At 38.7% G+C, this 130,118-nt stretch overlaps 1 protein-coding gene and 1 non-coding gene across 2 annotated transcripts; both read right to left on the bottom strand.

Annotated features, from left to right (window-relative positions):
* Positions 1 to 3,990: 3,990 nt before the first annotated feature.
* Positions 3,991 to 4,092, bottom strand: LOC140603318 (U6 spliceosomal RNA). The gene has a single exon (XR_012006315.1). It is a non-coding gene; the product is annotated as a U6 spliceosomal RNA (small nuclear RNA).
* A 73,333-nt stretch (positions 4,093 to 77,425) lies between these two features.
* Positions 77,426 to 117,677, bottom strand: SMARCA5 (SNF2 related chromatin remodeling ATPase 5). Its single transcript, XM_072773418.1, has 24 exons — positions 117,022 to 117,677; positions 113,506 to 113,580; positions 108,470 to 108,636; positions 104,465 to 104,565; positions 102,215 to 102,315; positions 101,303 to 101,482; positions 100,038 to 100,193; positions 99,816 to 99,947; positions 98,247 to 98,315; positions 95,304 to 95,413; positions 93,152 to 93,378; positions 91,027 to 91,148; positions 90,791 to 90,943; positions 89,302 to 89,434; positions 86,346 to 86,494; positions 86,030 to 86,149; positions 85,091 to 85,201; positions 84,651 to 84,764; positions 84,127 to 84,249; positions 83,238 to 83,370; positions 82,303 to 82,421; positions 81,687 to 81,899; positions 79,409 to 79,516; positions 77,426 to 78,686 (listed from the first exon to the last, which is right to left on the bottom strand). Exons 1-24 carry the CDS (start codon positions 117,196 to 117,198, stop codon positions 78,621 to 78,623), a joined length of 3,159 nt encoding a protein of 1,052 aa, XP_072629519.1. The 5' UTR covers positions 117,199 to 117,677; the 3' UTR covers positions 77,426 to 78,620.
* Between the last annotated feature and the right edge of the window lie 12,441 nt (positions 117,678 to 130,118).

Here is a 130,118-nt window from a genome sequence, read left to right as displayed (position 1 = left end):
GGGAAAAAACTCAGCATCTATTCTTTGCCTGATAAGTGCTTGCCAAGAACTGGGCTAATGACGTCTGTTGGCTCCCTGGCTTGCCCATTTTTATAATGCCTGGACTAATGATGCAGATGACACAGAGATAGGCTGTGGTTTACCTTAACTTCCAAACTTTCCTCTCTAATTATTGTCTTGTCAGACTTCAAGAAGAACTCTATGAGAGGTCATTCCCCATTTATTTAGAGCTTTATTTCGCCAAACCCACTTACAAGAGTGAATGAATACACTTGGCTCTATAATCTGGGCTGTGACAAGTACAACTTTATTTTTATGCCTTCACAAAGCTTCCTTTTGACACTTTTTTCATGTGGCTGCTTCCTTCCCAACTCTTACGGATCAAATTGCTTTTGGAACAGTCTTACACCTCCTTTGAGATAACTGTGGACATAAGCTATGGGGATGGGGATGTGACATTTATCTCTTTCTTTGTAGGAGAATGAGTGATTTGAGCTTTCACACCCATTATTTCAGAGGTGCTAGTCACCAACATTAGAGTAGACCCCCTGGAAGATGTGTTCTGTAAGATATGTGTAAGAAACTGTAGGGCCTTGCCCTGGCTACGATCATGTCCCCCTAAGGTATAGAGTGCACTATGGTTTTTCAGGAAATATTCCTTTTCATTGTATATACATGTATAATTTTTATTATACTATCTCACTTCTAATGCGAATCAAGTACAAACTTGTATGCCTAGTGTTATGTCAGTTTCTAGAACATGAGCAGGACACTGAACTGTGGGAGAAAGTTAAATAATCTGTACTATGGAAATGTAAAATAATACTTTATTATTTTTTAAAGGTTTCTCTAGAGCTACACCCTCAAACTTAAAGATCAGTTCACCACCTGTACACACAATATTTTGTAGAAGAGGCTCTAGCTAAGAGTATAAGAACCTAGAGTGCAGGTTCTGGCTCCCTTTCTAACTAGAATAAAACTACATATATATATATATATATATATATATTATGTTATCACTAGATTTTTAAAAATCATTATCTACATTCTTATTAAGCAAGGTAATATATTATTTACAGATTGTACATAGGCTAAATTATTAGCAGTGCTCCTTCTAGTCTTTAAATCTCTATTTAGGTCAGCTTTTCTCCAGGAGACATTCAGTCATTCAACAGGTATTTATCAAGCCTCTGTAATTTCTAGGCTCTGTGCCAAGTGTTAGGAACTCCATGGTGAAAAGCAGCTACCGATATGGGAAGAGAACCAGACATAGAGACAATTCACTGCAGAACTGTGAGTGCCACTAGCAAGAAGTTATGTGCATGAGTGGCAGAGATGAGCCATCACTCAGGGAAGTTGTTCCAAGTAGCAAAGTTTCAACTGAGCTTTGAGGAATGTGTGTTTTCAGAGCTGGGAAGCCACACTGTTAGCTTCACAACCTGCATATAACTTAGAACAATCTCTCATAGATTCCAAAGACAGCAAGAGAGGTAGGAGCTGATGAGGAGGTAGAAAGGATCCAGATCATGGAGGGCTTTGCACATTTTTCAATGTATTGACTAGCTCTGTGACCTTAAGTGAGGCACAGCTACTGACCCTCAGGGACTCTACTTGTCGAATGTCAAGTATGCCCACTTCAACTCTTCAAGGTGGTGGTAAGCATTGGATTTTCACATGACATCACAAGTATGGAAAAAGATTTGATTATAATATGCAGATGAGGCTACAATCACACCTTGGGAAGTGCTGTACCCAGACAGTTTGTGTGCCTTCCCAAGAACTTATCACATATGCCTCTTGAAAGCTTAAAGTTCATACTTCATTTATCAAGTTTATATACCAACATATGCTGAGTAACATTATTTTTCCAAACTGGGGCATAATAAATTTATATGTTTTCTTTGTTGCTGTGACAGTGCCACCTGCCAAGGGGGGCAGAAAGCATTATGGAATGTTAAACCTGGAAGGAACTCATAAAAGTTCTAATTCCACCCCTCAGGGAGAGAAGAATAATACGGTTCTGACAAGGACCCAGTTGCTTTCTTTGGCTCTACCTAGATCATATCCAAAATTGAGAATGATTATTCTGATCTCCAAAGAGGAATTTGCCCTATATAGTGCATTGCATTCTATTTCCATTCCATTCCATTCCATTCTGCTCCGTTCCATTCCATTCCATTCTCTGGGAGGAAGAGTTTGCTTCAACATCTTCCTTGAATCCTATACAGTCTTGAGAAAGAAGAAGGCACCATGTTTTCTCCCTTCCAGTTAAGCCATGTGGACCTCCAAATCCCAAAGAGAAATGGCCATTGCATGTGATCATACAATCAGTATATTTTTACTTTCCTAGTAGTTGGAAACCTCTGCTAATACAGTCTTATCCGCTCCTTTTTTAATTCTCTAAAATCTTGCTTTGAGAATATTTTGAGTAGTTTTGTTTTGTGTCAAGAGTAGGATGTGGTGCCCCTATTGAGACATGCAAAAGAATCTTTAAAAAGCTTCTGGTCTTTATTTTTTCTCACTCCCTCCACTGTGCTAATATTGAAGAACTCTATTTTAGGAAGGCAAGAAAGGGCACAGAAAACTTGTATTGTTATTCAAAGCAGTAACATATTGGGGTTTTATTCTTCAAAATGGAGAGCCAAATATATCATCAAGACAGTCTGGAGACATCTCCAAAAAGAATACACCAAACACTACTTTCAAACTGCATTGCACCTGCCAACCCCTGCTGCCTTTCCTGCCCACCTCCCCCAACATTTCCAAAGATTACAGAAATGGACAGGAAAACACGGTCCAGGAGGTGACATTACCGTAGCTTAGAAGAACACAAGGAGGGGCCCCTGAGTGGCTCCAGTTGGTTAAGTGTTTGCCTTTGGCTCAGGTCATGATCTCAGGGTCCTGGGATCCAGCCCTGCATCGGGCCACCTGCTCAGCAAGAGTCTGTTTCTCTCCTTCTCCTTCTGCCCCTGCCCACCTCACATTCTCTTCCTCCGTCCCTCTCTCTTTCTTTCTCTCTCTCAAATCAAGGAAGAAAAAAAAAGAATTCAAGAAGAGAAATGACTGCCACTATCTCATCTGTTTGCTCTTCTCTAGTCCCCCTACTTTTATGAAAAACCTGCCGTGTGGTTCACCAAACTACCTGTTGTGCCTCAAGAAGAGAATGGATATGCACCTATGTGTTGGAGACTCCATCTCTCCTTCCCAGCTTTGGCTTGGGGGTGGTTGCACACTGAAGCATTGAAGGAAGAATCAGAATCAGTCAGGCCCATAGGATTATTGAATAAAAGTGAATTATGCAAAAGAAATGGAGGTGGAATAATTTCCTGTTGTAAGCAGGGGATGTGGTGCATCTCACCCGACAAAACAGATTTTTCAAATGACTACCCACAGCCCCAGGGACACTAAAGAGAGCTAGGGGAAGAAAATGGAAATCTGTCTGACATTCAGTTGCACTTTTGCCTTATCTAATTTTGCTAATTCTTCTATCTCAAGTTACTTTCTTTTCCCTGAAATTATAACTCTAAATGGGAGAATACATTGTATTTATTATATTTATATCCTGGACATGCAGCTCAGTTGTACACGGCATGCCTCAATTCAGGGAACCACATTCCATCATAATGGGGCACTGTGAAGTGTCTTCCACAGACAAATGATATTAGCGAACACTATGTGACAATTGATAGAGGTATTATGATGCGGTGCATAAGAAATTCAGATACATTTTAAAGTTGGTAGCTGTAGAAGCTAAATGCTTATGATGATAAAGCTATTTGCAAATGTCACGGAGTAGTAAAAAACATAAGAAGAGTACTAGATTTTCATTGAGTAATTATTAAACATTTAAGATCAGATATCCTAGTCAATTAAATCTTTTTTTGAAGTTCAAGGCCATAAGCCATTACCATTTGACAATAGTGGCTACCTTATCATTCAGTACTGTATTTTACTCATTTGAGAGTCAGCATTTATTATTTATTTATTTATTGTACTACCGAACGCTTCATGAATTTATGTACCATCCTGGCACAGGGGCCAATCTTCTCTGTATCTTTCCAATTTTAGTATATGTGTTTCGGAAGTGAGCACAAGAGTCAGCTTTAAAAAAAAAAGTATTTATTTTTCATGACAGACACAGAGAGAGAGAGAGAGAGAGGCAGAGACACAGGGAGAGGGAGAAGCAGGCTCCTCGCTGGGATCCCACTGTGGGTCTCAATCCCCGGACCAGGATCATGCCCTGAGTGGAAGGCAGATGCTCAACTGCTGAGCCACCCAGGTGTCCCTATTAGGTGTATTTTCAAAATTGTCTTTAGCAATATAATCTTTTTCATTTTAAGGGTTTCTTTATTTTTAAATTATTGTTTTTATTTATTTTTTTATTTTTTTATTTTTTTATTTATTTATTTATGATAGTCACAGAGAGAGAGAGAGAGGCAGAGACACAGGCAGAGGGAGAAGCAGGCTCCATGCACCAGGAGCCCGATGTGGGACTCGATCCCAGGTCTCCGGGATCGCGCCCTGGGCAAAAGGCAGGCGCCAAACCGCTGCGCCACCCAGGGATCCCAATTATTGTTTTTAAAAGAAGAAATTATATCAGAAACTAGAATGGTAAATAAGTTACATAAAAATTAAATCTTCCTGAATATAGTAAAATACTTAGTGTATATTTCCTTTTTTTTTTTTCTTAACCCAAGAGAAATGATGGTGAAAATGTAAATGCCTAATGTTCTATCAATTCAAGAGGTTAGAAATTTGGCAGTTAGGTATTTTTCTCTGTTATTGTTTCCATAATTTCTTTCTAAGCCATTCTCATTCTGAAATTCACCTTTCTACTTCTCTTCACCTCACCATGCACTCAGATCTTTCCATTGTTCAGACTGGTCCTGTCACTCCCTGTTCACCATCTTCCATCTGCTTCATCTCCTTTGTCTCTTGTTTTTCTTTTTCTTTTTCATTGGCTTATTGCATGCTTCCTAGCCCAGCATCTGGCACATATTAGGCAGTTGGTACGTGTTGGTCCCTCTTTACTTCCATCCTCCATTCTGAGCTTAGAATAATAGAATGTTAATTTTATCGCACATAGTTATTTTCTTAACAATTCATTCTCCTGACTCATGAAGGAAAAAAAAGGAACTTAATAATTGCTCAAACTATCAGAATGACACATCCATACTTCCCTACCTACCTAGGCCCTCCCATCCAGTGCCTCCTGTATACCTGTCTTTACCTCAGACTAACAGATGAGGGAAGAGGGATGGAGGCACTTGCCTAGGCAGAGAGATCAAGTGTGGGAGGGCAGCCACCAGTCTTCCCTCCTAAACCTGACAACCTCATGCTTCCCCTTCAAAATCTGCTCAGAAAAAGTGTGATGGGAAACCAGATCCCACAAATATAGCTCTTGTCCCCAATTTTAAACTCTGATTTTCCAACCAAAAAAATAGTTCACATGTACTTGATATCATCTCCTTCCAATGGTCCTCAGATTAACTTAGATCAGGTTATGTTCCGAAATCAATAAGGAATGTTTGGTTATCAATGCCAAATTCAAATCCAAAAGATTGCTTTTGTCATTCTCCTAAAACAGGAATATTGAACATAGGAAGATTTTTATCAGAGATGCAATAAAATCCTTTATACCCATGGTTCTCAATCAGAGGTTCCTCTCCTCCCTTGGGGACATTTGGCAATATCTGGAGACAATTTTTTAATTTTTTATTGTTACAGTTGGAGGACTGTACAGTTGGGTAAGGAACTGCTGTTGGGATCTAGTAGGTAGAGGCCAAGGATGCTGCTGAACATCCTACAATCCACAGGATGACCTCTCACAACAAAGTCTCATCCAGCCTAACTGTCAGTAGTCCTGAGGTTGAAAAATGCTGTCCTAGAAGTATAACCAGATATATAGCTGTGATAGTTTGATATAGCAATAACAAAGTATCAGCCTTGGATAAGAAGATTATAGTTATACTCGAAACTTCTCTTTTTTACTTCTAGATGATAGTTTTATATCAGATTTCCACACTGGGTTAAAACTAAAACTAAAGGCTTCTTATTTTCCATCTTGTTACTTATTTTCCTTCCCTGGCTCCCAAATGCAACTGTCCCCAAAGTTTAGTTCTTTTTTTTTTTTAAGATTTTATTTATTTATTCATAGACACACAGAGAGAGAGGCAGAGACACAGGCAGAGGGAGAAGCAGGCTCCATGCAGGGAGCTCGACGTGGGACTCGATCCCGGGTCTCCAGGATCACACCCCAGGCTGCAGGTAGCACCAAACCGCTGCGCCACCAGGGCTGCCCCAAAGTTTAATTCTTGTTCCTCTTTTTTTATAGTTATTTCCTCCTTGAAGTGCATAAGATCATCTATGCAAAGTCTTACATCAATTACTTTCATGCAATCCAGCATCTCTGCACTCTTATTCAGTATACATTAAACCTCTCTCATTACCTAGAATGTAATTGTTAATGCATCAGCTGGCTGGCTGCCTGCTTCTGGGTCCAGGGAAAGGAGCTGCACCTGTGCCTAATGCGCCCAACAGAAGCCTGTGAGGGCATGGCTGAGGCCTACGTAACTATGTCTCTGGACCCCACTGAGAGGTACCCCAGTCATGTATCCCCACCTTCTGTCCCCCTCAGAACTCCCTGATTTCCAAAGCCGAGGGCCTATAACAGACCCTCACGCTGGGCCCTCCCTCTTAACAGGGGTTCCCTGGCCATTCCAACCACCTCCTCTTTCTCATATTCCATTCCCCTCTCCCTTCCACCTTCAACCGGTTCCCCAGCAACTGATGGTGCACAGCCAACCAACCGGGGAGACTGAGAGCCACACCTGCAGAGGCAAAGTGACTGGTACAGAAGTCCTTTCCTCCATGTCCCCCTGACTTGGAGTTTCAAAGTCCACGGACCAACTGGTCTGAGGGTAGAAAAGGGTAGGACGTGAACCGGCTTCTTCAGGGCCCCAGGATGTCTGCTGTCAGGTGCTTAGTCGGGACGCTACTACTATAAATGTTTTTGTCCACTTCCACAAGTGCATGGGTCCTATGAGAGGCAGTGCCTGACAAAATACAGAGATTATATTACATCTATTTAGCTCTCTATTGTTACAATTTTAAAAATTGAGCTTTAGGGCACCTGGGTGGCTCAGTGGTTGAGCATCTGCATTCGGCTCAGGCCATGATCCCAGGGACCTGGGATCAAGTCCTACATCAGGCTCCCTATAGTCTTTGCCTCTCTCTGTGTCTCTCATGAATAAATAAATAAAATCTTTAAAAAGAAAAGCCTAGGCTTTAAAACTCCCTTTCAGAAACACCCAAATATACATTTCTCACCTTTGTAACTCCCCAAAACCTTTTTCCCATACATCCACATATCCAAATAGCTGATGAACTTGGACTTCTTACCAAACTTTCAAAGCCAAATCTGAAATTAAAACTCACAAGCTGTCTTCCCTCCTGACTTCTCTGTATCTGCTCTTACTGGACAATTCCTCCAGCTGCCTGACTTGAGCTCTGAGTCATCAATAATGGCTCTCCTCCAGGTGCTGGCTTCTCGTCCCCCAAACCTGTCGATGCTCCTTTATTTCTCTCTAAACTATTATTTCCTTTCCACTATCACTGCCCAGGTGCGTAAGCCCTCTCTGCCTCTGTTTGATTTGACACATCAAATCTGTCCACATCCTCTTTGAAGAAATTATACCTTGTGTCAAATGACAAAAATAGTACAACTGAGCAACCAGTTTGATATAGTTTATTCAAGGGAAACCCAGTTCCCTTTTGCAGTATTTGAGTTGCACTGATCCAGGAGCATTGATCATAGGAGCAGCAGGTCAGAGTCAAAAACAGAGCACTGGATTAGAGACTTACAGTCCAGACAAGACCCAGACCTTGCCACTACCCTGCATAAACCTGGTCAAGTCACTTCATTGTTCTGAAACTGTTTGCCTAGATTTACAAGGAGACTCATATTTGTCCTACTCTGTAGTGTGGTAGTCAGAATAAAATGAAGATTAAATGAAAGAACTTTGAAAAAGAATAAGTAAACATAGACTGTTATTTTGACTCATAATTTCAAAATCCAAAAAACTATATACTTGAATAATTAAAGTGGTTTCAAACTAGAAACAAGACCAATATCTTACTTTTTAATAACATGAAAGGATTTCTGGTATATTTGTCTTATGCTTTCTTGTATTTATTAGAATATCCACAATAATAATAATAATGTTATCTCTAAAGAGAGAGAAGATAGATGGAGAATAAACATGTGAAATCCATCAGGAGCATTTACCCTGCAGTTATACCTCAGTGAGTTCCTGGGACGCCAAATTGAGCATGATTTGTTATATAATCAAATTATAATTTTAGCTGTATGTCCTTTTACCATCCAGTGATGGTTTTGGGAAGAAGGGAATTCTTCCCCTCATCCTACAATGGATGGGCAGGTCACACAGCTTTTCAAATCACTCTCAGATAATAACATCTTAACAGTCATATTAAATCAAAAACTGTGTTAATCTGGTCATTAGAATTCACAGCCTCAAGCAGTAACTAAATCTCAGAACTTCTATGTTAAGCATTTTGTGCAGCTATTAGCCAGAACCTGTGACAATGGAGGACAGCAGAGGCCACCTTCGGCCCTTTCCATGCTCATTGTTCTCCTCGCTTCCTCACAAGGTTTCGATCCTTGGGTTAGCCCCAGAGAGAGAGAGAGGAGATGGGGGGCAGAGCACAGTCTGGTAAGGGAAGTATTGTCATCTGATATTGGGGCCCCTGGATGGCAACTATTTAACAGTGACTCTTTCTTTAGTTGATGTTTTCATGAGTTCCTTAAAGATTCCTGACTCTGGAATCTGTACCTCTTTGTCTTTTACTGTTTCTGCAGTAAATCTGGTTGTCAGCTTCTAGCTTCCTTCTGCTGAGATCCCACTGCCTCCTCAACAGGTTCTGTTGGACAGATGACCCACCTCTGGCCCACATGCATGCTTCCTTTGTCCTACTCTTCGTAGATACCTAATTATGTGCCAGATGCTGGCCCCTCTACTCTCCCTTCCCTGCCAAGGCTACATAAGCTTTTTGGAGAATGCATTAGTCACATGGACCTACGATTACAGAAGGACATGTCAACCCTCCAAGAGGTTTGTGAAGCCCATACCCTCTAGGCTGGAGGGGAGACTGTAGCCCTACTCCATGCCACACCCATCTTGGGTGGTGGTAGAGATTCTCACCAGTTTTTTCTAAAGTGCTCTTCATAAATACTCCTTTCTTATCTATATGCTGCCTTTTTTTTTGCTATGCTTGATCTGATTTAGGGGTTTAGTAGTTGTGGAACTGACTAGTAAAGCTCTCTGTTGTAAACTTTGCATATGGTACCTGCCCACATTCACTTTGTTACACTGGTGCATCAGCTGCAACTGAGAGAGCCCTATTTCAACATCCTTTTACTAGTGGTTATTTGTAACAGCTGCTCCCCAGTTGAGGCAGACCTGTTTTTTCTTCCAATCCACACACATTGCACAGTGCCAATATGGGGCTAGGCTGCCATTATCAAAGAAGCCTATGACCTAGTGTGGACAAGAGCAAATCAGATAGAGCCTTATATCATTGTCTCTTGAACTCCACTTGGACAGTTTTAAACACTAAGATTCTAAGTTCAAGACACCATACCAGAGCCTCACAATGATAAAATAAGGAAATATAATGTGGGCTCTGCCCTGTCTTTAAGAAACTTCCAGCCTGGGACGCCTGGGTGGCTCAGTGGTTGAGTGTCTGCCTTTGGCTTAGGGCCTGATCCTGGAGTCCTGGGATCGAGTCCCACATCCCCCCATAGGGAGGCTGCTTCTCCCTCTGCCTATGTCTCTGCCGCTTTCCACATGTCTCTCATGAATAAATAAATAAAAATCTTAGAAAAAAAGAAAAGAAAACCTCCAGCCTGTTGTGAGGGCAAACGGATACATGAACAATACAAAGGCATAAATCAGAGGGCAGAGGAAGAAAATGAGAGGAGGCGGGGTGAGAGGAAGCAAACAAAGGAAGCAGTGAGCAAAGGATGAAAGTGTTGTATATAAGTGGAATATAAGAACCTTTGGCTCTTCGGAATCTAGTGTATAAAGCCTTTTAAGAATAGACCCAGGCGAATAATCCTGCATTAAGCAGGGGGAACAGACCTTTTAGATAGTGCTCATGACACTCTAGAAAAGCAAAGCACTTCTCTCTATATAAAAAAAGGAGCATATATTTTGAAATCCTTGGCTTTAGAAGCAAAATGCAAACCCTATATTAGATGATTTTTCCATTTAATTCTGCAACTTTCATCCAACTTCTCCTTTACCCTTATCAATTGCAGAAGGAAATAAGCTAACACATCAACATTACCATCTAAACTGGGCTTGGATTTCTTTGGAGAAAGAGTACTACATTGTAGATAAAGACTCCACGTTCTTAGAGGTAACCCTCAGATGCAGAGGGTATCTTAAAGAAACATCCTTTATCAGTAAGTAAATTTAGACTGCTTGTTGGCAATGGGTAATGGAAATGTGAAAATTAGGCTTAAAAATAATTATGAGAGAATAGATTGGAGAAGAATCGACAACATCGCTTGGGGGAACCTCTAAAAAATGTGTGAAATTGTGCCATAGTTTTTACTCCACACAAGTTACAGGCTTAAATATACACACCAGCTTTTCATCTTCCTCCTCCTAATTGCACCCTTCTGGAAGGTTACAGTCTTTCTCTCTTTTTCAACCCAAAAGATGCCAGGAAAAATAAAACATTTCATAGCCATATACCACAGTCCCCAAGTCACTCAGTTTCTTTTAAAATTGCTTTTAAGCATATGATACATGATTATCCTTAGTTCTATTTCTTTTGAAAAATTATTTGTAAGTACATGATATATTATTATGTTTTGTTGTAGCTATTTCTTTTGATTATACATAATTGTTTTCACCCTGCTATTAGGTTCTAAATTCTTCCAAAACATGTACAGCATCAAATTTTTCTGTGTTCTACAAAGACCTATGCCTCCTTGGGGTAAACAGATGTATAAAACCCACATAATACATGTCATTATCATCATTAATATTTAACAATATTCTAATAATGCATTAGATTTTTATGATATCTTTAACTGCCAAAATTTTCAGAGATCATTTTGTCTTTATTTTCATAATCTATTGGGAAGACAGATAGGAGTGTGTTATTTTCATTTTACAAATGAGCATTCTGAGTTTTGCAGACATTTGGCACCCAATCAGAGGCCTGCCAACATATCAAAACTATTGGATAGAAGCCAAGAAGGTTATGGCTGAGGATAGGCAATCAAGAAAAGGCAAGCTTTCCCCAGTCTTTTCTCTAGGCATGAGGCTCTGGGATAGGACTGCTCCCCTAGGAGAAAAGGTCAGCAAAAGAGCACTCTGATTTCTGGGTGGCCCTTAGCCTCAGTTTACACTGCAGGTTACTTGGTCCAACACACAGCAGAACTTGCTGTAGGAACTTTAGCTGAAATATACTCCTTTTCTCTTGTAGGGTTCTGTCATTATAATTCTTTACCTCAGGGATTTCTCATGGGCACAAGATTTGGGTTATTTTGTCAGGAAGTATTTTCATATCCTATTCAAGAAATAAACTCGTTTAACTGCCCAGAACCACATGGATGGTTGTAAACTCCTCAGAGAGATGTCCCCAGCCTCTATCTGAACCAGTCCCTCCACCAGTGCTATCCATGTGCTTTGCATTATTCTTCATAGCACTGACCCTCCCAAGCTTGCATCATATACCCATCTGTCCATTGTCTGTCTTTCCCAGTAGATTTCTAGTCCCATTAGGGCAGGCATCACAACTTGGGTTATGCCCAATTCTGAAAACAGCATGAGGCATGTGGCAATCACCTGATATATGTTGTTAAGTGAGCTACATATAATCAACTCATCTGTCCTACAAAAAAACTACTTAAAACCACATCAACACCACAGTAGAGAACCTTCCTCAGTGCTCCCAGAAGACCTCCTAATCCCCTCACCCCCACCCTATGCTGGGGCTAGCAGTCAAAAGGCAGGAGCTAGAAGAAAACAAGACAAAGCAAAACAACTGTAGGGTTTGAATTTCTGCTCTGATACATATTCCCTTTTGTGATGCTCTCATGACCTTTAATTTCTTTATCTGTAAAATATCCATTTCAAGATTTGTTTGTGGATTTAAATAAGATGAGCGTGAATCAATCTAGCATAGTCTCTGGCACACATTAAATACATAGTAAATGTTAACTATCTTTCACCAGACAGAATTGAAATCTTTTATTTCCCCTTGTAAATCTCTCAAGGATAGCAGTGGTTGTACCTAATTCAGCATTGCTTCCTTAGCACTTCACACAGAGCTAATGCTCTCCAAATATTATATAGTCAGGTGTCTACTCAATTTATATAACAGTGCCATCTACCCGAACTTGGTAGAACACCACTCCCTCTTCCTTATCTTCTCTAATTCCAACATATGGCCAGACAAGGCTCTTCCTAGATATTGGACATTCATTCTCAGTAGGATCGATGGAAGCTTTCTTCAGCAGTTTTGAAAAGTCAACATGAGCTCTCTTATCTTGGAAATTATTTTCACACTTTACAGGTTTGGGTGTCTTTAACAAAATATCAGATTCTCTGAGAATGAGACAGAGGGAAGGGCAAAAGGAACTATTCGTTTCATTTTATGTAAAGTTTGTCATAATAGCTGGTATCAGGTCATGATATTTGACTTCACACATTCCGATGTGTGAAGACAGCAGAGTCTTCACCTTATGATAGGACCCAAAGAGATTAAGTATAGGTATTCTTGCTTCATTAGGCCTTTATCTGACAATAAATATGAGGCTTCAGAGATCATTCTGCTGAACCCTGTCATGGCTGCACTGGAATTTCCAGAAATGGCAACTGTTGAAATTATAGACCCTGGTGATGGTATGTGGTTTCTGTTGGTATGGCTTATTAACCAGTACATGTTCCTGGCTCCATTTCCAGCATTCATACCTCCTCAGGCTCCATAAGCCATCAAACATGTTCATACCATCTAGGATTTAAAGTGAAGTAATCACTTTAAGGCAGTATTTTTTTCCTTTGCTCTTAGGATTTTTGAAAAGGAATATAGGAGATTGAAACAGACATGACTTAACCAGCATTCCTTTAAAATATGCACAAGCCCTCCTATTTAGCTCTCTACACACTCATAGTTAGCTCTCCATACATGTTGCAGCTTTGCCCACAGGTGGCTGATCCTCAGGCTCATTCCAGGCCAATGATCTTCTCACCATTTTCTGGGAGCATCCCACCACATCGGTGGGGGGACTTTAGATAACCCTTGTCCTAGATGTGGCTGCTGGGAACCAAACAACTCATTGGTTTTAGCATGTGTTCCACAAAGTTCTGTTATAGTTGTGCATCATATTCTTGAATTCACAGGTTCATCTTATTCATTTATTTGTTCATTCGTACTGCAAATATCTCCCAAGATAAGTTAAAAAGGGAAAAAAGAAGTTTTAACTAATAATTGTGCGATTTACTGCCCCTCTTTGTGAAAGGAGAATAATACTCCCTTAAGGAATGTTTTAGTATTCATCTTTGAATTTTAATTAGACACACTGGGGATCCCTAGGTGGCGCAGCGGTTTGGCGCCTGCCTTTGACCTAGGGCACGATCCTGGAGACCCAGGATCGAATCCCACATCGGGCTCCCGGTGCATGGAACCTGCTTCTCTCTCTGCCTCTCTCTCTCTCTCTCTCTGTGACTATCATAAATAAATAAAAAAAAAATTAATAAATAAATAAAAGAAAAAATAATAATAATTAGACACACTGATTTTCACAATAATTGAAAGAATTTAAGCATCTCTAGGATTGCATGACTTACTACCAGGGCATAAGTCTTGTAATTCACAGGAATGCATGGAGAGTCCTCTGTATTATTATGTCCCAAACTGCATAACAGAAAACAGTAGTATAATAGAATTTCTACAACAGGATCAGAAAGCTTTTCATGGACCAAATAAATCTAGAAACTGTTTCAAATATCTTCTTTCCTTTGAAGCATCATAATTCATGCTAGCATAGTAAACTTTCTAAGGAACTCTCCTATGAAGAAACCTGTTTAACTTTGTTTAACCAGTTTTAACTAGACCTTAGGCTTTCTAAAATTTATTGTCCCCAAAGAATATCCTATACAATTACAGTTTTAGTTACAGTTTTCTCTAAATGCAACCTGGAAATACTGTTCTATACACTTTGGTTTTTGGCAGACAAAAGTAGAAAACATTGCCCCATTACCCAGTGAACAAGATATCTTATCAGTTTTGTTGATAACAACACTTAGACACATGAATCGATTAAGAAAGCCCAAAGTTAGGAGTTAAGAGTTCTGAGGTAAGAAAGTGAAGAGATTACCATAATCCTAAGCAATTAAGCCTCCTACAGGAGGGAGGGTTTGAGCTGAGACTTGAAGAATAAATGGGATTTGGATTCATAGATGGAAGGGAGTAGGCTTTTCAAAATGGAACAATAGAGAACATGTCTGAATAACTCAATATTAATGATTTCTCGTTTTTTCCACATGATATTAATAACTTAACTTACTTTTAGCTTCTTCCATGATGCCAGCATTTTGAATCAAGAGATGTCAAGACAGTATACGACCATAGGAAAGTAAAATGGCAGAAAGAAAATTATCACTGGTCTTTTCCCTCTGTAAATCAGGACCAGTATTTCTTTAGAGGCAGAAGAAAAAACTAACCCAAACTAACCCACAACAATTAGTTCAACATTGAATTCTGGGTTATCACTTAGTAACAGTTCCAAAAGAAGAACTGATGGTCTACTACAATATTTTTCCTTCTTGCTTCCTTTTCCATGAAGGAAAGAACTAAAGCAATTAAATGTGGTTTGATCAGTTGTCCACTTGACTCTGTGAATAGGAACAACCTATTTTACATTTCTGATTTTTTAAAACAAACACATATATTTAATTGCACAATGCATGCTTAATGAAAAGCCTTTTGGAAAACACTGAAATGCCCAAAGAAAAATAGTACACATAATTCCATCAACAGGCGATGACCAATATTCATATCTGTATTCCAGTGAAGGTTCTGATGATGTGTGTACATGCACAAATATACACAGATGTGAATGCTTACAAGTGCACACACACAGCTCAGTAAATTTCAATGGGAATATTATTTTAAAAATTGAGGGTAGGAGTATGTTAACTATACCATAATTAAAATAAAAAGCTTAATAAAAAGATTAAGGGAGAACCAGTGACTTACCTTTCTCAAAATATAATTGGTCGGTGTCTTCCACCAGTATCTGCACAATAAGTGTTGAATAAAATGTTTGTTGAACAAAACAGGAAAAAAAATTTCTGCGTTAATGAATGAGATTACCTGACCATTTAAAACATTTTTCTTAAAATAAAAAAAAAAAGCAGTAAAACTAAAGCAAGAGTAGAAATGTGTGATCTCTAGAACACCTAAAATTTGACCTCAAAAGGAAAAAAAGACAATTGCTGCAAGGTTTTCCTTTCCAATCTAGTGCTAGCTTTCCTTTTTACCTTTCAGAAGCCTTTCCACTGCCTTTCTAGCTCCACTTAATAAGAAACATTTCCTATTCCCACTATATTTCATACAGTTAATCATGTTAAATATAGGTGTCAGAGAGTATCTACATTTCTACTCAGATTTAAATATCACCAATACAATTGAAGTCTTGCTGAAGTGTCTTCTACCATCTTTTCTAGAATCAACAGTTTATATTCCAGAGGCAGAATACAAAATAGAGGAGCATGTTGGAAAGCTTTTGATTCCACTAAGATGGTGTGGAGATGTTAGCCAAGAACTGATGGTCATTTGCTCTACACATGAAGGTATGAGGCTTTATGGGGGTACTGACAGGAATGATTCTTAGTCAGGGCTGTGGGGCTAAAGGAGTGGCTAGGTAGTGGGCCAACTGCTTACAGAAGACTGAAGCCCAGACCACCCCCTGGTCTATGCCCTGCTGCTTAACTACCTTGCAACCATGTGCAGGTGCCTCAACTCTTCTGGAGCTTGTCTCTTCAACCAAGGATAAAATTTTACTGGAAACTGGGATGAAAACATATGTTATAACTACCAAATAAAGTTTTCTGAGAGTGAAATGAGATATTTTATGTGAAAATAGTTTATATACAAGGACAAGCCCCTGTGGTACATCTTCAAGATCTTCATGTTTGTGCTTGGCTTTATATCCAGAGATGAACGGCACTATAGGCTGTCCTTAACCAAGACTCCTCTCTTGAAGACATCAGACACTGCTGGCTACATGTAACTTCCGCACCTCTTTTTTTTTTTTTTTTTTTTTTTATTTATTTATGATAGTCACAGAGAGAGAGAGAGAGAGAGAGAGAGAGAGAGGCAGTGACACAGGCAGAGGGAGAAGCAGGCTCCATGCACCGGGAGCCCGATGTGGGATTCGATCCCGGGTCTCCAGGATCACGCCCTGGGCCAAAGGCAGGCGCCAAACCGCTGCGCCACCCAGGGATCCCCGCACCTCTTAAGTTTTAACCTGCTGTTACCCTGTGCAGGAAGTGAAAAGCAAAGACAAGAAATAATGAGATGAGGCAGTCCTTGAGGTCTTCTTTGCCAGGTGATCCCTGGGAGGATGTGCTTCACTCTCTCTTCCAAGTCCATGCTGGGCTCTGGTTCCATTCCTATAATGAATGAGGACCTACGCATGCAGGGGAGGGGCTGCAGCTGGGCAGAGAGGCTAATGGGGAAAGTGTACTCCTTTTCTGCCCTAGGCTTCCAGCTGGGCTGCTTCTGGTATATTCTCTGTCCACATGCATACTGTCGAGAAGACAATGATTCTAGAGATTCCAGATGTGAATGGGAGAAATGAAGTGGTAAATAGCCAAACTTGGAAAATCAGTTGCAATTGCTAAACTGGATAGGATCACCAAGGTCTGACCATCCCTTTGTTTCTGGTAAGAGCTACATTGTAGAAAGATAAGCAGAACAAACTAGGAAGTCCATAAGCTTTGGCAGTGAGCCAGCTAGGATAAGGGGATGCCTCCTCGCCACGTGAGAGAAGCTACAAAGATCTAGCTTCCCACAGAACTCTTCAACAGGACCCAACTTCGAATAAGGTCTCCAGATTCAAGACTGATATTCCCAGAAAACTCCATACCTAGTCTGCACACAAGGCAGATGGCTCAGCACCTGAGCCTTGACCCACCCAAAAAACAGTTCTCAGGCTTTCAGTAAAAAACAAACAAACAAAAAATTTTTAAAGTATAACAGGGCCAGGGTCCTTCCCCAGAGAACAAAGTCATGGAGTTCATGGTCACACTCTGATTTTTGCACACCACTGTGGAATTAAAAGAGAGCAAGAACTTGTAAATTTTGTGTGCGCATTTGAGTAGGATTGTATTTATCCTCACCACTTAAAAATCTCAGAGGTTGAAAGTTTGATTATTTAAAGATTTATTTATTTATTTATTTATTTATTTATTTATTTATTTATTTATGGAAGGGGAGGGAGGGGCAGAGGGAGAGAGAATCTTAAGCAGACTCCACGCTGAGCAGAGATCCATGTGGGGCTCCATCTCATGACCCCAAGATTATGATCCGTGCTGAAACCAAGAGTTGGATGCTTAACCAACTGTGCCACCCAGGCACCCCTTAATTTGGTTATTTAAACCTTTATGGAAGTCTTATTCAAATAAATCTTTACCAATTCTTATTTTCATGGATAAAAGAAGCATGAGTTGTATAAATGGTTGTATGGAAAGCAAACTCGTGCTTTGTACAGTGGCGCTAATTCACAAACACTAAGTTCATATCACAGTCACAGGTGGATGAAAGGAATGACTAGTCTTATGTTGTGCTTTGATGGGATGTCAAGGTCCCACCACTAAGGTTTTAGTCGGCTGTGGCATCACCTGCCTGAAGTGTCCTGCCTTGTTTCCTACCTAAAATGCCCATCCATCCTCAGTATTCTCAGACAGTGACATGGGGCATTGCATTTTTTTTAAAAATTTTTGGAAGAAGCAGAGCTGGAGAAATAAACCCCTTGATGACCACGAACCATTACTCTCTAGTGAAATGTTTCAAGCTCAAGGATACCTTGGGAACAGAGTTGTACAAATTAGTTCTTGGCCTTGTTTTATTCTCAGACAGATGTTCATCTTTTTCTTCTCATTAGTCACTTCCTTGTTAGGAAACTGCTCTTATTGGGAAAAGACAGCCAATGAAGAGCAAACCACAGAACTTAAAACCAACAGTCCAGGAGTGGTACTGAATTATCCCGTGGTTTTGGTCAGCCCCAAGTCAAATATGTAGAGGTTTTGAAATGATCGACTTTATGCAGTTGTAAAGGGCTGTGTGGTGAACCACAAGCTGTGGCCCAGCCCCACTTCTCTGATTGGACTATTTCTCTGGGTCATGTTAAGGAGATAGAAAACAGATTATTCTGAGCAGGTTCCAAGCACATCCAAGCAAAAGACTTTTTCCTTTTTTTTTTTCTTTAAAAAAAAATTCTGTGTCTGTTTATTTGATTACAACTATGTTTATAGGTTGTAGAAGCTACACCTTGCATCTCAGAGAGGCCCTTTGGATCATTTAGAAGTCCCTTGACTGTATAGGCTTTGGGGGTAAACTTCAATTTTTTGTTTATCAGACTATGTTTTCATTTCAACCTCAGTCTTGAAATTCTAGGTAGACAGTGATTTACTCCTAGCATTTTGAAGGTCCAGCATCTTCCAGCTTACACGGTTGCTGTTAAAAAGCCTGCACACGGTCTAGGGTCATCTTTGTGGTGATTGGTCTTTTCTATGCATTTAAATTTTCTCACAATTGTTTGACTGAATCTGTGAAAGATCTGAGGGCTTTACTTGAGGATGCTTTCCTCCAAGAAGGATTTGTGTTGCTTCTTCCAGGATTTAAGAGCAGTGCTGACCCAGAAACACTCCTGCTCCCCAGGATCCCCAGGCTTAATTGTAGAATTTCAGATTCTGCTCCCTGATGGAGCCTCAGGCCCAAAACACTGTGTCCCTGGCAGTGCTGATACTGTACTTGTTCTCAGGATGACCCTGCTTCTAAGACAAATTCCCTTCTCTAGCTTTATGGCACTTGGGGTTTTAGGATATTATTGCTATTTTATTCTGGCCCTTGATTATTTTGCTTATTCCTATGACACAGAAAAGCCAGAATAACATTTCTTCTACATATTTTGTAGTGGGAGAGCACCACAGAGTACCTAATCGGCCAGTCTATTGGGAACAGCTTTTCTAAAGACTCTTCTAGACAGAGCTCTGGTGCCACACCAGTCCAGCCTTGCCCACCCTTCATTTCTCTTCACTTGCTCCCCTATCTGTCCCAGTCACAGACCCTCCTGGGCGTTACATGAACTGTGCCTGGGGCTTCTAACAATGACCTGCTCCAACCAGAAGTTAAATGCTATGCTTTTAAAGAGAGGTGACTTCCTGTCTTGCTGCCCTGTTAAAAATCTATACTAAAGGAAATTTGTATGTTTAAAAGAATTTATAATTAAGTAATACAATAACTAAAGATAATGGCGGGAAGTAAACTATGCTCCATCAGGAGATGGGTCTTTGACTCATGGACAAGTCACTGGGGCATTCTCTGCCTCAATTTTATCATTGCTAAAATGCCCTAGCCACCTTATAAAGTTATCAGATACCATAATATAGTGATCCAATTGCCCTTTAGTATAGTTTCTAGATAGGGCTTTCTCTGACTTTAAGTATGATCTATGATTTTTATAAAGCAAATGTACTATGTAGCCACAGAAACTGAGCTGTATATACTCTCTGTAAAGAAACAATTATTTTTTTAAAATAACTTCATAGACTCTCAGACTCCCATGATGTCTGAGATGGGCTTGGGCCAGGGAAAATGTATACCATCATCATTATGGATACAGTGGCATGCTGGATCCAGCCAGAAACTGCTGGTAAGAGTCCATTGTGTACAATGTCATCCCAAATCTAGATTCTGACTTCACATTGATAGTGAAACTGGCTAGTGGGAATGACATGACAAAAATGAGCAAGGACTACAGATCAGGGCTTTCGTGTGTTTTGCGTAGTTAGAGAGCCAGTTGTTAGACTTTGCCAGCAAAACTTCATGCCAGTGGGCACAGGGGAGAGTTAGTATGAAATGAATCCTTTGGTCTAATCTTAATTTTGAAGAATTAAATGATACTCCGTAAGGCAGTCCAACCTGCCTCATAATCTATCTCTGCAAACAACAAAGGATGTATTATATGAGAGCCTTCCCTAATGTTCCTTGCAAAAATGCTATAGCACAACCACTGGTCTAGTGGCCCTAGTAAGACTTGAGGCCCAGTTGCTAAATCACCTTTTTGAAAACCACCGGAACAACATTCAATAGTCCTGGAACATGCTTCACTATTAAATAAGAGATATGTATAGACATTGCCAAGGACCTGTTCTTAGATTCAGGTTACATCTAATGTTTTCAGAACAGAATTTTCTCTCTTAATTCCTGGGAATTGTTCACTTGCTACCAATAAAATAGAGGGTTTTTTTTTAACTAAAATAAATACCAGTATTTTCTGTTCTTGACTATTACATATTTGGATCATTGGTTTTCCAAAATAAAAGTTCCAGAATCCTAGGAAGAATTGGCCATTTAGATATACTGAATTTTTTTCTATTAAATAAGATGTAAATTAGACTTTTTTCTATCAACACTCGGTGTTTTAAAAAGTTTTGCCAGGGGCATCTGGGAGGCTCAGTCAGTTTAGCAGCAAACTCTTGATTTTGGCTCAGGTCATGATCTCAGGATCCTGAGATTGGAGGCTCAGGGTGGGCTTCCACTCGGCTGGGAGTCTGCTTGAGATTCTCTCTCCCTCTTCTCTGCCCCTCCCCCACCCCTATTCTTCCCACCCAAGAATAAATAACTAAATCTTTTTTTAAAGACTTGCTTTAAAATTGCTAAAATGTATTGTTTTACTTTATGCTTTAGTGGAATTCCACATTTCACAGCCAAATTATTTTCAATAAGAGTTATATTTCACTCTATCATTGAACCCAGAAAGCTAATTAAATAAATGTCTATTTCACCAAGTGGATCAGTCAGCTGAAAAAAATTGAACAGAAAAGGGGAAAACCCCAATTACTCTTATTTTATGAACTATGATAAATCATTATTTGACCATTCACAAGATGAAATATATTGAGAAAGAGATTTAATAAAGATAGTGTTGAATATGCTATTCAACAAACATAGCATTGGATACTTACTATGCAAGTCCAGTGTGTATCTGCTTTTGGTAGTTATTCTGAGGAGTTAAATGTGCAGTTTCTGATCAGGTTGTTTTCTCACATTGGCTGTCATATAAACATTCTGCATACCAGATGACTAGGGGGAAGGAAAGAGTGTATTCTCATGTATAATCCCTTTTAAACTTTGGGCTCTTAAAAAAAATCCCAAAGTTGTTTGTTATCTAATCAGATTATTGTAAGATTTTATGACCTTTTCCCCATTTTTTGTGTATATCCTGAAGCATAAAAATCTCCCCAATAGAGTATCTCATCATGTCCTGTGAGCTTTCAGTACTGTAGCCCTTACCTCTCTGTTTAGCTGGGGAGTAGCCCTCTCTAGCACTTGTTAAGAGCTCTGTCTCTGAAATCCCAAGGACTAGACTCTTCTTCCTGACTTGGATTTTCAATGTGCAGATTTCACAGGATTGAAACCGGAAGGAACATCATAAAGGAATAAGTTTCAAAGCACAAGCTGGCACTAGAACTTGGCTAGCTTCCCCTGCAAATGGCCATCCCCCCTGTAGCTGTCCATGTCTAGCAGTTTCTGCCCTCTGCCTTTGTAAACATGTTTATTCTCATCAGTCCCTCCAACTTGAAACTTTTTTTAGGTTCCCAGAAGAACAGAACAGTCCATTTGCTATACCTCATCATTCTCAATTAGAATTTGTTCTGTTGAAAAATCATTCCAAAATATTTTGTGAATTAGTGCCCCTCTAAGCAAAACCTATGAAGTCAATTTGGAAAGCATTTTCGTTTTTGAGCAAGCTATATGTATACATGCAACACACACTCATAGATATCAACTTGTATTTATATTGATCCTTTCACATTATCCAAAAGACAGTGGACATTGGTGCTATGCATATACCAGAGCTACAAGTAAGAGAGACACGTGCAAGACTAGAATGTCAGTTCAGAAGCTCGCTGTCATATCCCCGCCACTTCCTATTAAGAAGTGTGGTGGGAAATATTTAGGCTTTTCAAAAATTGCTTATTTAACATATTGAGTTATTCTACACAGTTTTTGTTCAACCCAAATCTGATCTGCCTAAATCATTTAAATTACTGTGACTACTTTTTACTCTTTTAGCTCTAAATCTGTGTGTTGCTGTTTTATTTAATACTGCAAAAAAATGCACTGATGAATCATTGGTGGGGATTATAAAATGGTACAACTGATATGGAAGGCAGGATAGAGATTCTTCAAAAAATTAAAAGTAGAACTCTTCTATGGTCCAGCAATCCCGTTTCAAAGAAGTTAAAGGCAAAGTTGAGGAGATATTTGCACATCCTTATTCATAGCAACATTATTCACAATAGCCTCGGTGAAGCAACCCAGGTATCCATGGACAAATGGATGGATAAACAAAATGTGGTTTATGAATACAATGGAATATTATTCAGCCTTAAAAAAGAAGAAAATCATATCACATGCTACAACATGGATGAAGTTTGAGGACATTGTGCTAACTGAAACAAAGCAGTCACAAAAAAGACAAATACTGTATAATTCCACTTACATGAAATGCCTAGAGTTGATGAATTCATGGTGGTTGCCAGAGACTAGTGGGGCAGGGGAAGGAAATGGAGAGTTGTTATTTAATGGGTAGAGAGTTTCCATTTTGCAAGATGAAAAAAGTTCTGGATATTTATTTCACAATAATGTGAATAGACCACACTACTGATACGTACCCTTAAAATGGTTAAGATGACTAATTTTAGGTTATGTGTATTTTACCATAATAATAACACTATACTAATTTCTAGGAATTTTACTCCTAGGTATTAACTCAAGAGAAATAAAATTATGTATCCAAAGACCTGTACTAGAATATTCATAGCAGCATTATTCAGAATAGCTAAAAACCAGAAACAACCCACATTATCAACTGGTAAATGGGAAAACAAATTGTGGTATGACCATAAAATGAAGAATACTATTCAGCAACACAAAGGGAAAAAAAAAACCTGCTGACTCTCAAAAGCATTGTGCTAAGTAACAGAACTCAGAGACAGAAGAGTAAGAAACGTATATTTCATTGATATGAAATTCGCATAAAGACAAATAAATCTGTAGTGACGGAAGACAGATTCGTGGTTTCCAGGTCAGAGAGACAGGGAAGGAGAGGGATTGCAAGGGGTATACGTCAACTTCTGTGGGTGGATAAAAATGTTCTCTGTTGTGCTGGTAGTAATGGTTACACAACTATATACATTTGTCAAAACTCATCAAATAGTGTGTTTAAACTTGTGAATGATAATGTATGTAAATCATTACAATAAAATTTAAAACACACTGCATCTAAACTGAAATCTTCCCATCAATCCTATACTTCTTGTAAAATAACAAGTAATTTTGTGGCTGCATTTCAATGCCATGCAAGGAACTCTAGTCAGGGCATGAAAGTCAGATTACATAGATGCTGCTTGCAGCTCCGCCACTGTGGGAAGGGTAGGAGCAGGAAAACATCTGCACCACTACCATGGCATGGATTCTCTGGTCCTAATTTATCTGCACTTCAATTTTCCCATCTGTGATATGAACAAATAAAGCTAAACCAAGCCTACTATCTTATGATCCTTCAGTTTATTTAGCCCCTAATCCAAACAGACCTTATTCAATATGTTCCCTGTTTAGAGACCACTAACTGTGGATCATATCAAAATGCCAGCATCTGTCCTGAAAACCTTCTAATTGCAATATTAACATCTGTGACTGTCAGAGCAATGATTTATAATTCATATATCATTGTACTCAATGCTATTACCTCAAAACAGTTTGAAGAACCAGAGGAAAACAGGTTTCCTATTTAGAATTCCACTTCTTCTCACCTTCTCTGTTCCATCTCCTATTTCTGTAAGTTCTGCCACAGGCTCCATTCCTTCAACAGCATTATATTTCACTGACTACATCTCACATCTAGAAGACCACACCAGCATCCTCCACTTTGACAAGGATAAGGTTGAGAAGAGCTGCCGGGTCCTGATCATAAATGACTCCCTCTACGAAGAGGAGGAATTCTTTAGCATTTCACTGAGCCTGCCAGTGGGAGGGCGACTAGGAGCCCAGTTCCCCACCACCAGGGTGATTATCCTGGCTGATCCTGATGATGGTAAGTCCATTTCCTGCTTTCAATTCTTGACAGTAATTGCCTTCTTCTTACACTGTCTTTCAAAAGTTGAGAGACAAATCTACTTCAATTATCTATTAAAGGAATATTTGATGTTCCTCCTTCTCCAAAGGCTGTGAGTAGCTTGTCAAACACATAGATATCACCAACACCAAAAACAAAAAAGCAATTTAGGAAGATGAAATATTTGTATCTGACCCTACTTAAAAAAAATAGTCTAGGGACACCTGGGTGGCTCAGTGGTTGAGCATCTGCCTTTGGCTCGGGTTGTGATCCTGAGGTCCTGGGATCAGGCTCCTTCCCTACAGGGAGCCTTCTTCTCCCTCTGCCTATGTCTCTGCCTCTCTGTCTCTCCTGAATAAATAAATAAAATCTTTTTTAAAAAAAAGTCTAAAGAAGTCACCTAAGGACCAAAGTTAAGTATCTCATTCCTCAAACAGATCTGCCCACAAAAACCTTCATCTTAGTAGCAAAAGGAGGCTTGCTCACAACAGTAAGTACATGAGTCTTCAGATGGTACAAGGGTACCTGGAGGTCCAGCGTGGAGGCGTCCAGATTTTTTTTCCTACCCCTGTGTGGCAGGAAATTTGGCTCCACTCACTTCCTGGGGAGCTCAGCTGAAATTCTGCCAGAGAAGTGGGGCGGGGTGGGGGGGGATGTCCTCACTTCTCAATACCAACTCCCTGGCCCAGATGTGATAAGAAGTATCAAACCCAATATTGTTTTCCTAGGTTTCACTCGCCCTTTCTACAAGAGGCACTTTCAAGAGAAACTGTTGATAAAGCCAGGGGCAGGATCAGACTATTTTATCACTAGTCTCAGCCTGCTTCATCTATCAAATGTGCCTCCATTAGGATTTGAGAATCTGTGAGTTGTGTGTTCAAATCTAGGCAAGATACGGCTGGTTGTTACCACAGACCCAAAATTCGTGTGACTGCTTTATGGATATGCACAGAGCTTTCATGAAACTGAGAGCTGTGCCAAGTGATAAAAACAGATTGAATTGGGGGTGAAGAGTGTATACAGTTTCTAGATGGTATGGCAAATGTACTACATTATTTCAGTGAAATGAGGTTTTTATAGCAACCATAGAAAAAAAGAAAATATGAGTGAGATTAAAAGTAATTAAAGGTAATTTGTTTTTTGTTTGTTTGCTTGGTCTCCTAAGTGGGTTTATTTGTTGATGTTGCACCCTATGGACAAAATCTCAGAGTTGGACAGTCAACCAGTTTTGCTCCATTAAAAAGAAAAAAAATCATCAAAGGCTAAGTTCCATCCCAAAACATATTTTCACAAGTATCAAGAGCTATGAATAAGTATAGATCCTGAGGTCTAGGCTTCCTTCATTGTGTATTTTTCTTTTAAAATATTTCCCTATTAGCAGCCTCAGTGGCCCAGTGGTTTAGCACCACCTTCAGCCCAGGGCATGATCCTAGAGTCCCGGGAATGAGTCCCACGTTGGGCTCCCTGCATGGAGCCTGCTTGTCCCTCCACCTGTGTCTCAGCCTATCTCTCTCTGTGTGTCTCTCATGAATAAATAAATAAAATCTTTTTTTTTAATTTCCCTATTAGAATTAAGAGAATGATATTTTTCTTAAAAAATGTGAATGAATTTTTACTATATGGAAATTTAGAATTTATATAATCTTCCCTACTAAACCAAAGAGTTACTAGGTAGTGATTACTAAGAATATCAGTATTGATTATCCAATATTTCTGGAAAGAGAAATGTTATTCATAGTCTTATATATAAATTCTCTGTTGTTTCCCAACAGAAGAGAAGGAAAATCTGAGTAACTTTAACTGAGACTCCTGAAAAATCCGATAGTCAAGTCTATTTGAAAAATATGTCAGTAAAAGAGCAAGAACAGTCTGAAAGGAAAGAATGATAATATGATATTATATGGTTTTTGAAGTTCAAATGAACTTAGTATCAGGCTTATAATTAGAATTATGGCTAGAGGGGATCCCTGGGTGGCGCAGTGGTTTGGCGCCTGCCTTTGGCCCAGGGCGCGATCCTGGAGACCCGGGATCGAATCCCACGTCAGGCTCCCGGTGCATGGAGCCTGCTTCTCCCTCTGCCTATGTCTCTGCCTCTCTCTCTCTCTCTGTGACTATCATAAATAAAAATTAAAAAAAAAAAAAAGAATTATGGCTAGAGCACCTATCTCTCTCTCTTTTTTTTAAGATTTATTTATTTATTTATTTATTCATGAGAGACAGAGAGAGAGAGAGAGAGGCAGAGACACAGGCCAAGGGAGAAACAGACTCCATACAGGGAGCCTATAACAGGACTCCATCCCAAGTCTCCAGGATCAGGCCCTAGGCTGAAGGCAGTGCTAAACCACTGAGCCACCCAGGCTGTCCTAGAGCACCTATCTCTTACTGTGAGGTAGGGAAAGTTTGCAGGACTAAGTTCCAGAGACTGAGAAGTTCAGCACCAAACAAGAAGAGAAAGGAAGGGACTTCTCAGATCATTCTATATACTTTTCTTCATGGTAACTTTCCTTTTATAACTAATTTTCAGTTTTCTCTGATGAGGAGCAATTCACATGAAAATGTGGAAATCTATAAACATAAAGCTTCAAATTCCTTTCACCTTCATCATACCTTTCCCTATGCCAGAAAGAGTGATGTCAGTACAGTTTGAGTTCTCTTTCTCTGCTAGACCTAGTTATTGCTCCAAGTACACGAGAAAAAAAAAGTGGGAGGAAAAAGAAAATCAGGAAGTGGAATGTCAGAGTGAAAAAATCTTGCCCTGGGAGCCTGGAGACTTGGATCCTGAGTTTGGGCACTACTACTGCTCCAGGTGACCTTGGGAAGATCAAGGTATCTGGGGCTCAGTTTCCCAATTTGTAAAATAAGGAGGTTTAAGTGGGTGATCTCTGGGGAGGGACTCTAGCAAACTCTAGCATTTGATGGTTCTTGAAGTCATTTTAAGATGAAGACTTCAGTTAATTATTACTCATACCCATAAAATGAAGTATCTTACAGAATATTTGAGTATTTTTTAATAAAGTTGTGCCATGAACTTAAAAATTTGTAATAAAATTTTACTCCTAAAGAAGTCAGATAAAGAACAGAGCTAATCACTGTACTTGAATGGTCTTGTGATTAAGACTGTCCATTTTGTCTTCTATTTCTCCAGGGCTTCCCCCAGATAAATAAATTCCTATTGTTTAACTCATGCTGTTCTCTCTCACATGGGTGCTAAGAGACTCCTCAAAATAAAGCATAGAGTTTTAAGCTCTATTTTAAATATAATATAGTGTTCCATGCTTTAAGATTTTCTAGGCACATAATGACTTACCCTTTGGTCACATTCCCTGTAGTTCTACTAAGTATAAGGGTATAAGTATAAGGAAGTACATTACAATCTCACCCACACATTTAGAAAGACGTGTATCTTAAAAAATCATCCTGGAAAACTAAAGCAAAAGTAAAGAATAAGAGTGCCTGACTGTCAATAATTTTCTTTTTTCCCAATAAGAAGTATGTTTCCTGCAGCTCTTTACCTAATACTTTCTAAGAGTTTATCAAAAAAACAGTGTCTCTCAACACTACAAACACCAGAGATGGTCATAAATTAACACAAAATCCAGTATGTTATACATTTGCTAACTTGTAGTATTGTTTGAAATGATTTTAGTAGATTTTTAAGTAATTAGCTTATTCAAGAAATATTTATAGTGGCCTACTGTGCACTTAGTATAAGAATACGAAGTCAAACAAGGTCTTTCTTCTGCCTTCTATCGCATCTGACTTGATCTCTAATTAAACTATTCTCAAACTCATGAAGGATTTTGAATGGGGGAAAAAAGCATGTGCAGAAATAACGATGGAAGATTTTTAGTTCAGTATAAACAATCTTTATCACTACACATTTTTCTGAGCAAGTCACTGTTAATTGTTGAATTCAGGAAACTTGCATTCAGATCCTGTAACACTTATTGAAGATAAGATTGAACACTGCTAAGCTTAAAACAAAAACAAAAACAAACCAACAGCTACTTGTTAACATATGCTCTTCTTTTTTTTTTTAAGATTTTATTTATTGGGATGCCTGGGTGGCTTGGTTGAGTGTCTGCCTTTGGCTCAGGGTGTGATCCCAGGGTCCCAGGATTGAGTCCCATATTGGGCTTATTTATTCATGAGAGACACAGAGAGAGAGGCAGAGGGAGAAGCAAGCTCCCCATGAGGAGCCAGATTCAGGACTCAATCCCGGGACTCCGGGATCACACCCTGAGCCAAAGTCAGCTGCTCAACCACTGAGCCACCCAAGGACCCCCTAACATATCCTCTTCTTAAAGGAGACTCTATATGGGCAGTGACTTTACAAGCAGGAAATTGCTTGATAAGCTTGGGATCTGAGCAACACCATCAAGCCACAAGCCATCTCTACCCCTGGGCAAATACTGCCAGAGGTCCTGGACTGTCAAGATCCGTGGTCAGAATACTCTTCCTTTTAACATGGCTGAAAATGGGCAGCCCATTCTTTCTTATTCTGGCTGCTTTCTCTTTTCTAGATTCCACACAGAGTAAACTTCAGCTGAAACTATTTTGCTACAGATGTGACCAAACTAATCTAGTCCCACTCTCCTGAGATTGCATGATCACATTCCCTGTAGTTCTACTAAGTGCCCTAAAACATCCCAATCTCCATGATCAGAATTAATGATATTTCAGAAAAGGTATCCTGTGAAATTCTAATGTGTGTCTTCCTCCCCTTTCAGGTAGTGAGCAGGTGCTCATTTAGCAGCTGCTCTTGAATGACTGCTATAGGTACTACTTCCACTTTAGTCACTAGACTTAAGATAGAGATTTTGCCATTCATGCTGCTAATGCTTCCTTTGAATGATATCATTTTATCTTCTTGAGAAAACATCTACAGTGATTATTAGCATACCTACCGCATGATTATAATCTTTTGAAATATTGATGTGAAATGATAATTCCTCTAATTCAGTTTTTAAGCATTAAGCTTTTATTAAACCCTAATGTGTAGTGTATCTCAGGTAATAATATAGTTGTCATTTCAGTCAGGAATAAAAACAAGTGTCATACAAAATTGATGATTTGGGAAAATATTGAGGAAAGTGTACATTCGTTTTCCAGGGTTATGGTTTTGTGTGTAATTTGCCACAGTGTAATTTGACACTTGTTAAGTGCCAATAGTGCTTTCTTTGTTCAGACATGTCAAGTCCATCATCTCATAGCAAAAGCATGTTTTTTTATTTAGGCCAACTAATGACACAGTATCCAGCAATCTAAAGATTTACCCAAGTAAGTTGAAGGAAAACTTTTTTTTTTCTAGTTAGAATTGGGATGAAATGGGGTTTTATGTTTAGTTGGTTTTGGGATTTTTAGATAATTTTTTTAATTGAAGTATAATTTGCACACGTTACATTAGTTTCAGGTGTACAACATAGTGATTTGACCATCTATGTGTTATTATTTCATCACAAGCGTAGCTACCATCTGTCACCATACAATGCTATTAGAATACCAATAACTATATTCCCTGTGCTGTACCTTTAAAAGGATGAAATTTTTTTCATTCTACTTAGCTAGATTCTGAGAAATGTTTTGCCTCCCTAAACAGGGATCAAATATCCCCTTGTCAAATGGGTCACCCACAGAATATCTTTGTAAAGGCGACTACCATGGAGTAATAATTAGAAAAGAAATTGTACAGAAGCAGAGACAACCTAACCATCCAAGATCCCAGCCCTACACTACCACAAGAACCCTTCTACCAAACATCAGCTATATGGGGGCAGATAACACAGAATATGGCCAATAAGTGTTAGCTGAATGAATGCAGGCTTCACTGGGCTTCAGACCCTAGCTTCCATTTGCTCTATACCAAGGGCAAGAAGAAGCTGAAGACACTTCTTAATCAGCAAATTGTGTCTGTTTTATATATAAACACTTATGACAGGTTTCTGCTTTTCTAGTGAGAATGTTTCTTTCCATTTTTAGGATGTGCTTTGAAAACTTATAATCTACTGCAAAACAAGAATTGATGCCCAATTTCATAGAGGGCTGTTAATTTTGCCCTGAGGCAATAAATAAGATTTGTATAACATGCATAAAATTTGCCTATAAAGATTGCCAGCTAGATTAGTATCTTTATCATTAAATGAGTATCTAACAGAATGATGACAGATTGAAGAAAACATTGTAAAGAAAAACTGCACTTAACGTGTCATTTTGGTGAGATCAGCACATCCAGTTTGTTTTTTTTTTTAATGTGGTTAATAATGTTGCATGGGCCAAGATAAACTTCAACACATAAATGTTTTTAAAACTTGAAAGACATTGCTGTGCTGTAAAACCAGGAAACCATTCAGAAGAGCATCACTATGCTGTATAGAGCTATTCATATTATAATACAATTGCCGTAGGCTTTACAAGTAGAAAAAGTTTATTTCAGCCCTTACTCTTAACTTGGGTGCCAAGGATAACTGGAGATACTGCTGGGCAATGCATAGTTTTCTCTAGAAGCCCCCAATATCCAGCCACTGGGTGCTGCTCAGGGCACTTAACACATTCATCTCCGACTTCAACCCTAATTCTAGTGCATAGTTCAAACCATGGCCATGTCTCACCTGGATAATTGCAATAGTTTTCTAATTGGTAGCCTTGACTCTTCCTTAAATCTGTGGCTCACACTGGAGTTAACAGATGTACAGAAACAACAACAACGTTCCTCCCACCATTTCCATTGGCCCATTTTCATTCATCCTTGAGATCTAGCACAGCTTTATTTCCTCCCAGTCCTCCTCCTCTGAGCCTTTAGGTTGCTTCCTTCTTTTGTCAAACCACTCAGAGGTTAGCTGACTGAAAGTGGTGTGGCTGCCCTCTTATACCAAAAACACCTCAAAGACAAAGAATGAGTATTCCTCTACATCCCCACTAGCTACCACAGTACTTAGAGCACAGAAAGGATGCTCAGTAGATGTTTAGCTGAACAACAACAAAAAATTGAATTTGACAACATGAAGTCTTATATTAAAGAACTAATGCTGACTCATAGGCATCACCTCTTTCTTTCTGAAAAATTCAGAAATCATTTTAAATAAGCTATTCTAGAATTTTTCTAGAGTTAAGCTTACCAGTTTGCTTCTAGATTTTATTTTCTCTGCTGAGGCAACAGAAAAAAACATTTTCCTATCTTCCAACTTTTAACACCTATCCCGTTCTGAGTGGTTTCTCAAAGTTTACCAATACTGTTTCTGTCACTTCATCTGCAAGTCCTTTTTGGATCTTGTCATGACATTTCTCTGAATCTGAACATTGAATTAATTTTAAATAGTGGTCAGATCTCTTTTGAGAGCTTCACTTTCCAACTTTTCATATTCCTTTTTCCTATTTCCATTTAAAGAACATTCTCTGTGAAAGATAAAAACCATCTATAGCTATGGAATCAATTTAATATAGGAATGATGTGGTCAAAACATCCTACTCTCATAAAGGCCCCACCCTTAAGGATTACTGCCACTGTCTCAGTTCTTCAGACAGAGCAGGGCCAAAGATAATAGGAGATGCTGCTGGGCAACACATGGTTGTCTCCATTTCAGCAAATCCCCTGATGCTCAATACACAGAGCATCTCGGAAGAGGTTCATGATTTTTCTTCTAAATGATGTTATCCTCCTCTTGCATCTTGTATCTATCTTCATAGATATTTGATACATTTTTTCCTCTGCACAGCAGCATAAGTGACCCAAATATGTTTTCTCTTTGTTACCTCTTGCCCTTCCCTAATACTTTACAGAATAAGTTCTGTGCTAAAATATATATATATCACTTTGTCCCAACTTTTTTTTAAAAAGCTTTGTAATAAGTTCAAAATATTTCAGAAGTGAATTAAAATTATCCATTAGACAAATTCTTGCATTCTTATTATAAACCAGCCTCTGTATCACTAAGGCAACAAAGACATTTGGACTATGGTCACTGACCTTGAGACCTTTGTATGGTTCAATAAAAATACAGAACAATGTGTTAGCTTGTTGGCTTTAACATTTTAACTTCTCACATAATTCATAAATCAGGAGATGGAGTTCTAAGGAGACCATTTGGGAAGTCATATGGGTCATGTGCAATATGGAAGATGCAGTGAATTGAAGTCTAGCGTTACCTGGAAAATCACAATGTAGAAGACAAGCTGGTTGGCCGCTCTGATGGATTAGCAAAAAATAAGGGATTAGGCAGTATTCTTAGAGTTTATCAAGGAAACGGTTGCAGGAGGTTTAGGCAGTATTAGGATTAGGCAGGATTAGGCAGTATTCTTAGAGTTTATCAAGGAAACAATTGCAGGAGGTTTGCAATGGACCTAACATGAGCCTTGCATGCAAGAGAGAACAAAAATGAATTTGTCATAGGTCTTGTCTAAAAGCGCCATCTAGAGGGGTGAACAATCCTCAGCAGAAGTGTTGCCAACATTAATGGGTTGAAGAAGGATTGAGTGACCAGTAAGAATAGAGAGGCATCATCCCCTTCAAGGGAGCAGAGAAATATCCAGCTATGGGAGTGAGGGGTCTCCACAGAACACACAAAAGTGCCCTCAAGAAACAGAATCAGTTTTCTTCCATCATCTAAGACCAGAGAGTGTGATCACCATGATAATACCAAGAAAAAGCTTCCCTGCTCCTCTTGCCTCTCCTCCCTCTTTCCTGCCCCATTTTGGAACTATCAGAAACATTCAGCAATAGGGAGATGGCATGAAAGGTCTAGGCAAGAATAAAAAAGAGGACGCCCCTCCTCTTCTCTGAGTGCAAGCCTCCCATCTGTGGTACAACTGAGGTGAGCCAATAGCAAGTGTGGCCCATCATCGCAGGCATAGAGCTATTCAAAATCTTAGGAACCATAGGTAAAGAATGCTTAATTTCTTAAGGGAGTTATTATACAGCTTCCCAAAGCAGGTAACTCTTAACAACAGTCTTAAAGAATGAGCAGAAATGTGTGAAACTGGCACTTTGGGAAGAGAGTTCCAGCTCAGAGAACATCACCAGCAACAAGAGAGGCCTGTAAACACATGGTGTGTTGGGTACATGGTGAGCTGTTTTGTGCAGGTCCTGGGAGCATGACCTGAGCAAAAGGCAGATGCTTAACACACTGAGCTACCCAGGTGCCCCTCTGGCTCACTTTCTATCTTTCTCCAAAATAAATAAATAAAATACTTTAAAAAAATAAACATTTGTTTCAAATCCTTTTCATAGCAACTATCTGGTATAGCAGCTAGACCTTGTGTAAGCTTTAAATAGCTGAATTCATAGACTACTTTCTGAAACACAGAGAACTAGATACAAACAGGGATACCCGTAAAAATGCCAGCTTTCTCATTGTCAAACTTCTCCTCCCTTCAGAAAATGCACACTACTCTGCCACCTGCCCCCCAAAGTCTGATGCCCACTCTGGCTTCCTTCGATCTTGTCTTTCTAGGGAACCCCTTCTCTGCCTCCAGGAGAGCATTTCCGGTATCCCAGCTGATGCAACTCTGCCTTCCTCTAGGATTACTGTCTATCCCTGCAATCAACAAATAACATGAGAAAAGGATCAGCAGCAGTCCCCGAATTCAAAACCCTGGCCGGACTATCCCTCAACATAAAGAGCAATTTCTCCCGAGAAGAAAGCCTTCTAAATTCCCCCACCATCTTTTCCCAAATAATAGCAGACTTGCCTGAGTCACAGCTAGTTGGCCAATTTTCCCCAATTGGGAAATTTCTGTATATGACAGAAATGTTTTGAAACAGAAAAATGAATAAAATTCTAACCGATCTTATTTCACTGTACCACCTCAGATTTGTGGCATGTGACTCTGACATGGTTGTGTGTGTGTGTGTGTGTGTGTGTGTGTGGCAGGGGTGTGGGGTGTCTGTTCTTCCTTGAGCCTGTGGGATCTGTCAAGTCTGATGATTGTGACAAATACCCAGGGTTACAGAAGCCAATGAAATAGTTGGCCTGGAGGGCTGAAGTATTCTTAGTCTGTCTTTCGATGCCTCCCTAGAGCCTATCCTGCACTTTGGGGATGCTGAGTATCATGTCGAGGAAAGTGCTGGTTCTGTGGAGATCTCTGTCTGGAGGACCAGCACTGACCTTTCACAAGCATCCTCTGTCATTGTGCGCTCCAGGAAGAGCGAGCCAGCCGCAGCAGAAGGTGAAAGGGCCATTTAAAAAATATATCATTATCAACATATATGTATAAGGACCTCTGAAACTAATAATACACTATATGTTAATTAATAGAATTTAAATTTTTAAAAAAGATACACATATTGGGTGGGATCTGGTCTGTCATGTGTAGTATGCCTGGTCTTTATTGACGGAGTCTGATCGTTAAGTCTCTCCCACCTGAGCACATAAATTGTCTGTATATGTAATGATTTCGGCTGTTTATAAAGTAAACAGACTATTTCAACAGCAACCTTTATGATTCATTCATTACCCACTGGCTTGTCATGGACCCAAATTAATTTCCAAAGCTCAGAATATTTGTAGATACTGTAAGCTATTCATAAACAGTTTTTCAGACCAAGGTATACCTTTAATGGTTGAGCAAGGCCTCCCAGGAAAATCCAGGCCCCTCATAGACCCTAGCAGGATAGGAGATTTGCACTAGGACTCAGGCACTTTCCTTGGCTTCAAGCAGCATGTCTTCATGTCCCACTCAACTTTGCCTCTCTTGATATGGACAATCAAGACCTGGCCAGCAGAGGAGCTAGACAGTTCTGATAACACTTCCTCTGGGTAGCCTATCAGCTGCTTTACCAAAAAATAAACCAAAAAAAAAAAAAAAAAAAAAAAAAAGAAGAAGAAGAATTCAACAGGATATGAAGGGGAAATTTCCATTTGCATTGATACCCACATTTTCTTGTTTGCCACCTGCACCTTTTAGTCTTCTACCCAGAAGGGTTATGGATGATCAGTTATAACATTCAGGACTAGCATCATCTATATCCAAGACAATGACAATATTTTAAGATAAAAGCACAAATCCTGCAGATAAAACCCAGTGATATAAAAGCCTATGCTACCTGATAAGATATAAAGAGATTAAACATGCATTTATATCTGAGAATGTAAACCCAGATTCAATATGCATCCAGAAACACTTAAGGAAAATAAAGACATCCAGTTGAGTTTAGAGCACAGAGCTTACTCTTGGAAGAGTTCTTGGAAGAATTCACAGGTTATAACTCTCCAGTGAATGTATCATAGCATATGGCACATGAAACTAGTAATGATGCTTACAGGTTGTTGGGGCAGTGCTTTTTTTCCTTTTCTTTCTTTCTTTTTCTTAATTGTCAGATAAGCCACTTTTCAGTCTGTATTTGTGGAAATGAAAATAAATAGACTAATTGGCTCATTGGGCCATTTTGCTTGGGGTTGGGAAAATTAATTCTAATTCATTTAGATAAATCCCCTTGCATGTGAGATCACCCTTCTGCTAGTTCTCAGGTGGGGATAGACTAATAGAAGCAATACATCTGCTCATCTTGGTTAACAAACAACAATAATTATGCATATGTAGTTAACTATATCATTACAACCTGTTGCATAAATAATAATTATAATTTCTTTGATGCCTATTATTTGCTAGACTCCATGCTAGAATCCTTGTTGTACTGTCTCTAATCTTCTCGACAACCTTGTAAAATAGCAATAATTATCCCCATTTTCCAGTAAAAGAAACTGAGACTCAAGGAGGTTAAATAGTTTATACAAGTAAGCAGTGGTTTCAAGATCCAAACCACAGAGTGCAAATCCCATGGTCTCCTTACTCTCCTGCCTTGGCACAATTCAGCATAATCTTGTTTTGCTTTTCTTAACATAATTACTTAATGGCTTTTTAAAAAATATAATTGAAAGCACCTGTGTGGCTCAGTTGGTTAAGGTCTGACTTCAGCTCAGGTCATGATCTCAAGGTCCTAGGATTGAGCCCCACGTCAGGCACTGTGCTGTCCCTCTGCCCCTCCTCCTGCTTGTCTCTCTCTCTCTCTCTCTCTCTCTCTCTTAAATGAAGAAATAAAATCTTTTTTAAAAAGAAAGAAAAAGAAAAAATATCTTTGCAGCAATCTCAAACTTAACCAGAAAAGTGACAAGAACAATGAAAAAGCACTTTTTCCCCTGAACCATTGAAAGCAAGTTGCCAACAAATTTGGAATCATCTTTCTGAAAACTTAGAATGCCATTTCTACAAAGACATTCTCTCTATGACCACAATGCAAGCATGAAATCAGGAAATTAACTTAATACATTACTACAATCTAATCCTTAGACCTAGGGCAGGGCAAGACAGTGGAGGAGTAGGGTCCTCAACCCACCTGGCCCCACCAACCTACCTAGATAACTTTCAAACCATCCTGAACACCTACTAATTCGACCTGAGATTTAAAGAGAGAACAGTTGGAACGCTACAGAGACAAGGGTTTTCACTTCTAACAAGGTGGGAAGGCAGAAAAAAATAAAATATAAAAGAAAGCGAGGAGGGGCCCCGCGAGGAGCGAGGCTAAAGCCGGGCGGCAAGAGTCTCTGTGACGGGAAAGCCCAGCCCCAGGAAGCGGGAACTTTAAAAAATCCACACCGGATTCTTCCCGGAGGGAAAGGCGCTGAGCAGGGAAATGAGCAGAATCGCAGGAGGGGCAGGAAGCCTCCAGGCTCCCGGAGTCACTATTAGGGGAAGTGCGGCCGAGGGAGAGCGCACCACAAACCACAGGCCGATCTCCGTAAAGGGCTGGAGCTCGCACCGGCGGGGCCTCGGGAGAAGCCAGTCGGTCAGGGGGGGCTCCGGATGCAGGGGGCTGCAGCCTGCTGCCTTCGGGAGCCACGGCCCCGGGAGCGCGATTCCAGCAGCACGAGCCCCAGATCCCAGGGCACTGGGAGACACAGCCCAGGCTCCTGCATTCCCCCGGGAGCGGCAGAGGCCGGGAGGGCACAGGACAGTGAGGACTCTCCTGCCGCGGGGCACCCCCAAGCTGTGCAGGTCAGCGCCCCTGCCCCCTGGGAGCACCTAGGCCAGTGCGGACTGGGAGCTGCGGTGGTTACTGGGGGGAGCTGACTCCAGGGCTGGGGAGCTGGCCGCTGCCAGTGTTGTTCCTCCTTGTGTCGCCCTGTGCCTGGGAGGGGTGGGGCTGCCAGGGGACAGAGGCCTCATAGGGTGGGTAAACAGGTCCCACTGGCCCGGCACCTCGCAGGAAGCAGGGCATCCCCACCAGGTGCACACACCTGAGAACAGCACGGCAAGCCCCTCCCCCAGAAGACCAGCTGGAAGGATGGGGGAAGAGCAAGTTCTTGACGAAGCAGCGCTGGAAAGCTCCAGGAGAAGTCCAGGGCTTTACAGGATATAGAACCAGAGGGTACACCTCTATTTTTTTTTCTTCCTTTTTCCAGTACAACTCGTTTTTGTATAAGACTGTAAATTTCCATTTTTTTCTCTTTTCCCAACTTAACTACAATATTTTACCACCTCTTCATTTTTAAGTTTCTTCCTTTTTGACTTTCATATTTCTACAACTACATGTCCTAGATATATTTTCCACTTCCCTTCAACATACTCAACTTAATTTTGGGAGAAATACAAGACACGTTTTTTTGTTTTGTGTTTTTTGTTTTCTCTTCCCCATGTTGTTCTACAATGGCAGAAGTTAATACCTTCTGAAACATGACCAGCAGGCACCCAGAACCAAGTGGTATACCGTGCTGGTTCATTCTGTGAGATTCCTCATTCCCATGAGGAATGCCCCCTCTTTTATCTCATTTATGTTTTGGTAGTCAATGGTTGGGTCCTCTACAAGTATTTCTGGTTTATGTAAATTTGGGACTGAGCATGTTCTAGCATACAGAACTTAATATACTCTGAACCAAGATGGTCATATCCTCTAGGACCCCCCAGGTAGACTACATTCTCCATCAACTACAACTTCATCACCACCACCATCTCCCAGTCCCCCCTTTTTTCTTCTCCTTTTTTTTCTTTTTTTTTTTTTTTCCTCTTTACTTTTGCTTTTTTCTTTCTTTTTTCTTTTTTTCTTTCTTCTTCTTTGGGATTCTTGGTCTTTTATTCTTTACTACTTTGTTTTAAAATTTGTTTTTCACTTTAGTGCTCCTTTTGTTTTATTTTATTCTGATCTTTAATTTCAATTTCTGGTCTCTGACCTTGGCAGAATAATCTAGGGTGATATTTACTTAGGTTGTGGTTGATATTCTTGACTCAGCCCGTTCATAAAACCACTTTGCACTGAGCAAAATGACTAGAAGGAAGAACTCACCACAAAAGGAAGAATCAGAAACAGTACTCTCTCACACAGAGTTATAGAATTTGGTTTACAATTTGATGTCAGAAAGCCAATTCAAAAGCACAAATATAAAGCTACTGGTGGCTCTGGAAAAAAGCATGAAGGAATCAAGAGACTTCATGACTGCACAATTTAGATCTAATCAGGCCAAAATTAAAAATCAATCAAATGAGATGCAATCCAAACTGGAGGTCCTAACAACAAGGGTTAATGAGATGGATGAAAGAAGGAGCACATAGAAGACAAGTTGATGGCAAGGAAGGAAGCTGAGGAAAAAAGTGAAAAAACAATTAAAAGACCATGAGGAAAGGTTAGGGGAAATAAATGATAGCCTCAGAAGGAAAAATCTACATATAATTCAGCTTACAGAGAGCGCCAAAAGTGACAGAGGGCCAGAAAGCATATTTGAACAAATTATAGGTGAGAATTTCCCTAATTTGCGGGAGTGGGGGGAGGAAACAGGCATCCAGATCTAGGGGATAGAGAGGTTCCCCCTCCAAATCCATAAAAACCATTCAACACCTTGACATTTAATAGTGAAAACACAAATTCCAAAAATTAAGAGAAAATCCTTAAGGCAGCAAGAGACAAGAGATCCCTAACTTATATGGGGAGAAGTATTAGATTAACAGCAGACCTCTCCACAGAGACCTGGCAGGCCAGAAATGGCTGGAAGGATATATTCAGGGCACTAAATGAGAAGAACGTGCAGTCAACAACTCTTTATCCAGCACGGCTCTCATTCAGAATAGAAGGAGAGATAAAGAGCTTCCAGGATAGGCAGAAACTGAAAGAGTTTGTGACCACCAAACCAGCTCTGCAAGAAATATTGAGAGGGACTGTGTAAATGAAAGAGGAAGCCCAAAGAAATAACACACAGAAACAGACACTGAACAGGTAGGTATTACAATGACACTATGTCTTTCAATAGTTATTCTGAACATGAATGGGCTAAATGATCCAATCAAAAGACACAGGGTTACTGACTGGATAAAAAAGCAAGACACATCTATTTGCTGTCTACAAGAGACTCATTTTAGACCTAAGAACACCACCAGCCTGAAAATGAAAGTTTGGAGAACCATTTACCATTCAACTGGTCCTCAAAAGAAAGCTGGGGTAGTAATCCTCATATCAGCTAAAGTTTATCCCAAAGACTGTACTAAGAAATGAAGAGGGACACTATATCATACTTAAAGGGTGTATCCAACAAGAGGACCTAACAATCATGAATATTTATGCCCCTACTGTGGGAGCTCCCAAGTATATCCATCAATTAATAACCAAAGTAAAGACATACTGAGATAATAATACACTAATAGTAGGAGACTTCAACATGGCACTTTCTGCAAATGACAGATTTTCTAAGCACAACATCACCAAAGAAACAATAGCTTTAAATAATACACTGAACCAGATGGGTTTCACAGATATATACAGAACTTTGCATCCAAATGGAACTGAATACACATTCTTCTCAAGTGCACATGGAACTTTCTCCAGAAGACCACGTACTGGGTCACAAATCAGGTCTCAACCGATACCAAAAGACTGGGATTGTCCCTGCATATTTTCTGACCACAATGCTTTGTAACTAGAACTCAATCACAAGAAGAAATTTGGAAGAAACTCAAACACGTGAAGGTTAAAGAGCATCCTGCTAAAAGATAAATGGGACAACCAGGAAATTAGAGGAGAATTAAAAGATTCATGGAAACTAATGAAAAAGGAAGATTCAACCATTCAAAATCTTTAGGATACAGCAAAAGCAATCCTACGAGGGAAATACATCACAATACAAACCTCCCTTAAAAAATTGGAAAAACCTCAAATACACAACCTAACCTCGCACCTACAGGAACTGGAGAAAGAACAGCAAATAAAACCTACACCAAGCAGAAGAAGAGAGTTAATAAAAATTCGAGAGAGCTCAATGAAATAGAGACCAGAAGAACTGTAGAACAGATCAACAAAACCAGGAGTTGGTTCTTTGAAAGAATGAATAAGGTAGATAAACCATTAGCCAGTCTTGTTAAAAAGAAAAAAGACTTAAATAATAAAATCATGAATGAAAGAGGAGAGATCACAACCAATGCCAAGGAAATACAAATGATTTTAAAATGAGCAGCTATATGCCAATAAATTAGGCAATCTAGAAGAAATGGATGCATTTCTGGAAAACCACAAATTACCAAAACTGGAACAGGAGGAATTGAAAACTGAACATGCCAAAAACCAGGGAGGAAATTGAAGTAGTCATCAAAAACCTCCCAAGATACAAAAGTCCAGGGCCAGATGGCTTCCCAGGGGAATTCTATCAAACTTTTAAAAGAGAAACAACACCTATTCTACTAAGGCTGTTCCGAAAGATAGAAAGGGACACAGAATACCACCAATCTCATTTTATGAGGCCAACATAACCTTAATTCCAAAACCAGACAAAGACCCCACCAAAAAGGAGAATTATAGACCAATATCCCTGGTAAACACAGATGCAAAAATTATCAACAATATACTGGCCAATAGGATCCAATAGTATATTAAGAAGATTAAAAAAAAAAAAAAAGAAGATTATTCACCATAACCAGGTGGGATTTATCCCCGAGATGCAAGGTTGGTTCAACACTCGTAAAACTATCACCTTGATAGTTCACATCAATGAGAGAAAAAACGAGAACCATATGATCCTCTCAATAAAAGTGGACAAAGCATTTTACCAAATACAGCATCCATTCCTGATCAAAACTCTTCAGAGTGTAGGAATAGAGGGAACATTCCTCAGCATCTTAAAAGCCATCTACGAAAAGCCCACAGCAAATATCATTCTCAGTGGGGAAACACTGAGAGCCTTTCCCCTAAGATCAGGAACAGGACAGGGATGTCCACTCTCACCACTGCTATTCAACATAGTACTAGAAGTCCTAGCCTCAGCAAACAGACAACAAAAAGAAATAAAAGGCATTCAAATTGGCAAAGAAGAAGTCAAACTCTCCCTCTTCACAGATGACATGATACTGTACATAGAAAACCCAAAAGACTCTACCCCAAGATTGCTAGAACTCTTATAGCAATTAGGCAGTGTGGCAGAATACAAAATCAATGCCCAGAAATCAGTAGCATTTCTATACACTAACAATGAGACTGAAGAAAGAGAAGGAGTCAGTCCCATTTACAATTGCACCCAAAACCTTAGATACCTAGGAATAAACCTCACCTCTTGGTAAAGGATATATACCCTAAAAACTACAGGACACTACTGAAAGAAATTGAGGAAGACACAAAGAGTTGGAAAAATAATCCATGCTCATAGATTGGAAGAATTAATATTGTGAAAATGTCTATGCTACCCAGGGCAATGTACATGTTCAACGCAATCCCTATCAAAATACCATGGACTTTCTTCAGAGAGTTGGAACAAATCATCCTAAGATTTGTGTGGAATCAGAAAAGACCCTGAATAGCCCGGTGAATATTGAAAAAGAAAACCAGAGCCGGGGGCATCACAATGCCGGATTTCAAGTTGCACTACAAAGCTGTGATCATCAAGACAGTGTGGTACTGGCACAAAAACAGACACATAGATCAATGGAACAGAATAGAGAACCCAGAAATGGGCCCTCAACTCTATGGTCAACTCATCTTTGACAAAGCAGGAAAGACTATCCACTGGAAAATGGACAGTCTCTTCAACAAATGGTGTTGAGGAAATTGGACAGTCATGTGCAGAAGAGTGAAAGTAGACCTTTCTCTTACATCAGACACAAAGATAAACTCAAAATGGATGAAAGATCTAAATGTGAAACAAGAATCCATCAAAATCCTAGAGGAAAACATGGGCAACACCCTTTTTGAACTTGGCCAAAGCAGCTTCTTGCAAGATACATCTATGGAGGCAAGAGAAACAAAAGTAAAAATGACTATTGAGACTTCATCAAAATTAAAAGCTTCTGCACAGCAAAAGAAACAGTCAACAAAACTAAAAGACAACCTACAGAATGGGAGACAGTATTTGCAAATTACATATCAGATAAAGGGCTACTATCCAAGACCTATAAAGAACTTATCAAACTCAACAGCAAAGAAACGAACAATCCAATCATGAAATAGGCAAAAGACATGAACAGAAGTTTCACCAAAGAAGACATAGACATGGCCAACACGCACATGAGAAAATACTCCGCATCACTTGCCATCAGGGAAATACAAATCAAAACCACAATGAGATACCACCTCACACCAGTGAGAATGGGGAAAATTAACAAGGCAGGAAATAACAAATGTTGGAGAGGATGTGGAGAAAGGGGAACCCTCTTGCACTGTTGGTGGGTATGTGCACTGATACAGCCACTCTGGAAAACTGTGTGGAGGTTCCTCAAAGAGTTAAAAATAGAGCTACCCTATGACCCAGCAATTGCACTGCTTGGGATTTGCCCCAAAGATACAGATGCAGTGAAAGACCAAGACACCTACACCCAGATGTTTATAGCAGCAATCTCCACAATAGCCAGACTGTGGAAGGAGCCTCAGAGTCCATTGAAAGATTAATAGATAAAGAAGATGCAGTCTATGTATGTAATGGAATATTACTCAGCCATTAGAAATGATGAATACCCACCATTTGCTTCAACATGGATGGAACTGGAGGGTATTATGCTGAGTAAGTCAATCAGAAGTAATCAATCAGAGAAGGACAAACATTATATGGTTTCATTCATATAGGGAATATAAAAAATAGTGAAAGAGATTATAGGGGAAAGGAGAGAAAATGAGTAGGAAATATCAGAGAGGGTGAAAGAACATGAGAGACTCCTAACTCTGGGAAATGAACAAGGGGTAGTGGAAGGGGTGTTGGGCAGGGGGATGGGGTGACTGGGTGACAGGCACATAAGGGGGCACTTGACAGGATGAGTACTGGGTGTTATACTATATGTTGGCAAATTGAACTCCAATTAAAAAAAACACCCAAAAAAAAAAAATCCTTAGACCTCATTCAAGATGCACCAGGTGTTGTCCAATCATTGTTTACAGCAAGAATCCAGTTGAGATTTTCATTCTGTTTAGTTGTCATGTCTGTTTAGTTTCCTTCAATCTGAAATAGTTCCTTGTATTTCCTTGACTTTCGTGACCTTGATATTTTTCATGATTATCAGGTTTGGTGACATATAAAATGTCCCTCAGTTTGGGCTTATGTTTCCTTATAATTAGACTAAGGCTACGCATCTTTGGCAGTAATGCTTGCAGATATGACACTGTGTTCTTGCTGGATTCTATCAAATGGCACACAGTTCCCATTTTCTCATCAATGGTGCTGTTAACTTTGATCACTTGGTTAAGTGGTATCTGCCAGGTTTCCCCACTATGAAGTTATTTTTCTTCCTTTGCAATTAATATGTATTTTATGACTTGACGGGATGAGCACTGGGTGATATGCAATATGTTGGCAACTTGAACTCCAATATTAAAATATTTTATACAAAAAAATATGTATTTTATGGAGAGATACCTTGAGATAGTATAAATATTCTATTCCTCAATTTACTAACATATTTATTTATATCACTTCAGGTTTTCTATTTTATTCCATTGGTTATAATTGCTATCATTACATTTGATGACTTTTTAAATGAGTAGCAAAGAAACTACATGAATGGGTGATCCAATTTACAAAGTAACTGATAACCCAGGAAGTGGCAGAAACTCCATGCCTTAGTAAAATCGAGTGGAATGTGGTAATATTAACCAATGAGTGAAACCTAATGAAAACAAAATTCATGATAGTGTCCTTAATAATTAAAAAAGTGAATTTCTTCCCTACAAATTGAAGTTGCCTTCCGAGACCCTTCAGTCTATTGGTGGGATTTTTGTGGAAGTACTTAGAAAATTTTGTGCCTGGTCTCAACATAGAGAACACTGGTGAGGATGGCTTATGATCGTGGATGAGCAAGACTATCATTGCGTTTAGTAGAATATGGAAACCCCCTTTCTGGGGTTGAGCCCACAAACTAGGATTCTGAGAGTGCTGTGTATGTAGGAGAATGCTGTTTTTCTTTGAAGGAAATTTTTCTCTGAGGGAAAATTTATGACAATGAATCCTACTATCTCACTCTTGAATTTTCCTTTCCCATTAGCTGGAATAGACCACGTTGGCATCAGCCAAAATCTGGACTTTGCTTCGGGAGTGCATATGCAGATATTCCAAGAGATGATCCTTGGTGACCTGAAACAGCGCACCTTGGAGGGTCCTAAGAGGTTTGAATTAGTTCTCCTGATGCCAGTGGGTGCAGTGTTTGGAGAACCAGATAAAACCACCATTTTCATCAATGACACCATCTGACTATAAGCAGAGTGCTTGTAGCTCATTTGAATGAAAGACTTTAAGGATTTTAATACTCAAAATACATCTCCTAACAACAGAATGAGACTATATGTCTTTAGAGCTTAGCAGCTCTGAGTTATCAATGATATTGTACTGTCATTGGTGATATATCTATTCTGGTGATATGTGCAAATATAGATATGTGACTGTATAGATACATAGAGAGAAAGATACACATATGCAGAGAAAAGACTGAGCCCACAAAGGATTAGACTGTGCTCTTCTTTTCCTTTTCCTATTTTCTTTTACTTTGTTTTTAAAACTAGTGAAAGCAACTGTCACCAATTAAATCAAAAGTCAAGAACACAAGGGTTGGCTTCTCTTTGCCCATTGACACTGGACATGAAGTACCTTTCAACTCTATACATACTGTCCACCTTCTTCCAGTGCACCAAGTTATTGTGATGAGCATGCCCTAACAAATTTGCAGAGAAGCCTAAAGCTCCTTTTTGCCAATTGCTCACTTTTCCTCCACAAGTCTTTTTTTTAATTTATTTTTTATTGGTGTTCAATTTACCAACATACAGAATAACCCCCAGTGCCTGTCACCCATTCACTCCCACCCCCCGCCCTCCTCCCCTTCTACCACCCCTAGTTCGTTTCCCAGAGTTAGCAGTCTTTACGTTCTGTCTCCCTTTCTGATATTTCCCACACATTTCTTCTCCCTTCCCTTATATTCCATTTCACTATTATTTATATTCGCCAAATGAATGAGAACATATAATGTTTGTCCTTCTCCGACTGACTTACTTCACTCAGCATAATACCCTCCAGTTCCATCCACGTTGAAGCAAATGGTGGGTATTTGTCGTTTCTAATGGCTGAGTAATATTCCATTGTATACATAAACCACATCTTCTTTATCCATTCATCGTTCGATGGGCACCGAGGCTCCTTCCACAGTTTGGCTATTGTGGACATTGCTGCTAGAAACATCGGGGTGCAGGTGTCCTGGCGTTTCATTGCATCTGTATCTTTGGGGTAAATCCCCAACAGTGCAATTGCTGGGTCGTAGGGCAGGTCTATTTTTAACTCTTTGAGGAACCTCCACACAGTTTTCCAGAGTGGCTGCACCAGTTCACATTCCCACCAACAGTGTAAGAGGGTTCCCTTTTCTCCGCATCCTCTCCAACATTTGTGGTTTCCTGCCTTGTTAATTTTCCCCATTCTCACTGGTGTGAGGTGGTATCTCATTGTGGTTTTGATTTGTATTTCCCTGATGGCAAGTGATGCAGAGGATTTTCTCATGTGCGTGTTGGCCATGTCTATGTCTTCCTCTGTGAGATTTCTCTTCATGTCTTTTGCCCAATTTATGATTGGATTGTTTGTTTCTTTGGTGTTGAGTTTAATAAGTTCTTTATAGATCTTGGAAACTAGCCCTTTATCTGATGTGTCATTTGCAAATATCTTCTCCCATTCTGTAGGTTGTCTTTTCGTTTTGTTGACTGTATCCTTTGCTGTGCAAAAGCTTCTTATCTTGATGAAGTCTCAATAGTTCATTTTTGCTTTTGTTTCTTTTGCCTTCGTGGATGGATCTTACAAGAAGTTGCTGTGGCCAAGTTCAAAAAGGGTGTTGCCTGTGTTCTTCTCTAGGATTTTGATGGAATCTTGTCTCACATTTAGATCTTTCATCCATTTTGAGTTTACCTTTGTGTATGGTGAAAGAGAGTGGTCTAGTTTCATTCTTCTGCATGTGGATGTCCAATTTTCCCAGCACCATTTATTGAAGAGACTGTCTTTCTTCCAATGGATAGTCTTTCCTCCTTTATCGAATATTAGTTGACCATAAAGTTCAGGGTCCACTTCTGGGTTCTCTATTCTGTTCCACTGATCTATGTATCTGTTTTTGTGCCAGTACCACACTGTCTTGATGACCACAGCTTTGTAGTACAACCTGAAATCTGGCATTGTGATGCCCCCAGCTACGGTTTTCTTTTTTAAAATTCCCCTGGCTATTCGGGGTCTTTTTTGATTCCACACAAATCTTAAAATGATTTGTTCTAATTCTCTGAAGAAAGTCCATGGTATTTTGATAGGGATTGCATTAAACATGTATATTGCCCTGGGTAACACTGACATTTTCACAATATTAATTCTGCCAATCCATGAGCATAGAATATTTTTCCATCTCTTTGTGTCTTCCTCAATTTCTTTCAGAAGTGTTCTATAGTTTTTAGGGTATAGATCCTTTACCTCTTTGGTTAGGTTTATTCCTAGGTATCTTATGCTTTTGGGTGCAATTGTAAATGGGATTGACTCCTTAATTTCTCTTTCTTCAGTCACATTGTTAGTGTATAGAAATGCCACTGACTTCTGGGCATTGATTTTGTATCCTGCCACACTACCAAATTGCTGTATGAGTTCTAGCAATCTTGGGGTGGAGACTTTTGGGTTTTCTATGTAGAGTATCATGTCATCTGCAAAGAGGGAGAGTTTGACTTTTTCTTTGCCAATTTGAATGCCTTTAATGTCTTTTTGTTGTAGATTGCTGAGGCTAGGACTTCCAGTACTATGTTGAATAGCAGTGCTGAGAGTGGACATTCCTGTCTTGTTCCTGATCTTAGGGGAAAGGCTCCCAGTGCTTCCTCATTGAGAATGATATTTGCTGTGGGCTTTTCGTAGATGGCTTTTAAGATGTTGAATGTTCCCTCTATCCCTACACTCTGAAGAGTTTTGATCAGAAATGGATGCTGTATTTTGTTAAATGCTTTCTCTGCATCTATTGAGAGGATCATATGGTTCTTGATTTTTCTCTTGCTGATATGATGAATCACATTGATTGTTTTACGAGTGTTCAACCAGCCTTGTGTCCCGGGGATAAATCCTATTTGGTCATGGTGAATAATTTTCTTAATGTATTGTTGGATCCTATTGGCCAGTATCTTGTTGAGAATTTTTGCATCCATGTTCATCAGGGATATTGGTCTGTAATTCTCCTTTTTGGTGGGGTCTTTGTCTGGTTTTGGAATTAAGGTGATGCTGGCCTCATAGAACGAATTTGGAAGTACTCCATCTCTTTCTATCTTTCCAAACAGCTTTGGGAGAATAGGTATGGTTTCTTCTTTAAACGTTTGATAAAATTCCCCTGGGAAGCCATCTGGCCCTGGACTTTTGTGTCTTGGGAGGTTTTTGATGACTGCTTCAATTTCCTCCCTGGTTATTGGCCTGTTCAGGTTTTCAATTTCTTCCGGTTCCAGTTTTGGTAGTTTGTGGCTTTCCAGGAATGCGTCCATTTCCTCTAGATTGCCTAATTTATTGGCATATAGCTGTTCATAATGTTTTTAAAATCGTTTGTATTTCCTTGGTGTTGGTAGTGATCTCTCCTTTCTCATTCATGATGTTATTAATTTGAGTCTTCTCTCTCTTCTTTTTAATAAGGCTGGCTAATGGTTTATCTATCTTATTAATTCTTTCAAGGAACCAACTCCTGGTTCTGTTGATCTGTTCCACAGTTCTTCTGGTCTCAATTTCGTTGAGTCCTGCTCACATCTTTATTAACTCTCTTCTTCTCCTGGGTGTAGGATCTATTTGCTGTTTTTCCTCTAGCTCCTTTATATGTAAGGTTAGCTTTTGTATTTGAGTTCTTTCCAGTTTTTGAATGGATGCTTCTATTGCGATGTATTTCCCCCTTAGGACTGCTTTTGCTGCATCCCAAAGATGTTGAACGGTTGTATTTTCATTCTCATTAGTTTCCATGAATCTTTTTAATTCTTCCTTAATTTCCTGGTTGACCCTTTCATCTTTTAGCAGGATGGTCCTTAACCTCCACATGTTTGAGGTCCTTCCAAACTTCTTGTTGTGATTTAGTTCTAATTTCAAGGTATTATGGTCTGAGAATATGCAGGGGACGATCCCAATCTTTTGGTATCGGTTCAGACCCGATTTGTGACCCAGTATGTGGTCTATTCTGGAGAAAGTTCCATGTGCACTTGAGAAGAATGTGTATTCAGTTGAGTTTGGATGTAAAGTTCTGTAGATATCTGTGAAATCCATCTGGTCCAGTGTATCATTTAAAGCTCTCGTTTCTTTGGAGATGTTGTGCTTAGAAGACCTATCGAGTATAGAAAGAGCTAGATTGAAGTCACCAAGTATAAGTGTATTATTATCTAAGTATTTCTTCACTTTGGTTATTAATTGATTTATATATTTGGCAGCTCCCACATTCGGGGCATATATATTGAGGATTGTTAAGTCCTCTTGTTGGATAGATCCTTTAAGTATGATATAGTGTCCCTCTTCATCTCTCACTACAGTCTTCAGGGTAAATTTTAGTTTATCTGATATAAGGATGGCTACCCCTGCTTTCTTTTGAGGACCATTCAAATGGTAAATGGTTCTCCAACCTTTTATTTTCAGGCTGTAGGTGTCCTTCTGTCTAAAATGAGTCTCTTGTAGACAGCAAATAGATGGGTCCTGCTTTTTTATCCAGTCTGAAACCCTGCGCCTTTTGATGGGGTCATTAAGCCCGTTCACGTTCCGAGTTACTATTGAGAGATATGAGTTTAGTGTCATCATGATATCTATTCAGTCCTTGTTTTTGTGGATTGTTCCACTGAACTTCTTCTTAAAGGGGAATTTTAAGAGTCCCCCTTAAAATTTCTTGCAGAGCTGTTTTGGAGGTCACATATTCTTTCAGTTCCTGCCTGTCTTGGAAGCTCTTTATCTCTCCTTCCATTTTGAATGAGAGCCTTGCTGGATAAAGTATTCTTGGTTGCATGTTCTTCTCATTTAGGACCCTGAATATATCCTGCCAGCCCTTTCTGGCCTGCCAGGTCTCTGTGGAGAGGTCTGCTGTTACCCTAATACTCCTCCCCATAAAAGTCAGGGATTTCTTGTCTCTTGCTGCTTTAAGGATCTTCTCTTTATCTTTGGAATTTGCAAGCTTCACTATTAAATGTCGAGGTGTTGAACGGTTTTTATTGATTTTAGGGGGGGATCTCTCTATTTCCTGGATCTGAATGCCTGTTTCCCTTCCCAGATTAGGAAAGTTTTTAGCTAGAATTTGTTCAAATACATATTCTGGCCCTGTTGCCCTTTTGGCGCTTTTGGGAACCCCAATAAACGTAGGTTTTTCTTCCTCAGGCCGTCGTTTATTTACCTTAATCTATATTCATGGTCTTTTAATTGTTTGTCTCTTTTTTCCTCAGTTTCCTTCTTTGCCATCAACTTGTCTTCTATGTCAGTCACTCGTTCTTCCACCTCGTTAACCCTCGTCGTTAGGACTTCTAGTTTGGATTGCATCTCATTCAATTGATTTTTAATTTCTGCCTGATTAGCTCTAAATTCTGCAGTCATGAAGTCTCTTGAGTCCTTTATGCTTTTTTCTAGAGCCACCAGTAGCTCTATAATTGTGCTTCTGAATTGGCTTTCTGACATTGAATTGTAATCCAGATTTTGTAACTCTGTGGGAGAGAGGACTGTTTCTGATTGTTTCTTTTGAGGTGAGGTTTTCCTTCTAGTCATTTTGCTCAGTGCAAAGTGGCCAAAAGCTAGTTGTTTGGGCAAAGGAGAAAAAGAGAGGAGAGAAAGAAGGAAAGAAAAGAGAAAGAGAAAAAAGAAAAAAGGAAGAAAAAAAGAAAAAAAAGAAGAAAAAGAAAGGGAAAAAAGGTGGGGGAAGGAAACAAATCAAAAAGCAAAACAAAATGAAACAAAACAACAACAAAAAAAAAAAAAAAAAGAAAAGAAAGAAAGAAAGAAAGAAAGAAAAACCATGGGGATGTATCTTCTGATTCTGTATACTTTAAGTCCCATGAGTTCCCCTGGAACTTGTCCGTCTAGCTGGTCTTCTGGGGGAGGGGCCTGTTGTGCTGATTTTCAGGTGTTAGCACTTGGGGGAGCTGCTCTGCCCCCTGCCTGGTGCAGGGCTCAGTGGGGGTTGTTTACCCCGTGAGGCCGCAGGAGCAACAGCCCCAGTGGCGGGGCCAGCTCTGGAGCCCTGGAGCTCCAGAGCTCTCCGTCTGCAGGGCCTGGAGGCTCCAGGGTGGGGCCGCTGATCTGCTCAGCTCAGGGCAAGAGCGTCCTTGTGGTCCTGGGCCCTCCTGGCCTCTGCCTGACCCGGGGGGAGGCCGGATCCTGGGCTGTGTCCCAGCGCCCAGTGCTCTGGAGCCTGCGCTGTTGGATTCGCTCCCGCCCCGGAGCCCCCTCCGCGGAGCCGCCCCCGAGCCCCTCCGAGCTGCTCCGGGCCCCGCCGTGCGCGCTGCAGCCCTTAGGGAGCTCGGCGCACTCTCCCGGGGCGCAGGTGTCTGTTAGTGTCCCAGGGAGCCCGAGGGCATCCCCGCCCTCCTGGGTCCTGCTCCAACTCCCTGCGGGCCCCTTTCCCCCGGGAAGGTCGGTGCAGCTCCTGCTTCTCCGGGACGGGGCTCTCCTGTCCTGGGGACTCTCGCCCCGGCCTCAGCCCGGCTCCTCGCGGGGCCCCTCCCCCTTGGACGCCTTTTGTTTCTTTATTTCTTTTTCCCCGTCTTCCTACCTTGATAGAAGCGCGAACTCTTCTCACTGTAGCACTCCAGCTGGTCTCTCTTTAATTCTCAGGCCAAATTCGTAGATTTTCAGGATAATTTGAAGGTTTTCTAGGTAATTTGGTGGAGACAGGTGATTTGGGGACCCTACTCTTCCGCCATCTCGCCCCTCCCTCCACAAGTCTTTATCAGAGCTACTTATGCAGGGAAATCCTTTCATCAGCTGTCCCTTCTTTTGTAAATTCCCTTATAAAAGAGGATCAAAAAACAATAACATGATTTTTTTCAACATGCAAGTATAAAGGAGATTGAAAAAAAGTTGAAGAGTTGCATAATCCCTTAACTGCCCAATTCCTTCTTAACTAAGTTTCAGTTGGCAATATACATTACCATCAGCATGCCTCAGCTAATGTCACATAAATCAGAGTTTCCAAATTATTTTGAAAACCACGTCTTTATTCCCGTCATCTTTTAGGTATTTCTTAGGCAAATCCTTTTTAAATTTGTGTTTCACACATAACCTACTCATAAGTCAACTTGGCACATGATAAAAACTATTTCCAAAAAAAAAAAAAATTTCAAGTAGCCTTCCTCCCCCTTCCCCCCATACTAAAGAGCAGACAAGAAGGCCCTTCGCTGCCACGTGATCTGCATATATAGGTAGAGAAGTCCCTACATATTGTCAGCCTGGCTTTGCTTCCATCCTGGACAGCATCAGCTTCCCCAGCCAGAGAGAGATTTTTCCAAGCTACTTTGTAACTCTTGATCTCACTTCCCCTTCTGTCAGATGAGAAATTTGCACTCAATTTCCAGTTCTAATTCCTGTCTGGGTACTTATCTACCAACAGAAAATCTCTCTCCCTCATCTTATAATTTGCTCAGCTACCAGGATCAACATTCTTTTAAACTTGGGGTGCCTGGCTGGCTGAGTCAGTGGAGCATACGACTCTTCATCATGGGGTTGTGAGTTCGATCTCCATCGTTGAGTATAGAGATTACTTAAAAATAAAATCCTAAAAAATATATTTTTTTTAAAGATTTTATTTATTTATTCATAGAAACACAGAGAGAGAATGAGAGGCAGAGACACAGGCAGAGGGAGAAGCAGGCTCTATGCAGGGAGCCCGACGTGGGATTCAATCCAGGGTCTCCAGGATCATGCCCTGGGCTGCAGGCGGCTCTAAACCACTGTGCCACCCAGGCTGCCCCTAAAAAAAATATTTTAAACTCAGTTCAATTCAACAGATATTCATCGGGCTTCCAATAGGTCAGAAAGATATGAACCCTTCATAAATGTAAATAATAATAATAATAATAATAATAATAATAATGAAAAAACTACATACTGGCCAGGATAATTCAGGTACACCCAACAGTCCCCAAATGAAACAACCATCCTGAACTTCCAACTGAGTAACTATGCCCAAGAAAAATCCACATTGTCAGGTTTGTAGAGAAAGCCACAGAGGATTCAGCTTTGAACCTGAAATTAATCCCTGGCTTGCAGTGTCTTTCAGACAATTCCTTTCTCTCTTTCTTGTTCTGTCTTTTGTTAAGGAGCTCCATTCAGAAGAATGCAGTGTTTTTGCATGCATCTTTTTTCCTGGGTGACTTGACAAACACTGCTTTCTGTGAAGTGTACCTGTTCAATTCCTAGTTTCCTCACAGGAAGACATGCCAGGGAAGCAAAACTACTGTTTTTAGGCGTCTAGGATAAAACCCGGTGTATTCAAGATATGACTTAAATTGTACTACAGGAATGTACATACTGAATGAAAGTGATCTAGTGTCTTAAAGAGTGAAAAATATCCAATTTCCTTTGGAGAATGGACTTACACAAACTCAAAAATCGGGCTCATTTTCATTCCTCACATATTCTTCCAACCTGTTGACATTTTTATGGAATAAAAAGTATGTACACTTTTTTCTCATTATTAACTTCAGTTTTCAGGGTGCCTGGGTGGTGCAGTCAGTTGAGCAATTAACTGGGTTTCTGCTTCCGTTGTGATCTCAGGATTGTGGGATTGAGTCTCCCACTGGGCTCTGTGATCAGCTCAGAGTTTGTTTAAGACTCCCCCTTGCCCCTCCCCCATTCTCTCTCTCTCTCTCTCTCTCTGTGTGTGTGTGTGTGTGTGTGTGTCTGTCAGGAATAAATAAAGTCTTTTAAAAAAGAGAATATGTTACTCTTAAAAAAAGAATATTTTATTGTAATTCTCTTAAAAATTTGTGATTCGTGTGGCTACTCTCTACTAATCAAAAAGTTTAATCAGAACTACTCAACCCATTTTTCTAGAAATTCAGCAGTGTACTTATTCTTTTTAATATAATCTATTTGTGTGGTAAATGTTAGGAAACATAAAAAAAACAGTTTACTTCTCTAAAAGATGAATACTGCAGATGTGATGGTGTTCTGTAAGGAAACAAGATTGGGATGTTCTACATGATGCCTCATTTCCTTACTGTAAGTAACACTAAGCACCTGCATAAGTGACTGAATACAGATTATGAATTTGAAATTCCTAAAACATCTTCAGTAAAAGAAAGTTCAAGTGTATGTCATGTTTACTCTTCTTACGTCCAGTACCTGACACCACACCTGGCACATAGGATTATGTTTCAAGATTAAAAACATATGAGCAAATAAATTGATGACCCCAAGTATATGATTAAAGTACTATTCTTCCTAAAGGAATTTTTATCAGTCAAGGTCCCAGCAGGAAAGTCATGAAACATTCAAAAGTATTTAACTGGAGAGTATTCAATGAAAGGAATATTACAGAGGTGTGGGCAGGATTGAAGGAACCAAAAGGGGTGCAGAAACATGAGGGGCCAGCAACAGTGAGGCATCCTCACCACCATGAGGCTTCAAGAGGCAAGGACAGAGCAGCATACCAGAGCCTGGAAAGAATGGCTGGAACCCTATGGAGAGAAGAACCAACCAGAGAAGCCATATGTACAGGGTGAGCCAGGGAACCAGTATCCTAAACTCTGTGCTCCTACACTCTGCTGTCCTGCGGGCACATACCACTGGGCAGAATCAATGGGAAGGCAGAGGGAAAGGGAGCCCAGTTGTCATGGTCCGCTAGACTCATCTCCCAGGGGGCATAGAGAAGCAGGGACAGCGGGTCTGGAGGAGGCAGACCGAGACTATAACTGGCTCAAAAATGAACTGTTTGAACAACCTCTGTGGACCTCATGGGTCTCTGACTCTGAAAAAGCTCAGCTCATCAGTACCGGGTGGGTATCCACATCCAAACCTGAAGGACAAAGGGACAAATTAATGCAATAAAATAAGAACTGCAGTTTCCTTAGTACAGTCACTTCAGGATTGTCAGTAGGCCTCCCAGAGCTGAACACTGAGATAATCTAATGAAAAATATGGCAAATACACTGGGATCACATATTGCCCATTTTGCTTTTTTTGAAGTGACATATTCATATCTCTATTTCAGATAGCCAAAGCTATTGTGTACATTGAAAGACACAAATAGTGTCTCACATGTCATCTTTCCAGCTGTGGCCCAAGTGATGTCTCTTCTCATTGACAATGACACATCTGCCACCAAAAACAAAGGCAGACCTCTGCTGGCTTCCCACTTGTGTGTGTAACCATAAGACACATTTGTCAGTGCTCTGCTCAACCCAGCACACATCAGCCCTCAAAACAGTCCCTTGCCCTCTTAGCTAACAAATGCCATGGCTATGACATAGACAAAATCTGTGAGCCTCCTATTTTAGCTTATTTTTATTTCTCTATAATCCAAAATCCTTTAAGGCTTGAATTACTTTATAAAACCTTGATGCTGGTGTTCCTTGGTGTTGCAATCTGTAAATAGGTATGGATTCTTCTCCAATTGGAGTGTGGATACTTCGCTGTGGTACAGTACCTGCCCGGGTGTCAGGATGTGCCAAAGCAGATCGTTAATGTGAAATCTGATGCATCTCCCTCAAGCATTAGTGATATGTATTTGAAATATTTTAATGAAAACAAATATAGTATGGACCAAAATAGAATATTTTCCTTACTGAGACAAGCCACAAATTTTAAACATGTTTTGTCATTTCTGCTTCTTGCTCAGATCCCCAGGGTGACATGTATTTGGCCTTTTTGCCCTCAGAGCTACTGTCAGTAGAAACGTTTGATCCACACAGACATAGCCTAAAAGAATGCATCTTTTTCTGCCATTTTTTGGTCCTATTTTGGGCCTGTACTCCCAAATCTTCCAATTACAAGAAGACAAGAGCCATCTGCTTGACTGAGAGCATTAATGACACCCTGACCTTGTGCGGCTGGCTGGCCAGAGCTCCCAGCACCAGTGACAGCCACTGCAGGAATCAGATTGCAACACTTTCTTCACTGACACAAAGTCAATCACACTTGACCCCATCTGTGTCCAAGCCTGCTCAGGGGTACAATGTGCAGGTCGAGCTGTCAGCACTGGTGGTGATATGGGGCTTGCACTTCTGAGTCCAGCTGTCATTGTAAACAAAGAGGATGGGGAGTGGTAGTATCCCAAAAGGAAATTCTTTGGCACAAGGGCTGCATAATGAAAAGAGAAAATCATAACTGCTTGAAACCTGTTGAAGTTCATTTATGTGACGTTCATTCTTTACCACTGAAATTACATGACTTCCAATATATATAAAATATCTAAGAGCACAATAAGACAGGTTTGGGGGTAAGGATTTTTCTTTATGACCATTTTGAATTTTTTCTGTACTGTAATGAGACAAATGGAAGATAAATGGACTTTTTAAAACTTTCCAAAAAAAAAAACAAAAACCCTCATGCACTGTTAGTTTGAATATAAGTTGGTGCAGCTGCTGTGGAAAATAGTATGGAGTTTCCTCAAAAAATGAAAAATAGAAATACCATACAACCCAATGCCATTTCAATTCCCAAAGGAAATGAAAACACTGATTCAAAGATATATATATCCCTATATTCATTGCAGCACTACTTACAATAGCCAAGAAATGGAAGTGGCCTAAGTGTCCATCCATGGACAAATGGATAAAGAAGATTCCATGGGTGCCTGGGTGGTTCAGTTGGTTAAGTATCTGCCTTTGGTTCAGGTCATGATCTTGGGGTCCTGGGTTGAGCCCCGCATCAGGCTCTCTGCTCAGTGGGGAATTTCTTCTCCCTCTGTTCCTTCCCCCTCCCCAGCTCATGCTCACTCTCTAGCTTACTCTCTCAAATAAATAAATTAAATATTTAAAAGTAAATAAATTCTTAAAAAAAAAGATTCCACATAGAGTGGAATATTACTCAGCCACAAAAAAAGAATGACATCATGCCATTTACAACAATATGGATGGATCTACAGGGCATTATGCTAAGTGAAGTAATTCAGACAGAGAAAAACAAATATCATATGTTTTTACTTATATGGATAATCTAAAAAACAGGACAAATAAAAAACAGAAATAGCCTCATAAATACAGAGAACAAATGTGGTTGCCAGGGGTGGGGGCAGTGGGTGAAATAGGTGAATAGGATTAAGAGATACAAACTTTCTCAGTTATAAAATAATTCACAGAGATGAAAAGTACAGCATAGGGAATATAGTCAATAATATTATAATAATGTTTTATGGTGATGGATGCTACTTACATGGTGAGCAATGAAAATGTATAGAAGTATTGAATCACTATGTTATGCACCTGAAACCAATATAACATTACATGCCAGCTATAATTTAACAATAAAAGATTTTTTTTAATTTTAATTTAATTTTTAATTTTAATTAAGACAATAAAAGCTATAGGTTTTGTAAGTTTGAGTCCAATGCATACAGCATTGGCAGGACTGTATGGTAGGCTCTCTCATTTATTTTGACTTGACCACTGACCAGACACTGTATGAAGTGCATTACAAACATTTTTTCATTTAATCTTACAGCATTCCTATCAGGGATGTATTATTATCTTCAGGTGAAAGAACCATTTTACAGACAATGAAACTTCTCCAAAGTCATTTGGAGAATCAAGATTGCAACTGAGTCTGATTCTAAAGTTAGAGTTCTTTCTAGCTCACCCTGCACCTCCTCGATACTATACTGCTCAAAAACAAAAACCAAATGTAATGACATCCCGTAAGTATTTTAAGATCTCTATCTCCTGGACAGTAAGTTTTAAAGATTATAGGTATTGCCCTTACAATATCATAAACAACCCATTTCTGAGGTCTACTTAAAAAAATACATCATGTTATACATAATACGTACATGCAAAGGTATTGATTGCAATTGTAGAGGTTCTACAATTGAGTTGCTTAACTCAAATTGATACAGTGCTACTAGAAATATATTAACTGAGGAGAATCTTGAAATTTGCAACTTTTATACTCATAAAAGGAATGTTAAATCAAAGGCATAGCCATCTCCAGCCCACAGAATACATGCCAGTCTCAGTGTGTGAGGTGGACGGCAAGTTTCTCTAAGATAGAATGCTCCACTTACGTGATAGTGTGTGGGAAGGGTCCAGGTCAGGGCCAGATGGGTGGGACCCCGCCTGAGGAGGAAGCCTCTACTAACTACCCAGACCTTATATCAGTGCAAACCCCATGTAACAATTCTTAGCCCTAATAAATGTTTTTCCACCCCTCAGCAATCCCCAGATGGCTAGCCATTGTAGGCAAGAAGTATATTTTAGTTTCTTCCTCCTTTCCTTTCTCAAATCATTCTGAATCTGTTGTGTGTTTTACATAAAATTCAACAAATAGGAAATAATCTCACTAGGCATGTATTTGTATGCATGGTATTTATGATTTTGTTATGTCCTCAATCCTATCCTTTGTGGGCTAGAAGAAACCTGTCAGAGGGCCAGCTGAGTCCCTTCATTGAGGAAAGTGTTCCACAGGTTTGCATCTTGTTGAAACAAGAAATCAGTCCTCTTTGGACAAGGAATTATTTGACAAAAATACATAAAAAGAATGGTGCCCAGCTGGCTCAGTCAGAAAAGCATACAACTCTTGATCTCAGGGTCGTGAGTTTGAGCCTCTCATTGTGTGTAGATATTTCTTAAAAATAAACTTTTTTTAAAAATCCATTGAAAGATAATGACTATTAATTTATTCCAAGCTTTTTTCCCTTGTAATACAGAAGCCAATAATTTACAAAGACGATTGTGACTGTGACTTCATTTTCTCATCTGCAAAAGGAGAATATCTCCTTTGTACAAGGATCATTAGGAATAACTGTGGGATAACTGTACTAATAACTGTAGTACTTAATAGGCACCTGATAGATGATACCTACCATTTCTTTCCTTATTCATATTAACCCTACCTAGCCAGTCTCTCACGTTTTCTTTTAACATCCTTTTCCCCGGGTGTCTGTCAGCCTCATCCGCTTGGCAAAGTAGGAGCCAAAACTTCCTTAGCCAACATACATGGCCTGATGGGCCTGATTACCTTAATCTGATCAAAATAATTGTGATGAGGCCAAACATAAATGATAAGTAACACCATAAAACAAAGGTATAATTATTGCATTCACAGGGGAAGAGAAACGGGAACCTCAGGGCCATGCCACAAGCACTGGAAGAGCTAGAGGTACAGGTGGGATGTCCCGGTGCCTAAGCCCTGCCCTATGCAGGCTATCCCTCCATATTCTGGGAATGCTGCCTGTCATCTCCACATGGCTTTGGACCAAGCCCACACTCAGCCCTAATGGCACCTGTGTGGGCAACCAACAGTGCTCTCCAATCTTCTAGACAATAGTGAGCTCCATATCAAGCATGGCTTGGTACAGACCAACACTTGCCAGGCATGGACAGAGTACCCCTCACTGGTACTGCATCCCCCTGAGGTGTGTCTGTACTCTCCACTCTTACCAGAATTCCAACCTGGAGTCCTGCCTCTGGAAAATCAGTAGTTACTCTGACACGTCCCTACTGTTGGCTGAGCATGATGATGGCCAGGTATGCTTCTGAGAGTCTCTGCTGCGAAGGGGCACAGCAGCATTCCAAGACTCTGGGAATGAGGACAGTCAACCCAGGCACCGCTTGAAGAAATCCTAGGTGTGGGTGAACCCTGGCTAAACTGGTGCATTAGCGAGCCTGCTAAAGAACTAAAATTCCAAATGAGCTTAGACACCGTTGTCATCCACTATCACTACTCGCCTTCTTTGAAGTTGACAAAATGCTTTTTTTAAAAAAAATCATTTTCTCATTTAGTCCTCAGTCCCACGCGAAGTATCTACAAACATCCCACAATAAAAATAAAAGCACCCTGAGTTACTCAAGCAACAGGGCCAGAGTTAAGACTTGAACCCACATTATCTGGCTCTCAGTTCCCACTTCCATGTGGTGCCAGATAAAGTAGAGCATGCACTCAGGTGCCCGGCATGAGCTGATGAGCATATACACGTCGCTGGTAGGTTTAGAGTTGGCCAAAGAATCCTGGAAGCCGAGGACACAGGCTTGCATTGATTCGACTGAAATGTATGAGCAAAAGTGCTTAAATAAATGGTGAGCTTGGGCAGCCCTGGTGGCTCAGCGGTTTAGCACCGCCTTCAGCCCAGGGCATGATTCTGGACACCCGGGATCGAGTCCCACGTCGGGCTCCCTGCATGGAGCCTGCTTCTCCCTCTGTGTCTCTGCCTCTCTCTCTGTATCTGTCATGAATAAATAAATAAAATCTTTAAAAAATCATAATAAATGGTGAGCCTGAGCTAACAACCGAAGGGTTAATGGCCCTTGTAAGCATAGCTGCAGCCTTTTACTCAGACCTCTTTCCTTTTGCCTTTACATTTCCCTGACTCTTCTTCCAAGAGGTAGGCTGGAGGTTTGTCCTCTGGTCTCCTCCTTGGGCTGCCTCCTGGCTGAGCCTTTTCTTTGCTGCCCACCTGCTATCTCAGTGGTTGGCTCTGCTGTGCATCAGGCTGGAGAAACTGGGTTTGGTTACAAAGTTGAAGAGCTGGCTGGGAGTCTTTGCTTCTCCTGTGTGGGCCCCCAGCTGGTAAGGAGAGGCCAGCAACAAGGCCAAGGCGGGGCAGCTGCCTAGGCTCTTGGTCCTAGGGGCCACCCCGGACGAGGCACCCCGGCTGAACCTTCAGCGCTTAGCTCCAGCAGCAAGGAAGCAGTTTGGGGTGTCTGTGTGGGCAAACCTCTGATGGTGAGTACTCTGTGTACAAGGGCACCGAAGCTGATTTCTTCTTCCTGTTTGGTTTGGCTAAGCCTCCTTTTTCTAGCCTGAATTGAAAAGGGGTGACCATGAAGCTGTTTGGTTCATTAGCGAAGCCCTGACTTCTGGGGAGAAGCCAACACTCCCAGAGGTCCTCTGGGCTTCATTTGGTTTGTTTGCTACTGCCGCTTTCACATCTTCTGATAAAAACCGTTATGTTCTAGTTGGAAAATGGGAAATGGTCATTTGATTACCCACTGCAGCCCTTTGGACTGTGTCTTCCCGAACTGAGGGACATTGAGTTATGAATCTCTGAAGAGAAATAAGATGGTCTTTGTTCTTGTTGCTACACTACTTGGCCGCAATATTCATTAGACTCTGGAGAAAAAAAACTAACAGATCCATAAATGCTAATCCTATCTTGTAATTAGATTTGTAAAGGGAGATATTAGAAAATTAGACCTTTAATGGGTTCTCCAAACACTAGTAAGACAAAAGCTATAAGATTTTGTTTGCATCTTGTTTGCATATTTGTGCACATGTCCATGTATACTGTAAATGGGGGATAATCTCTCTACCTCTGGATGGTGTTACTAAAATTAATTTGTAAAAGAGCTCTTTCTATTGGTTTAAAGGCCAGCCTTTGTAAGAATTGGGCATTTTAAAACACAGAAAAATGAGAACTAACCCAAATGTTTATGTGACCTGGGAAAATATTTGATATAAAGAATAATGTAAGGTTGTTTAATTAATAATGGACAGATCTTTAGAGGACCTAGCACTAGATGTAGAACTTCTGCCTGTGTTGACTGAAAGTCAGGTAGTTTCACACTAAATTTTAGGATTACTGGAAATAAAGGGAACAACTCTGCATGCCAGGAAAGTAAGAAAGAGAGAAAACTTAGGACAAAATCTGAACGAATGTAAAAGGAAAGTTGTAGAAGGTTTGTGAGAAGGGACTCTTTGGAAAGGAATTTTGTGCCTGGTCAGGACTAAGATTCTGGAGATTCATGTGTAAAGGTTATTAGGGGTGATCACCTGAGGAAGCAAAGGAAGAATAAAAAGGCAAGATTAGGCAGTAGGTGAGCAGTGGTGCATCAGCAGAAGTCTTCGTGATTCTCTGAGGAGCTCCAAACATTGGATCACCCTTCAGAACTACCCTAGCCTGGGACAAAAGGGCTGGATTTCTGTGTCCTCAGGTTGGACAGTCATTGAACGTGACCACCTGGGGGAGGGCATGCCCTAGGCGAGGCAATTGTCTTAGGTCTGGCTCTGGGGAGTTGAGAACTGTTGGCCTCATTCCTACAGCCCAGAGCCCTTTGTTCCTGATCGGGATTCTGGTCGGCACATCCCAGCACCTGTCACAGGCACGCAGGTCCTCGCAGTGCCCCGGAGTCCTCGCCTCAACATCATCAGCATGGGACAGGGGAGGGAGGATACCAGAATAAACTGAATAATTTTCAAATATTCAGCCTCTTGGATTGAATGAGTCTTCATATCAGAAGTACAGCAGTATGGGATTGGAATTTGGCTTTTCATTAGAAACGACAAATACCCACCATTTGCTTCAACGTCGATGGAACTGGAGGGTATTATGCTGAGTGAAGTAAGTCAATCAGAGAAGGACAAACAGTGTATGTTCTCATTTATTTGGGGAATATAAATAATAGTGAAAGGGAATAGAAGGGAAGGGAGAAGAAATGTGTGGGAAATATCAGAAAGGGAGACAACATAAAGACTCCTAACTCGGGGAAATGAACTAGGGGTGGTGGAAGGGGAGGCGGGTGGGGGGTGGGGGTGAATGGGTGACGGGCACTGAGAGGGGCACTTGACGGGATGAGCACTGGGTGTTATTCTGTATGTTGGTAAATTGAACACCAATAAAAAATTTATTAAAAAAATAAAAATTAAAAAATTAAAACTAAAATTAAAAAAAGGAATTTGGCTTTTCTCTCTGTTAAAATGACAGTTTTCTTAGGTTAATCTAAATTAGAAACAAAGTGTTTTTTTTTTAACTAATCAAAGATCTAATAAGAGAAAATACTTTTTTCTAGGCAGATTCTATTAAGATAAAGTTGACACAACTATGTAAGCCTCTACACTTGCCTTTAGAATCTTTTTTTTTTAATTTATTTATTTATTCCTGAGAGACACAGAGAGAGAGGCAGAGACATGGGCAGAGGGAGAAGCAGGCTCCCCACGGGGAGCCCGATGTGGGACTCAGTCCCAGGAACCTGTGATCACACCCTGAGCCAAAAGCAGACATTCAACCACTGAGCCACCCAGATGCCTCTTGCCTTTAGAATCTTATTAAAGCCTTCTGATATTTCTGACAAACTTTCCAAAGTTTAACTTCTAAATGAAGTCTTTTTGACTGAATAGAGTTGGTATATCAAATTACATGAGAAGTATTGTCAAATAAGTGATGATAAACTTCTTAGGTTATACAGTAGAGGTGATTGCTATCACTGTTCCAGAAATTATATAAAATTCCTAAGGTTTTGATATGTCCTGGTATCATGTAATTACCTATAATTCTAATTATTGAAGTGTGTGCCACAGAATTTCCTTGTCAGTTGCACTGTAATGACAAATACCGGTCTCTGATATCTTTAAGATCATAAAGCTAAACAGAGTAAGAATTTCTAAAACTAGTGGGAAAACTGCATCAAATAAAACAAAAATTAGTAACATAGGACTGAGTGAATTGAAAAAGATAGTTATATGACTCTCCTTTGAAATGTTGCTGGTTCTCTAATGTTTGCTCTTCCAGATCTAAGGAAACTCTGCCTCTGAAGCTATCTATGACTTCCCAAAATCTGGCAAAATAATCCTTTGCAAACAAATATGAAACCTTAATCTTTTTCTCCCTACCTAATCCTTCCAGAATTCAGAAACTCCCAGTGAGTATTCTTCTGTTTTCATTTATTTCATTTATTTCTGTTTTCATTTATTATTTTTCATTTATTTCAGTGTATTTATTTCCGTAAGTTTTGATAAGAATCTGTTCTCCTAGGAAACATAAGACATTCCAGTCAAAGTCTTGGTAATATAGCACCTATCTGAGGGAGCCATGCATAGACTTGGATATGACCAGAAAGCTTTAAGGAACTAAGGTCGACTTTCTGGAGCCAATGAAGCCCTTCGGAAAAATCAACCTGGTACCCTGCTTACAAGATCCCAGCATCCTTCCCAGGTGAGTAAGAAGGTCACTTCCTGACTGGTGCTGGAGTATCAGGATATTTTGGGGACCTCAAGAAGAGAGGAATTCACCACCCTAACCTTTAGATACTGCAGGTGAAGTCTGATGGCAAGTATTTGGCTTGGCTTCTTAACCTTCAGAGAAGGCCTCAGAAGTTATCAGAACACTTTTTTAAACAAAATTATTCCTAGGTTTGGATTGCTGTTAGTAACTCAGAGCAGCATTTGTGGGAAAAAAAAAAAAAAAAAAGTCACATGAGCAGCATCCAATGCCTTTGGCATTAACAAAAATTAAATGGTTCCTAGCAACCCCAATAAACCGGAAAAACAAAAATACTGGGAAAAACAGGAAAAAACTTGCCAAGAAACCAACTTGGAAAAAAGCTTCACCAGTTGCCCCACTTCAGGTAAGAGGGGCCCCTAGAAACAAGCAACTAGTGATCATCATCCCAATTTCCTCAAAAATGAGGAACGGTCAAAAGATGAGGTATTGAAACCAGTAACCAAAGCCCTACTGATAGCAGTCGATTAACACCTGTCTTGTGTGTTACTTTGTTGTAAGAGTACTCTAGTATATAATACATACAAGCTAGATTTAAAAAGTTAAAAAAAAAAAGAGAAAATATAGTATGTGCTAGATTGAAAAAAATCCACATTTAAGTGGACCCATGTTATTCAAATCCATGTTGTTCAAGGGTCAACTGTTCACTGTTCTGATGGGCTCAAGTGTAAAAGCCAAACAGATATAAGTGAATATTCCAGATCAGGTGAGGCTGAGATGTACCCATGTGCATTATCATGAGTCCAGAGCTTCCCTGTGTTCACCTTTGGGGCAAATAAGCAGCAGGTCAGACAGATCTAGAGAGAACTAATATCAGACACAAAAAGCTTTGAAAATTACCTTATGTGACTTACTTATAATGTAACCAGGAAATACTTCCTTAACCCCTTTCTTTGTGCGTTGCCTGGCATTTAAAATGGCAAGAAGGAGTCTCTCTTGAGGAGCATCTTTTCCTGTTAGTAAGTATCCAGACCTGAGATCCAGAGGAAAAAACCTTTTTACAATCAGAAAACCTACTAAGAAGTAAACATACTCATGTCCTAGGATTAAATGGAATCCAAAATAAAAAAGAGTTAAGTTAATCCTTGCAAAATCAGGATGACCAAATGGTCCCTAGCCAGCTCCTAGAAAAGAGTCAAAGTGTGCTGATCACCAATCTACTCATAAAGGCAAGCTGGTAAGAATCTTTCCTCTTCACAGTAAACCTATATCAACAATATTCCTCTTTTCACCTCTTCTTGGGCACTGCGCTCCCAATCAGTGTGCACATCAATGAGAAAAGCAGGCTGATGTAAATTTCGGGATACAGATTTGCTTCCAAGGGCAGCTGGAATGTCTAATCAAGTAAGCCTTGCTTCTAGACAACAGCACCACCTGACCCAAATAAGTTGCCCTCTGTATGAGAAGCTTTGACAAACATTCAAATATCAGCCATAGAGAAATATCAATGGTCTATAGAAGCAATGCTGCTTCTTTGCTGGATTTCTGTAGACTTTTTGAAACCAGAGTGTGTCTGATGAGTAACAGTGATGCTCACTGTAACCAAGCCCTTAAAAAGATGCTGCTATTGTCTAGACTCTATCCTTTTCCCAACAACTCGGCACCTTTCTGTCCTCTCAAGTGATACCTACGCACCATCCTGATAACTCCTTCACTCTGAGCCTCCTGAAGGAGTAGACCCAACCTTCCATAGAGCAGCACGGCACTGGAATTTCCTCTGATTTCCCAGTGAATTCAGTTTTCAGGACAGGATTTGGTCTGGGATAAGAACGAAGTTCCTATCATTATCAAGTATAGCATTCAAATCCTGGGTTCTTCAGTGATGAAGAGTAATAAAGAAAAATGTGTAAAATATAGCATCAAAAAAGCTGATATGCCATAGCAAGAAAAATACATGCATAATTGATCGGACTTTGCAAGCACTAATTTAAGCCCTTTTTGTTAATATAAATCCACTGGCTTTAGTTAAATTCCAAGAGACTTTCTTGTACTGGAGATACAGGCTCTGCAACAATGATGTCCTAGAGATAAGACCAATCCACCTCGGGTGCCATAGAATTAGAGGCAACCACCTCCTTCCTTGGTCCTCTCATTAGCCTCCATACTCCCAGATGAAGTCTGTCATCAGAGCTCAGGGATCTATCCAGACTAAAAGGATCCCTATGTCGCCAGAGAAAGTAAGGTGCCAGTCCACTTCCGAAATGATGCTCACCTGTATTTTATGTGTACTAATAAGTTATCCCACTTTTTTTCCCATTTAGAATCCTATCATTTGTCTTATTCTCACTACAGTATTGGTTCTCATGGCATAATCTCTTCTGATAATCACAGTTGAGCTAATGCTGAAAATCCTATTTAATAAAACTTAACAGATCCACGATTACTCTAGGATGTACACAGTGAAGTTAGTTCCATGTATCACTGATTCCAAACCTATTATCTGTTACCTGAAAGATCCTGTCACCTTTGTTCTTGACATCAGGTTCTCACAGGTAAGGATATTTTGGTAACAGCTATATATTTCAAGGTTTCTACTAGGTTACTACATACCTTCCAGCATTTCCTTAGTTTGAATTTTATTAGTTCATATTGGATTATCCATTCACTTGTTTAAAACTCTCCTTTAATCCCTATATTTTTAAGAGTGTTTAGCCCACACATGTTCTGACACAAACCAATTGATTTGACATATAGCACAACCTCTCAAAGGAATTCTTAAGGCTAAAAATAAGTAGAAAAATAAATGAACTTTGGTTTTCCAAAAAAATTGAGGTAAAAAAGTGGTATTTTACATTTTTAAAAGCTGAGAGTCAGAAATGTACCTAAGCCACAGATAACTTCTATAACTAATTGGCCTATATTAATAATGTTCAAAGCACTCTATGCCTAGGGGTTGCATCTCTCTGCTTTATGAAGTATAGTGCAACTTTTTGGTGTGTTTCAGTGACTTTTGAAAGTGTATAACCCAGAATACATTCAGTTTTAAGTATGTCAAGTTGTTTTCAAAAGAGTATTTTATAGTGTATAGTAGCTACCAGCACTTTATTTTGCTAGAAGTACAATTAAGCATATATAAGTTGTCCTTAATCACCATTTTAATATTTAAGGCATTGCAGTAATTGCAATCTTAGTAATTTGAGAAGGTATAAATATGTCTTGAGAAAAATATAAATTACACTTAGTCTTCAAAATTGAATCATTCCAAAATATCTATAAAATTTGGTTCAAGAATGACAGATAATTCATACCGCTCTTTTTAATCAAAATTGTTCGATTGTTTTTCACATCACTCAGAATGAAAACACAATCTCCCACCATATCCTACAAAACCTTACGCTATCTAGCCTCCATCCCTGCAGTCTCAACTTCACTCTTCCCCTGGCTTATTCCTTTGTAGCCACAAAGGTCTGGCTTGCTGTTTCTCCATAATTCTAGCCTCCTCTGACCTCAGTCTTTACACTTGCTGTTTCCTTTGCCTGCAGACTTCATCCAGTGATTTATACAAAGACCATTCCCTCACTTTATGTCTCTGCTTAAATGGATCCTCCTCAGAAAACCACCTGTCTAGAAGAACCCTTGTCTATCCATCATTATTCTCTAGTCTTTTATTTATTTATTTTTTTTTTTTTTTTTTAATGATAGTTACAGAGAGAGAGAGAGGGAGGCAGAGACAGAGACACAGGCAGAGGGAGAAGCAGGCTCCATGCACCGGGAGCCTGACGTGGGATTCGATCCCGGGTCTCCAGGATCGCGCCCTGGACCAAAGGCAGGCACCAAACCGCTGCGCCACCCAGGGATCCCCTATTCTCTAGTCTTTTAAACCCTGCTTTATTTTTCTTCATAGCATTTACTACCTCATGAAGATGTTACATATCAGTGGCTTTCATTCAGGAATGATTTTATTCCCAGGAGGACATTTGGCAATGTCTGGAGACATTTTTGATTGTCACACTAGGGAGAGTGTTACTGGCATCTAGTGGGTAGAGGCCAGTGATGCTGCTCAACACCTAGCACAGGACAGGCCCTGCAATAAATTACTCGGCCCAAAATGACAATGGAACTGAGGTTGAGAAATTCTTTTATATAAATCCTTTGTCTCCCTGGGTTTGATATAAACTCCATGGGAGTTTGTGCCTATCTTGCTCACTTATTCCCAAGCCTAGATTTTTATGCAAGGATATTAAAAGGAGTTTGGATCCACACTGCTTTCCAAAACACGAGACCAAACATTTGCTTTGTCTTCCTTACTGTTGTCTCCAATAACTAGAAAAGTACCTTTGACCTTATTAGATGCTCAGAAAATCCTAGATCAATATAGGAATACTAGCACTCATACTTTGGGAAAGAGCTTATTCTTTAAGAAGCCATGTATTACAGATTAATGTATAGAATATATCTATGTTTTCTAACTTACACTAAGAATTTTCAGATATAAAAAAAAAAAAGAATTTTCAGATAACATAACATGGTGGTGTTAGATCCAATGACCTTGTAGTTTACAGACATGACTATCACTTTCATAGTGTTGCTTGACAAGCTTTGTTTATGAGAGTAGAAAATCTACATTGCTTACTAACTCATTTCAGATTTATAAAACTGAACTCTATTTTGCATTACCTGGGTTTCATTACATAACTGTCTCTCTTTCTCCTGCCTATTAAGTCAGTGACCCACTTGCAGCTAAATTGGTCTTGATGCCCAGAGATTCCTCTTCTCTGGGCATCAAGGAGCTCTGGATGTCTGATGGATCCCTGGGTTTTGAGGAAGAAACTGATGTGATCTTTTCTGAAAGTTAAGGCCCTTCTATATCTAAGGTACAATTTAGAGTTTTAGTCATATCAATTACATAAATCCATAGTCTCTAGCCTAGCGGGGGGCAAATACATGGTCCATGTAACCATGAAATATCATTTTCTTTCCAAACGTAAGACAAACATGTCCATCATCTATGTTCTCCCTTTCTTGCTGCAACCCCCAAATATCCAAGTGGCTACTACTAATTATCAGAATTGTCATGAGTGATGAAACTCCTCCCAATACTATTTCTGATTTAAAATACCACAGAAGTTGTATCTAAGAATGTACTACCATTGGCCATGTATCCTTCTAAATTTTATCTAAATTTAGTGTAAAAACACACACACACACACACAAAACAACCTTTAGTCAGTATGAACTTAGGCACAAGAATATCACTTTCAGTAAAAAGACTTTGAAAAGTCCTCATTTGTTTGGGATAAATAATCTGTTTAAAAAACAAAACTTAGGGATCCCTGGGTGGCGCAGCGGTTTGGCGCCTGCCTTTGGCCCAGGGCACGATTCTGGAGACCCGGGATCGAATCCCACATCAGGCTCCCAGTGCATGGAGCCTGCTTCTCCCTCTGCCTATGTCTCTGCCTCTCTCTCTCTGTGACTATCATAAATAAATAAAAATTAAAAAAAAAAAAAAAAAAAAAACTTAGAGCCAGTGATGACATCCTCTATCTCAATAACTTTTATAGTATTCGAGTTTTATGAGGAATTTCTAGGAGAACTTTATATTCATCATCAGATGTATTGGCTGCTCTTGAAAAAAATCTGGAAAATGTCTCTTTTAAGTCTTTTTTTTAGGGATCCCTGGGTGGCGCAGCGGTTTGGCGCCTGCCTTTGGCCCAGGGCGCGATCCTGGAGACCTGGGATTGAATCCCACATCGGGCTCCCGGTGCATGGAGCCTGCTTCTCCCTCTGCCTTTGTCTCTGCCTCTCTCTCTCTCTCTGTCTCTCTGTGTGACTATCATAAATAAATAAAAAATTTTAAAAAAAAAGTCTTTTTTTTAAAGATTTTATTTATTTATTAGTGAGAGACACAGTAAGAGAGGCAGATACATACACAATAGGAGAAAAAAGCTCCCATCAGGGAGCTCAGTGTGGGACTCAATCCCAGGACCCTGGGATCACAACTTGAGTCAAAGGCAGACGCTCAGCGGCTGAGCCACATGGGCATCCCTCCTTTAAGTCTTTATGATTTTTATTTTTCATTCTTCAACACTTGCAATCACTATTGCATCTAAAAAAGAAAATCTATGCCAAATTCACGAATACACTTTAGCACACAACTCTTATCTGCTCAGACTTTTCCCCTGTGGTCACCATGACCCTGAGGTTATGTATTGTGTATTTTCTTCCAGGTTCAAGGATCTAGGGTAATATATGGATGACCTAGTACAATATTGCAATATGGAAAAGGTGTTCTATGTACAGAAACAGATAGATGTGTTTCTGTACATAGAACAGAAATACTCCAGAACATAAGAAATATGGTTGCTTACCCTCCCTCCTCCACAGGTTCAATATCCTGGTGATGTGATTCTTGTTTATATGTTAACATCCACTTTATGGTCAGTAACATACTACCTTAGGGTAAAGGGAGACTGACAGGGTATATTATTGCTACCAACAGACAACATGGCTGGCCAATTAGGTATGTTGAGCCCAGTTTCATGAGCTGTATTTAATGGTGATTCTTCAGAGATCAAAAATTTGCACTTGAGTCAGAGAGAAACTTATGGAGCATTCACTTTTTAATACTAGTGTTTAAAAGCTAATGCCAAAAAACAACAACAACAACAACAACAACAACAACAACAAAAAACCACCTAATACCAAATATCTCATGTCATCTTCTAAGGTAAAGGTTATCCCCAGAGACTCAAATTAGAAAACTTCACAATGCAGATCTTGATGCTCAGCCACAAGGAAGCACTTCCTCTAGGGAAATGGCCAGGATCCGAAGCTTTCATCCAGTCCTCTGCTGCCTTCTTTCAGTTGTATGTCCAGTAACTCACATGGCAACAATAGCCTCCAACCTCCCTGCCCCTATCACTTCTCATACTTGGTAAACTTCCTCAGAGCAGATTTTGGTTTGCTTGAAAGGCGACAACTGGGAGAAAGTATATCCACAGAATTTACACTGTCCAACCAGGAGAGCATGCAAACAGCTTTTGGAAAGAGGAGTCCGTCCATATTTTCTTTTTGCTGGGGCAAAACCTTAAAACCCAGTGGAACAGCCCATCCTGGGTTCCCGACATGTTCTCAAAATGTAGGTGCTGATAAAAACAGGGGCACTAATATTCAACATATATCACCCTGAACCATTCTAAATGAATGAGTCCACTCTAAATGAGTCATCTTTACTCCAAACTAATTCCCAGCTGACAAGGCTCATGAGCAAATGGGTCTACAAACTAGAAGTATGGATACCCTAAGCAGCACCATATCCATTTTAGAGGGTGTAATTGGTCTCTTATTACTGAGTAGCCTCAGACTATGGACTTCCTTTCTGCTCAGAAACATGCCTCAGATGAGAAATCTGACCCTCTGTAAGCAAAGTTTTGAGCAATCAGACAGTAACTCCATTATATAGTCATGATGACTCCCCAGAAATCTCTACTGTCTGCTGAAATGTGAAGGACCTTCTCTGTGGTCCTTCAAGTGGAGCTGGACCATACCTGGGAAGCAAATTTGGTTGTCTGCATATCAATATTGAGCCTACTTTTCTGACTTCGAACCAGATTAACCATTTAAAAGTTTAAGTCTTAATATATAGCAAGACAAATGTGCTGAGAATTACTTTTACATGTTCTGATGTTAAAAATTGTCCTTCCTATGAAAGAGATGACCCACTCATCCAAGTCATTGTCAGCAAGCCTAATTCTCTAACCATCATTTGTACACCATACGTATAAGGAGAGGTGGCACAGGGCTCCATGAGGTTGCATTCACTACAAGAATGAGGTTGCTCAGATGTCATTCATTGAATTACCTACATGCTCGGCATTATTCCTTTCGTGGTCTCATGACTAGATTTATAAATTTGAATAAGACAATGCAAGTCATGATCACAAGTTTGATAATTTATTCCATTTAAAGGCAACCAAGAGGTGTTTTGAGAGGTGCTAATACAGTGCATCTCAAACTTCAGTACAGACTATAGAATTGCCTGAAAAGTTTAAGACTTAAATTTCGAGACCCCATACACAGAGATTCAATTCAGTAGAGGGTGATCTGAGAATCTATATTTTTAACGAGCTCCCCGCTGCTGTCACTGCTGCTAGTCCTCAGACCACACAGTGGAGTAACACTACTCTAACATATTTGGGATGGGGCAGCCCAGGTGGCTCAGCGGTTTAGTGCCGCCTTCAGCCTGGAATCGAGTCCCACGTCAGTCTCCCTGCATGGAGTCTGCTTCTCCCTCTACCTGTGTCTCTGTCTCTGTCTCTGTCTCTGTGTGTGTGTGTGTGTGTGTGAATAAATGAAATCTTAAAAAATATATATATATTTGGGATGTAATGACTTAAATGCAAGTATATTGAAACTCACCAGAAAAATTCCTGGTAAAACTATCTGCATCTCCAAAATTTAAGATAAAAGGATTTTCTTTGACATAGCATTAAGTGATTTTCCTCACCTAAACTAAAAAAAATCCATGTTACCTTTATACTAACATGACATCAAAGTATCTGTTGAACAGCTATTAAGATCACATTTTATTTTGCTTTGGCAAAATGTTTTTAAAGCAGTATTTTTCAAATTTTCCTGTGCATATATATGAATGACCTCTGAGGATCTTATTAAAATGCAAATTCTAATTCAGCCCATCTGGCATGACGTAATTTATCTTTATTTATTAAAAATAAAGTCTTTAAAAAATAATCTCTGTACCCAACATGGGGCTCAAGATCACTACCCCAAGGGGATCCCTGGGTGGCTCAGCAGTTTAGCGCCTGCCTTTGGCCCAGGGCGCGATCCTGAAGTCCTGGATCCTGGAATCGAGTCCTGCATCGGGCTCCCGGCATGGAGCCTGCTTCTCCCTCTGCCTGTGTCTCTGCCTCTCTCTCTCTCTCTCTCTCTATCATAAATAAATAAATAAATAAATCTTTTAAAAAAAATCACTACCCCAAGATCAAGTCCTACACTCCTCCAATTGAGCCAGCCAGGTGCCCCTGACATGAGGCTTTAGATTCTACATTTCTAATAAAATGGTTCTAAAGGTTCAAAAACCACCTAATCACTGTTACATCCAAAGATTACTGTGATCGTAATTTTCAAAATACATCAGATTCAGGTTGATACTTTTTCAAGTGAAACTTAAAATGCTGAGTGATGCCAGAGACCTAAGCAGAAAAGTGGTTTCAGGAAAGGAGAGGTGTACATGGTGAGGGCATTAGAATGCGGCCCCCACCACTTCTGCTGTCAAAGTCACCAGTGAAATCAAAACCACAATGAGATACCACCTCACACCAGTAAGAATGAGGAAATTAACAAGGCAGGAAACCACAAATGTTGGAGACGATGTGGAGAAAGGGGAACCCTCTTGCACTGTTGGTGGGAATGTGAACTGGTGCAACCACTCTGGAAAACTGTGTGGAGGTTCCTCAAAGACTTAAAAATAGACCTGCCCTACGACCCAGCAATTGCACTGTTGGGGATTTACCCCAAAGATACAGAGGCAGTGAAAAGCCAGGACACCTGCACCCCGATGTTTCTAGCAGCAATGTCCACAATAGCCAGACTGTGGAAGGAGCCTCGGTGTCCATCGAAAGATGAGTGGATAAAGAAGATGTGGTTTATGTATACAATGGAATATTACTCAGCCATTAGAAACGACAAATACCCACCATTTGCTTTGACATGGAGGGACCTGGAGGGTATTATGCTGAGTGCAGTAAGTCAATCGGAAAAGGACAAACATTATATGGTCTCACTCATTTGGGGAATATAATAATTAGTGAAGGGGAATAAGGGAAAGGAGAGAAAATGAGTGAAAATATCAGTGACGGTGACAAAACATGAGACACCTAACTCTGGGAAATGAACAAGGGGTAGTGGAAGGGGAAGTGGGCGGGGGGTTGGGGTGATTGGGTGATGGGCACTGAGGGGGGCACTTGGCAGGATGAGCATTGGGTGTTATGCTATATGTTGGCAAATGAAACTCCAATAAAAAAATTTAAAAAAAACACCATGATCAGTGACCACCTAAAACTTGATTGCCACAAATCTAAGTGTGGGGCGTATGCACCAGTATTTTGGATCCAGATGCAGTCATACCTCATTTTATTGTACTTCGCAGATACTGCACCCCCCCTTTTTTCCTTTTTAAATGAAGGTCTGTGGCAACCCTGAATGGAGCAAGTCTACCAGTGCCCCTTCTCCAACAACATTTGCTTGCTCCATGTCTCTGATTCATATTTTGGTTAATTTTCACAGTATTTCAAGCTTCATTATACTTGTTATGGTGACCTGTGAATTTTATAATTGTTTTGGGACACCATGCCCATGTAAGAGGACACAACTAATGGGTAAGTATCACATGTATTCTGACTCTTCATTTCTCTCCAGGCTTTCTTGGTGGGGGGTAATGCAGTTGGTGACTTGGGAGTTGAAACCAACGTTCACTGACCATTCTTGAAATCCTAGGGCCCCTCGGAATTACGCTAAATGTGCTCTGCGCTCTATAAATGGAACAAAGCCTGGATGATAGCATATCTGTTTACAACATGGTTTACTGATTATTTTAAGCCTACTCTTGAGACCTGCTCAGAAAAAAAAAAAAAAAGTTATTTCAAAATATTACTGGTCATTGACAATGCACCCAAGGCTCTGATGGAGATGGACAAGATGAATATTGCTTTCACGGCTGCTAACAGCATCAGTTTTTGCAACCCATAGACCCAGGACTCATTCTTTCAAATCTTTTAATTAAGAAATACATTCCATAAGGCTATAGTTGGCACAGTGATTCCTCTGATAGATCTAGGTGAAGTACATTGAAAACCTTTTGGAAAGGATTCACCATTTTAGATGCCACTGAAAACCTTCGTGATTAATGAGAAGTGGTCAAGGTATCACCATTAATGGGAGTTTGGAAGATGTTGAGTACAACCCTCTTCTATGATTTTGAAGGGTTCAACACTTCAGTAGAGAAAGGAATTACAGATGGGGTGAAGAAAAAACATACTAGAAGTGGAATCTGAAGATATGACTAAGCTGCTGCAATCTCTTAATAAAACTTTTAAGGTTTGCTTCTGAGTGAGCAAAGACAGTGGCTTTACATGGAATCTACTCCTGATGAGGATGCTGTGAAGACCGTTGAAATGACATTTCATCAACTTAGTTGATAAACTCAGCAGCAGAGTTTGAGAAGACAACAATTTTGAAAGATATTCTGTGAATAAAATGCTATCAAACAGCATCACCTGTTACAGAGAAATCTTTCATGTGGCAAACTTTAAGAAATTGCCACAGCCACCCTGACCTTCAGCAACCACCACTCTGAGCAGTCAGCAGCCATCAACATGGGAGCAAGACCCTCCCACAGCAGAGATTACAACTTGCTGAAAACTCAGATCGTTAGCATTTTTAGCAATAAGGTATTAAGGTATGTGCATTGCCGTTTTAAAACCATGCTATTACACTTTAGTGTATAAAGGTCTTTTGTATGCATTGGGAAACCAACATAGCTACTTGACTCACTTTATGGCAATATTCACTTTATTGCAGTGGTCTGGAACTGAACCCTCATTATCTGAGGTATGCCTTTATACTAAAATGGGTTACACTATTTTTATAAAGAGCTGCTTCTTCCTGGAAAATGGTCCCAGGAATCAGGTCATAGACTACATTTATGCCTAAAGCAAGTCCACCATTTTGTACTTGATTCAACCTCTTCAAACTGTCTCAGCTTGAGACTGCTCACTGAATTGCCCCACAAAAACACTAACAAAGGTGTCGAAGGCTGACAATTCCTCAGAAATGCAATTTATAAATATTCCTTAAAATGTTATTACAACTGAACTATTACTCTAAGGGCATAAAAGCATTTTTCTTAAAAAATGGTGTATTTTTACCTTTGTAATATTTAAAGAGTGTAATTCTATTTGGGGAAAAACTTGAAATCACCAAATTGGTAGGTTAATTGGTTAAATGTTAGATACCCAAAAACTTATCAAAATATTGCTATTTCTCATATATCCATCACACTAAACTCTATCCTGTGAAGACATTTAGAGGTTCATAAATTCCCAATTAGGGCTGTTTAGTTCAGATTTCCTAAGTAAAACTAACACCATCATGAGCATATGCAAGTAGTGCTATAAAAATAACCACACTCTAAGTCTACTATATAAATTTGAAATGTACTGGATTTTTAAAAGGTGTGCCATTGGGAAAGCTTCCATTATCTCTTTTCCCTAAGGTTCTACTTACTATTTAAAATACTGAAGTTGAAAGTAATGATTATTTTACTAGTTTTACCTGGATATCTTCCCAATAAATTATAACCTTTCCAACAACTAATATAGTACCTTACTAAATTTAAATGAAATATTCTGGGTAATGGATTATTGTGACCCTGGCCACCCATGTAAACCTAGTCTCTTCTAGGTTGGCTTCAAATAGCATGCTACATATTGATGGATATCCTCTATTTTCAGTTGAGGAGGAGGTATCAACGAAATCGGTTTCCAATTTTGAGCCTATCTTCTCTACCATTTTTCCTCTTTTAAAAAGCTACTTTTGAAAAAAAAAGTTACTTTTGGCTAATTTTTCCTTAACTAGCAGTATCATTAGAATCATGGCTTTTTTCTTAAATATGCAATAATATCCTAATTGACATGTGGAAAAGAAATACATTGGCTAATTACAATGCAAAATTTGGATATTGTTTTTCTTTCCTGCTTTTTTAACTGTTTCCCTTTCCCTTTCGAGTCCCTGAGCTTTCAAGGGCTAAGCTTGATTTCTTTTTTTTTTTTTTTTTTTTAATTTTTATTTATTCATGATAGGCACACAGTGAGAGAGAGAGAGGCAGAGACACAGGCAGAGGGAGAAGCAGGCTCCATGCACCGGGAGCCTGACGTGGGATTTGATCCCGGATCTCCAGGATCGCGCCCTGGGCCAAAGGCAGGCGCCAAACCGCTGCGCCACCCAAGGATCCCTAAGCTTGATTTCTTTAACACATTTCCACTCTATGGCTTTTTTTACTTTCCCCACCTCTTGAAAACATTGCTTTGGTGACTTCCAGTTTTCTTCAGCCTTGTTTTTCCAAGTGTTTCTTCTAAAATTAGGCTACCACCCTTAAGAGTACTCCCTATTCCTCAAATTTTGCATACACTGGACTCAATTATTTCCAGAATCCAAGGTTAAAATGATGTCATTTAGGGGAAGCAGAAAAGGAAGCTCAAATTACAACTTGCCATAAACACTGGATTTTGCTTAACACAGCCACGATTCCACAGTTTGGAAAAGTAAGCAGTATTAGTAATACTTTAGAAATCAGCATTATAAATAAAGTCTCAATTATGTGTGGGCAGACAATTGACAAGTAATAGAAATTTTAGAAGAAATCTAAGGGAATGAGATAATGTTCTAAGGAAAAAAATAAAAAATCAAATGAGAAAAAAAATGGAAAGAAAAGACCACTTAAGGATTATAAAAGTTATATTTATTCACGATGCTACATTTATTGCATTCCCTTAGAAAAATGGAGAACTGTTTATGTACCCAATTTGCACATATAAAACTTTATACAAATTATGTGTAGCACATAAAGGCCTCTGGTACAGCTAAAAACCTGACACTACAATTTGGGTAATCCGGCTTTAGGGTCTCCAGTTTATCAAGTCTGTCCATAGAAAATAAAAACCGGTTATTATACTCAATCTTGCCATTCACACTTAAAAATTATTTTAAAATATAAAATTTTCAATTACTCTAAAAACTCAAAAAAGGCAAACTGGAAGGGGACATACATTCTGTTACCAATTTCAATTTAACAGTATGACAAATCCATACCTTATTTTGACTGGTCTTTAAAAAAAAAATCACCTTAGTTTTGACATTATCTTTCTAAGTTGTGGCTGCTTCAAGAAGGTAATTTGTCAAAACATTTACCAAACAATTAAAATTAATATTCCTTTTACAAAATGGTACAATAACACTTTACGGAACCAGAAAATACTAAATGTCTTTGGCTATACAACTAAACAGCCAGTCTTCCAACAGAATAGGGCATATTCACACCTCAGAACCAACTACAGAAACAGAAAGCGTAACAGATATATGCATAGAATTTAATGATAATTTGTCTTGCCTTTTGTTTCATTCTACCCATATAATAATCAAGGAGAATGCAATTTACATAATCTTCCCAGATGAGACTCTATATAGCACTACAAAGATACCCAAATTTCTGCAAAGGCAAAGTGAATTAAAACAATTACACAACTAAGTGAAGACCAAAGGACAAATATTATTTGTGCAATTTTTTTTAGTTGTTTGCTTGTTTTTTAAGCTCTGGGTGTAGAAATTATAGCTGATAAAACAAAAAATCACAATCTTCACAAATGGAACTATAATAGAAAAATAAATCAAATGAAACATTTATTAATAAATGAAGCCTGTTTTATTACTTCAAGTGTTAATGATAAAAAAAATTTCAGCACAGCTGTTGCATTTAAAAAAGTGAAACTACATACTATGTTTCTAGCTTAGTAAACAGATGAACCTGATGTCTTTGAATGACATAACAATTGAGTATTGTACAGTACATCTTATGAAGACCCGTAAATTAAAGAACTACTGGTTTAAAGTTAGTGATTATGAAACAAATATGTATTCATAGTTTCAGCTTCTTTTTTCTTCCTCGACCATCAGGTGCTCCATCCATTTTACGTTTCTGTGTCTACAAATGAACAGAAAGATTCCTTTTAATCACAAGACTAATATTAAAGATAAAATACGTGGACTCTTTTTTACTTTAACAACTGCTACATAGTAATAAGTATTAGACTTTCTTACCCAGAATAATCTTAATTCTCCAAAATCTTGTCTACTCACTTAATGAACACAAAAATTTTAATGCCAATTAAATAATTTGCAATACACAACAGTAAACCAATACACCAAACAATAACATGCCTTGATACCAAAAGAAAGCAGTACTAAATTATTTTAATGAGGTTTTACATAAATACCAGACATTACTCAGGCATTCATTTATTCATGACTTTCTAAATTATTACTAAATAAAAAGATGACCTTTTTTTAATTCTCTTAAAATATCTGTGTTAACATTGCTAAGAATATCACTGGGACATAAACCAAACCTTAAAAGTTTGCAGTAAAGGTTGTAAAACCATTGCTTTCCTAATATTTCTTTACATATTCTAAAATTACACCTTGTACTCTCAAGGTCAACTGTAGGCTCATGGCATTCATAAGACATATCTTCCCCAGATTTTCAAGAATCTCCAAATTACGGAATACCATCGTAATGTATTCCCTACACAACGCAATCAAATTTATACTTTTAAGAACAATTCATAACATAAAGACAAACACATTACTGATAGCTACATAATGTTCAAATTCTTACAAAGAAAATATATCTTCATGAATACTTACTGAAGGTTTTGGTCCTCTCTTCTTTTTCTCTGCCTTCTCCTTTTCTTCTAGTTCCATGTTTTCTCTTTCAATCAAGGTAATTAAGGTATTACACCTCCTCTGGAGCTCCTGAATTGTAAATATAAATTTATATGGTAAACATGTATATCCATCTACAAGTTTTCAGGATACCAAGGTTTTAAAATGATAACGTTTTAATTGTATAATATAGAATTACTCATACATTCCCCAAAGATAAAATCTAGAACAGCCAAAAGAACGGATTACAATCCATTCTATGAAAATCAAGATATCGATGTTTTTACATTCTTTAAAATCACACTGTTTTCATCTTCATAAATCCTTCTTTCCCAAAGAAATTCAACCAGTGAAAATTAACATAATATATGCCACATTGCTACTTAGTACCTATACCTGAGAACTATCCTATAGATCCAAAACTAAAGGAACCAGAGCTTTACTAAGAAGTGTAAAGTGTCATCTTTCCCTTAACTAGAATTTTTCCAATTTTGGAAAAATAGCCATGTAAAAGTTTATGATGATATCTACATCATCTCTCTCTAGTCAACTGAAATCCTTTGTGGAGGCTGTATAAAGTGTAGTGCTGCATTAGCATATGACCCTGAAGAAAAGAGAAGTACATTTGCATCATTGCTGACTTAGTAAGCAAAATGGTTTTCTTGTTAAAAAAAAAAAAAAATGACCTATGCAAACTACAACAAAATCATTTTAAAATACGGTTACAGAATACACCATACAACGTTTGGAAATATTTGCAACATAATATAGATAAAAGGTAATACACTACATCAAAATTCTATACCTAACAAATGTACTGAGGCATACATGCCACAATGTTACAGATGTGATCTCAGGCAAGGATTATGCCTTAAGTGTTCATCAGAAGGGGCCATGCACATATATAATCTCATATTTTATGTGTGCTCTAAAATGAAACATGTTTGGAAATAACAGCTTTGGGTACTGGTTTGTACTGTACTGGTAAATCAACATGATAGTGCATTTTGTTTCTTATTAACTGTATGAATTGTTCCCACTTAAAGACAAAAGACAGAACTATAGGGGGACACCTGGATGGCTCAGCAGTTGAGCATCTGCCTTTGGCTCAGGGCATGATCCCAGGATCCAGGATTGATTCCCTCATCCGCCTCCTTGCAGAGAAGCCTGCTTCTCCTTCAGCCTCTGTCTCTGCTTCTCTCCCCCCAACCCCCCGTCTCTCATGAATAAACAAATAAAATATTAAAAAAAAAAAAGATAAAGCTATAGGAATTGGTCTTTCCTCAAATTTTATTTATAATGTCTTTATAGTGCAACATTTCCCAAACAAGAATACACAAGAGAGTAGCCACTGTTAATGTTTAGTGAAAAATAATCCTTCAGTGGTCAAATATGAAAAGACTGTGCACAGTCCCCCATCTTGAAGAGTAACAACATACTTTAAATAAACTTAGAGAAATCTCACTATATAAAGATGTTTAAACTCTGCTTATCCTAATATATCCCAAATAAGGACCATAGAATATTTTTGGTACTATCACCCTAAAGAACACAAGATGGAAGTTAAAACCTCCGAAGTGGTAAAATGCGTAATAAAAAGAGCAATTCATGGAGGCTAAACTTTCCTGAATTATAACTTTTGGTCATTAGGAATGGAACTTGCTTATCACAAATAGCCTAGTATTGAGAATGGAAACAAAACCTACCATTAAACCATACAAAAAGTGCTTTACTACAAGCTATTTTAAAATAATCCAAAAAAATAAAAAATAAAAAAATAAAATAAAATAATCCAGACTCAACACATTCAGAAAGGCAAATGCCTGAATATGAGTTCTTTCCTTATAGAAATGTGTTCATTTAAGAAAATCAAAATTATCTGAAAAATGCAAATCTTAAATTATGATCATCACATTCATAAGGTGAAACTGATGGTGATATTTCCTATTTAGAACCTGATTAAAATGAAAAAACCAGTCCTTATCCTACGTAGTGATGTTAAAAGATATGTGATATTAAAGAAGGATGGAACCACCAATAAATTTTGTACGTGATCTGCGATATTAAATTTTTAACTGTAGATGAGAACTGTTTTCTAAGGAACTGACTGAACTCATGATACTGTAACAAAAATATACCCCCCAAAGCTGGAGTGGAACCACAATTTACTCTTAGTAAGTTACCTTACTTACCTTAAAGAATATTAAGCAATACTTACTCTAAACTGTGCTACATTACACAAAAAGGCCCAGGCACTCACCATTGCAGTTCTAGACTTAAGAAACCAGTCAAATCTGAACTGAGGAGAGTTGCGAATACACTGTCGTAATTCATCATAAACATTTTCTTTGTCAAATCCAAGTTTGTGAAGCATACAGATTAGAAAACGATCCTCTTCTTCAGTATAGTTTTTTCCTTTGTTAGTACCATATGATATTCTCAGCTGATGAAAAGGTGCTTTGTACCGTCCAATCTATCAAAGTCAGATTTTATATAAAATATAAATCCTGTATAATCTATATTTCAAACTTAGCCTTAATAAAATTAGCTAAATATGTTCCATTCCAAATCAGAATTTTCTATCCAAAGGCACTTCAACTGCATTATATAACCTTTGCTGTGAAACAACTTTATAATCTTTATTATTCTAGAGAGAGATACAGGCTCAGACTTTGTAGGAAAGAGCTAATCATAGAGACTCTGACCCAGATATTTCAACTGAAGTATACTAAGGTAAATTCTGTTGAGAATAACTATAACACTTGAATATTGTTCTTTGAACAAAATCTTTGTTTTAAATCATTTCATTTCCTTTTAAAAAGTTCCTTTAACTCACATATTCTCAGAAGTTCTATATTTATTAATACAGACTGTACCTTCGTGTCAAGTGCTTTTTTAATACTAATTCTTCTTTGAATTCTTGCCTCTCCCCTTTCGATCTGAGCCATAATCTTCTCTATGTCCTGGAGTTCATTGCATCTTTCCCAGAATACAGCTGGTAAGAATAAAAGTTGGACAGATGAGACAGGTGGAAGGAGGAGGAGAAACATAAATAATTTATCATAAATACTCTAATTTGCTAAGGATTAAGAAATGTTTTCATTTTTCTCACATCTAATACTACAAAATAAGACGATTATTTAATTTCTCAACTATAAAAAAATGAGATCAACTGGATGATTTAAGTATCTCCCAACTCGGGGGATCCCTGGGGTGGCTCAGCGGTTTGGCGCCTGCCTTTGGCCCAGGGCGCGATCCTGGAGTCCCGGGATCGGGTCCCGCGTCGGGCTCCTGGCATGGAGCCTGCTTCTCATTCCTCCTGTGTCTCTGCCTCTCTCTCTCTCTCTATCATAAATAAATAAATAAATAAGTCTTTAAAAAAAAAAAAGTATCTCTCAACTCTTAAATTTCTATTATTCTTGAATTCTAAGCACACTCACTGCAGCACACTACACCTCTTCACTTGACAATTCAAGTGATTTCAGGAAACAATGGCACATAGTGCTTAAGAAGTTGTGGAGAAAAATAAAATGAAAGCATAATTATTCAATGACCTATTCTTATTTTCTTGGCAATAGCCAGTTAGCTGGGGTGAAAAAAAAAAAAAAAAAAAAACTATGCCATTTTAAAAAAGAGGACATTTTCTTTCCAACTCAGTTTTTTAAAAACACAAAAAAAATACAGCCCTAAAACTTGTGGCAAAATTTAGCTTATCAAAACATAACTCAGAATAATAAAACCTGAACTCCCCAAATAGCACTCCAAAAACCTGAGAATATTTTTTAATCTATTAAAATGATTTAAAAATTACCTGAGTATTCAATAACTTCTTCTGGAGTTTTCCCTTCTACTTCTCTTGCTATATTTTCAATATCATCACGACCCCACTTCTCATTAGCTTTGATAAACTGGTTAAAATCTCTCTTATTCCAATTGGTAAATCCCTTCAAAGCAATGGAAACAAAACATATAATAACAGCAGAGTGAACATGGGTAAAATGCTATTTCACTTACGAGTATGTCTGAAGTATTAGAAAATTTTCAATTACTCCTAGATTTTAAGTTATTTTAAAGTGGTAATTTTTCATACACATAGATCTGTATTTTTAGCAATATATCACATATTGTTTACATAACCAAGCAATTAAATCTGAGTGGAAGAGAGGAATGCTTTGTGAAAAAGAGATTTTGTGAGAAAGTGATTTTGCGGTATTTTGAAGGATAAGCAGGAGTTTGCAAAGAGCAATAAACATACACTAAAGAGCAAAGAAATAACAATTAGGAAAGTGGAAGAAAAATAAAGCTTCAAAAGTACGTTAAGGCCAGATTCTAAAAGATCCTGATTAAACCCTAAAGGTTGTTAAACAAAAAAGTACCAAAAAGAGACTTGTAATTGAGAACAGTAACTTAGTACCAATGTGGAAGATTCACAGGAAAAGAAAATGAATACTGGAAGAAACGTAATAAAAAACATATCCACTGTAAGGCTTGCGCAAATCTATACTCTTTCTCTACTTCAACAACTAGTGACAATCAAACTGTAGCATACACCCATATGGCTCATGCTTTATCATCTTCAATTACTTACTTTTTGAAAGACAAAACATGTACTTCTCTGTGTACCCCAACATACCTAAGCATAGTACCCTTACAAAGTAATGGTTACACTAAATTTTATGTTGAATAAAGACTATATATACCTGTGTTAGAAGTTTCTCTTTTTCCTCTAACTCTTCGTCATTAAGGGGTTCAGCTTCATCAATTTTAAGCTGTTCTTCTTTTTGTGCCTGTGCTGCATTTGGTAGGTCAGGATTTCGAGGCACCTAAAAAAATATTTGTTTATATCATCCATCAGTAGATTTTAGAAAGTATGTGATGAATTCTTTTTTTTTTTTTTTTTAAGATTTTAATTTTATTTATTTATTCATGAGAGACACAGAGAGAGAGAGAGAGAGAGGCAGAGACACAGGCAGAGGGAGAAGCAGGCTCCATGCAAGGAGCCCGATGTGGGACTCGATCCCGGGTCTCCAGGATCACACCCTGGGCTGCAGGCGGAGCCAAACCGCTGCGCCACCGGGGCTGCCCTAAATTCTTAACCAACCAAATAACGTTTTACAAGTTTTAATCCAACCGTGAAAAAAAAAAAAAAAACTTGATATACCCTCCATTTACTAAATTAAGAACAAAACCAGGTTAGTTATGAACAAAATGTTATTTCCATTACCTTGTACCCAATTGTTTTTCTGTAATACAGAATTTCTTTTTCCAATAATTCAAATAAACGTGGAGGAAAGAACTGGAAATCCTGAACATTAGGTTGTTTTGGAGGCCGAGGAGCCTAGAGAAAAAAAAAAAACAAAACACAGTATTACCCATAAAAAAAAAAGTTTTGCTTTGATTTTAATTGTAACTTCCTCTCTCAAAACTTATGATGGCTAATTCTCCAAGCAACTGAATTTATCATTAATAGTGAACATTAATCAAACTTTAAATGCATATACTTACAACTAATTTTTAAGAAAACTTTTTAATGAAAACTGATGGAAATACACTGTAAGAAGCCACAGAAGATTTTAATTCTCAATCTAACTTTAATATTAAGAATATAAGAAAAATATTTACAATTCTAGTATTTTTGGATATTTTATTGCTCCATCAACTCACCTTGGGTGCTTTAGGTTCGCTGACACGAAGAGCTTCCCTAAAATAGGCATCGACAGCATAGTTGGCTTTTCTTTCTCGTTTAGGTGGTTCAATCCACTCTGTGAATGCAATCTAGCATACAGGAAACAATGCAAATCACCAACTTTGACTGTTTACAGTCACAAATCTTAGATGAATGCAATTCATACTGTGTATACATCATTACAACTGTTATTTGTAAGTGGCAAGATATTCATAAAATCCTGGACCATTGGCTCTTCAAGGATAAGGGACTATACTTTGCTCAAAACTATGTAATTAATACACTGCACAGTACATGGTGAATAGCAAAGATATACTTAAGTATTTCTTGACCAAATGGAGAACATTTTATCTGGTGAGGAGGAGGAAGGACCAGACCTACAGAAAATGCTATAACTCAAACTAGGAGAAAAATATAGATATGTATTTAGCCTAGAACAAATCCAGAGGATATACAAAGCTTAAATGTTAACAGAAAAAACATTGAGTAGAACTATTTTTCTTCCAACTTGTATTTTCTAATTTCACTATATATTAACAAATATTACTTAAGAAATTACGAAGTTTTTCCCCTTTAATCACTACCAGCCAATTATGTCTTTTAAAAAAAATCTAGTAAGGTTATGTTAATTCTGCCAATTATTTGTTTTCAAAGATTCTAAATTATAATCACCCCTACAATATATTTCAACTCTAACAGTGTATATAGTAAGCCTCATTACATAAGCTTTTAAAACATTTCAGAGATTACTAACTGAAAATTTGATATTACATGTAAAAATGAAAATAATTTAGATGTGAATATATAAAAATGACTGCTTGGAGACAAATTTACAAGGTGTTACAGCTAACACTTAAAATCGCAAGTTTTAAGTAAAGTAAGGCCTTCAAGTAACCAAAATAGCTTTCTCAAGTTACCTTTTGTTTTTCTCTATAATCCTCTCCTTCAAAGTTATAAACACTCGACTCTGTATCCATTGTAAAGTTTCTAAGTGAGCTTTCACCCATTTTGGAGAGCTTTTCATTCATCTCTGCAGTCTAGGGGTAAAAAACCACTTTATTATATTGAGAATTAAAAACAAAACAAAAAAAAACCTTGAGAACTGTAGTCAAAATAAGTTAGGCTCTGCAGTACACAAAAACTCCTTTTTATGGCTCACATACGTATTTCCTCAAACAGTTCTGATTTAAAAGATTTTATATTAAAAACATAATCATTTAATCTACACCTCACCTTCTTTGCACCTCTTTCCAAGATACCATCAATATCCTCATCAGTAATCTCACTTTCTTTTGAAGCAAATACATGTGTTGCCCCATGTCTAATCATTTGAAGCATTTCATCTTTCCCAATTTTGTTCAGATTCTGATCCACAAGTCTTCCTGGAAAAAAAAAAATGTTGTATAATGTTAATCAAGGTTGTTTTGAAACTTGGAATTTTAAATGTTAGATGTAATACCATGTATTTTGCCTCAAATATTAATCATGTTTATTCACTGCCGATAATTCTGATTCTCACATAAAAATATGCCACTCTTAGTTGTAAACTTTGAAATATCCTGTTAATCCATCATTACATAATGAAACCTACTGCATACCATATCTCAATAAAAAGTATTCTTTTTTTAAAAAAAAAGATTTTATTTATTCATTCATTCAGAGAGAACGAGAGAGAGGCAGAGACACAGGCAGAGGGAGAAGCAGGCTCCATGCAGGAAGCCCGACGTGGGACTCGATCCCGGGTCTCCAGGATCACACCCCAGGCTGCAGGCGGCGCCAAACCGCTGCACCACCGGGGCTGCCCAATAAAAAGTATTCTTATATGGGCTGAATAGTATCATGCTGGAATATTTGAAAATCACAATTAGCAAGTTTTTTTTTTAAATATCAAGAGATCAAATCATAATCACAAGAAGTTCTGATAAGCAGAAAGACATTAATACTAGTACTCCCCAATCAGCTTTTTCTTCGAAAAGTGAAGTGGGGGAAAAAAGGTAACGTGTAAAAAAAAAAAAAAAAAAAAAACCTTCATATTGCCAAACTTTATCTAGGGACTAAATAAATTAAATTTCCTAATCTAAAGAACTGAAACTCTTCAAAGCTTATTTTGATCACAGAAGAAATTTAAACATAAGAAAACTAAGATCTTCAATTGGTAGGAATTATAGGTCAACCCTATAATTTGTGTTTTCGAAAACACAAGCATCAAAAACAAAAATATCAAGAAATATTTTCACTTACACAAAGCTTCACTTTTTGTATTCCAATCAACTTGTAATAAAGGAGTATGGATAAAGATCAAATTGTTCTCTTGGATCTTAAATGCTTGTGTATCACAGCTTTGCATCCCTAACAGAATCCACCAACATCTATGAATTTCAAAGTTAGGATGTATCTACAGAACATGTTTCTTGATTTGAAAGCTACCTCACTACTAACAAAATGGTCTGTCTTACTGAAACTACTTCCCCATTGGACAGAGGGGGAGCTGGTCAGACAGAAAGCAGTTCTATGATTTCTCATTATTTTTAATTACATCTCTTACTCTGCAAGACAGTAATACAAAGAGATACACCTGAGGCTTGCTCTTTGACTAATGCCTACAGAGCTATTAGCACAAAATTTTGCTCTAAAATTTAAGCCCCACCCCCATGCTCACTTCAGCAGCACATATACAAAATTTGTACCCCCAATAAAACCAAAAACCTAAGTAAAAAAACTTAGTTTTTCTAAGTTGATTATAATTTTCATTTTTCAAAAATGTTTCACAGATAAAAATAATTAAAAATACTATAAGGCCGGTGTTTTTCTAAAAACATGGATGAATATGAGAGGGAGAAGAACTCGCCATTACATTATCCAGGAGAAACCTTACTGTTTGGCAAGTTCCAAAGACTTTCGCATGTAAACACTTCACTCTAATAGTTAATATACTTCTTGGTCCTAGATAAGTCACTTCTTAGTTACATGAATGGTATATAAGTGACTTGCCTCTACTTCTTATGCCAACCTCAAAATTGCATGAAGACTAAATGAGATAATGGATACAAAGTATTTAGCACCTTGCATGGCACAAAGTAAGCACTTAATAAATAATTATTAATAAAACTAATAATAAGCCATCATTTATTGTCTTCACATATTCAGAGGTGTGATTAACACTATGGTTGGCATTAAGAGGATATAAAAGAAATGCAACATTCCTTTACACAGAAATTAAAAGGCAGTTCACAAAATGAAGACACACAATATGGAATCATCAGCAAACAATATTAACAGTCTCTCTTTATAGACAGATAAAAGAACATGCTCAAAATGCAAATTTGAGAATGAAAGAAACCTATATGACCCTGAGGTAATTGAAGGGTTTTTTTTCTATTTTTCCATTTTACTGGAATAAATACTTTATTTATACTTTAATAAATACTTTACACCCCATCACCAACCTTATTATAATAAAGCTTCATGAAAACATAAATGTCTTCCTTAAAAGCTAATCTGGCATGAGAATTTAGTTCCCTTCAATCAACCCAAAATAAAATCCCACTCTCAAGCTCTAGTCCTATTTACATAAACATTTATTCTGAGCATCCCTCTCACTAAATTACAAATTAACTCCATGAAAGTAGGGACACATGCATTGCATTCTTTCGCCATTTTATTCTCAGCACTAAGACCAATCAATGCCTGGAACCTGGTGCTGTTAAGTAAACAGGTGTAGACTAGAAAACAAAATATAACATCAGATTCTTTGAGTTTCATCTTTATGTCTTCATTTTACCCCAGAATAATTAATAGAGTGCTTTTCAGTACATATAAATGATACTTACCACAGCTATATTTAGTATGTACCACACTGAATGCTGGGTATTTTATATACATTATCCCCTTTAATCCTTAAAAATCCTGAACTTCAATTCCCTTTATTCCCATTTAACAGATGAGGAAATAGGCTCAAAAGGTTTATAAAAGACCTAACTGGCAAAGCCAAATGCAAACCTCAATCTTCCTCAGCCTAAACCCATCCTCTTATGAAAAACTAAAGCTTACTATTTTCTGGAATATAAATATTGTTCATGCCGCTAGCTTGATCCCACAGATGGTCAATAATAAGAACCTCCAGAAAATCTAGGAAAAAAACATTTGTCAATACAACTTGGTAATTTTTTTTTACAATTCTAAGACTCACCTTGTTGAATGACTATTGAATCCAGTCTGAGTTTCATCTCAGCACGTTCCACTATTCTTTCTTCCACAGTGTTATCAGTTATGAAGCGGAACACTCTGACTGTCTTGGTTTGTCCAATTCTATGTGCTCGGTCCTAGGCAAATTACCATGTTATTTTGAATAGTTAAAAATTACACAAATAATACTTGATTGTGTATACCAAAACGGAAAACTAAAATATTCTCAGGTGTGAAAGTTTTTAATGTAACAAAACTATTCTAAAAATAGATTTTTATTAGATTAATATTTCTCAGATCCTTGCAGCTTCTCTGTTTCAATCAAATTAATTGATTATTTCACAAGGAAAACTTCTAGGTTATACTGATATAGAAGTCACAGGTTTCTAAGAGTGCCTCGGTGGCTCAATCCGCTGAGCATCCAACTCTTGATTTTGGCTCAGGTCATGATGCCAGGTTTGTGAGATCAAGCCCCAAGTCAGCCTCCACACTTGGCATGGAGTTGGCTTGTCCCTCCCTCTTCCTCTGCTCCTCCCCCTACTCTCTCTCAAATAAATAAAATCTTAAAAGTAAATAAATAATAAATAAAATTCACACATCTCCAGATAAGACAGATAAAATTATAAATTTTAAGGTGGATGATAAAAAATTGTTTAAATCTTTTTTTCTTAGTTTTAAATTCAAATTGTTTTCCCACCTAAATCATACATCAAACTTCATTGCTATTAGGGAAAGAAGTAACATGAAAAAAGAACTCCACAAACAATATAAAAATCCTAGTTTTCAAATAACTACATACAAGTAGTCAAATTAATTTGAATTCCGTTTAACTTCTATTAAGTTCACAAAACACATTCTTACAAAACATCCCTATGTCTAATTGATCAATTTTCCTCAGCTACTCTTATAAGCAACCAACACCTGTGTTATGGTCACAAATACCATGTGTCAAGTATCAAACTTAAGAATTTATAAGTTTCCATATTAATCCGCAGATCATACATTTTCTCAATCTAAGAATGATCCTCCTGTTCTAGCCAAAGAACTTCTACACATGGGCATAAATTTTAAGCATCTAACATGGTAGATCTATAGCTCACCAAACTGGTTTCCCTTTCCTCCCAAGGCACAACTATACTATCATTTACCAATTCCCTTGCACCCAGTTACACTGATTGAGTGCTGGCAATGAATGTGGGGACACTTTAGGATCTGAACCATAAAAAAATTTCTTAGGCAATCCTCAACTCTCTCTATCCCCCCCACTTGGGGCATCAGGATACACTGGACATAGCTATACTCCAAGATATGGCAAAGCTGTAAGAGATATCTTGCTTTAGATGAAAGATTACCTATAAAACACCCTCCCTGAATGATTAAGTCAGAGAAAAAATTCTACTGGGTTGTCACTGAAATTTGCAGACCATTAGTATGCTCTAACGAAATTAAGCTTTAAGAAAATATTAAGAATATATTTAACTATTATCTCTTACCATAGCCTGGAGATCTACTTGGGGATTCCAATCTGAATCATACAAAATTACCACATCAGCAGTAGCAAGATTAATGCCAAGACCACCGGCACGTGTACTTAACATGAAAACAAACTTTGTGCTGTTTGGTTCATTGTATGCATTGATGGACTCCTATAGGTATAAAAAGAAACAAATGTCAGGCAATTATTTTATCTGTTAAATTTTTTTATCTTCCCTCCCTGGATCTTACTCACTTGTCTCTCATCATGGGGTGTTTGCCCATCCAATCTACAGTATTCATAATTTCTCCACATGCAGTAATCCTCCAAAATGTCCAATACCCTTGTCATCTGACTGAAGATTAGTACTCGTGAACCTGTTAACAAATAGAACAGCCCATTTTCAGAAGCTTCAAAAGTTAAAAAAAAGTATTTAAAAATTTAAGGCTAACCAAAACTAAGACTAACCAGTTCCCCTTAACTCTAAGTTACCTAGTTGGTTATAAGAAAAAATATATATACAGTCTGCTTCTCCTTCTGCCTGTGTCTCTGCCTCTCTCTCATGAATAAATAAAAATGAAATCTTAAAAAAAAAAAAAAGAAAAAAATATATGCATTATTTATCTAAGTCAGTCATTCTCCACATTTTTCCCTCCGTGGCACAAATGGAAAGGGTAATGTAATATCTGTACAACACACTAAGATCAATGGAAAAGGGTATACTGTCCTGACCTGGGTCTGTCCCAAGGCTGAGAGAATAATCCTTTTTATTCCACATGGATTTAAAAATAACCTTCCACCACCACTTCCACCACAATTCTCCCATGTGCATGACCCTGAACGTCCCCTAACACACACCCAAAACCCATCTCCTTCTAGTTCTGAAGACCTAATTCCAGACTTGGTAATAATGGAAGGACCATAATGTAAGGGTGGCCTCACATCTAAATGGTCATCTTTTACCTATGCCATGATTTTAGTTATTAAACTGCCTCCATTTCTTCAGCCAACTAAGCAATGCCTTCACAGTAGAATATAGAAGACCAAGAAGTCATCATAAAAAAGTAAGGATTATGAAATTATCTTGTCTTATAAACTGAAGCTGATAATCTGCTGGTATCTCACCTTCTTATACCTGGAAAACCTAAGGATGCTCAATAGTCTCCATTCTCCTTCCAGAGTTTAATACAGCTTTCTTTAATATTGGAGTATTTCTACCAAGTTCTTGCTATTCCTTTCCAAGTCAATCCTTTACTATTTAGTTTTCAAAGAAAGCATTTTATACAACGTATTTCCACAAAAAGGCACAGAAGCAAAAAAGAAAAAAGTAAACCAATTCACTGACAACTCTTAGAAGGTTTTTAATTTTTAGTATCCTAGAGAGGTGACAGGTACAAAGTCATTCTTTTTTTTTTTTTAAGATTTTATTTTATTTATTCATAGAAACAGAGAGAGAGAGAGGCAGAGACACAGGCAGAGGGAGAAGCAGGCATCATACAGAGAGCCTAACGTGGGACTCAATCTCAGGTCTCCAGGATCACACCCTGGGCTGCAGGCGGCGCTAAACCACTGCACCACCGGGGCTGCCCTACAAAGTCATTCTTAACAAAACACATTGGAAAAACACAAATGGAAAAATCTGAAATCTGACTATATTATTTCAATATCACAGAATTAATAATTTGTGAATGAAATGCTTTGATGTCTGGGACTTACTTCAAAATAATCCAGAAGAGGAAAAGAAGTGTGGTATAGATATAAACAAGTTTTGCCATGAATTTATAATGACTGAAGCTGGCATCATAATCATTTCATTCTATACTCATGTATTTTAACTATAACTCTATATATACTACAGACGTACTCATTTTCACACAAAAAAGTCACCATGTTATAAACAAATCTGCTTTGGGTCCATGCACATATTTAGTAATTACCGTTAACCTTATTTTTTAAATTTAATTATTTAAATAATTAAAAATTCCACATAAATAATAAAAAACAAATACCGTGAACACAACACTGTTTACCAAAGGATCTGGGAACTATGTGTGGAAAGAGTATTCTTGGCACTTTAAAAAAAAAGCTTATAAATCTGGGAAAGCATATATATATATATATGCTTTATATATATAAAGTGAGAACTCTCCCCCAAAATCTAGGAGTGTAACTGCCCTAACTACTGATCGCTAAAAAGATGTATAAGCCTAAAATTGAGGAGAGAAATGAAGTTTGGGTAATGAGAATAGAAGTTTCTCGATGCCCTCCCATACTTCAACTTGCCAGATCAGTAATTTTAAATTGTATTGATCCTTTATTTTACATTAAAATGTAAAACAGTTTTCATCACTTCTAAATTTGATATCAGTAACGTACTTACCTTGTTCTTTTAATTTAGGGAGCAGCTTGTCTAACACCACCATCTTGCCACTGTTGGTCACTAAATGCATATCAGTTGTATAAGGTGGACCAGGTTCAGCTCCATCAAAGAGATATGGATGATTACAGCATTTCCTCAACTGCATCAGGATGTTCAATAACCTCATTTTGTCCATCTTCCCTGCAGAGTTTAATATATCTATATCCTTCATTAATATCCGAGTATACCTATCGAGAAGAAAAATGTTTTAAAAGGGCTCAAATGTGCCCGGTTACTTTCCCTGTTACTTTCACATTTAATTACCTCCCTTACCTTAACTCAAAATACCTTAACTCAAAAATACCTATAAAGAACCCATCAACTTCTAAGAAGTGGTTAGGAATTACCATGCATTATAACATCTTTCTTTTTCCCTGTTTTTCTTTATTCCCCCACTGTTCTAATGTTTACACTTACACTTTGGACCTTGAGGTCCAAAATAGTATGCTTCCCTGGGATGAATTAAAACAAAGCAGTAGAACATGTTTTTAAATAATTAAGCAAAACTTAAAACCTAAGTCACATATTTTTTTAATTTTTTATTTTTAAGTAATCACTAAACTTAACATTGGGCTTAACTTACAACCTCAAGATCAAGAGTCCCAAGCTGTACTAAGCCAGCCAGGCACCCCAAGGAAGTTTTAAACATAATTTTAATTTGTAGTCTTTTCCAATGGAGTGCCAATAGTATTTAATTATTATTCAATGTAACTAGTGTAGAATTTGGGTGAGAACATGAAGATCTAATGAGGGAGGAGGAATCATGATAGGGTAAGGCATGAGGATGAGAATAAAATGAATACAATGTGATTTAAATACAAATAAAAGTAAATTGGTGGGGGGATATGAAGGCAGTAAAGCTACAGTCATAGACTAAGGATGGATTATAAAAAGCTTTGAATGCACATCAAGGATGTAAACATTCTGCAGGAAAGACCAATCTATGTAAATACAAAAATTTCATGACCTTGAATCCTCTGAACAGAGTAACTTCAATAACCTAAGCAATCCAAGCATAACAACTCCAGTTATGAAGCATAAAGTATTATTCAAGGCAACCCTTTCTATACAATTCTGATATGAAGTTTACTAATATTTAACTAAAAAATATTTCTCTTAACACTGATTCATGTCATAGTTTTGTTATTTAGAGCCATACAAGACAAGCCTAATAATAGCTTTGCTACCTTATAAAGTCTTTGAAAAGTCTACAGTGGTCATCTCTTCCTCAGATGATGTGCCCATTTCTTTACATTCTATTCTTTCTATACTTCTACCAACAACTCCAGCCGCTTGCAGACATTTATCAAGTATGGAATTAAATACACTTGAAATGTAGTGTATCCAATAAAGAATAAGGTGGCTATTTATTTCTCTCCTTTGAACACAACATGTATTTTAACATGTGCTAAAGTGCTATCTTTTACTACAACCATTTCACACTGTTGATTCATGGTGACCTTTCTATCTGTAAAAAAAAAAAAAAAAAAGAAAGGAAGAAAAAGAAACTTACAAGGTTTTCAACATCTTTATTATGCCCTAGAGAGGTGTTAAAAAATAGCTACCTTGTATTACCACCACAAATCCACAAAAGGACATTTTATCTTGCCTAAATTAAAACATCCACTCAGAACAGAGCCTTTTATATATATAAAATAATAGCTTTATGGGTTAAAAGAAAGCACCTAAATTTTCTATCTCTATATTCTCCATCTTCATCAGATTAGCACTGATTCACATCCAGTATTTATGAACCACCAAGTTAACATCATGTCTACATCTGAGTCACCCCTTTTTAAAAAACCCAAACTTAGGTATAAACACACACACACACACACACACACACAAACACACATCCCTGTTTAATTAAATGCCAAGTTTAATCCTTGGATTCACAAATCTCCCAGCCTGATTCTGTAAACTAATAGTTTTAAGGCTTTGTATTATAAATTTGATTAACAAGTCCTAAATTATAGGACCGAAAACTTTTCAGGCTGAGCTCAACAGGGCAGACAGCCAATTAATTCCTTGCAGACACAATCAGAAAAATAAAATATAAATGAAAGTTAGTGAAGAATCAATAGTGACTTTTAAAATGTCTAAGAATACCTACCATTCCCTTTGCATTTTGCTGAGACCCACATAGATTTTTACTTCCTTCTTTGGAGGCAAACTCTTTTCAACATCAGCTTTAATTCGACGAAGGAGAAATGGACGCAAAACCTTAAGACAAAAAAGAAATGCCAATGATCTTATGACTACTATTTCAGGATCTCAAAATTGTTTATTAAATACATGGAAATTTATATATTTCTAGAATTTCTCCCTTTCAAATATAATTTATTATTTCTGAGTTCCTGAAGGGTAATACAGGATCATTACTTGTTCAATACATATAATGAATATATACTTACTATATTGTAATAAAATACTAAAAACAGTACGTTTTGATGCTTTCACCATTCACTGGCTTTCAGGTTTAAAACTAGTTATCATCCTCCCTTATCTATGGCTTCAGTTACCAGTATCAACCATAATCTGGAAACATGATCCTCCCCCTAACATATCGTAAGGTCAACAGTAGACTAACACTATGGCATAATGCCTACATTATTCACCTTACTTCATCTCATGATATAGGCATTTTATCATCTCACACATCATCACAAGAAGGATGAGTACAGTACAATAAGGTATTTTGAGAGACCATATTTATATAACATATGCTACAGAACAATTATTGTATTTTATAATTATTGCTGTTAATCTCTTACCTTGCCTAATTTATAAGTTAAACTATCATAAAGGAAAAAAATTAAACTATCAGATATATATATAAGAAAAAACAGTGTATACAGGGTTCGGTACTATCTTGGTTTTAGGCACCCACTAGAAGTCTTGGAATGTATTACCTGCAGATAAGGGACCAGGGGGCTGAGGCATAATACTGTACTTTCATGAAGACTAACAGTACTTAAAGCTAGGTCCACGTTAAAATATTTTTATGGTTAGAGATTTTAGTATTACCCTTTTGGTAGGTGGGGAGATAAGGTGAAATAGATGATGGGGATTAAGGACTACCCTTGTGATGAGTGCTGGGTGATGTATGAAAGTTGCATTATATACCTAATAGTGATATAACACTGTATGCTAAGTATACTGAAATGAAAATAAAAACTTAATAATTTATTACCCTTCTTCTGGAAGTAAAGCATAAAGTATACAAATCATGACTATACAATTCAGTAAATTTCAATCAAGTAAATATACCCACGTAATCAACTATCTCACCTAAAAATACTCCAAAAATCCTTCTTGCAACCTTCCCAGTCACTATGCCCCCTTACACTTTAACATCATAGATTAGTTTTAAGTATTATTTTTAACTTAACATACATAGAATTATACTAACATATACTCATTTCATCTTGTTTCTTTCATACAGCATGTTTATAAAACCTATCCATGTTGTAGGTAGCTCATTTTCATTAAACTCAAGAGTATCTACAAAACTAAAGATTTGTTTCTTCCTATGTTCTGTTAACACTAGCTTATAAAAATATAATCACAAATAAAAAACCGGTGAGAAAAATAATCAGCAATACTTCTCTAATGTCATCATGTAAGGAAGCTAGTATAATCTTAGCCCACTGGCCCTCTTCCAGAATAGTCCAGGTAATTGTACAAGTAAAATTAGTGAAGGAACCACTCAGCCAATCCATAAATTCTTGGGTTACTAAAACAGATACTAAGGGTTTTTTTGTTTTGTTTTGTTTTTGGCAGAAGAGGTATTTTGCAATATTAGATAACTGATACATTAAGTAAAAATGATCTCATTCCTAAGTATACCTATGCTGATACTCAATATTTTCTTTCATCATGAGACCACAGCACAGGTGGAGGTTTAAAGACAGAGAACAAAAAGGTAGCTACCAGACCTCTTCTCCCCGATTATATGCATTTTCATACTACTGTCTGAACAAAATAGTGATGCCTATAGTGGCTGATTCTGTTATGTGGAATTGTTGTAGTTTGCTTCACATACATGTACCTACTTATTAAAACAAAGTCTACACAAATGCTCCATACTCTAAATTGAATGCTTACGTGTTTAAATGCCACCTAATTATAAACAAACATGTCTAACAGATAATCACCTTCAAATATTTAACATAATAAAATTTCAGTACATAAGAATTTTAAAGTACGTTATAATTAATTTATACAGAAACAAGTATCTGAACATTAAGACTTAATTTTTCCTCAGTTCAAATATCTACTATGAACTAGGCATTGTGCTAGAGATACAAATATAAGACCTGTTTCCTTTGTTTATAATGCAGCAAGAAAAAAGTGTAAGCATTTCAAGACTCACTGCAAAGTTCTATCTTAGAATGCCATAATTATTAAAGATGAGATACATGGAAGTTTCTTGTCTGGCTTTATTCTGCTAGTCAAGCCATCATAATCTGGGTTCTATTTGAGAAATATATCCACTTACCAACTTGCACTTGTGAATCTTCAGTAAGAAGTAACAAAGCTATGTATGTATTACAGCAAAAATTTACCAATGCTGCTCACGATGTACCATTAGCAGTTGCTTATATACACAGTTGCAGAATTTAAGAACAAAAGATGGGATCTCTTTAGCCTTTGAGAACCAAATCTCTTATTTTTGGACTACTTTTTCCATTAAGTTAGAATTTCATCCTAGGTTCTAACACTAAAAGCACCATACTTCGTAACCCCCTAGCCCCCATTGTAAGATTAAACAGTTAAGTGACAAGATTCAAATAGATCTAATTCTAGTCAATACATTTTTGTTAACAGAAAATAATCCACTAATTTAAACTTCTATCATTTTTTCCCATTTGAAATATGCTTTGAGGGCAGGGCCTCAAAGCCTGGAGACCCAGGATCAAGTCCCACGTCAGGCTCCCCACATGGAGCTTGCTTCTCCCTCTGCCTGTGTTTCTGCCTCTCTCTCTCTCTGTGTGTCATGAATAAATAAAATCTTAAAAAAAAAAATGCTTTGACCTTATTCCAATATACTTACCATATGAAGCCTCTCAACTAGCTTTTGATCCCCAAGGCAATTATTTGTATCAAACCATGAATCAAAGTCCTAGATTAAAGGTCAAAAAAATGAAGATCAGAAATATGAACTACAAGCATTAACTATAAATACCCTATTTATCCTAGCTGTAATAATGAATTCTAGAATAGTTTAGTATTTGAGATGTAAACTGCAAAAATCATTTGGTTCAATCCCATATTTTTCATGTGTCATTGTTAGCAATTCATTTTAGAACTACCCTAAGATCAAATTACCTCCTAAACATTTTTCTCAAAAACATCAAGATAACAAGTTTCACACTGAAAAAGATAGCTGGAAAGGAAGTTCTATAGAATTAGAGAATATTCTTGCAAAATATCTTTAGAGAAGCTAAAATATTAAAATCACTTTAGTTTGTTCACCAAGGCCACTCAGACTACTCAAACAGTTTCCAGAGCAGTGTCAATTTTAATTAAATTTAAATTACCAGCATGAGCATTTGGGTAGGATCTGAACAAGAATAACTTTCATATTCTTACCTCTTCAACACATCTGCTATATATTTGTGCTTTGTTAGTAAACATAATCTTAGAATTAATTATGTTAACTGGAACAAAGCTTTCACAGATTACTAAAACAAATGAAAGTATCAATGTATTAAGAAAAATCTCTAAAATAAAAACATCAAAATACATAAAAGCAGAACTAAAGTATTTTCCTGAGATTGATTAATGTCTTCCAAAAACAGAAATTTCTCTATTCTTTTAAAATGACCCTTAACAAAAAAAAATAAAAATAAAAATAAAAATAAAAATAAAATAAAATAAAATAAAATAAAATAAAATAAAATAAAATAAAATAAAATAAAATGACCCTTAACACAAAAACCAAAATTAACTGTTTTGGAACTTACTGAACTCTTCAAAAGCCAGACACACATATGCATGCTCTCTCTTTCTCTCCTTCTCCCCACCCCGTACCACGAAAACAAAGTTCAAAAATGAACTCTGGTTCAGCAAAAAAACACTGTAATTACTAATAGCACAGACTCTTAAGATACATGTTACATTCTTAGGTACAAATGATAGTTTGAATATCTATTTAACCATTTTTATCAGTGCAAATCTATTAAAAGGTAAAGATTAGGTTCTATGTTTGTTAGACCATAAAAAAAGATGGCTAGACAGATTTTACCAAATTTTACAACCCTGGAGAAACACAAGCTACGTGAAGTTCATAAATTCACTTGGGAAATAACCTAAACAGCACCTTAAGAACACAAACAGTCCACTTACAGCTGCAGAAATTCAGACCAACATGACTACCTATTTGGTATGTGAATTAGTAACAGTCCAAAGAAAATGACTTATAAAATGATACTGAAGTCGAAAGGCACAAAAATAAACTCTCAGGATGCATAAAAAACTTGGCAGGTTACACCAAACTACATATAAGTGAAAAATTAAAAATTATCTCAAGCAGTGCTGAAAGGCCAATTTTATTATAAAAATGTATAGCATTAAACAGAAACATTAATATTCCAACCAGAAGACAGTAAGACATACTTACATCTGCTGAATTAAAGACATCTGGCAACAAAAAATTAAGAAGTGACCAGAGCTCATGCAGGTTGTTTTGAAGAGGTGTTCCAGTTAATAACAGTCGATTTGTAGTCTTGAATTCCCTCACTATTTCTGACAACTGAAAGAACCAAATTCATCATTAGAATATTCTACATATTGATGAAATTCTAAAAGGTATTAATGATGTCACTTCCAACTGCCAAATTACCTTGGATTTTTCATTTTTGATTCTGTGAGCTTCATCTATAACTAAGTACCGCCAATTAAATTTTTTGAAAACAGATTTCTCTTTTATAAGCATTTCATAAGATGTTACACATACATCCCATTCTCCTGGCAATAATACATCTCTCACAAAGGCAGCCTGTGTAGCAAGAGAAAAAAATTACATCATGCAAAAGTAAACTACAAATTAAACACATTGATGACAAATAATCTAATACATAAAACAGGATGGAAAATATTAAAGAGGGACAGTTATCTATAGAATGAAAGCATTTAGAATCAGCTCAAACTAACTTCATTAATCATTTCTAAATGTCAGAGCCATTTAATAAAAAATAATTGACTAAATTGATCAGTGCAAAATTCAATTAACTAATTTAAATATCTCTCTTCATTTCCACCAGACCCTGAAATTCTCAGGAAAGGGGTTAGAAAGAGGAGGGTGGTTTCTGCCATAGAATAAAGACTCCAGGATTGTTTGCAGTAAACATTTTCATTCCTTTCACATTTACAGAACTAGTAAGACTTTGCTATTACTATTCTTATTTTACACGTCAAGAAACTAAAGCAAAAAGTGGTTTAAATTGGGCTCCTAAACATAAAAAGCAACTTGGTTAACTTGAATTATGCAAAGTTATCTAGAAAAGGAAAAAAGAAACCTAGAATCATCACTGATAGCTGAATGAAGAGAAAACAAAACTAAGTACATTATTTTTCGAAATAGTACATTTTAATCAAAACAGTATTATTTCTATTATTTCCTTCCAAAAAACGTCAACTGACCAATATTTTAACTTATTTCAATAAATGCCATACCAACTCACCAAAATACTATAATTGACTCAGTTCATCTTTAAAAACTACTATGACTATGAATTAGCATTATGTACATCAATCTAAAAAAATCTGGCTCCTCAAATTTCCAACCAATTCATAAACTCAAAATTTCTTTTAAAAATAAGAATGTTGCTTCTAGAATGAGAACACAGCCTTTGATTTTATACAACCAATTCCAAAGTAAAAGAAACAAACTATACCCATATGGCATCCTATAGTCTATAACACTTTTTCCCCAGTAGGATTCTTCACCATCAAGACAATATTACATACGTACATTATTAATATTTGTGAAGACCAAGTTTATTACTGGCCTTCTCTTTTATCCTTCCTCTAGTTATTACCCCCTCCCCCAAACCTAAATTCAAATTCTTTTAATTTCAAAAAAATAATAAAACATGAAAAACTTACTCTTTGTTCTTTATCTCCTATCAAACAAACAGATCTAAGTGTTGGTACCCATCTCTTGAATTCACTCATCCAGTTGTGTAATGTAGACTTAGGAACCAAAACCATATGAGGACCAGGAATGTTTCTATAGTGTTTCATGTACCCAAGAAGAGAAATTGTTTGAAGAGTTTTTCCCAGGCCCTGAAAGAATAACCACAAAGCAATAACAAACAAAACAAACACATCCATATTTATATTTCCTGATATACAAAAACATTTAAAAGAAAAGCTATTTGTTTATAATAGCTAACAAATGGCAAGAACTTGGTATGTGTTGAGTTTAGCTGTGTTATGTTTTTTAATCTTCGCCTATAAAGATGTACTACTAATTATCCCCATAAGGCACAGAAGTTTAAATGACTTTCCCAAAGTCATGCAGAAGGGCTAGAATTAAGACCCATTTGACTCCATAGTTTCTTCAAGCAATTATATGTTTCAGCACTATAGCCATGAGGAAACTTTGAAACACTCACTACAAAACTAGTAATAAGAGATAAATGTTTTGTGACAGAACTGTACAAGCTGCCACCCTTAAGAAAATAATTACTGATGAAAAATCAGTCAATTATCCTATACTTTACAGAAGTGGAGGGAAATAGCCAAAACATTTTATTACAAGAGTCTACCAAAAGCAGGTTTGTCAAAATGTATTACTTTTATTATACTTTCATAAATAGTAATTCCTCACAACTTAAGTATAGATTCTGCTTACGGGACTAAACCAAGTTTGACAACAGAGGATTAGTTTACTAACAGTTCTGCATTATAATCAACAAAAATGATGTCACATTATCTTAACTTTTATAAAATTCCATGGTACAAAATACTTTAAATTACAAAGCATAGCCTTCCAAAAAACTACCAAACACATACCATTTCATCTGCAAGGATACCATTGATGCCATTCTCATACAAAGAAATGAGCCAATTTAATCCTCGGACCTGATAATCTCTCAGTTTACCCCATTTTACATCTAAGGATAAAAGAAAAAACACAATGCACATTTTAAAGACACAAGGAATATATAAGGCAGTCCACTTCATTTGATATTCAAAGGTTTAACTTGAACCCACACAGGTTAACCCTGACTTTTCTGTCTTCAATTTCCAAGTCATTAGAGGTAGCTGCTGTGATCTGGAGCAGAGAAGGAGCAATTGGATAAGGACAATAACCAAGTGCAGAAAGAAAACAAAGAAACAAAAACCATGATTGTGAAGCATCAGAGTGCCTACCCCAATCACTCAGTTCCTATGTTACCATATACTGGTCCTAGAGACTCCCTTGCCTCTTTGTATCTTTTTTAATGTTATCACAAGTGGGTTTGGTTGTGTTTTTTTTAAAGATTTTATTTATACGCGAGAGACATAGAGAGAGAGAGAGAGAGAGAGAGAGAGATAGCGGCAGAGACACAGGCAGAGAAGGCAGAGAAAGAAGCAGGCTCCATGCAGGAAGCCCGATGTGGGACTCGATCCTGGATCTCCAGGATCACAGCCTGGGCTGAAGGCGGCGCTAAACCGCTGAGCCACCAGGGCTGCCCGGGTTTGGTTTTTTTAAAAAGATTTTTTAAATTTATTTGAGAAAGAGACAGAGAGTACAAGCAGGGCAGAGGGAGAGAGAGAAGCAGACTCCCCACCAAGCAGGGAGCCGGACATGGGGCTTGATCCCAAGACTCTATGATGAGCTGAAAGCAAACACTTAACAGACGAGCCACCCAAGGGCCCCCACAAGTGTTTCTACACCAAGTGTTTAAACCTTCCATGATAACCAAACATTCTCTGGGGATTTAGTTTTCCTCCTAACAAAGGGGAAATAAGACAAGATATATAGAGATTGTTTTCCCTTTACCTTCATAAGTTACTTTTTCAAAAGGTCCCTCTATATAAGGAGACAGTATCTCTTTTGGGTTTTACTACACATTTCTCATCCCAGAATAATTACGAAGTATATACACATCACAATCACTAGATTTTTTTTTTTTAACATGCACATCTGTACCTCATCACCTTTCAAAAAACACTGTTTTAAAATAAAAAGCTAGCCAATGCTGGTAAACTAGTTACAACAAGGACTGTGAGAAAGACATAATCCAAATAATTCAAATTTCCTTCACCATCTGTACCATATATCTGGCTTTAGTTTCTAACTTCATGAAAAGAAATGGTAACTGAGTACTCATAGCCAAAAAACATTGGAAGATACAAACTTTGTAAACAGACTGAATTTTTTTTTTTAAGATTTTATTTATTTATTCATGAGAGATACAGAGAGAGAGACAGAGACACAGGCAGGGAGAGAGGCAGAGAGAGAGAGAAGCAGGCTCCATGCAGGGAGCCTGATGCGGTACTGGATCCCGGGTCTCCAGAATCACGCCCTGGGCTGAAGGTAGGTGCCACAGGCCAAAGGCAGGCACCAAACCGCTGAGCCACCCAGGCATCCAAGACTGCGGAATTTCTAACCAGATCCTATCTTGTCTAAAGCTCAACTTATTATGAGTTAAAGTTATAGTTAAATAACAAGTCCAAATTGTATGTCCAATGTTGACTATCCTAAATTGTTGTTGTTCACAACCACTACCATCACACAAATCAATTATCAAGTAAGACAGAGGAAGATCAGAAAAAAAATGTTAGGCTTCAGTAAAGACAAATGTGCCACTAAACTATCAAGATTATATATAAGTAAAACTTAAAAATCTGGTTAACCAAGTTTTCTTTCGGAAAACCAGTAACAAAGGTTTCAGAAAAAAAAATCTCAAAAACTAATACAAAATCCTGACATTAGTTAACAAAAGCCTTCATGAAGTGCTTTCTTTTACACATGAAGTTTTCTTAACTGGGACAAATATAAGGCAAAAATCATTCCTAGGTTTACATATACATTCAGGCAATAATAATAAGCACAGTGGCCTTTTATGCACCTTTGAAATACAGCACCACTATATTATAGTATATTAATACTATGATTTTCATCAAAAAAAAAATCTGATTTCACAATCAATAAATTTCAAAAGATTACTAAAAATTCCCTTTATAAATTACAGCCAAGACAGATCCAAAACATTAACCAAAGGATGTCTTAAAAGAGGATTTTTAAAAAATCAGTTATATATGTATATAACATACATGATGGAGAGTCTTCAAATCGAGTGCAAACATTGGTTGCTTTAGAGCTTTCTGTTAATAGTTCTTCATCTTCCTCTTGCTCTGTTCTACGATGTCTGTAGCTGTCAAGTTCAAGATTAAATCAATTGATTAGCACTTTACCTTTAAGTACTAGCTACTATTTCAACGTAATTGTCAAGTGGCCAACAAAGATTCCACAATTTTTATAAGGCATTTAATACTAGAAAAGTAGGACAGCAGGATTAGTAAATTTAAACCTGAAATGTTTTACATGGATTTCTAAGATATACATACAATTATTAAAAATAGACTAACACTTGAGGTAATGTCACTTTGAGGAACTACACAGAAAACTCTCAAAGTTTGTAATTTATTTATTTAAAGATTTTAGTTATTTATTCATGAGAGACACAGAGACAGAGGCAGAGACAAAGGCAGAGACATAGGCACAGGGAGAAGCAGGCTCCCTGCAGGAAGCCCTATGAGGGACTTGATCCCAGGACTCCAGGATCACGCCCTGAGCCAAATGCAGGTGCTCAACTGCTGAGCTACCCAGGTGTTCCAAAGTTTGTAATTTAAAGTTACCTTTTAAAGTATTTTTGCCAGAAAATAGTTCCAGGAGTCTCATTTTAAAAACTATGACTTCTTTTTATATTTGAGAAAGTGAGCCGGGTGGGGGGAGGGTGCAGGAGCAAAGGAAGAGAGTGAGAAACTTAACCAGATTCCACTGAGTTCAGAGCCCAATGCAGGGCTCAATCTAAAGACCCTAAGAGATCATGACCTGAGCTGAAACCCAACAGTCAGACGCTCAACTGACTGTGCCACCCAGGCAACCCTTAAAAATTACAACTTTCAAAAGGTTGAGATTGTGCCATTTGAGACAACATGGATAGACCTAAAGGGTGTTATGCTAAATGAAAGAAGTCAGACTGAGAAAGACAAATACCATATGACTTCACTGGTAAATGAAATCTAAAAAAAATAAAATAGTAAAATAATAAACAAAAAGCAGAATCAGAACTATAAACACAAAGAAAGAACAGCTGCCAGAGGGGAAAGGTTGGGGTGCTGGGCAGATAGATGATGGGAGAGGGAGATAGAGAGAGGCCTCCAGTTATGGAACAAATAAGTCACAGGAATAAAGAGCAGAGCATAGGAATAGAATCAATAATACTGTAATATCAATATAAGAAAATAGATGATAGCTATACTTGTGATGAACACAAGATAATGTATAAACTTGTCCAATCACTAAGCTGTACATCTAAAACTAATATAGCACTGTATATCAACTATACTCAAATACAAATAAAATTTTTTTAAGAATCCAATACACTACAACTTTCACCATGGTGAGCATAAGCATAATGTACAGAGTTGTGGAATTTCTGTTGTACACCTGAAATTAATGTAACATTGTGTGTCAACCATGCTTCTATTAAGAATATATTACGTTTTAAAATAAGTAAAAACTACAACTTTCACCAAAAGCTGCAGAATATGCAGACTGGAGATTTAGTGGTTAACCAATGACTCTTATAGCCAGGGATTTATCAGAATTACTCAAAGCTTTTTAGAAATGCCCAGATTCTACATCCCAAGAAAGTTGGGATATACCGCCTTAAAAAATTAATTTTCTGCAGTTTTAATATTGCCAAATTTAATAGTCTATAAAGGGCTCAGGTTAATAAAAGTACTTACTCTCTAATTCTGAAGCTTCTAATTTTGTACCTTTATATTTTCAACAAATATTTTCATTTAAATTAGAAAACAGTAAATCTAATTTATAGCTTGATTTCCATCAAAACTACATGCTTGATGGAAGATGATAATCAGTCTTCTTAAAGATGCATTTCTTAAAAACTCAGACCAAAGCAGGAAATATATTCAAGAGCATTCTTGCTTGTTTTATATGGTTCAAATTAGAATGTCTTAGTATTCCTTGTCCTTCTCTGCATTCTAATCCTATGACACTGAGTACAAAAATATATCCTCAATAATAATTTATTCTCCACAAACTAGGAAAGAACTTTTTTAAAAATAAAATCTCACAGTCTAGGACACCTGGGTGGCTCAGGGGTTAAGCATCTGCCTTTGGCTCAGGTCATGATCCTGGGGTCCTGGGATTGAGTCCCACATCGGGCTCCCCACAGGGAGACTGCTTCTCCCTCTGCCTGTGTCTCTGAACTTCTCTCTGTCTCTCATGGATAAATAAATAAAATCTTTAAAAAAATATATCACAGTCTATTATTATTATCTATTATTATCAAGATAGTTGATTATTAGTTATAAAACTGAAGATAAAAGATAAAAGCTGGAATGTGCTCATTACTTCAAGTTAAGGGTCTGTTGACCATAACTATGGAAGAGAAAAATATATAGACTGTATACTTAAGGATAGTACCATCACCCTAATGACTTTGCATAAGCTAACTTTCCACTTAAAAGGGCTTGAAGGATAGAGAAGAAATCTCTAAACCAAGACTTCTTTTCCTCAATAACACTAGCTAAGACCAAGCTAAACAATTTATTATACATTTACTACAGAATATCTTTATGTTATATGATCTCAATAAAAGTGTTTCTTTTGGGATCCCTGGGTGGCGCAGCGGTTTAGCGCCTGCCTTTGGCCCAGGGCACAATCCTGGAGACCCGGGATCGAATCCCACATCAGCCTGCTTCTCCCTCTGCCTATGTCTCTGCCTCTCTCTCTCACTGTGTGCGTATCATAAATAAATTAAAAAAAAAAAAAAGTGTTTCTTTTACCTTATAGGTATAGTAACTACCTATACCATAAAAATACACATTACAGTATTTGTCATTTCCAAAGCATAAATAGCTGCAAGGGGCACCTGGGTAGTTTAGCCTACTCTTGACTCTGGCTCAGGTAGAGATCTTAGGGTCCTGAGATCCAAGCTCATGTAGGGCTCTGGGTGTGGAGCCTACTTGAGATTCTCTCCCTCCCTCCCACTGCCTCTCCCCCTGTTCACATGCTCTCAAAAAAATTTTTTTTAATTTTAAATAAAAAATAAATGAAAATAGCTGCACACTTCTCAAGTCTGAACAATTTAAATACATCTGAAGTGCAAATGTCTCTCTTATGAAGTTTCATACGTATTAAAACAAACAGGTGACACACAATGGATAAGGAATAAGATATATTAGAGGAGTAGAATAGCCCAGTAAGATTAAGGTACTGTGTTTATGCTTTTGATGAAAATTCCTTCAAGGTACAGCTCATGTTTTCATGTTTCTATAAACTGTATGGTAAATTTAACATTGTTGATAACAGTCTATAATCTCCTCTCTTAGATAATCTAGTGGATTTAATTATGGATTATTTTTCATTTTTCACTTTGGGAATTACGAGGTCATTTCAGGAAACTGAGATTATCCTAAAGCTGTTAATATCAAATCTATTAGTTATAACTAATTAAACACCTTAATTAACCAATCAGTACAAAAATTCCAAGAAAGTATTTATAAACTGAACATGTAAGTTACTTTACACATTTTAAACAACCACCTAAAGGCACCATACAACTTGACAATTCAATCTGCAGAACAACGAAGTAATACAAATTTGAGACAAACTGCTACGGCATAAATCATCACAACATTCTGTTCAACAACCAAAGACTTCAGATAAAAGTGATCCCCTTGATGCATGTATGTGGTTTATGCCTACAGCATACCCCAAAGCAGACTTAAAGTCAAGCTTGGATTATTCTAATTACTCCTATGGGATGTTAAAATAGGCTGCTTAAACTCTGCATTTGTTTCTTCTACAAGGAATGGATAACATCTGAATTCCATAAACAGTAAAATGCCGTAAGAGCTAAAGCATTACAATAATTTATACAAGTATGGCTACATCCCATCAAGCTAACTGGGGCCAAATAAATAACAGCCCTAAAACATTTTTTTTAATGAAGTGATTTTATGCTTCTAATGAATATTATCAAAAATTAATGTGTCAACTCTGAAGTATAAACGATTACTCACTCGCCAACTGATAGCAAGTTTTGTTTCTCATCCTTTTTTATTCGTGGGCGCCCTGGTTTCATCTTCAAAGGTGAGGTTGGAGTCTTCTGAGCAGCAGGCTGGATGAAATGTGCAAACAGCTCTGTCTGCTTTAATAAATACTCAAATCTATTTGCTCGATCAGTTTGCTGAAAAAATAAAACATTTTATCAAAATATTAATACAATTTCAGAGTCCAAAGTTTCAGCATGCCTTTATACAATGAACTCAGCAATAAAAAAGGAACTGTTGAGACATGTAACATAGGCAAGTTTCAAAAGCACTAAATGAAAAGAAAAAAAAAAAAAAAGGCAAGGCATTATACTGAGTGAAAGAAGCCAAATGCCGAAAGACTACATATTGTGATTCCACTTACATGAAATTATAGCTAGTGACAGAAAGCAGATCTGAAGTGTCAAGGGAATAAAGAGAGCAAACTTTTCAGGGGATGATACAACTGTTCTACATCAAGACTATAAGGTGGTTGATTGCATCAATCTGCCAAAACTCACTGATTTATACTTAAAACTGCACTGGGTCAATTATTCATCAATATAGTTGACCAAAAAATTATTTAATGCAAGTGAATTTAGGGATCCCTGGGTGGCGCAGCGGTTTAGCGCCTGCCTCTGGCCCAGGGCGTGATCCTGGAGACCCAGGATCGAATCCCACGTCGGGCTCCCGGTGCATGGAGCCTGCTTCTCCCTCTGCCTATGTCTCTGCCTCTCTCTCTCTCTCTCTCTCTCTCTCTCTCCCCCCCTCTCTGTGACTATCATAAATAAATTTTTAAAAAAAAAATTTTTAATTTTTTTAAAAAAATACAAGTGAATTTATTCAGAAATGGGAAAAATACATTGGTCATTTATCAGTGAAGCTGTGCCAAATTTTTAAAAGGTATCAGGTTAAAAAACAATTATTAAAGAGCACCTGGCTAGTTCAGTTGGGTAGGGCACATGACTCTTGATCTCAGTCATGAGTTTGAGCCCCACATCTGGCAGAGAGCTTACTTTAAAAGGGAGGATGAGGGAACCACCTGGATGGTTCAGTCAGTTAAGTATCTGCCTTCAGCTTAGGTCATGATCCTGGGGTCCTGGGACTGAACCCCGTGTCAGGCTCCCTGCTCATCAGGGAATCCACTTCTTCCTCTCCCTCCCCCTCCTCATGCTTTCTCTCTCTCAAATAAATAAATAAAAATTTTTTAAAAATCTATTGTTCATGAAATATTCATTAACCCAATGCAGTTAATACTATTTCATCCTTTCATGACTAACATCTGCCACTTTGAAATGTTCCTTATTATCACACTAATGGAAGAATTTAAACCAAAAAAACTTAAGATCCTTGAAATCAACATACTTCCCCATGATAATTTCCTGTAGAAGACATGCTTCACTTTTTTGTTTTTGAAGATTACAAACTATTTTAAAGTATTGTGATACTTATGTGTATTTTGCACTATTTCACTTTTCAATGCATATATAAATAAAATAAGAACAAGCAACTAGAAGATGTTAAGGATGAAAAAAAATCTATTCAATTACTGTAATTATATTTGGAATCGAATAAACTCTGGAAAGTAATTCAGATAGGTCAGAGTTAGACATTTTAAGGTAAAACCTATTCTGCAGTATTCAAAAATCACTAAGTATTTTTCACTTCTTTCAAAAGTTTTCAATCAATATTAACTTCTTAAATAGCCATTCAGTTCAACAACTAGTTTTGTGTATCTACCAAAGAAAGCACCCTCCCCCCTTATAATCCAATATCAACCTAAGGGATTATGAGATTGTCAGAAGGTGATAAATGTTCAGAAAATAAAGCAGAGTAAAAAGAACTGGGAATAGCACTAAAATTTTAACAGGGATAACCGGGAAAATCCTAAGACATAATGTTTCAACACAGAGGGGGATATGCCCCTCTCCTGTTCTTAGATCTTATCACATGTCTCTAATGTTTAAAAACCTTTAGTGGCTCTAGGTGTTTTAAGTTTTCAAAGTGTGCTTCATGACCCCTCAGAGCAAAAATATCCAAGACCTTCTATATGATCAAATTTCGAACTACTGCCTTAAGGAATTAAGTATAAATTTCATCACAGTTCTACACAAAAGTCAGTGACTTCAAAATTCTCACAACTCATTCATTTCAAAGTGGTAATGGTTGCAAAGAACCAAGGAGTTCAGAACAACATTTACAGACTAACCTTTTAGTGGAACTGTGGCAAGGGTTAAGGAAAAATAAGCAAAGACCTTGGCTGAGAATGAGAATATTAAAATAAAAATGATTTGAGATCTTAAAGAGAAAAGAGAAAACATCCTTAAAAAGTAGAAACAGTAAGATTAGGAACCTGAAGGACATAAATCATAAAATCAAATAGATTAAAATCAATAGCTTAAAATCAGCTTCTTTCTTTCAAACAGGAGGAAATGACACAGGGCAGTACAGGCCATACATATTTGAAAATAGAAGGGAAATAAATTAAAGGCCTGTAACTGTAGAAGAAGCCTGAAAAATCAGGATGGCAGAAATGAAATAGAAAACTTAATCAGAGTGGTAAAGTTTTTAAATAACTAAATGGGTTGTTGCACAATAAATACTGAAAGTCTAAGGGAGTAAAAACCATAAACCATAAATTTATTCTGATACCAATCAACACTATTATTTAGTTTTCTCAAAGAGTATTCAGCATCCTTTGGAACCAAGAATGAAGAATGGATACTGAGACTTACCTATGGTTAGGAACTAGCAGATGATAAAGGAGCTTGCTTAAAAGAAAAGTGTTAGTCAAGGAAATAACTAGGAGACTGAAAAACTTCAAAGAAATATATGGAGAGATTTGGAAGAGGCCAGATCATTATAAGGAAACAGATACAGACGCAAACAAAATAACCCATGCAATAAAAGAATACTGAATAGGTCAATGGAGAAAAAAGAGGAATTATGAGGTTAAACTTGCAAGACTATTAAAATGAAGTACCATCATGGACAGCTTGGGTATAAATTAAGAAGAACTGTCACTATCAGTAAATGTAGATGTATGAGATAGAATAAATGCAATTTTAGATATTCCTAAGAAAGACTTAAATGTCCAACAAACAAATGAAAATACAATGGCTGGAAGCATCTGGGCTAGAGATAAATGCTGAGAATTCAGTTTAAAGAAAACCAGTGATAGGGTCTCCTGGCTGGCTCAGCTAGTGGAGCGAGCACGTTACTCTTGATCTTGCGGTTGTTTGAGCCCCATGCTGAATATACAGATTACTTAAAGATAAAATCTTAAAAAAAGAAAAAGAAAACCAATGATAAGGATTGAACTGTTCAAGAAATGTTTAGGATGTGATAAAGGACAAAGGAACTGTCAATAGGGTATCAACAAGGGAAAAAAGCTCTCACAAGGCAAGCAAAAATTCTGAGGAGTGGTCAACGATATCAGACAAAAGTGAGATGAATGAAAGTAAAATTAAGCTATAAATGGGAAATTAGATTCACTAGTACAGTATTAGTGACAGAACATCCATTGTGATGGATTTGAGGAAATGAATGGGAAAAGCAGAGCTGGCAAATATATCTTTAAGTCTGACAGCAAAGATGTGGAACAATTACAGATATACACATATATAAAATATAATAGAAATCATATATAAAATATATATATATAAAAATGTCATTTCATGAAATCTTTCCATTACAACATGGATAGATCTAAGAAACTAAGTGAAATAAAAAGAAAAAATACCTTATGATTTCACTCACATGTGGAATTTAAGAAACAAGAGAAAAAAACAGACTTTTAAATATAGAGAACTGGTAGTTAGCAGAGGCAGACAAAATAATGCAGAGAATTAGTGAATAACTGTACTGTACATCTGAAGCTCATCTGAAGCTCACTGTATATTATACTGAAATTAAAATATATCATTTATGTTTTACATATTACTATGTGTATCATGTACATTATGTATCCATATATACATGTGTTCCTAAGTATTTTTAGGATTTTGAAACTAAGAGATTCAAAAAATATTTACTGATCTTGAAGAGAAAGTCAAAGGTTGAAGAAAAAGTACGTTTCAAAAAATAGTTCTTAAAATATACTATGTGCCAGATATTGTTCTAGGTGAAGACAGTAAGATTAAGACACTGTTTTTACTCTTAAAGAGCATATATACTGTGTTGTATTGTATGGTAGTATTATTATTTAACATGTTAAAATAAGATTTCAGGATCCCTGGGTGGCTCAGCGGTTTAGCGCCTGCCAAGATCCTGGAGTTCCTGGGATCGAGTCCCGTGTGGAGCTCCCGGCATGGAGCCTGCTTCTCTCTCCTCCTGTGTCTCTGCCTCTCTCTCTCTCTCTCTCTCTATCATAAATAAATAAATAAATCTTTAAAAAAATATTTTTAAAAAATAAAATAAGATTTCAGTATAATTAAATGAGTTTAAGCCATATAAAGCATTCAGAATAGGGCTTAGTACATAGTAAGCATTTGCTATTAGCCATTATTATTACTGAATCTGAACTTAAGCTTAAAGCTCTTCATAGGTTATCGTTAAGTCATGCTACAAGTTTCCTAAGGTATGAAATGTGATTCACTGTCTTTGAGGATTCAAGTAGAATATCATATGCTGTTTTGTAAAGATCTCACCCATATTGTAAAAAAGCTGTGGGCAAGGAGCATGTATTACTGTCTTTGTACCCAGTGAAACAGAATGATAGATCGATGCAGAATATACCCTGAATAACTACTTCTCTGGTTTTTTACTCTCCTCACTCCCTGACAATAAATCTCAAAATAAAGGAGAGTAACATATCCCTTATATTAACATAATACTATTTGCGTGTTCATGTAATACTTCTAAATTTGCTTTACATAGGCAAATAACAAAAATTACAGTATCCCATGTTACACCTATTTCAATTGGATATCAGTGCTTCAATGATAAAAATTAAATGCAGAAGTTTGGTCCATGTCACCACCTAATGAAAAGTTATTATAGACTCTATTCATATACCTAAAGCATACCATTTTTTCTTCATAGGTAGGATCTGGTTCTTGAATTTCTTTCTGCTTTCCAGGAGATGCATCATCAAATACTTCCTGGGAGGAGGGAAAAATCATGGATTGTTCTTCAAAATTAGTTAACATACTATTATTAAACTAATTTCTACTTAAAACACAATCTGAGTAATACATTCCTACTCCAAACTTGCTAGATACTTACATGGCTTTAGTATAACCAGATAGGATATCTTGATGAAATTAAATGCCACGATGACAACAACCTATTTAACCCAAGTATTTGAACTGCAGGACTATTGCAAGATTAAAACACAACACTATTATCTACATCATCCTAGAATAATAATAAAATAAATTTCAATAAATCTATTTTTCATTCAATAAATATTATAAAACCAAATTAGATGACATAGAAATTATGTTCCCTTCTACTCATAAAACTGCAATATCTACTGTGTTCTGCCAAATATATACCTAGAAATTATCATTACTCACTCTGATTTCCATCTTCTGGAAAAAATACAAAAAAATTATCATACATCCTAAATCGAATACTCCCTAACTACAATCTGATTCCTAAATTAGTAATAAATATCCTTTCTCGCAAATTTATTCACCCTGACATTCAAACGACCACAAACAAAAAACAGCAACAACTACTCTGCAAAGTTCTATTCATCTGTCAAAGAAACAACTAAGAACAGTTAGTAAAAGTATAATTTTCATTAACAACGTACAAAACTGTGCTTGGCAATATGTACTATAATAAAGCTACCACTGATTAAAAAACTGGGGAACTGGAGCAGGTACAGTACCAGAATTGAAAGGTCAAATTATCTATATTCTAGTCTAACTTCATTGCTAAGATCTTTAGGCACCTATGTTACCTTTAGGCTCATCACAAATGTCTGGTGTCCACAAATAGAAATGATAAAGCCTTCTACTAGTTTACTTCACAAAATGGTACTGAATATCATGAAAGGTCAAAATATACCCTTAAAAAAAATACGTTTTCCAACAATAGTCATTATTTCTTTCATAGTTTAAAAAAAAAAAAAAAAAAGATTTGGATTCCAGGTCAGATGATTATTGATATACAATGTACCTATCAGTCTAGTCTGTTGGCATACAGTGTACTGAAATACCAGTCTAACCAACAAAGATTAAAAAACAGGTTCCATCCATGTTGCCAAAAAAAAAAATCATAGTAAACAAAAAACGAAATTACTCCCTTATCAGTACCAAGCAAAAATGAAAATTTCACTGCATACAAAGAAAGCTAGCTAATATTCCTGGGAAGGTCAGCCTTGTCAGAAAAAAATTTGTAAAGGCCAAGACTTCATTTATTTTCTAATTTTGAAAAAAAAATCCACGTTAAATTCTACTTTTAAACAACAAAAAAAAAAGGCATTTAATTTAGGATTGCCAGATACATTAAATATATAGACTCAAACCTAGTTTTTATCACTGAACTTCAATGATTTCCAACCAAGTTCAGTTAAGAAAATGACTAAAAGTACATTTACTTAAAAAAAATTGTTTTAAATCAACACGAAGAGAAACAAAATCAAGACTAAAACTAGTAAATGAAGAAATTGATTTAAAAAATGAAATTACCCATGTTCCTATTTCAAAAAAGCAAAAATAAGTCATTCCTCAAGAAATAAAATTCTCGAACCTACTTCTTGTAAGAATATGACAGGGTAAAATATGTGGGAAATGGGTCCATTTCAGAGCCAGACCTGGGTTCTATCAGACATTCTACTTATCAAAAGACTCAATTTCTTTATTTGGCAAATAAATATGGCCTGGACTTCATTTGGTACTTGTTATGACATCAATATCCATACTTAAAACTTTAATTCCACTTAAATTTTAAAGTAGCAACTGAAAGGCAGTTTAGGCTTTAAAATACCCTGCTTTCTAATATTTAACCTCTCCAGTGAGATACTGGTTGTTATTGCAGAATTTGAACGACAGACCCTTTTGAGAGGCTGATGAAAACTATGGACACCCTTTTGCAGAGAATTGTCTATTTACACACAATTGCTTTCAGTGTCAAAGATTTTCAAACCCACTTACATACACCACGAAGCAAGAATTCAAGTTAAACAGTCCTGGTAATTCAAAACAACCATTTAAAACCTTAAGAAAAATAAGCAACACTTGATAAGAATTTGAAGCTAAAATCAAAACACTTAAAAATACAGGATATCAATGTCCTACTGCACTAAAACCTACCCTCACCACAAAATTCTCTCATAAACTATTAACGTGATGTTACGTCACCCTAGATTAGACCTTTGGTGCCCAAGTAAAACTTTGGTACGCCAAATGCTCCAATGATAAACTGCACTTCCATTTACGTATCGTGTTAATTCTGCATCAAGGATCCTTTTCAGAGCAGTATTACCTTCACTCCTTCTACCTAAGGATGGAAAAAATCCCAGAAATCTGTAGGCCGTGACTATAAAATAACTCAAAACAGACCGAAGACCAAGAATAAAATTTGGAAGGAGCAAGCAATTACTTTGTTCCCAGACATCACAAAGTCTTGGAGCATGCCCAAGAGACCCGCCTGGCAGCTCCCCAAACTTTCCACCCCCGCAGCGCTGTCACCATCCCCTGGCCAACCCTAGCTCTGGAAGGGAGGCTCGACTAGCGAGCAGTACCAATTTTCGGGGGGGGGGGGGGGGGTTGGGGGAGGAGGGTGGAAGGAAGGCCAAGGCCCAAAAAGAGGAATTGCGCTGAACATGAAAGCCAACAGCCCCATTGTCATTAATTCACCATTCACCCATCCATCCCCTGACTCAAATTAGATGGGGGTCCAAGACAGCTGCTGCTGCTGCCTTGGTCGCTTTCCCTCCCAAAGGAACAGTGCCTGGGAGGAGCCTCGTCTCCCTCCATGGGAGCAGCTGCGCCCCGCTTATCCCCACTGCGCACTCGGCCTTCCAGCTCAAGCCATTGTTTCTGCCCAAAACGGATACCGCCCCCACAAGGCCTGGGATGAAGAAAAACAAGGTCTGGGCCCTCGGACGCACCGCTTTTAAATGCCTTCCTACCCCGCGCATCCTTCCCTCGCCACTAAGGGGCATCTCTCCCTACCTTCCCGCAAGTTTAGTGGAAACTAAAAGCTAGAATCAGAGATGGGGGAGGGAATTATGGGAGTTTACCGAAAAAAAAAAAAAAAAAAAAAACCCACAGAAAACAAAAATCGGGTAGGTCCTTCTCGGCCTCGGTAATCAATAACATGTGTTTAATAACAGCGTTGGAGAATTTGGCAAGATTCGCTGGAGACAAATAATGTAAACATGAAGTGCCAGAAATCCATCGGAGTCGGCGTGGGGAGGTTAAGCACAAGGGCGCAGGGTTAATCACTTCGGATCCCAAGGGTCCGAGGCCGAGTTTGGATGCAGGAGGGGTGGAAAACGGCTCTGCGTGCGATCACTGAAATCCGGGCGAGGGAACCGGCTCCCCCTCCCCACTGCGCCCTCGCCCCGCGCCACAAGCCACTCTCACCTCCATCTCGGAGTCCGCGGGGCCGGAGCCAGCCGCAGAGGGAGTCGCCTGGGCCGCGACGCCCTCCGGGCCGCCTTTGTTGCTGCTGTTGCTCACGCTGCTGGCGGCCGGGGCTGCAGGCTTGGAAGGCGCGCTCTCGGGAGGCGGGGGTGGCGGAGGCTCCGCCGCGGACGACATGATGTTCCGTGTGCGTCACCCGCTGCTGCCAGAGGCCCGGCTCGGCAGAGATGAGAAGGCCCGGGCCTGGGTGGTTACGTCGCAACGAGCTGACGGAGGAGCGAGAGGGCCACCCGAATGCCCCCTGGCGCCGCGGCCCTCCTACGAGCCGGAACCGGGCCCGCAGCCTCCCCCTTGCGTCCGCCTCCTCTTCCGCGGGGCTCGGGATTCGAGCGGCGCTTACCTCACGGCGGGAATCACGTCGACAAGAGTGGGCGGGGCCGCCTGGGTCACCGAGGTCAGGGAAGGCGGGTTGATTTACGGGAGGGCGGAGGGTTGGAGTTAGGGGAAAGGAAAGCGAAAGAGAGACCGACGCCGGGAACTAGCTTCGCCGCCCCCTTTTCTTCCTCGGGGAAAAAAATCATCTATCTCACCAGCATCCAGGACAACTACCTACGCCACCGACTTTCAACCCTCGCGAGATTAATAGTTGGCTGATTGACTAGGTTCTGAGTGCGCCTGCGCGTTCCCTCGCCTCACCTTTGGCCACGCCCCCGGAGGGCTCCCAGCGGCCTCCAGGGCGAGGAGTGGGCGTGGCCTCGGGGCCGTGTGTGAAGACGTAGGTTTGGGCGTCGCTCCGAGGCGTGACGCAAACGCGGGGTCTAACGGCTGTGCTCGTCCGCGCTCGCCCCCGGGCTTGGCGGGGGCGGATGGCACCGTCTGAGAACTCGCCGGAACTTCGCGCCGCGCATGGAACGCTGCTGTGCGCGGAGTTTAACACTTTATCGCCTCCGCTTATAGGCGTGACGCCATGGCGGTGACGTTACGGTTATCCCAAATGACGTCTTTCTCGTTGTCTCATGAAAAGTTTGTGTGATTTTTCTTTCGTCTTCCCATGGTAGCTATATTCATCATTTCTAAATTTCTTGTACTTCGATACAAGTTGGACTGTATTTCCTCCAAATTTACATGCTAAAAGTAAAAAAAGAACTATGCACGTGGCCACGTGAGAAACGAGTAACCAAGGAAGAGAGGCGGTGGGTTGTGTTTTCCTCAACCACCAAATATTCAATAAAAAGTACCTTCTTTCATTAAGAAATGTTGCAGGCAGGGGATCCCTGGGTGGCGCAGCGGTTTGGCGCCTGCCTTTGGCCCAGGGCGCGATCCTGGAGACCCGGGATCGAATCCCACGTCGGGCTCCCGGTGCATGGAGCCTGCTTCTCCCTCTGCCTATGTCTCTGCCTCTGTCTCTCTCTCTCTGTGTGACTATCATAAATAAATAAAAATTAAAAAAAATAATCTAAAAAATGTTTTTAAAGTACAAAAATGTTCATTACATAGTGTCAATTGAAAAAAAATTTTAACAGTTCAAAAATATAGATAAAATTTGAAAGGATATTCATAAAAGTATTGAAAGTGGTGGTGTATATGTCCTAACTCTTTTGTGTTTGTATTTTTTATTTTTTAAATGAATTTTTATATTATTATATTGAGAAAATTTATTTTTAATATTAAAAAATGTTCTTTTACCTAAAAAAGTTCAGGTATCAGGGTAAAAGTTAGTGTCCAGGGTGGTATCTGACATATACACACAATAAACAATTGTTTGATAAAAATGTATTTAATATTGACATTGTTAAGTAGGAAGAATATAACATTTAATATTTGGAATATTTCTCCACTCTATAATAATACATATCTTGGGCCCTGTTTTGGAAACCCTAAAAATATATGTAAGTATGTAAATGGAAGGTTCTTAAGTCTAAGTATTACTGGAATGCCTGTGTGGCTCAGTGTTTGTCTGCTTTTGGCTCAGGGCATGACCCCAGGGTCCTGCAATCGAGTCCCACATCCGGCTTCCTGCAGGGGGCTTTCTCCTTCTGCCTATGTCTCTGCCTCTCTCTTTGTATCTGTATGAATAAATAAATCTTTTTTTAAAGAAAAGTCTGAGGATTATTTAAGGGAACCAATAAATAGCAAGAAAAGCAATGAATAAAACTGCCTTTAAAATGGCAGTTGTCTTTTAACGTGCGTTTATACTGTGAGTTTCTCATACAAGCATATAAAATCTGTATAGGAATCTTAAAAATAGAGGAGAGATACAGAAGAAAGAAGAGAAAACAATGTTTGAATCCACTAATCCAACATGAGGAAAAGAGAAACAAATTTTGAGCAGGGTCTAGAAGCAGCAAGAGAAGCTGCAGAAAATGCAGGATGCTGGGCAATTGAGCTACTGGGATATTAGTAAGTTAGGTATATAGTACTTACATGGTGGCCAAACCACAAAGACCTATTTTTCTTCAGAGACTAATAGGTTAAATTAATAGCTAGTTCTGGCATTGATAGTGTAGTATAGGATTAGTGTAGTGGTAGGAGAGTAACCCCAGAGTCAGGCAAGCATGGATTCCAGCACAGGCTCAAGAACTTAGTAGCTGCATGAATGCAGGCAAGTTATCTTTCAACTTCTTTGAAATCAGTGTTCTTGTATTTTTATTATCTCAATTTTCTATTGGGGTAATAATCTCATAATGACATCATAAAAATTAAAGAGATTGTGCATGCAGTGTGTTTAATACGGTATCTGACATGGAGTGAGCTCTGTGTTCAAATATTTCGTATTCTAATCCTGAGGAATCATAAGCCTAAGAATCAGTCCTGTTGGAGGAAGAATAATATTTTTAATAAAGAGAAAGGTAAAAGGAATGATTTCAAGAAAATCCTAGAAAAAAATTGCTGCTTTAGACATGTTCCAAGAAATAGAATGTTACAATGTAAAAACATATTAGTATTCCATCTCAAATATGCAAATACATGTTGTTTACACTTGAAATTTCCTCTGTTAGATTTAGTGTGCAGGAACAGCATGTGCTGTGCTGGAGAGTAGAACAGAGAGATGTTGCCAGAGGACAAAAAATGCCTAAATCCAGAATTCTCAGCATTTTGGCCTTGAATGATGAGGGAAAGGAGTTAATTTTTTAAAAAGATTTTATTTAATTGAGAGAGAGAGCAAGCAAGTTCAAGCAGGGGGAATGGCAGAGGGAGAGGGAGAAGCAAGTTCCCCACTGAGCTGGGAGCCTGAAATGGGGCTTGATCCTAGGACTCTGGGATCATGACCTGAGCCCAAGGCAGATACAGCCAACCTAGCCACACAAGTGCCCTGGGAAAGGAGTTAAGGAAGTTTATCAAGAACAAAGTAGGAATGCTGAGCCTCCCTTAATCACACACTTATTTTATTTTATGAAAGCCTAGGAAAATAAAGGCTGTTACTACATGAAAACAATACAAGAGTATTAAGTTTGTGAGAATCTGTGAATGGAGATTTCCAACAGTAGATACCAATGATCACATCTTGTATGTATCATTTTCAGAATTCTTCTGCATGAGTCTTTTGCCATGTAAGAGCATTTCAGTTAAACAAAAACATTAAACTCTTAAAGAATAAACAAAGTTTAAATATATTACCCTTATATTTGGTCACCAGCTCACATCAGGTGGTGACTTTGTATCTGTTGGGTGTTTATACGTGTATTTATGTAATCATTTAAAGTTGCCTTTTCTTTAATATACACAAGTCAAAAATTCAAATTCTCTGCATTTCCTTCCCACTCATGAAAAATATTTTCTTCTTTATTTAATTGGTTCTAGGTAAAATACTCCTAGGAACCCAAACATTATTATCCAAAGTTAAATTTTAGCTACCACCACTCCTGAAATATTTTCAAAAGAATTAGCGATGGCCAAAGCTATGGTTAAGAAATTTGGGATTCCTTCGATACAAAGTTTGAAAATAAAAAGATGGAAAAATATGTGCCACAAACATTATTCAAAAGAAAGCAGGGGTGGCTATATCATTATTAGGTAAAGGAGACTCCAAAGTAAAAAAACTTACAAAGAGAGAATGTTAATCTACCAAGAAGGTATAACGATTCTAAATGTGCATGCAGCGAATGACACAGCTGCAAAATATGCAAAGCAAAAACTGAAAGAACTGAAATGAGAAGAAATCTACAATTATAGGTGAAGACTACAGCATCTCTCAATAACTGATAGAAAAATTAGACAGAAAATTAAGGATATAGAAGAACTCAATGACACTGTCAACCGACAGAATCTGCTCGACATTTACAGAACACTCCATTTAATAAAATAATACACGTTTTTCCAAGAACTCATAGAAAATATAAGGTAGACCATAAAGCAAGCCTCAACAAATTTTTAAAAATTGGAATTCTACAAAGCATGTTCTTCTCCCACAGTAGAATTGAGCTAGAAATCAGTAGTCAAAAGTTGCAAGGAATATTTCCAGACTAAACAACACACTTCTAAATAATCCATGGGTTTCAGAGGAGGCCTTAAGAGAAAAAGTAAATTGAACTGAATAAAAACACAATATATCAAAATTTGTGGAACACAGATAACGTGCTAAGAGGGAAACTACAGCAGTAAGTACTTACATTTAAGGAAAGGGAATAGTCTCAAATCTAAGCCTTCATCCCAGAAACCTAGAAATAGAGGAGCAAAGTAAAACCAAAGTAAGCAAAATAATAAAGGCAGAAGCAGAAGTCAATGAAATTAAAATCAGAAAAATTTAGAGAAAATAAAACAAAGAACTAGTCCTTTGAAAAGATAAAATTGACAAACTTCTAGGAAAATTGACAAAGTAAGCAGACAAATCACTAATATTAAGAATGAAACAGAAGTTCCTGCTATAGATTCTGAAAACATAAAAAGGATAACAAGGGAATACTACAAACATAAATTTGACAACTTAAATGAAACAAACCATTTTCTTGAAAAATGCAAGCTATCATAATTTAGATAATATGAAATTGACAATTTAAATAGAACCATAGCTATTTAGGAAATAAAATTTATAACTCAATAGCTCCCCAAAACAAATGTCTACGCCTAGATAATGTCCTAGAGAACTCCACCAAATTTTTTTGCACAATTCTATACCAATTCTACATAAACTCCTTCAGAATATAGAAGAGGGTAGGCTTTCCAATTTATTTTATGACATTACTATAACCAATCAAACAAAGACACTATAAAAAAATCAATATCCCTGATGAATAGAGACACAAAAATGTTTAATAAAATACTAGCAAATGCAGTTATGAAATATATTTTAAAAAGCATGTACCCTGACAAAATACCATTTATTCCAGAGATGCAAGACTGGTGGGCTATTTGAAAGTCAACCAATGTTATATGCATATAAAACTCACTCAATTATATTAGTTGATGCAGAAAAGGCATTTGACAAAATTTCAACACCCATTCCTGATAAAAAATCTCATAAAAAAAAAAAGAGAGGGAAACTTCCTCCACTTACTTGATAAAGAACATTCACAATACCTATAGCTAACATTATGCTTAATGAGACTTGACTGTTTTCCCTCTAAGATCAGAAGTAGGCAAGAATTCTGCTCACATCACTGATATTCAATATGGAGCTGGAAAGGAAAAATAAAAATGTCTCTATTGCAGATGACATGATTATCTACATAAAAATCCCAAGAAATCTACATAAAACATTTCAGTGCCTAATAAGTGAGTTATGCAAGTTTCAAGATACAAGATAGACATTCACAAATCAACTGTATTTCTAAAACTTACCAATAAATATGTGGATTCAGTTCAAATAGGCTTTCTAACAAATGGTTCTGGAGAAACATCTATCAGGAAATAAAAAAAAAAAACAGAAACAAAGATGTCACAGTTTGTACAAAAATTAGCTCAAAATGAATAATGAATTCAATGTAAAACGGAAAACTATAAAACTTCTAGAAAAAAAAAAAAAGGAGAAAATGCTAAGGACCTAGACCTAAGCATAGAGTTACTAAACTTTGAAACCAAAAGCATGGTCAATGTAAGGAAAAATTGATAAACTGAATCACAAAAATACTTGCTCTTGTGAAAAACCATCAAGAAGATGAGAAGACAAGCTACAGAGTAGGAGAATATATTTGCAGAACACATATAGACAAAGGATGAATATCTACAATATATAAAGAACTCTCAAAATTCAACAAGTGAAAAAACAATTTAGAAGAACACATCAGTGAGGGTGACAAAACATGAGAGGCACTTAACTCTGGGAAACGAACAAGGAGTAGTGGAAAGGGAGGTGGGCAGGGGATGGGGTGACTGGGTGATGGGCACTGAGGAGGGCACTTGGCGGGATAAACACTGGGTGTTATGCTATATGCTGGCAAATTGAACTCCAATAAAAAGATTTTTTTTTAAAAAGAAGAACACAGGGAAAAGAAGTAAAGAGACATTTCATTGAAGAAGATATACAGATGGCAAATCAGGAAAAGATATTCAACATTAGCCATTAGAAAAATGCAAATTAAAACCACAATGAGATAGTATCTCACACCCAACAGAATGGCTAAAATATAAAAGAATGATAACATCAAATACTGCTGAGAATAAAGAGAAACTGAACCAGACACTGCTGGTGGAAATGTAGTGCAGAGTTTATAGACCAAAAAAACACTGAGAATGGCTATTTTTGGAAAAGACTACTTTTTTCCTTGAAAAACAAAAGCACAATTTTATTTCTCTGAAACTATGGCTCCTAAGTATACTCTCAATCAGTTATATTAATTGTAACTGGATTTTTTTTAATTTTTTAATTTAAATTCAATTTGTCAACATAGAGTATAACACCCAGTTCTCATCCCATCAAGTGCCCTTCAGTGCCCCTCACCCAGCTATCCCATCCCCCCACCCACTTCCCCTGTTGCAATCCTTTGGTTGTTTCCCAGTTAGGAGTCTCTCATGGATTGTCTCCCTCTATAATATTTCCCACTCAGTTCCCTTCCTTTCCCTTATAAACCCTTTCACTATTTCTTATATTCTATATTGATGTTTGTCCTTCTCTGATTGACTTATTCACTCAGCATGATACCCTCCAGTTCCATCCACATTAAAGCAAATGGTGAGTATTCATCCTTTCTAATGGCTGAGTAATATCCCATTGTAGATATAGACCACATCTACTTTATCCATCCATCTTTTGGTGGACACCGAGTTTGGCGGTTGTGGACCTTGCTGCTATGAACATTGGGGTGCAGGTGTCCTGGCGTTTCATTGCATCTATATCTTTGGGGTAAATCCCCAGCAGTGCAATTGCTGGGTCGTAGGGCAGGTCTATTTTTAACTCTTTGAGGAACCTCCACACAGTTTTCCAGAGTGGCTGCACCAGTTCACATTCCCACCAACAGTGTAAGAGGGTTCCCTTTTCTCCGCATCCTCTCCAACATTTGTGGTTTCCTGCCTTGTTAATTTGCCCCATTCTCACTGGGGTGAGGTGGTATCTCATTGTGGTTTTGATTTGTATTTCCCTGATGGCAAGTGATGCAGAACATTTTCTCATGTGCTTGTTGGCCACGTGTATGTCTTTTTTGGTGAAATTTCTGTTCATGTCTTTTGCCCATTTCATGATTGGATTGTTTGTTTCTAAGCTGTTGAGTTTAAGAAGCACTTTATAGATCTTGGAAACTAGCCCTTTATCTGATGTGTCATTTGCAAATATCTTCTCCCATTCTGTAGGTTGTCTTTGAGTTTTGTTGACTGTTTCTTTTGCTGTGCAGAAGCTTTTTATCTTGATTAAGTCCCAATAGGAAGAGCAAGTTCTTGACCAAGCAGCACTGGAAACCTCCAGGGGAAGTCTGAGGGATATATAGTATATAGACCAGTATATATAGTATATACTATATATAGTATATAGACCAGAGGGTACCCCTCCTATTTTTTTCTTCCTTTTTCCAGTATACCTCATTTTTATATCAGACTTTAAATTTTCAAATTTTTTTCTCTTTTCCCATCTTAACTACGATATTTTACCACCTCTTGATTTTTAAGTTTCTACCTTTTTTGACTTTCATATTTCTACAACTACATGTCCTAGATATATTTTCCACTTCTAGATACCCTTCAACATACTCAACTTAATTTTGGGAGATATACCAAATATGTTTTTTTGTTGTTGTTGTTTTCTGTTTTCTGTTTTCTCTGCCTCATTTTGCTCTACAATGGCAGAAGTTTATACCTTCTAAAACATAACCAGCACGCACCCAGAACCAAGTGGTATGCTGTGCTGGTTCATTCTGTGAGATTCCCCATTCCCATTTGTCCCCCTCTTTTATCTCATTTATGTTTCGGTGGTCAATGTTGGGGACTCTACAAGTCTTTCTGGTTTACAGAAATTTGGGACTGAGCATCTTCTAACATACAGAACTTAATATACTCATAACCAAGAGGATTACCCTCTAGACAGTGTTGGCCGCGCTGTCCCCTCCACTTAGCAGACCCCGGGAAGTGTCAGCCACACTGTCTCCTCATCTCCGGGTCAGTGGCCAGTGTCAGCCACTCCTCTCCCAGGACACTGAACAGTGTCGGCCGCACTTTTCCCTCCTCTCTGTGGACAAGTCAGTGTCAGCCACGCTGTCATCTCCTGTCACAGGACACTGTGTAGTGTCAGTAGCGCTGTACCCTCCTCTCCCAGGACACCGGACAGTGTTAGCCGGCTGTCCCCTCTTCTCTGGGAAAACTGGACAGTGATAGCCATGCTGTCCCCCCTCTCCCAGACACCACACGGTATCGGCCATGCTGTCTCCTCCATTTCGGAGACACCAAGCAGTGTCATCCACGATGTCACCTCCTGTCACAGGATACTGGGTAGTGTCACCCGTGCTCTCCTCTCCTCTCCTGGGACCCCGGGCAGAGTCAGCCGTGCTGTCCCCTCCTCTCTGGCGACACCAGTCGGTTTCTGCCACACTGTCCCCTCCTCTCCTTGGACCCAGGGCAGTTCGGCTGTGCTGTCCTCTACTTCAAGGACACTGGGTAGTGTCATCTGTGCTGTCACCTCCTGTCACGGGAAACTGGGCAGTGTCAGCCGTTCTGTACATTCCTCTCCCAATACCCCAGTCAGTGTCAGTCCCACTGTCATCTCCTGGGACAGAAGACAGTTCTGGCCATGCTGTTACCTCCTGTCATGAACTCTGGACGGTGTCTTGTGTGCTGTTCTCTCCACTTCAGGGACACCGGGCAGTTTAGTCTGTACTGTCACCTCCTGTCATGGGACACTGGGCCGTGTCATCTGCACTGTACCCTCCACTTCAGGAACACTGGGCAGTGTTGTCCACGCTGTCATCACCTGTCTCGGGACAATGGGTAGTGTCCATAGAGCTTCACTGTCCCCTCCTTTCCTGGGATCATGGACAGTTTTGGCTGTCTTGTCCCCTCCTCTCTGGGGACACTGGTCAGAGTTGACCATGCTGTCCCCTCCTCAGAGGACACTGATCAGTGTCTGCTGTGCTGTCCCTTCCTCTCTGAGGACAGCAGTTAGTGTTGACCATGCTGTCTTCTCCTCTCCTGGGATGCCATACATCGTTGGCCACTGTACACTCCACTTCATTGACACCGGGCAGTGTCATCTGTGCTGTCGCCTCCACTTCGGGGACACCAGGCAAAGTCGTCCTCACTTTCACCTACTGTCATAGGACACTGAGTAGTGTCAGCCACATTATGCCCTCCTCTTCCGGGACCCCGGGCAGTGACAGCCGCACTGTCCCCTCCCCTCCACAACACCGGTCAGTGTCTGCCACACTGTCCCCTCCTCTTATGGGACCACGGGCAGTGTCAGCCATGCTGTCCCCTCCCCTCTGGGGACACCAGTAAGTGTCGGCCACGCTGTCCCCACCTCTCTGGGGACAATGGCCAGTGTCTGCCACTCTATCCTAACTCTCCGGGGACATCAGCCAGTGTTGTCCGCTCTGTCCCCTTCTCTCCGGGAACAGTAGACAGCGTCGGCCGTACAGTAATCTCACTTCGGAGACACAGGGCAGAGTCCACCACGCTGTAACCTCCTGTCATAGGACACTGGGTAGTGTCAGCTACGCTGTCCCCTTCTCTCCCAGGACCACGGGCAGTATCAGCCTCGCTGTCCCATACTCTCTGGGGACACTGGTCAGAGTCAACCATGCTGTCCCCTCCTCTCAGGGGACGCTGGTAAGTGTCAGCTCACTGTCCACTCCTCTCCTGGGACACCAGACAGTGTCAGCCCTGGTTTCCCCTCCTCTCCAGGGACAATGGTCAGTGTCAGCTGTGCTGTCCGCCCTTTCCCAGGACAGTACACAGTGTAGGCTCTGCTGTCCTCTCCTCTCAGCACCCTGGGCAGTGTCAGCTGTGCTTTCCCGTCCTCCAGGGACCCCAGCAGTGTCTTTTGCGCTGTCACCTCCACTTCGGAGACACCAGGTAGGGTCGTTCTCGCTTTCACCTACTGTCATGGGACACTGGGTAGTGTCAGCCACATTACCCCTTCCTCTTCTGGGACCCCAGGCAGTGTCCACCTCGCTGTCCCCTCCACTTCGGGGTAAATGGGCAGTGTCAGCCTCGCTGTCACCTCCTGTCATGGAACCATGGGCAGTGTCAGCTGCACTGTCCCCTCCACTTCAGGGACACCAACACATGTTGTCTGTGCATATCATGGGGCACTGGGTAGTGTCAGCCGAGCTATCCCCTTCTCTCCTGGGATACAGGGCAGTGTCGGCCGCTCTGTCTTCTTTCCCAGGACACCGGGCAGTGTCAGCCATGCTGTACCTTTCTCTCCCGGGAAAATGGTAGTGTTAGCGGCACTGCATCCTCAACTTTGGGGACACCAGGCAGTGTCATCTGCACTGTCTCTTTTCCCCCAGGACCCCGGAGAGTGTCTGATGTGCTGTCCCCTCCTCTCCCGGGACACTGGACAGTGTCGGTTGCACTGCCCTTTCCTCTGCAGGGACACCGCTCAGTGTCGGCCGTGCTGTCACCTCCTTTCCCGGGACACTGCTCAGTGTCGGCTGTGCTTTCCCCTCCACTTCGGGGACACCAGGTAGAGTCGTCTGCACTGTCACCTCCTGTCACGTGACGCTGGTTAGTGTCATTCGTGCTGTCTCTCCTCCTCCGAGATACTGGGCAACGTTGGCCGCACTGTCCCCTCCTCTCCGGGGACACTGGTCATTGTCGGCTGCGCTGTACCCTCCTCTCCCAGAACAACGGACTGTGTCGGCCGCGCTGTCCCCTCCACTTCAGGACACCGGTCAGTATTGGCAGTGCTGTCCCCTCCTCTCCCAGAACACCAGTGTCGGCCGCACTCTCCCCTCCCATTTAGGAATGCCAGGACTGTCGTCCATTCTGTCACCTCCAATCACGGGACACTGGGTAGTGTCAGCTGCATAGTGTCCTCTTTCACCAGCATACAGGGCAGTGTCTGCCGCGCTGTCCCTTCCTCTCCTGGAACACTGGACAGTGTCGGCCATGCTGCCCCTCCAATTTGAGTACACCGGGCGGTGTCATCTGCGCCGTCCCCTCTTCTCCCGGGACCCAGGCAGTGTCGGCCACACTGTCCCCTCCTCTCACTGGACACCCAGGAGTGTCAGCCACTATATCTCCTCCACTTCAGGGACACCAGGTAGTGTTATCTTCTTTGTCACCTCCTATCACGGGACACTGGGTACTATCATCCATGCAGTCCCCTCCTCTCCAGTGACGCAGGACAGTGGCGACGGCACTGTCTCCTCCTCCCGGGACACCCAGGAGTGTTGGCCGTGCTGTCTCTTCTCCTGGGCCCCCAGGCATTGTTGGATGCATTGTTCCCTCTTATCCCTGGACCCAGGGCATTCTCTGCTGCGCTCCTCTCCGGAGAGACCAGTCAGTCCATGCTATCCCCTCCTCTCCTGGGACATCTGACTGTGTCAGCCGCGCCTACCTCCTCTAAGGACACCTGTTCGGGTTCAGCCGTGTTGTCCCTTCCTCTCCTGCAACGCCAGATAGTGTTGGCCGCACTCTCTCCTCCAATTCAGGAACACTGGGGGTTGTTGTCCACGCTTTCACCTCCTATCACGGGACACCGGGTAGTGTCAGCTGCATAGTCCCCTCCTCCACGGCATACTGGAAGTGTCGGCTGTGCTGTCCCTTCCTCTCCTAGGACGCCCCACAGTGTTGGCAACACTGTCTCCCCATCTCCCGTGACCTGGGGAAGTGTCAGCCGTGCTATCCCTTTCTTGCAGGACCCCGGGGAGTGTTGGCCACACTGTCCTCTCCTCTCCCGGGACACTGGACAGTGTCAGCTGCGCTGTCCCATCCACTTCGGGGACACCAGGCAATATCGTCCATGTTGTCAACTCCTGTCATGGGACACTGGGGAGTGTCATCCGCACAGTCCCCTCCAGTCACGGGACACTGATTAGTGTCAGCCATGCTGTCCCCTCCTCTCCCGGGACTCAGGGCTGTGTCAGAAGTGCTATCCCCTCTTATCTTGGGACCACGGGCAGTGTTGGATGCATTGTCCCCTCCCCACTTGGGACCCCAGGCATTCTTGGCCATGCTTTACCGCTCCTCTCTGGGGAAACTGGTCAGTGTCTGCCGCGCTTTCCCCTCCTCTCCTGGGACCATGGGCAGTGTCATCCGTGTGGTCACCACCTATCTTGGGACACTGGGTAGTGTCAGCTGTGCAGTACCCTCCTCTCCTGGCACACCAGGCAGTGTCCCTTCCCCTCCTGGGACACCAAGCAGTGTCTGCCACGCTTTCCTCTCCTCTCCCTAGACCGTGCTCTCCCCTCCTCTGCCAGGACGTTAGGCAATGTCGGCCATGCTGTCCCCTCCTATGATGGAAACTGGACAATGTTGGCTGCCCTGTCCCCTGCTTTCCGGGGACAGTGGTCAGTGTCAGCTGCATTGTCCCATCCACTCCCGGGACCCCAGGGAATGTTATCTACGCTGTCCCCTTTTCTCGATGGACACCAGTCAGTGGCGGCAGTGCTGTCCCATCCTCTCCCAGACACTACACAGTGTCAAACAGGCTGTCCCTTTCTCTCAGGGGATATGGTAAGTGTGGGCTGCAATGTCCCCACCTCTCCCTGGACCCCTGGGAGTGTTGGCCATGC

The sequence above is a fragment of the Canis lupus genome, chromosome 13 (assembly GCF_048164855.1).
Source record: "Canis lupus baileyi chromosome 13, mCanLup2.hap1, whole genome shotgun sequence".
Lineage (NCBI taxonomy): Eukaryota > Metazoa > Chordata > Mammalia > Carnivora > Canidae > Canis > Canis lupus.
Note: the sequence above shows the minus strand (reverse complement) of the source record. Positions and strands in the feature narration are given on the sequence as shown.

Bases quoted from the DNA above. Each gene is read 5' to 3' on its own strand.
- SMARCA5 (XM_072773418.1), bottom strand. From the start codon at position 117,198: ATGTCGTCCGCGGCGGAGCCTCCGCCACCCCCGCCTCCCGAGAGCGCG. The intron at 86,495-89,301 runs GTGAGTCTTAGA...TTTTTTTTCCAG, and splicing joins TTCAATAGTCATTCAACAAG to GAAGACTTGTGGATCAGAAT. The intron at 83,371-84,126 runs GTATATATAGTC...ATTGCTTTGAAG, and splicing joins AAGAGAAACTTCTAACACAG to GGATTTACCAATTGGAATAA.